Here is a 121,120-nt window from a genome sequence, read left to right on the forward strand (position 1 = left end):
GCAACCGCTCTCTGTGTCGCTCCAATCTGCAGCATACCTATGGCTCTCTCCTTCTGGACAGCGGTCAGTCTTGGCATGTTCGTTGGTGTTAATCATCGCAACCATTGATAGGGAACAGATCCCTGCGTAATTTATACCCGGAAATTGCACGATAATTTGGGGAAGATTGTTTTAAAAAATTGCTGAAAAAACCCAATATTTCCCAAAATCCGCAAAGCACGTGCAAAGAACGACAGAGAACATGAAGGCTGTATTCGTGAAATGTGTTCTTTACTGTTTTTGAACAGGTTGGCATCTTTGTTTCAAAGTGGCAAATCAGTTAATGTTGGTAACGTTTCTTTTGGCCCTCAGTTTATAACCATCTGGGGTATTTCCAAATAACGACATCCGATGAGCTTCCATCGTTATTTTTGTCCGTTTGTTTAGGCTAAAGAAATTAATTAACAGGCGCCCTTTGTCTGAGATTCAGAGATTACAGGTAACCAATCAGTGTTCTTGAACACGGTAGTCCAGTCTCTTGTCACGCTCAGTTGCGTCAGTGAGCAAATCGGCAGATGGTGAGCCCCAGCTGGCAGTGTTAGACAGCCGAGAAGATTAGTGCCCCTTTAAACCGACAAGCCGGGATATAACTAAAATATACACACTGTTCAAAGCAGTGTTAAGCCAAACTCACTCACTTATTCAGAGTCATGCTGGTCCCCCAGGCTGGATATTGGGGGTACTTTTCCAGTATAAGCATGCCTGTCATTTGAATGTTAAGGCCGCAATAAAATTAATAGTTACAGTTTGATTGATTTTTTAAAAAACATGGGAGACAGGAGGCATTTTATTTTTAACGTTTTTAATTTGTTCTTATCGACCTACTTTAGGCATATGTGTACAATTGCTGTCGGCGGATGCGATTCGCATGCATCATGTGTGCTCACTGGGGCTACGTGTACGGAGTATTTTATCAGGTAAAGAAAGTAGGAACACTCATATTAACGATACTTCTATTTCTAGGAATTTGAGGGCATTAGCATAATGTAAGGCAGGATGTTTTGTTGTCAGGCGGGAGCGGATGAAAATCTATTAATTAAAGTAGCGAATATGGTATCGTATAAAAAACCCAAAAAAACCAACATCGGACAATATCATTTTATCCGAATGCTACAAATTGGTCTGTGAGAATTTTATTTTAATGAATATTCTAGCCGTGTATAAAATTGCCTCATTGAGAAACTCACTGGCTTGTGATTATTTCTGTAACTGACAGTGTAGCCGCGAATAACTGCAATACTGCTGATGCGGCTTTAAGCAATATTACTCACTCACTCACTGACGGTAATAGTTATGTTTCCAGCTTTCGGACACATTTATGTTTTCACCATCATTGGACATTCATGTACACAATTTCTTTTGTTAAATTATATTGAGCATGTTTAGGGTTTTATTATAAAGTACATAGGAAACTGTAACAACGGGAGATGACTCAGACTTTGTGTATGTAAATTACATAGCATTTTCAAGCTCAAGTCATAAGTTTGCTAAATACTACTTGGAGAATGAAGAGCATGAAAGAAGCATGACAAAAGGACTACTAACGTGCGCATGCGCTTGACCTTATGATATTACGCATGCGCACGGACAGCGTCTAAAACGCGAGAACACGAGAACGCGAGATCGCGAGATCGCGAGAAAATGAAATGTCGCATTCTCGCGTTCTCGCGATTTCGTTATTTTGTGGCCTAATTTGACAAGGCGAGATTGCGAGATTGCGAGATTTTGCATCATGTCCAAATGTCGCATTCTCGCGTTGTCGACTTTTGACAAAAAATGCTATGTACCAAAAACACGAGAATGCGAGATCGCGAGAACGCGAGATTTTGGCCAAATCTCGCGTTCTCGCGATCTCGCATTCTCGTGTTTTGGGCATATTTACCTCGTTTCCAAAGGTCGAGATCGCGAGAATGCGAGATCGCGAGAATGTCCCTTACAGTATTCCATACTATAGGGAAAAGGTCAGACAGAGCTACAAGCGAGAAGCGAAAGCGCCCTTAGTCAGGCAAACCAGTCTAGGGCATAGCATGCCTCCGTTAGATGATTGTGCCCGTCTCACATAAACTGGTTCAGTGTCATAATTTAAAGTTAGGAATATTTTAAACATGTTATCATAATGATTTATGTATTTAGTATGTGCGCATTTAATTATACATATGTGAGAGAAAGATCAAGTTTCTTTTAAAAGTTTGTTTACATCTTTCAAACTTTTACTAATCCCCATGTAACTTTCTCAAATCAAAAACAAATAAATATATTACAAGCGTTGCTATTTATTTCTTTTTGTTGTTGATCTCTGTGAATGACTATGCCAAAAAGGTCTTTACAGATGATATTTTGGTTCATAGTAACATCACACGGCAATGGTATCACTACGTACGATATTTACATAACAATTTCTGATGTTAATTTTGATTCATTTATTTTTAAAAGGGAAACAATAAAGTGGAAATGATAAGTAGAATTCATCACGATTTTTTTTTAATATGGGAGATATCAACCTCGTCCAGGTTAATCGGTAATAAACTAATAATTAACTAAGACCAGGTAGATATTTCCCATATTAAAAAGAACGCGAGATGAATCATCTGTAAATCAATTATCATTTCTTTCTACAGTCGGAATCTACATGAAAATAAAGCGTTACGTATCAACATTTCATAGAAAAAACTATTTGTTTGAACGGCGGGGAACCTCAGTAATCTGGTTAAAGAAGAAGAGATGAAAATAGCCCATTCCGTGTGTGCACTAGCTGTGATTGTGTCGCAGTATGTCTAAACCAGGGAACACACACACACACACACCTACACACACACCTACACACACACCTACACACACACACCTACACACACACACCTACACACACACACACACACACACACACACACACACACACACACACACACACACACACACACACACACACACACCGACGACCGGGGATAGAATTTGCATTTATCATATCGTAACAAACAACAACAGAGAGACAGAATTGATTTGTGTTTTTTTCGTGCTTCAAAACATACAAAAGAGGAGACGCCGAACAACTGTTTATTCACAACACAATTTTGTTCAGTTCATCCGGCAAGTCCAGTTTTTCTTTCTGTTTGACACAAACATATTTTCTGGAAAAATTCTTTTCACTCGGCAATATTCCAGCAATATGACGATTGTATGTACACAATCGAGGCTAGATTACACAATCCAGTGATTAACATCATTAGCATAAATCTACGCAATTTGGATACGATGATATGCATCAACCAAGTCAGCGAGCCTGACCACCCGGTCCCGTTAGTCGCCTCTTACGATAAAGGCTTGCTGAAGATCAATTATGACCCGTATCCTTTTTCATGACCCATCAACAGCGCCAGAATATTAAATGCTCGGCCCCCAAAGGCCCCTTAGTCAATAACAAACAACAGTTCTTACCACGAAGCATACTAACTCCAAGTTATGAATGAGGTGTGCTATCTATAGCTTGTAGGCGGGCCAACGTAGCATGCATACCTTCAGTTGCACAATATCGTCTCTGATAAGAGAAAATATCACGTTATCAGTGACGTCACACAAAGACGTGACAACCGAGCTATGGTTCTTTAACTGGGGCACGTTGGGGTCTACGTTGAGTTCTGACGAGCAAACTGGCTACACAATGTTGATACTTACGCTGATCTCAACGTTGTCGTTGATGAGCAATATCTACGCCGAATTCAACAACACTGCAGGTAGGGCATTGATTGAATCTTCATTCAACGATTTAAACGACTTCTCACACAATCCTGACCCCCCGACATGATATTGTAAACACTAGCTCAGCTATATGTGTTTGTGGAAGTACAGGTACAGTTTATCATAAATGACACTAGTGACTACTCCCCTATCACGTATTAACATCACCATATATGATGATGATTGTTATTTACTATAGATGAGTCATAGTACATTGAAATGCACAAGAAAGCTATGTGCGTATTTTTTGCATAACTCTTGAAGACATACACTCCTCCAAAAAAGAAACGCACAGGTAGATTTTCAGTAAATTTATTACACCTAATAAAGTCGATATATTTATTTTAATATCATAGATATGAGGTTTTGGAGATCGATAGTCACATGTAGTCGTTGTACAAAGGCATTGAAAACTGTTCATTGTCACGTTACATAAGGCCACAAGGCAGCGCTGAACTCGTTGGCATTATGAAGGTAGTCTACCGTGACACGAGCTGTGTCCGGTGGGGCGTTGTCCTGTTGAAACAGCTCCCTCTGGCGATCAATGACTGGAAGAAGATGAGGTTGAAGAATTTAATTCATGTAGCGATTTGCTGTCACATTTCCCTGAACCACAACCAAGTCAGATCTCGTGGTGTAGGATATGGCCCCCCCACACCATGACAATACCGCCACCGAATTTGTCGAAATCACGTACACAATGTGGGGCAAAACGCTCATTTCGACGACTATAAACACGTTGTCTTCCGTCTCGTCGGTGAAGAAGAAAACGTGATTCATTGAAAAACCACACTCGTCTCCAGTTTCTCAAATTCCAAGGCTGTAAGGTATGGCACCAAAGCAAGCGTCGTTGTCGATGGATCTATTGCAAAATAGGGACGATAACTGGTCTTCACGGTCGGATTCCAGCCTCGCGAAGATGATTCCTGACAGTCTGGTCCGATATCCTCCTCAAACCCGGGATGCGTCCTGCAGTCTCCGTAGCTGTTTGGCATTGCGATGACGTAGGTGGAACAGTCGAATGTAGCGATCCTGTGCATGGGGTGGTAACTCTTGGTCGGCCTGTTCTCGGACGGTGGGGTTGGGTGAAATTGGGTTTTACGTCGCGTCCACTTATATGGCGACGTGCATGCACGTACATGTGTGTCTGTGTGGCTTCTTGTACTAGTCCGGACTGATGCCGCTTTAAAGTGCTAGCTCACTGAGATACCATGCCGCGGTTTAACATGAATACCCCACTCGACACAATATACTGACTCCAAGCCGACCAGTCCTTGCTTTAACCCCTTAATGCCGAGCGTCAGACAGGGAAACAAACAGGTACCATCTTTTATCGTCTTTTGGCATGACGCGGCCGGGGAACGAACCCCGGACCTTCCGCTCTCCGGGCGAACGCTCTACCACTAGACCACGGAGGCGGTCTCTCAGACGGTCTGCAGTGGAATTTAACTGTGTGTATCGGTCCCAAAGGCGGCAAATGGTGCTATGATGGACGTTGAAGTGGCGTGCAACAGAAGACTGCGATTCCCCTCTATGGATACGTCCTGTAGCGATGTTCCGATCAATCGGCAGTGCTGAGTCTCGGCTTAAATAAATTGGACAATTGAATGACAAATTATTGGCTTGCCTTTTTATAGCCACTACAAGGAATTACGAATGTCATGACCTGCACGTGCATTTTGCTTTACTGTTTTCCTCCATCATATTTTTACAAGTGCGAAAACAATGCCGTTTAAGACATTGCAAACGACAATGGCTGCGTTTTGACGCACCTTTTGTCGAATATCAGGCCACCAACATTTTCCAATAATGTATATCCAATTTATATACCGGATTTTTTTGTGTAGTCAGTATGAACTACATACTACCTGTGCGTTTCTATTTTTGGAGAGTGTAATTGTCACTGTGTACACAACATACTAATGTCAACACAAAGCAGTGTCACTTTATGTCGTTTGAATACGAATGTGGGTCAAAAGATCCTCAAATAGACTTAAGAAAGAAAGTTTCCTTTTCAAGCTACTGTAGGTGTATATATCTAATAAGAAATGCAAATTACGAGGCTGTTGACCATAAATTGTTAAAAGAAGACAAGCATTAATTACCTTTTGGTAACATTTGAATTTTGAACGACGATCGTTTTTATGACTTCAACCTTCAGCCCACTTATTTAAACACAAGTATGTTGTGGTATTAACAACAACTTATCTTTAGTGTTTACTACTTCTCTTACCTTTCATCAGCTGACTACTGTTACGTAGCTCTTCCTAGTTTATCATTTTCGAATACTGGTATAACCTTGTGAAGCAGGGCGTCTAGTCATCCCACAGATGACATACTTACCTTGTCAGCTTGCTGACGAGGTTAACCTCTTTGGTCATGTGGACAAGGCGTCCGACCTCGGATCGGAAGGTCCATGGTTCGAATCCCATCACGGGACTCGGAAATTTTATGGCCGCTACATTGGCGCCCAACGTGGGGCTGAGCACGTTCATATTAAATTTGAGCAAAATAAGCCTTAGTATGCGCCCCGGGACGTGCCTTCGGATGACGGGGGAGTATGTAGCAGGGCGTGGAGTCATCCCACAGATGACATCCTTACCTTGTCAGCTTGCTGAAGGGGTTAACCTCTTTGGTCATGTGGACAAGGCGTCCGACCTCGGATCGGAAGGTCCGTGGTTCGAATCCCATCACGGGAATCGGAAATTTTATGGGTAACACCGAAACACGTAGACTCACTGCATGGACCCATACATGATACTTCGACTTTAAATGCCGACGAAACCAAACTAAATAGTTCTTCCTGTGATATAATAATTGCATTTTACATCGATACAGAAGGAAACGTACGGCAATGAAAATATGTATTTATGTAACCGTTTCAGTCAATGTGAACACTGACATAAAACCATTATCATCTCTGATTATTATTCCTTATAATGGTCTTTACAGTAGACACTAATATTAAAGCATTATCATCTCTGGTTGTTATCCCTTATAGTGGTCTCTATAGTTAACATTATATTGGTCTTGATAGTTAACACTAATATTAAATCATAATCATCTGTGGGTGTTATCCCTTATAGTGGTCTTTACAGTTAACACAAATATTAAAGTGAGTGAGTGTGGTTTTACGCCGCTTTTAGCAATATTCCAGCAATATCACGGCGGAGGACGACACATTGTATCCATTTTGGGAATCGAACCCGGGTCTTCGGCGTGACGAGGGAACGCTTTAACCACTAGGCTACCCGACCGCTCCAACTAATATCAAAACATCATCATCTATGGTTGTTATCCTTTATTGTGGTCTTTATAGTTAACACTATAGTGGTCTTTATAGTCAACACTAATATTAAAACGTTATCATTTCTAATTGTTAATCTCTAAAAGTGGTCTTTATAGTTAACACTAATGTTAAAGCATTATCATCTCTGATTGTTATCCTTTATTGTGGTCTTTATAGTTGACATTATAGTGGTCTTTATAGTCAACACTTATATTAAAACATTATCATCTCTAAATGTTAATCTCTAAAAGTGGTCTTTATAGTCAACACTAATATTAAAGAATTATCATCTCTGGTTGTTATCCTTTATTGTGGTCTTTATAGTTGACACTATAGTGGTATTTATAGTCAACACTAATATGAAAAATTATCATCTCTAATTGTTAATCTCTCAAAGTGGTCTTTATAGTCAACACTAATATTAAAGCATAAAAATTTGTAATTGTTTTTCTTCCAGGAGCAGTATTCAACACAACGTTGTTGATAAACGAAACAGCAACACACGTTGTGTCACCTGTGTTTACTCATCTCTATGATCGGTACGTACAAATGTACGCTTTTGCATCCAAAATATTATATACTGTAACTTTGTTGGTCCTTATCAATCCTCGCTTGCTGACGAGGAAGCCGTTCATTCTATCATGATAAATACCCTTGATCCATTCTCTGACGGAAAGCCCGTTTCGAACAGCAGTACGCTGAAAATGGTCGTCTAAACAAATTAGTCTCCCGAGCGAGAGAAATTCTGTGCTATCTTAGAGATAGGGTGATGTGACGTCACTTCCGAAACGAAGCTTTGGTGACGAACAGGTCTATGGTATTCAACATAACAGAATAGAGATATACTAGGCTGGATGAGAACTGAGTTATTTGCGTTTATGAAGTTGTATAAAGGTAAAAACCGGTGAGCATAGTGTTGAAATTAGTCATATCACGGTATGTCAGCTTTATGTGGGACGAAAACACAGATTGATGTAGGCATTGGACGTTTACCATCTTGGTTAAACCAACGAACACGGGTATGGTTCTCACAAATCCAGAAAATCACGGCGAATTTGGGCCTCGAACCTACATCAGAAGTTTTTTGCAAGTAACTAAACATTGGCCTTAGTCGACAGGTCAATCCGTGCTCCAAATCATGGTAACGGTACATGTGCTTGAGCATACTTGGTGCTACGAGTGGTTAATTGCAGTAACTGTATAGAGATGCTTTAGTTCGCATCTGGCATCTCCTACCTTCAATTTAGCTGTGTTTGATGTATCTTCTATATCTCAAGGGCTCGCAGTTCGGTACACCTCCATTCCCGTGGTTCTCGCGATCTGAAATTACCCGCCCTTCATTTTCATTAACCCTTTACCGACCAATCAAGCATCGCAAAAGGAAAAAAAAGGAAATGGGAAAGGGAGGTAACTCGTATTGCCTAGAAACCAAAGCCACCGTCACTTTTATTGGACATGAAGACATCCTTTCAATCAAAAAGATTATGGAAGGCTCTCTTTTGCTGTGTCAGTCAGTTTTCTAATGTTGAATGTTTCCCAAACTCTATCGCAATCAATTGGAATGTTCGCCATGTTGTTGATATCGCCAACACAAAATTGAGGCTTGTTTGTAACTCTCGTTCTGATTGGTCCGTTAGACTGAGTAGCGTTCTAATTCTTCAAATTGGCCTTTGAAACTGAAGGGCGGTTAAGCTGAGATAGCGATGTTTACGGAAATGCGAACCCTGGAGATATAGAGGATGATGTGATGTGCAATTCACATTTTGCGTAATCGTGCCGATACATTACGTTTCAGTATTGATTTTTCCGCTTGGTGGAACTTAAAAGCCGACAGACCAGACATGAACATCGTCTTCGCTATAAGAAGACTGGGAATGCACTTTCCTTCTCACTGCGCTTACAATTCGTTAACCGTATATGACGGTGAGTATGATTTCCTCCTGGTATCAGTTAACTTGTGAACCAGTACAGAACGAATCTTTGATCACGCAATAGATGTCGGTCGTATTGGGCACACGGATTAGACATGGATCTACTCACGTGGGTGAGATTGTGCTTAACGCCGCTTTTGGGGGGCAGTGGGGTAGCCTAGAGGTGAAAGTGTTCGCTCGTCACGCCGAAGACCCGGGTTCGATTCCCCACACGGGTACAATGTGTGAATCCCATGTCAAGTGTCCCCCGCCGTGACATTGCTGGAATATTGCTAAAAGCATCTTCCCGAGGCAAGAGAGTTAACTGACTATAAAAGTCCAGTTTCCACCCTTGCCGAACTAGGCAGGAATTATGGAGTTACATTTTGGCTGGACTAACGAGTCTATGCATAGTCCAATCAAAATCGCGCACCGAAATCAAAATCCGGTTTGTAAACTGTCGTGCAGATTTCGATCGATTGCAGAATTTGCGAAGCATGTGCACCGCCAACTTGTTGTCAGCAGCTATTTTTCAAATCTTTTCATGTTTTTAATCAGGGTGCTCACGTGATTCGATGCATTTCGCGATGTAAGACCCGTTTTATCACAGTATAGATCTTGATTATCGTTCAGATCGTCCTGACTGGGCGCCACCATTTTGGGTGAAGCAAATGCAAGTGGGCTTAGAAGGGACATAACTGTTAATAGCCACTGGTGGCGCTACGATCGAGTCCAGTAATTCCAGTCTAGTTCGGCAAGGGTGGAAACTGGACTTTTAAAGTCAGTTAACTCTCTTGCCTCGGGAAGATGTGCTAAAAGCGGCGTAAAACCAAACTCACTAACGCCGCTTTGAAGTGTATTCATTATGGCACGGCGTGTCAGACAGATATCGCCGTAAGAGAAAATGGGACGTGGTTCTAGACGTTGACCACTTAATGCGAAAACGTGGAACAATCCAAAACATAATGACACACCGAGCTTATTTCTAATCAACAACATATCCGACAAAAACTGAAGAAGACACAGAGGGGACTGCGACGTTGTCTTTCCAGCCTTGCTCTACCATCTCTCTCTCCACCACCAATGCAATGCCGGATGACGTCAGGATATGACATGTGTGTATGTATGTATGCATGCATGCGTGCGTGCGTGCGTGCGTGCGTGCGTGCGTGTGTGTGTGTGTGTGTGTGCATATACATAGTCTTTTGTTATAAATTTCAGGTAATACGAAATTCATCACATATTACAGGATTACTTTTGTTTTCCAGGTCCAGGGACAACGAGTCCAAGACTTGCTGCTGTGTGTCAATCACTTAGCGATAAACATCTAATCAGTTCGGGGGATACCATGTTTATTGATACGCACTTTGAGTATTTTAGAAACGATGAAATTTACGCCTTTGATTTCTCATCAGAAAAAGGTAAGTTTGTATTGACAAACACATATTAAAAAGGAGCTTATGTGTGTCATTATATAATAATAATAATAATAATACATAATGATATCTACTAATCTAATATATGATAATGTGTAAATTCGTATGTCAGTTTATTAATTGAACTATAATTTCATTAGTAAATTTCACTCACTCACTCACATGTATGTAATCATTTATGCATTCAGTTAATAAATCCTGCGGAGGTATTCTTGTGGCTAATTCTACAACCAACGAGCTAATTTCACCAGGGTTTCCCCGAAGCTATTTCAAGTGAGTACAAAAGGGGTCTCGTAATTATAACCTTCAGCCGCGGGACCAAACAATCACAAACGTGTTTTAATTTTCTTCCTTCTTTTGCTTACACCGTTTGACCTTATATGAAAACAAGGGCATAAGGAAGGATATAATAAGTGCAAAGGGCTTATTGTCAAAATTAGTGAAAAACACTTCGGGAAATACCCAAAGACTAAACTTTTTACACAATTTATCATGTTTGTGTTAAGCAAAACATGCTGATGTTGATTCGGAGAAAAAGACAGAAATGCTTGTTCTTGAACAAATGAAGATTTCTGTTCAAATTAATAACAATTTCAAAGGTTTTAACATGTTCTTAAATTTGGTGGAAGTGGTGGAAAGAGAAAGTTTCCAGAATGACGAGGTTTGATTTTAAGAGAGACTTAAAACAAACTGTTAATGGATGTTGTTAAATGTTGATTATGTACAAACGTTATTATCGAAATACTTTAAAACAGTTGTTTGTTCCAGCCTTGAAACATGTGAGTGGATAATACAATCCCTGAACATGTCCGACACCATTTTAATAGATGTCAGATCTGTGCGGCTACAACAGTCAAGCGACATTTTGAAAATATTTCTCCAAAATGATACGTATAGTAAGTATGGCAAATCATAAATCACATATTTACCTAGACACAATACTACTACGAAAGTAAAATCTTAGGTCTTTGTAGCTAAATTTGTTATTTTACCGATAAATGATACCTCATTGCCAATATATTTTTATGCTTTCATTCTTAATATGTTTATCAGATGCTTGATAACAATGTTAGAGTCTACACAAAAAGCCGCTACTACTGTAATCGAAATGACGACCTCCCATACTATCTTGTCATCGAATCAAAGCATTTTATTCTTCGTTTTCATGGCCATCGACCCGTGTTCAATACAGTACATGATAATATTGATGAACACGAGAATAGCACACATTCACCATAAATACCTCACATTTTTTTTAGAAGTGACAGTTAAAAAAAATGATTGACCACAAGTATACTTTAAAGGCTTGTCAGAACTTACATGCTTAACTTCTACCTGCCACTGTTCAACCTTTCAGATGAGCAATTGATTAAAAACATTTGTTCGAATATGACGCACACGTTTCAAGTTCAGAGCCCCAGGAATACGATAAGCCTGCGTTTCGAAACTGACAATGAACTGGTGGGCGAGGGGTTTCGACTAACGTATAGAGCTGTGCCAGGTACGTACACTAAGATGTTTCCTTGTTGTCTTAAGCACAACGCAATTGGAATACGATATGCAATCAAACTTGTCACATAGCCTGATCATTCGATCCATTCAGTCGCCTCTTTCGACTTTCCACTGCTAGCTCTGTCCCTGGATATTCTCAGTTTGGTCAGCTTCTGATTTGGTACCGATCTTGTGGACAGCTTGCTAATGTGGAGTGTGTGAGTTGAGTTGACTGTACTTGCCTAAAACTGATACCAATAGTGTCACTGGTATGCTGAATTGTAACATTTGTCTGTTTGTTTGTTGTTTAACGCCGCGCTCAGCAATATTCCAGCTATATGACAGCGGTCTGTAAATAATCAAGTCGGGGCCAGACAATCCATTGATCATCATGAGCATCGATCCACGCAATTGGGATACGATGACATGCATCAAACCATGTCAGCGAGCCTGACTACCCTATCCCGTTAATCGCCTTTTACGGCGATGGTATGCTGAAAACTTATTCAAACCCGGATCTTTACGGTCTGAATTGTAACAGGTCGACCAGTTCTAGGGTCATCTTCTGTATTACGTCTGTCCGCCAGCAGCCAACAGTCCATTTCTTAATAATTGAATATGAAGGACAGTGATTCCCAGGTGTGCCTTGCCACTTATACAATGTGCATAAAGAGTGTTTATTTGTTGCCTGACGCCACACAGTCGTACACCTGCCATACGACGGCGACATACAAACACTCCTTATGTTGGAACTATAAACGGTATGCCATTTGTTGTGTCAGATTTATAACGACTGCAGCTGGTTTGATACTTTATGTATTATACGTACCTCGCCATGTATTGAAAGTAATATCTGAAACCAGAATTAAATAACATGTCACAAATTCATTGATGAATTTGTAGATAAGGTATTTACACTTAAAAGAGCATAACCTGATAGGAACGTTGTTGTATGTGGTGATATAAATGCCAGAACTGGAAATAATTTATATTACATTGAGGATGAGTCAGCAGTGTATATTCCTTTAGATAATAATGTGTATGATGAAAATATCCTTCTTGATGTCTTGTGTCAAACTTTCTCTTGTAATAGAAGGTGAAAGTCATGAATTATTTTATTGCCCATGTTATGCAGCAGAACGTTATTTGTACTTGCAAGAATATACAGATAATTCGAATTCTATATTTGCTTCACAAACTTATGTACATCTTTAAATTTCAAAAATGCTTAAGTTGTCCAAAACAATGTACAAAGTTCTTTCTATCATAGATGATATTAAGATGCACTAATAAGTGTTAGATATATGTGTGCACTATGGGTCAGAAGGCCTGGAATTCTGAATAAACTGTATCTGAATCTGAATCTGATAAACGGTGTGTTAATTTTGAGTTTTGTCTGCTGTGTGCAAGGGCAGAGATTCTGCTGGTTATAAGTAAAGAGAAACGCTTAAGAAATATGTTCGTTTTTCAACCCCGTGGGGGTAGTTTTAATGTCTCGCTCCAAACATTTCATTATGTGAACAGCGGGAGCTACCGGTAGGTCAGGAGGTGCTTACCCTTTTCGCGGACACTTGGTGTCATCACTGTCTAATGTTCAGCGTTCAGTTCATATCGTTTTCACATTATTTGGACTCTTATGCCCAATAGAATCTGTTTCGAAGATGAAGGTCGAAGTTTTCGCTGGTGAACTGGAGTCACCGAGTTTCATTTTTATCATCATCATCATCATCATCATCATCATCTCATTTTTACAGTTATGTCAGATACAAAGGTAAAAGTTTGCAGCAGAATTTCTGCATTTGTACACAGCAGACGTTATTCAATCATATCGTTTTTAGTTTCAGCATAATCAGTAAATATTCTATCGTTTCACTGGAATTTTGGTCCATACATCACTTATTGTTGTGGTTTGTTTACAGGCTGCTCTCGCATGACAGGGGTACTGTCGTGCGGCGTCAGGTAACAAGTTACTTTTAACTGAAAATGTGTGACTTGCGCTCAAGTGTTGCCGGTAGGGCAGGACATGCTGAATTTCTTCGCGAACTTTACGCCGCTATTTTTATCTTTTGCCTTCTGTTTCGGAGACCGGGCATTCTCTGACATTGACGTTTTATATTTTGTAGTTTGTAGAATGTTTGTCAACTAAATGCACAGAAATTTTGTCGATTTCAGCAACGGCCTGCAACGTGTCATTAATGGCTTCCGACACCTTGTCTTATTTGTATTCTCCTGGTTACCCGGATTCTTATGAAAGGTAATATGAATAATGAGAACAAATCATTGGTGGACATGACACAGTATTGAGCCTCGTCAGACTCGATTATAAGATCAATACCTTACAGGAACATGGATTTGGATTTTTCGCTGATCGCCTATGGCATTTTGTATCGTGATGCACTGTTGTAATGGTCACATGGCCATTATGGCCACTCACAAATATGAGGTAATACCATAAATTGTAAAACATGAAAACCTCACTTCAAACTTATTTATTCACTAGCCCCTATTTTTTATCATGTTATAAGAAGATTATAATTAGGGCGCCTGTGTGTCTTGATAATGTTCTGATTTAATTTCATGTCCCAAATCTTCATTTTATGCCTCCGAATTAAGCCTTTTTCATGGGAGAAATCGAACCCTGGTCTTCGGCGTGACGAGCGAACGCTTTAACCACTATGCCCCCGAAACATTCGAGATAACGCGGCTTAACAGTATATTGTTTTCTCTGCAGTAACGTCACCTGCAACTGGGGAATTTTTTCTAAAGATCGCAATATGAGGATTCAAGTAACTGTTCAACTTGAAAATGATCTCGAGAATTGTTCTTCCACTGGTGTTTTGAAATTACGTGACAGTAAGTAAATGAGCAAGGGAATTATAAGTTAAACCAATACAGTTACACATGGATAAACAAGAATGCGACCCATGAAGATCCGGGGTAGAATAGGTCTTCAGCAACCCATGCTTGTCGCAAGAGGCGCCAAACGGGATCGGGTGGTCAGGCTCGCTGACTTGATTGATGCATGTAATCGTATCCCAATTGCGTGGATCGCTGCTCATGATGTCAATCACCGATTGTCTGTTCCAGACTCGATTATTCACATACCGACGTCATATGGCTGGAATAATACTGAGTGCGGCGTTAAACAACAAATAAACAAACACAAGAATGCACATGGTTATATTTCAACTTTGTCTTGTATTCTTTCAGCTTTTTCATCTCAAGAAATTGTATTATGCAATTATGCACATCCAACCAACATTACGGTTCATGCGCTAGTCAGCTTCCCGATGGGGATTACGCTCCATTCTGGCCCTGACGAACTCGGACCTGCCTTCCGCATCTCATACCAACAGGTGGCAGCACCAAGTGAGTATCTCCAAGCCTTGTATATTCTTCAGCTTTGTGCTGCTTCGTCAAAGTACATATGTTGTCAATTGTGCTTTTTGATAAAGGGTTCATTTTTACGTGTTGTCACTAAGTCATGCGTTCACGCCAAAGATCCCGGTTTGATTTGGATTCACCGAAATACTGTGATGACTTCTGTTTTTTTGGTATTCCCCACTAGTTTCATGAAAGTAGTAAACCCCTACGAACTGTGTCCATCCCGGTATCATCAGACCCGTGAAGATCCGGTTAGAATAGGTCTTCAGCAACCCATGCTTACTCCAAAAGGCGACTGTGCTTGTCGAAAGAGGCGACTAACGGGATCGGGTGGTCAGGCTAGCTGACTTGGTTGATGCATGTCATCGTATCCCCATGGCGTGGATCGATGCTCATGATGTCAATCACTGTATTGTTTTGCCCAGATTCGATTTTTATACTTTCATATACCGGGAATATCGTAGTGCGGCGTTAAACAACAAACAAACAAACAATACAACGGAAATACTATTCGAACCGAGGTCACTCACAGACAAAAAAAACTTACTGGTCCACCTCTACGTTTGAACAGCAAGTCAGTTCCACCACCCGGTTTGACTACATACCAAATAGGCGACTATGCTTGTCGTAAGAGGCGACTATGCTTGTCGTAAAAGGCGACTAACGGGATCGGGTGGTCAGGCTCGCTGACTTGGTTGATGATTGTCGTCGATCCCAATTGCGTGGATCGATGCTCATTATATCGATCACTGGGTTGTCTTGTCCAGACTCGATTATTTACAGACCGCCGTCATATAGCTGGAATATTGCTGAGTGCGGCGTTAAACAACAAACCAACCAACCAACAACCAACATACCAAATACGTGACTATATAATTGTATATGACAGTCACTGTACATGACTCTATGTCTATGAACAGCAAATAGCAGAAAATGCAAGTTCCGTATGTATATAACACGGTTCCAACTCTGTAACTCTAAACCCTTGTATCACTGTATCTCTTGTACTTTAGCCACAAGCTATCCTGTTCTTACGAGACCCTGCAATGACACATATCTGACAGCGACAGGAACAGAGCAGTACATTTCATCGCCAGGTTATCCTTACCCATATTTGCCGTACGTATATATCTAACGATATATATATACATTTTAATTATACATATTAATAGCACATTAAAATATTATTGAGTACTAATAAATCAGAGACAATATATATATACTAATAAATCAGAGACAATATATATATATATATATATATATATATATATATATATATATTGTCTCTGATTTATTAGTACTCGATAATATTTTAATGTGCTATTAATATGTATAATTATAATGTGTTGCAATATTAATGCATTCCTACACGGATGTACATGTAATGTAAATAGATGGGTTCTTATCCTTCACGAGCCGAATATGCAGGAACGAGTCATTTTCCCGCTGACAGAAATGTCAGTTATTGATTTACATTATTTTAAATAAATAGGCGTCCTTCTTTAAACGTGTGTGTGTGTGCGTGCGTGCGTGCACGTGTGTGTGCGTTCATGTATATTCTATGGTGTGTATTTATTATGTTGAAATTGATTGGGTTTCCAGGAATCTGGAATGTGTCTGGTACATCACAGCGCCCCGTGGGAAGATGATACATGTGCAAGTCGTGGCTTCAGAGGTGGAATACTCTACCGGATGTCCTTTTGACAAAGTCGAGGCATACGACGGTGGGCGACATGTATACGTAAAATGATTTTTTTGAAATGTGAAACATTTGATTGATGATTAACATATTAATTTTGCATCACCGTGTATTGCTGATGCGGCATAAAGCAACATTCACTCATTCATTCACGAATGTGGTGCGTGGTTTTTAATCAGACACGGTTACCCCGTATACATGAACTGAAAGGTTTGCAACATGGCGCGCTTTACTACACCTAAAAGAACCGAATATATCCGAAGTTGAAGACCTTTGCTCTGTGACATTTGCTCTGCAGCCCTACGTATCGCTAGGATCCGTTGATTGTCGGTTCAAATCCCAGCGTCATGCCGATTACGAACTTGGTCCGCACCAAGTGGTGTTACCAACAGAGTAAACAATGTGATTTCGAGCTTTCTTCCCACATTGACCCGAAGCACGTGTTGTGACTGTAATCCTCACTCGTTCACTGAACTGCGCTACTGAAGGAACATAGTTCCCTGTCACCGCTAGTTAGGTCATGAATGTTTACAGTCCGCTCTCGTATTGCAGGGGTACTCCCGTGCGGCGTCAGGCAACAAACACTTCTGGTTACCTTTTTATGTAAATTGTGTGACTGGCGCGCAGGTGTTGCCGTTGGGGCAGGGGCCGGGATACCCTTTTAGCGAACATTTTCGCCGCTTCATGATGCTTCTTTCAACTATAATATCTCGCGGATATATGAAACCGGCGAAAAGTTTCATGATTAATGTTGGTGTTTATGGGTTATTATATTGTTTAACGCCGTACGCAGCAATATTCCAGATATATGACGGCAGTATGTAGATAATCGGGTCTGGACCAGACAATACATGAGCATCAATCCACGCAATTGGGATACGATAACATGCATCAACCAAGTCAACGAGCCTGTCCACCCGATCCCGTTTGTCGCCCCGAATATGTTTTTAGGTTTGTCAGCACCATACCCGTGCTCGTGGGTTTCACCGAAGAGGTAAAAGTCTGAGACCTGCATCACTTCGGGCTTTCCTACCATATTATGCTGACACGCCGCGATATAACTGGAATACTTTTAAAAGCGGCGTTAAACCCAACTCACTCACTCACTCACTAATTGTTGTTTCAGGTGCTACAGTTCAAAGTTCTCTTCTTGAAACCTGGTGTGGTGACAGAGCCCCGACGTTTCAAAGTACAGGAAATGCCATGTTACTTCGGTTCACAACTGATCCAAGTCTCGCTGAAAGTGGTTTCCGGCTGAAGTATTCAATGACAGAAAGTGAGTATCTTATTTCATTTTACATATAAACAAATATAAACATGCTTGTAGAAAGTCACCCTTGGATTGCCATCTGAAGATGTGAAATGATTACAAACAGTTTTGTCATTTGTGTTTGTTTGTTGTTTAACATGTTATGTTAAGATAAATATCGCCGTAAGAAATGTTATTGGTGCATATGTTTCAAACGTCTAAGTGTGTTTCTGGTTTGTTTGTTTGTTGTTTAATGCCACACTCAGCAATATTTCAGCTATATGATGGCGGTCTGTAAACAATCCACAACCCAGACAATCCAGTGATTGACATCATGAGCATCGAAATACGCAGTTGAGATACGATGACATGCATCAAATCGACCCTTACATTGTACGACCAATTCAAAGTCTGCTTTTCTGGGAGTTTGTAAATTGCTTGTGTTCATAAAACATATGATTCATTATTATTGCATGTACATTGTGGTCAGTTGTCATTAATAACTTAAAGTTTAATGTATGAGTATAAGGATAAAAGAATATCCATTGTGAATATCCATTTTCGCACGTTGTACTTATACGTCAAGTAAGGTGTAAACACGTTATATTAGTATTCTATACTTCACGAACTACAAAACTTGCAAATTCTGTTTTCGTTTACACTTCTCTACCTGTTTTAATGACGATATGTGAGCTGCACCTAAAGCGTTTCGAAAGTAGTTAAAATCTGTCAAGTAGAGGTCTTTACTGATATACGTTTTGATAACAAAATAACAGATACCTGTGTAATTAAGAACAGGTTGATATTCGTTCTTTAATGGAACGTCGTTTAAGGTATTTGCCAAAGCAGGTATCAATTCAGTTCACCGGTGTATAGTTTCAAAATTGACACGTGAAGAATTAGTTGTTCTATAATAACTGTTAATGTTTCACAGTAAATAATAACTCAGTATAAACATGCATCTGTGCACCATATTCACGTAGATGATTGTCGGGAGCTGTATGCAACTTTCATATCCACGCCCATTCTATTTACAGTACCCTATGTGTGTGCCACCAACGTCACTGTAACGCGATCGCAAACGATGATCTATTCGCCAATGTATCCTGTTCGTTATCCAAGGTAGTTTCTCTTATGTTTGGAGTGAATGAATTTAAGAACTAAACGACTCGTGGTCGTTTATCGTACAATAAAACTCGGGCTGCGCCCCTCATGGTTTATTCTCCCTGTATTGTTTTATTGTACGATAAAGAACGACCACGAGTCGTTATTCTTACATGAGATACAGTAAAGTACGGTTATAACGAACTCAAAGGGACTACTAATTTTAGTTCGTTATAACCGTAGTTCGTTATAAGCATATATACAGCATAACTACAGCAAATAGTCGGGACCAAAAAAGTAAGTTCGTTATATCCGTCAGTTCGTTATAACCGTGTTCGTTATAACCGTAGTTTACTGTACATGTATCAATATCATTTACAGCTTCTTTAAGGAAGTTGATAAAATGTACAAGCTTTATTACCCAAATATTAATAATGGTGACCTCCTGAATACAATCCGACATCGGAAATGTCGGACAAGTCCATTTTACGAACAGGTGGGTTAAGTTTGATATTTCCCGCATATTCTCACAATCCTCACGTCGATCAGCGGTACCCTTTTCTCCTAATACCGATTGTCATATCTCTGCCACTTTTGGATGTGATCGTTCGGCCACTGCGTTTATTTGCGTAGCCCAGCTGCGTCTTTGGGGTGCAACTTTCTAAACACTTCCCTCTAAAAAATATCGTCGTCCAATATATGACGTCATCAAGTTGCACGTTCGTTTTCGAAACTCGAGAAATGACGTCATGATAGAAGAATGTTTTAATCGTGAAATATACCATGCTTCGTTCTTCATTGTTCTTATCGATTTATCACGTAGCTATCTTATATTGAGTATTACTACATGTAGAGGAGGCTTGCTCCAATGTGTAGAGTTGTGTCCCTTAGTCCTTCCAGGATCCTTGGTTCGACATACATTCTCATAATGTTAGTTCTTGGTCTAACAGTACCACGTTGTGCTCACTGGTTTAGATCAACGGACGACCTACGTCACTGATGTAAAGCGTGAATGCCACGATTAAATACTCGTTCTGTACTGGTTCACAAGTTAACTGATATCAGGAACAACATACCAACCGTCATATACGGCTAACGAATTGTAAGCGCACTGAGACGTCAATTGCATTAGTAGACTTGTGATATCTAAGACGATCTTCGCATTTGAAGTCTTTGGTATGCATTTAGAAGTTGGAAGAACATGAATACATGACACTTTTTCTGGATAACAACTTCTTTTATTCTTTGTAACAACGTTTGAGAGCTCCCTCTTGCTTCTTCACCATGTGAATACTGAGTAAGCACATGAAGGTAGTATACATTCAGAAACAAATCAGTTAGTTAGTGAGTGAGTGAGTGGGTTGGGTTTTACGCCGCTTTTAACAGTATTCCAGTTATATCGCGGCGTGTCAGCTTAATGTGGGAGGAAAGCCCGAAGTGATGCAGGTCTCAGACGTTTACCTCTTCGGTGAAACCCACGAGCAGGGGTATGGTGCTGACAAACCTAGAAACATAATTGGGGCGAACCGAGATTCGAACCCACATTCATAGGTTTCTTGCGTGCCCAAGGGACGCAACTCTGCACAGAGAATCAGTTAGTTAGTTAAACTCTAACGTCGCATCGGCATTATTTCAGCCATGTAGCGACAGAAACAATTCAGAAAAAATACAATACAGATTATTATGGCCGCAATAAAACACTGGTAAACCTTTTGTAATACCTTAAATATTAGCAAACAAAACTCCAGACTATTTATCCAAACACGAAGAGCTTTTCCACAAATAAAGATAAAGCAAATGCAAAAAATATTGCTGTCCACTTTTCTATTACTCCAACCGCCCCACCTCTCACACTTCCCACATTTGTAAAATGATGGAATCTACAATAAATAGCAGGCTCAAGTTTGAAATTTCTCAAAATAATCTAATCACCCCCGACTAAAGCGGCTTAAAACACAACAGACAAACTTTTAACCATGTTCTACATCTAGAACAAGACATCAGAACAGCGCAAGCACAAAAACAATACACTCTGGCTATATTCATAGTTTTCAGCAAGGATTTTGACATGATAGGCACAATGGCCTTATTCAAAAACTAGGAAAAAACCCCATTAAAGAACAATGTCATTCTAAATTCCATACATAACTGACAGAAACATAACAGATAAATCACATAATACCCTGTCAATTAACACAGTGACTGTAAAACAGTGTCTTGATATTCAACAACTCCTTTATGACAAATGTTACACCCAAATTTCACCAACATAACGAAGAAATTACTTTCCAAAAAGAAGCGCAATGCCTTTGAGATTCGACTAACACCTAATATGGACACCCGACATTCATTCTTGGTTGATTCATTGCACGGAGCCAGACGCCGCGCCATTTTGTAAATGAAAATTAATGGGGCATCGGCAGTTGAGACGAATAATCGTTTGAAAGATGGAGGCAAACTTTTAAACGAAACTTTATCTTTGTCTCACACATGTATAATGATATGCGTACACACGAAATACATAAATAATTATAAAAATAATTGTTAAGACATTCCTACCTGTAAATTATTACACGGAACATGTTTTATTATTCGGCAACAATCATGCCAGGGAGCCACGCCCTGTCCGTACAATACCTGCATGTCTCCATGTGCAGATTTACTTTATTATAACTGATATTACAACACTGTACCTATTACTTTGAAAAGATTAATTATGAAAAGATATTAATAACTTTACCACTGTAGACCAATGGTTTACCACTATTTACAGATGTCAACAGTATCGTGTATAACACTATGTTTGTGTCAACTTAATACCTCATGTTCCTTGAAAACAATAACAAATGTTTCAGGAAATCATTGTGGTGAAACATATTACTTGATTTGTTTCCATAATATGTTTGTTTTCTACTTTAATATTACATGAATATTTTTTTTACTGAAATGTGTCATATTCTCATTCCTGATTCTGAAGGTACCACACGCAATTAAATACTTGTTTTAGCTTCTGTGTGCTTTATGACAGTGTGCTTTATGACAGGACAGGTAGGTATGCTACAAAATTTCTTTGCGCCGTGTTGATCCTCAGGATCAAAATTATCTTGTGCCAAGACATATATGATAAACCACCATCTGAAATAGACACTTCATTACACAACATACTACAAGCCCAACCCAACATAACAACACTAGTATCCAAAAACATCAAATCAAACTAGCCAACACATAACCACATATACACTGATGCATCCCAAAACAAAAACAAAAGCACAGGCATAGGTATCCATGTTGACCAACCCATATTAATCACTACAAACTACCATCATAAAAAAACTACACCCTCTTAAACACAACAGAGGTACTGGTCGTCTCAGCAGCACTCGTTCGAGCAAAAGATTAAAATCAAACAAACTTTCTTATAATTTCAGGCTCTCCATAAAACACATTCAAAACAAATATTCAAAACCCTACCCGACTTAATCAAAAATGCCATCCATCAGTATTAACATCCCTCAATAAATACGTTGATATACAGTAAACTACGGTTATAACGAAATTAAAGGGACCACTACTGTTAGTTGGTAATAACCGTAGTTCGTAATAACCGTAGTTCGTTATAAGCATATATACATCATTTATACAGCAAATGACCGGGACTAAAACATTTTGACCAATTTAGATAAAGCAATTTCCCAGAATTATCAGAGGCCATACACAACCAAATTATTCTCTATTTAAACAAAACAGACACCTAAATGGTAAAGGCAATCACTGCGACTCCCCTGAGGATCTTAATCATGTTCTTTCTATCAAAACTATCAAACACAACTATATCACTCACAGCCAACTCAATATAAAAATATTATGTCACTTCTTTTAAGCCCATAGTTTTAGTCTGTCCCAAACAAATTGTGATACCAGCCAACACTAAACATCAACAATTTTAACATTTAGGATCGGGATAGAAATTCTTGAATAGAGTGTCTTCTACGACGTCGCATATATCCAGACAGCTACTGAATCAGTAAGCTCAGGATATTAATCACTGGATTAATTGTCTGGTCCAGACTCGATTATTTACAGACCGCCGTCATATAGCTGGAATATTGCTGAATTCGTCGTTAAACAACAAACCAAACCAAAAAGTAAACTCTCTTAACCAGCTCAATCATCAATGTCAATGTCAATCACCCCACGTACATCTTCCCCTGACAAGGCCGTTAACTGACAATACAAGTCCAATTGCAACTCTTTCCGAACTAGGCTTGAATTTCGTGGCTCTGTCGTTGCTTCACCAGTGGCTATTGCGAGTTATGTCCCTTCGATGTCCCTCCTATGGACTTTTCAGATTCCACCTTTCATATCCCTTGCATATGCTTCAAAGAAGAAATGACGGCGCCCAGTCTAGTCGACCTGAGCGGTAGTCAAGATATCTCTTGTTGTAAAACAAAAGGGGCTTACACTGTCCAGTGCATTTAATCACTTAACACCTTGAAAAGAAACATGAAAAGATTTGGAAAATGTCTGTCGACGGCCAGTTGGCGACACACACGCTTTGCAAATCCTGTAGTCGACGGAATCTGCACGTCGAAATCCGTGTTGTTTACGAACCGGATGTCTAGTTCGTTACGCGATTTTGAATGGATCATGCATAGACTCGTAAGTCCAGCCAAAATGTAACTCTAGACTTTCAGCCTAGTTCCGCAAGGGATGAAACTGGACTTCTATCCCTTTCCTCAGGAAGATGCCCCACGCTCCACAGCCATACACGCTCACTGCCACCACCAACACCCTTACCTTGCGTTTTTACTTTTTAAGATTTAACTTGAAGCTTAATCCTTTTCTTCTTTATTTAGTAGCTCCCTTTTTACATTAACAACAGCTTAACTGTTACAAATAATTTAAGCCCCATTAGGCTATACACACATCTAATATAGTAATTATCTTAACTCGTTACTCTACCCTTACTAGCCACAACACCTGTTAACATAATGATGATGATGATGATGATGATGATGATGATGATAGTCAGTATTCACCTGATGAAGGGGCAAGAAGTAGCTCTAAAACGTCGTTATAAAGATTAACTGAAGTTGTTATCCATATGTTCATCATATAGTCATATATTCATCTTCGTATTTGGTCTGTCGACTTTTAAGTTTCACCATGCGGAGAAACCATTACTGAGACGCAATTTATTCGCACGAATTGCACATCCAGTGTACCACAGCTAAATTGAGTGTAGGAGATGACAGATGCGAACAGAAACATATCTATGCAATGTACTGATAAAAAATTGCAATTGGACATTCGTGGCACTAATAATGCTCAAGTACAAGTATCGTTACCTCGGTCTGGCGCACGGCTTGTTTAAATTAGCAGTCGTAATTCGCTGTCACTTAGGCGTGCCAAAGGCTTATGATCGAAGGTTCGAATCCCAGTATCGCCTTGATTATGTCTCTAGGTTTGTCAGGACCGTTCTCATCGGTTTCACCAAAGTAGTAAATGTCTGAGACCTACATCACTTCAAGCTCTGATGCCACATCAAGCTGACACGCCGTGATATAACTGAAATTATGTTCAAAAGCGACGTTGAACTCAATTCACAGACTCTAGTAGGTGCAATTGTTTTACTGTAGAATTGTAGATTGTTTAGTTAATCCAAGGCCATTTTTTTCAAATTTCAGGAATCTAAATTGTTTGTGGGACTTAACAACAGAATATGGCTCCAACATCAAATTGATGGTAATGGAAAGCAATTTGCAATCATACTGTACTCGGGATTACATTGCTCTTTATGACGGTAAGAACTGTATGAAGTAGTCGTAATCATCAAAAAGCCTGTATATTAACCTTAGAAATCATATATGTTTCTGATGTGAGTTATATAGCGATTCTATATCAAACTTTAAATACACTTAATTGTAGTTTTGTGTAATAATTTCCATGCTTTTCTTATTCGTATTATATGTTATTATAAGATACACTTTTAACACAGACCGCCTCCGTGGTCTAATGGTAGAGCGTCCGCCCGGAGAGCGGAAGGTCCGGGGTTCGATCCCCAGCCGCGTCATACCAAAAGACGATAAAAGATGGTACTTGTTGTTACCCTGTCTGGCGCTCGGCATTAAGGGGCTAAAACAAGGACTGGTCGGCTCGGAGTCAGTATACTGTGTCTGAGTGGGGTATTCATGTTAAACTGCGGCATGGTATCTCAGTGTGCTAGCACTATAAATCGGCATCAGTCCGGACTAGTACAAGCAGCCACACACACACATACACGTGCATGCACGTCGCTATATAAGTGCAATAATCTTGGACGCGACGTTAAACCCCATATCACCTCACCTCACTTTTAACACAATGCTTTTAGTAAGGGTAACCTATTCTAGTATTTCTGGTGAAGCCCATTTGTGGTGTCCCCCGCCATGATATTGCTGGAATATTGCTAAAAGCGGCGTAAAACCATACTCACTCACTCACTCATTCTAGTATTTCTGAATTCCGTGTCGTAGTTGTCAAATGGTTATATTATGATATTTCTCTGAGTATCCGTGAAAAAATAGTATGTTACTATTGTTTTCAATTTGTATTTAGATTCGGGGGAAGTAGGTTCGTTCTGTGAAAATAACTACCAAAACTACATAAGTTCAGGGAGCAAAATGAGAATACGATTCTACTCTGGGAGTTTCGGGTCCTCCGGTACGGGATTCAAGTTGGCTGCTACTGGTGGTTATTACAAAGGTGAGTGTCTCTGCACTATGTGCCGTCATTTCTCATATTAAAAAGTACCAGTGTCGACCCAAGAGTGTTATTAATCTACCTGATAATGTGTATCTTTTTTGACCAAATGCTGTGTGTATTTTCCTTCCCCCAAAAGGCTGTACATCTGTTTGAAAGAAATTAATATTATTTTTTAGTTTGAAGTTAACACGATATACGGCTTTTCAATTGGGCGAGAGGTCGGTCACCTGACCGCGGAATTGACGTTCATAAGTGTATGAACGAACACAATTTGACGTTTATACGTTCTCCACGAGACCGTGTTCTTGAAATGACGTAAACACTGACGGACTACTTCCACATTACTAAGGTTGACCCCATGTTGCATGAAACTACCTTACGCTAAGGTAGCCTTAGTTAAGGTGAAAATTGTAAGGTTGGTCAGACCCAACCTTAGCCACGCTAAGGTTGATACTTCATTGAATTAGCAATATTAGTCGTCTGCAGATGCGAGCAGGGGAGATAACTCTCAACCGTAACTACGGACATAATTGAGTCTCCCACACTAAAGAGTTCAACCTTAGTTAAGGTTGCCGCTCAGTATCCTGTCTACGTTAAGGATGTCCTAAGGTAGTTTTGTGCAACGGGCGTAACTTTTTGATAAGGTTACCTTAAGATTAACCTTAGTAACTAAGTTCAACCTTAGTAAAGGTTGTTTTGTACAACGGCACCCAGGAGATTAATTAATACGTTTCATCCTATAATCTGATAATCATATAATCCTGTAAGTTAGTGAGTGATGACAAGTTAGCAACAAGATGATGATACACGATGTACGTGTGTACGTCTGGATATTTGATTCTTCTTTTGTTCCAGTTTGTGGGAAGTCAACACTGAGTGCTGAGTCTTCCAGTAACGATTTCACATCGCCTCGGTATCCCTTTCATTATCCAAAGTAAGTTCACTGCGAAAGATTTGCATTCATTCATAAAATGCATAATGCATGCATTGTATTTATCAATTATTTCTTAACATGTTGAACATACCAGTAAAGTTAAACATGACGTTTCGAAATTCAGAAGCATTTTGGTACAAATTGCATTGCATAAAACAATTTCGTTTACTATACGGGAGTAACAGTAATGATTCCCACAAATAAGTTTATATATCAACACTATTCCTCTTTTTCAGCAATGCCGACTGCATATGGGTCATTTCAACATATTACTCTAACTATTTCATTACTTTGGAAGTTGTGAATTCTGATATTGAAAATTCGGCTGGCTGCTTGAAAGACTACCTTGAGGCGTTTGATGGTACGTACGTCAGTCCGACCGTAAAAGTTGCTAAATAGTTTACTTGGTAGCGCAATAGCTGCCTCTTTTTCTTAAAAAAGTTTATTTGTGTTGTGATAAGTGTTCATTTATTTCTTTACACTGTGAACTGTACTTGTTAAAACCAACTCTGAGAATGTGTCATTTCAGTAAGAGGGTTGGGGGGGGGAGGACCTGGTTTCAATCCCCACATGGTTTCAATGTGTGATTTGCGTTCATGGTGTTCCCCGCCGTTAAAAGACTAGAATATAAGCACATAAGCACCAGGCCCCAGGCTTACTCACCCCGTAATAATGTCCGGGAAATGTAAATTCTCCCTACCTGACACTAAGGGACGGTTCACCACCCCTAGTATTTGCGGCTTATATATTAAGGGTCACGAAAACTCTTTATCATACATTAACATATGATTATATACAAAATCAACTTTAACCCAAAATATGCTTGTAAACTTGGAGACCGCTGTTGGAAGCGAAAGAATGCAGGCTGGTCGAGTAATAAAAAATGGCATTTTGCGAAACGAAGGGTTTCGATTGGCAAGTTAAATGAGAAATTTAAAGTTTATAAGTAAACATTTTAGAGAGGATAACAAACGGCAAAAAGTGATTGTTACTCCATAAACGACCGTCTGACATTATTTTGCCTTGTCAATGTGGACCTAACGTAAAAAGAACGTCAACAGTTTGTGTACGGACTAGTCACTTACGACAAAGGGAGACAAGTTAAGGGTAGGTAACTCTAGTATAACAAGTTCCGTCAAATTGTTATGTTCACTGCAGAGAAATATCAAGTGTTATGTTTACTGCAATGAAAATATCAATTTTCTCAACTTCAGAAAACTCTTTCACACTGAAATATATATTAGTAAACAGAGGCGGATACAGCCTTTTTGAAAAGGGGGGTGCACAACTAAGATCTATTTATTGTCTTTGGTGGTAATTCGTACAGAAATAAAGATTTTGTTCGAAATAAAAAGGGGGGTGCACACACACACACACACACACACACACACACACAGACACACACACACACACACACACACACACACACACACACACACACACACACACACACACACACACACACACACACACCTGTATCCGCCCATGGTAAATCATAGATCTGACTCTATATAGATGTATATACATCATATTATCTTGACTTTTCAAATACAAAGTGTTTACCGCTTCTTCGAATCGACATTCCTTGTATTTCTATCGCTCTTTCCTTTATCACGTGTCTATGATACGCAATGTCCACGGCACGTGCCAATAAGTCGTGAGTCTTCATTGCCAGCAGCGGGGTAGTGCGGCCGCCATGCCAAAGACCCTTGTTCGATTCCCAAAATGGTGCAATGTGTGACTTCCAGTTCTAGTACGCATTATATTGCAGGTATAATAATAGCCAAAAGGAATAAAGCCCAACTCAGTCACTGAAAAATGGCCAGTGGACTGTCGACATGCTTAAATGCATTTAGTATTTATTCTGTAACGCCATAACTGTGGAATGGGAACCACCTTTCTTGTTTTAAGAAAACACTAAAATGCACGAGGCACATGCGATACATCAGACAGATGACAGCATGCTACAATTTTAAATGTCACAGTCTTGAAATGTTTTCTGGCGCCAACAGCGTATTGACATCTACAGTTTTGTTCGGGTGAGGTGAGGTGAAATGGGGTTTAACGTCGCGTCCAAGATTATTGCACTTATATAGCGACGTGCATGTACAGCTGTACGTGTGTGTGTTTGTGTGGCTGCGTGTACTAGTCCGGACTGATGCCGATTTATAGTGCCAGCACACTGAGATACCATGCCGCAGTTTAACATGAATACCCCACTCACAGTATACTTACTCCGAGCCGACCAGTCCTTGTTTTAGCCCCTTAATGCCGAGCGCCAGACAGGGTAACAACAAGTACCACCTTTTAACATCTTTTTGGTATGACGCGGCCGGGGTATATCGAACTCCGGACCTTCCGCTCTCCGGGCGGACGCTCTACCACTAGACCACGGAGGCGGTCGTTTTGTTTGGGCTCTTCTTGACATGTAAAATATAAATTACCAGTTAACTCATTTTAATACTCGCGTGTTCGTAAGGAATGATTATATGTATACTTTCTTGTGTGATTTGAACTCTAGCTCAAGTAACTCCCATTCTTAGACTACGCATATTGTGATATCTGAATCAGTTGGTACCATTTGTTTCACCAAATACAGTTCAGGAAATGTTCGGTTTGGTTACTGTTAATATTTTGATATGTACGATACAGGAAGGAACACATTTGAACAATCTCTAGGACGCTGGTGTGGAATGTTTACCCCGACAAAGAAAAGTTCTTCCGGGTCCATGACAGTTCTCTTTCATACTGACGAATCTTACACCAAGAGTGGTTTTCAAATATCATACTACTCGAATCTAAAGAACAAAGAAGGTAAGAAGAATTTGGTTTCGTAATTGTAAGCTACATGTATTGCCAAACAATTGGAAATGTTACAGAGTAGTTCCAAATGTTGCATTGTTACCATGGTACAGAGTAGTTGTAATTGTTACATTGTTACCATGATACACATTAGTTCTAAATGTTCCATTGTAACCATGATACAAAGTTGTTCTTCATGTTAAGTTGTTGCAGGATAAGTAGTACATAATATCCCAGCGATACCATTCAGCATTCAACATGAATGTTATTCATGTAGTACAACCATATTTGGTAGTCAAACAATGAGTTCATTCTCGTGTACACATAGATGACAAAATTTGTGTATATCGCTCATACACGAACAGTATAATGAGAAACTCCATTCTTTAAGTGTTGGTTGGGTGTGGTGTGGGTATCTTGATTTCAACTCCATTTTTAAGTGTTGGATGGATGTGGTGTAGGTATCTTGTTTTCAAATCCATTCTTTAAGTGTTGTTTGGGTGTGGTGTAGGTATTTTGATTTCAACTCCATTCATTAAGTTTTGGTTGGGTGTGGTGTGGGTATCTTGATTTCAACTCCATTCTTAAAGTGTTGGTTGGATGTGGTGTAGGTATCTTGTTTTCAAATCCATTCTTTAAGTGTTGTTTGGGTGTGGTGTGGGTATCTTGATTTCAACTCCATTCTTAAAGTGTTGGTTGGGTGTGGTGTAAGTACCTCGATTTCAACTCAATTCTTTTAGTGTTGGTTGGGTCTGGTGTGGGTATCTTGATTTCAACTCCATTCTTAAAGTGTTGGTTGGGTGTGGTGTGGATATCTTGTTTTCAACTCCATTCTTAAAGTGTTGTGTGGGTGTGGTGTGGGTATCTTGATTCCGCTCCATTTTTAAAGTCAGTGTTGGTTGGATGTGGTGTAGGTATCTTGTTTTCAAATCCATTCTTTTAGTGTTGTTTGGGTGTGGTGTGGGTATCTTGATTTCAACTCCATTCTTAAAGTGTTGGTTGGGTGTGGTGTAAGTACCTCGATTTCAACTCAATTCTTTTAGTGTTGGTTGGGTCTGGTGTGGGTATCTTGATTTCAACTCCATTCTTAAAGTGTTGGTTGGGTGTGGTGTGGATATCTTGTTTTCAACTCCATTCTTAAAGTGTTGTGTGGGTGTGGTGTGGGTATCTTGATTCCGCTCCATTTTTAAAGTCAGTGTTGTTTGGGTGTGGTGTGGGTATCTTGATTTCAACTCAATTCTTTTAGTGTTGGTTGGGTCTGGTGTGGGTATCTTGTTTTCAACTCCATTCTTGAAGTGTTGTTTGGGTGTGGTGTGGATATCTTGTTTTCAACTCCATTCTTGAAGTGTTGGTTGGGTGTGGTGTGGGTATCTTGTTTTCAACTCCATTCTTGAAGTGTCGTTTGGGTGTGGTGTAAGTATCTTGTTTTCAACTCCATTCTTTAAGTGTCGTTTGGGTGTGGTGTGGGTTTCTTGTTTTCAACTCCATTCTTGAAGTGTTGTTTGGGTGTGGTGTGGGTATCTTGATTTCATCTCCATTCTTTTAGTGTTGTTTCGGACCACAATACTCAATACTTCAATACTCGAATAATACTTAATTTGCTTCAGATGAGGAAACTGGCAATGTCAATGATGCTGCACTTTGGGGAGGCTTGGCTGGAGGCGGGTTCCTGCTTGCTATAGTTATTCTTTGTGGAAGGTCATATAAGAAGCGAAAGTTATCACAAAGGGCTCAAAGAGATGTGAGAAGAAGACCTGCACATGTGATGGGATCAGTCGGGCAACTCTCTGTCCCAACCCCTAACTATACTGTAGCGTACAGTCAGCAACAAGTTTCAATCCAGCCAGAGAACACAGGGGAATTCTACAATGCAGCTATGTTTGACCTTCCGCCATCTTACGATGAAGTCATAAAGAATAACATTGAATTTCAGGTATCAACATGTGACAATAGTGTTCCCGATAGCGGTACAACGAACAGCACTACAACAGAGAGCCCAGCTGAAGACACAAGGTTGTAGCTACAGTGATAGTGTCAATTATAAATTGTCATTAACTAATAATCGAGGACAGCAATTAGTAGAATATACATAATAAATTGACGGATAAAAGACTTGACGGTGGCTAAAAATGAAACAAGCAAGAAATGGTTATTCGATGGTGCTGGTATTTGATACGGGTATCATTGTTGTGTTTTGGAAATTAAGTTTACATTTTGTGTGTGACTGTTGTCAGCCTAGTAGCGTTTTTATAACGTATGTGATTTATTGGTCAAATCCAATTTTCAAGTGTATGCTTTCTTTTGCCCGGCATTTTATATATCCATCATCCCCCACAGCCGGCCATTGACTATGGAGTACTAGTCAATGTTATGTTGCCGACAAGCGTCAATCCAGACAGTCAAACTTAAGAAATTGCTTTAGACGCTTATGGTCAAGTGCCACAATGTTTATTATATAAGTTCACAATAGTTGTGCAACGAACGTTGATTCAACAGATGAGACAAGGCTGTGGCAGCCGGGGTCGCATCTGACTGATACTTGGGTGTACAGTTCACTAAAAATATCAATACAAACTGTCATCCTACAAATGAGTGACTTGTATAAGGATTTCAAACTTAAAAAAGTAATTTATATATTCGGGTAATACAGGAGTGTTGAATACAATAAACGTATCAGAACAAACCATCTTCTTTCTAACCAGTGACGCAATGAACTGCTACTGCAGCAGCACTATGAACGGTATTGAAGTTCAGGGTTTTTGACTGGCATCTGCGTCAATCGAACGGTGACAGTTCAACAACATGCCAAGATTAACAGATGTGCAAAGAAACAACGTCATAAGCCGCTTGCAGGCATGGGAATCCCGATCCGCTGTAGCCAAGGTTTTCAATGCAGTGCTCAGCACCATCACAGTGCTTTTGGGACGGTTTCAACAGCATGGGTAAACGCGTGATCGACCAAGGTCGGGACCTAGAGAAACAACCCCCTCCCAAGATCGCTACATCCATCTGCGCCACCTACATGAAAGGATCTCGGATCGGACGACCACAGCCACCTCAACCGCATCCCAAATACCCGCACTGCGCAGAATCTCCGAGCAGACCGTGCGAAACCGTTTAAGAGCAGCAGGTCTACGAGCAAGACGTCCTGTTCGACGCGTCATATCGAGTCGAGAACATCGTCAACTGCATTGTCGTCGTCAACACGGGGTATGGCTTCAACTACGATGGTGAGATGTCTGGTTGAGTGAGGAATCAAGATTTCTCCTCCGTCGAGGGGATGGAAGAGCACGGGTCTACAGACGTCGGGGAGAACGTTACGCCTGAAACTGCGTACAGGGGGTGGACAGGTTTGGTGGGGGTAGCGTTATGACGTGGGCGGCTATCTTTCATCATGGCAGGACTGGTTTGGTCCATATCCAGGTCAATCTTACGACTCAACGATACATCCACGAAATTCTCCTACCACACGTCCTCCAATTGCAGCCAACGGCAACAGTGTATTATAGCAGGACAACGCTCGACCGCATACAGCACGGATCACAAGAGCCTGTCTACACAACAACAAGGTTGATATTCTCCCCTGGCCCACCAGATTCCCGGATTTGAATCTGATAGAGCACCTGTGGGATGGATTGGATAGACGGCAACGCCGACGTCAACCACAACCCACGACGTTGCAACAGTTGACTTTGGCGTTGCAGGCCGGGTGGGCTACCATTCCCCGGGATGTGATTCGCATAGCCGTCTCTTCTATGGGCAGGAGATGTCAGACCGCTATTGATTCCAATGGAGGAAACACGCGTTATTGATTGAAGCTGACCTTCACCTTGGACTTTTCTATGTACCGATAACTGAGATGACTACAATAACCAAGTGTTCTATCCACAAAACTTTGGGCTCAATACCTTATACGGTTCCTCGTATAAATGTTGTTGTTTTTTCTACCTTTCTTTTTTTGAAGAGTATATAACACAATGTACAATGTACAAATAGTTCGATTAAATGGACAATCTACGCCTTGGTTTGTGTTGAATGGTGAACAAAAAAGTGAAAGTATTTTTAAATCTTGTCATTTTATCTTCATCCTTAAAGAGGCTGACAGGCTGTACAGAATGTTCATGTCTCATATAAGAAATAAACGATTCGTGGTCGTTGTGTATCATACATTATAAACCTCCAGTGACGTCATCCTATTGTTCTCAAGACAAGTTAAATCTCATAAACAGGGATGTATAATATCGCTGGGATTTTAGTAATACAACTTCCGTTTATATTGTAAGATATGAATGTTTCTGGCTTGAAATATATTTTGCATGTTAACACAATGTCATGAAATATAAAATTCAAATAACAAATCTTTTCTTTATATTCGCGCGTATCGAACACGTAACCTTCGTATATAGTAGCCCATTGAGTGTGCGTACCACACCATTACAAACGTGCTGATAAATCACAATGTTTTTAAGAATGTCGATTTCAAGCCAGCAACAGATAGTTAACGCCCGTTTCCTCGGGTTGATGGAAAGTATGTTTGAAACATAAAAATGTTGACAAATGTTGTTTTTGATTTGTTGTTTTTTTCGGTTTAAAAATTAGATAAAACACTAACCCTCGGGTATTTATGATATTTAAAACCCTCATCCTCGGGATAATACAGAGGGGCCGAAGTGATGCAGGTCTCAGACGTTTACCACTTCGGTGAAACCCAGGAGCACAGGTATGGTGCTGACAAACCTAGAAACATAATCGGGGCGAACCGGGATTCGAACCCACAATCATAGGTTTCTGGCGTGCCCAAGGGACGCAACTCTGTACAGCGAATCGCGGCGCCTTAGACGACTGGGCCACCCGTGCCCCCTATCCTACACATAAACACCTTCACTCGTCGTTTATTTCTTAAATACAACAACGTCCCACGCCGTAAGTATATGCAGAGCAATCGAGCCTGGGCACCCGATCTATTTAATCGTCTCTTGGCCCATGCATAATGTATCTGATCTATATTCTATACCGGAGTACCGTACCCACGGCGGGTCTTTTTGTTCAACAGCTATTGACTCGTGTTCCTGTCCCCTTTGACAGAGTCTATATTGTATCGCCTTCTGAGGTGCGGAGAGCTGTGAGTAGAGAGAGGGAGGGTGTCCTATCTGTTTGTTTACCCACTGAGCGTCATAGCCTACTACGCACCACCGGAAAAACATGAAAACGGGGCATAATCGGCGACATTTGCGTTATCAAATTTGCTAAAATAAAGATGCTAACGGTATTTCATTGACGTGGTCCTTTAATTCCATGTGTTATGTATACGATTTCGTGACAACAGTGAGCTGACACGAAATATTAACGCACATATCACTGTTGAAAATGGGGTGTGTGTCATTGTTTACATTTCACCGATGTGACGACCACTTTCGAGTCTCGAAACAACTTAAATAATGTTTTCCTTCACTAAAAGTAACAATGGACGTTATTCTCGTGACGTATACATTGCAAGAGCGATCATGAAAATCCTAAGAAAAAAATTTAACCACCCGTTCTAGCGTTTTTCTATAGTAAATACATGTCGCGTCCGCCATGTTTGTTCGTCTGGTGGAGGCGGCCATTGTGCAGTCATTGTCTGGGTCAGTGTAACCCAGCGCAGCATACCCAGGGAACCAGGCTTAAATACTAGTCACTCAAGTAGTCATTATATGTCTAAGGAAAATTCAATCTGCCCTCAGTATCGTGTTTTCGATCCGGCTTGGGTCCATGCAGGTAGCAAAAGTACTGTAAGTCCCCATGGACCCTAGCATGGTGATCTCTCTTCAGTGGCTGGCGATCTATAGCTCATTTTTATCTTGTATTGTTTCGTATGATGTTATATTTTTATGGCTACCTACTAGTTTTAGATATAATCTGTGATACATCTAGTTATTTTACTGTCCTTCGTTGACAGGTTTTTATTTCGTATAAATATGTGTATTATTAATGTACTTCTCGTCACGATATGGCTGAAATACTGCCGATGTGACGTTAAATCTTAACTCACTCACTCACTATCGTATTTTGGGGGCACGGGTGGCCCAGTCGTCTTAGGCGTTGCGTCACGTGGGCACGCCAGAAACCTAGTATGATTGTGGGTTCGAATCCCGGTTCGCCCCGATTATGTTCTTAGGTTGTCAGCACCATAACCGTGTTCGTGGGTTGCACCGAAGTGGTAAACGTCTGAGACCTGCATCACTTGGGGCTTTTCTCCCACATAAAGCTGACACGCCGCGATATAACTGAAATAATGTTTAAAACGGCGTTAAATCCAACTCACTCACTCAGTATCGTTTTTGTTACAATAGAATTTAAGAATAATATTATATGATAAAGGGGTTATAACGTTTGTGAGTTTGGGGATGATAAATATCCCGTGTTAAGAATAAACACAAAATATGTATTTAGCTCACCAAGACGTTCTTACTACAATAATCATTCATAACACATGGTACTTGTGACCCGAACACACTCTCGCGTGATAACCTCTATACATTATTGGTAATATTAGCTCATTCGTCACCACTCGCCCCTTTCCGTAACCTGCAAGAAGACTCGTCCCCCTATCGATGAATGTTATGTGCGAAAATACGACAAACCAATCAGAATGCGCGTATGATTTCAAGTTCTTCATCAAAGAATCCCTCAGAAATAATTTTTGATTTTACATGTCCTGCGTCTAAAAATATACCCAAGACACAGTTAAGTGTGTTCAATCACACTGTATAATTCCGCACGTCCCGATGTGCTTTAAATTCCATCTGAAATATTATATAATATATGGGGAAATATATGTGAACCATTACGCAACGAGTTGACAATTGTTTTAGGTATGCCCGTTTGCGCTAAGACGGAACCCGGTCGCACAAAATGGTCATGAGAGGGGCACGAGTCGCTATTTGGCTTGTCCCGTAATAACACGAGTTGGTCACGAATGATATTAGCTTGGACACATGAGGAACCCAGTTGGCAGAACCCTTGACCAGCTGCTTCCCCTGGCCCACTCTAAACACTTAGTGGGCCCCATCTATTTTTTTTGTTAAGAAACGTATTCCCCTCGAATTTAAGATGACCACTCATCTCTAGTATCTTTTACAGATTAGCAAATACCCAAACATAGTCCCCTCTGCATGGTATATTATTACGCAATATGTATTGTATCTGTATGTTTAATAAACAGTGTCACATTCGACCGATGAGTCGATTTTTGCGTTTTGTATGTCGTGTTACCTTGACGACAACTCCACGTACAACGAGATCATGTTACCCTACAGCCTATCCGATCACGTGATGTAGGTATCACCTTTACTGTCGCATCTGCCCGAGAGAAACGTGTCCACTAGACTATATCGAAGCCTAGATTCTACTTTGATAAAAAAGACCAGTGGACGCTCTTGCCTCGGGAAGATGTCATTGTCGGATCCCATTGCGGCTCTCTGAGACTTGTTCTACAGCACTGTAAATGCTTGTTATAAGACACCCTTTTCCATGAACAATCATTGTCAGATACTCACTGGAAAAACAACTACACTTGACACCCTTTCCGCTTTCAAATAATTGATAACGCGTATAGATGCATATTAACCTTACGCAATATAAGTGAAATGACATTGAAAACGCGACACGTTCCCCCATCCCCACTGGTGTGGATAGATACAGTCTCTATTTTGCAAGAACCTCGATTATTTACAAACCCCCGTGATACATTTTGAATGTTGAAACGTTCACTCGCTCACTCACTCAGTGTAATTCTATGAACGACTTACAGGTAGTTAAATGGACCATCTCGGAGGCAGCAATGATGCAGTTAATGCCAGACACTTTTTGTCGTAACAACCAAAAAATAATTAGGATTATGAAAACTAAAACGAATAACGACGTGTTTCCATCGCGTATTTGGTAGACAAGGCTGGTAACCCATGACAGCATATCATTTTACTATGTCTAAAACTGAGTGCTCCCTTATTCATTTCCAGCAGTATATTTACAAAAAAAAACACCCGAGCCCCATCATGGCAGCTTTGTATCTTATGTCATGCTGAACCTCGTACGTTAATCGACCGGGTCGATTCAACCCTACAAGATAACCGTTAATGCGATTGGTAGGATATTTCACAACACTGTCGTCATGCGACATCCATCAATGGAATTTGGGTCAACGGGTCTTTCGCAAGGCTTTCCAAACCCTCTCCGATGACAACCTGTTCTCACTGTGTTTAACATGGATGTACACCATGGGCAGACGTACTAAGATGTTGGGTGGAGTGTTTAGCAGGCAGTGTCTCTCAGTGTTGCTGGTCCTGGTGCTGTGGGGGTTTCACGACGCCGGTACGTTCAGTTGAATGTCTATATTTAGTTGGTGTTCGTGTTGACGTGTCCTTATCATTACAATACTCTACACAGTGAAAAGAGCTCGGGAAGCGAGTAAGCCAGGACTACCTGGACGTGGCTCAAGTCAAAAAGGAGAACTTTGTTCTGTAATAATTAGAGGACGAGTGACAGTACTTTAACGAACGTACTGTCGATCCCGACAAAGTACTGGACCCTGTTCACGGTGTGTCGTAAAGCACAGGTGAAGCACACGAACTATACACTGCCAAACTCCACCATTCACATTCGAAGCAGATTGCACGTTTTCTTCGTCTCTTTAAACTCAGTAGTTATCCCTGGTAGCTGTTTGATGACCGTCTGTAAATAATCGAGTCTGGACCAATCTAGCGATGGACATCATGCAGATTACACGATTTCATATAAACTGTACAGGCAGGTACACGCCTCCATAAGCTGTTTACTTTAGGGACCAGTCAGTTATTAAAGGTGTGTGTGTGTGTGTGTGTGTGTGTGTGTGTGTGTGTGTTTTATGAACCTCCAAGAAAATTCGGTGACCCTTCCCTCATTACCGCAATAATTAACCAACAACCCACCCCCTAAAATATATCCCTCCCTCACAGTACTTCATCAGCAACAAAATGTGCTCCACCTGACAATGCGTATAGATCGTGGCGAGGTGAATTTGGTTAAGGAGCCTATTCTTAGTGTCCGAAATCGCACGCAGTGTCCAAACATGCATATTTTAGTTCAGACATGTAGGTTAAGGGTGAGGCGTGGGGGTTCTTATACAAAAATACAACTAAAAGAAATACTTATGATAGTTTGGGAAAGTACATAGATCCATTGCGTCTGTGGTATTGCTTCACCCAAATTTGTACCGGGTGTTCACCCACAGGGAGGTTTATGAATAAATAACCTCGCAAATAACAGAGATAATATCCCGTCTATTTTATATAAACCCCCAGGCAAAAGAAAGTATACACCCATGTTTGATGGTGAAACAAACACGAAATGTTTATTCGATGGAGGTGTATATGATACGTGTGTAACAGTTGTTTTTTTTACCATACGTTTGCAGTGCTTCGGCGAATGTTTTCAGCCTAGTTACGTTTTGATAAAAAAAAATGGTCATATATCCGAGGTAGACGTTGGTGCTCTACCGGATATTTCTGTATTGAGACATAAGTCCGTCTGTGGGTCCACGTTATTTATTCTTTAGCATTATCCCGCTACATAATAATCATGGTCTCCACTCCACAGCTCCCGGGACTGGGTCGTCCAACCTCACTCGCTCCCGTCCCTGGGTCGTCCATTTATCCCTAGGCATATATATAGGGGGGACATCACGGTCCGACGTCCACGCGCCGCATGAGCACATACATGGTCAGCCTGCAGTGTCCCGCACTTCATCCACAAGGTCACGATCCAGTGGCCAACCGGCCAAAAACAAAATGGCCCATTCATTAATCTGTGTTGTTGGCCATGGTAATAATAGTCAAGCTGCTGTTATCTGATTCGTATTGACTACACTGTGAATACACGCACATTTTGTTAGTACATGTATTTCAAATGAACTGAGCATTCGAAAAATACAAACAAAAGAAATACTTATGATGGTTTGGGAAAGATTTCTGGAAAGTACATAGATCCATTACGTCTGTGGTATTGTTTCACCTGAGCTGTAAATATTTCACCCAAATTTGTACCGGGTGTTCTCGACAAATAACAGAGATAATATCCCGTGTATTTTATATAAACCATCAGGCAAAAGAAAGTATACACCCATGTTTGATGGTGAATAGGTCTTCAGCAACCCATGCTTGTCGTAAAAGGCGACTATGCTTGTCGTAAAAGGCGACTAACGGGTTCGGGTGCTGTTATCTTATTCGTATTGACTACACTGTGAATATTGTGATAGCTATTTACTTAACTCAGGGAATGTTTAAACATATAAAGACGCCCTTATAAAACATATACCCCGTCAAAATGTCTACGATACAAATTCAGTTTTCAAGTGTACACCTTCTTTACCTGGCAGTATATATCAGTATCTTACAAACATATATATCTCAGGTCTTTTTTGAAGATCCTGTTGGTCTGGTCGATGATTATGTTGACTTAAATGTGTTTTCTTCACCAGGGGCTTGTAATGAGACTCTTCAGGCAGAGATGTACGAGAAGTATCTTGAATCTGCTGGATATCCAACTGGTTATGGAAGGTGACAACGATTTTTTTTTTTTAAATTTTAAACGATTTTATTGTTCCCAGAGTTGTAGATTAATACAGTATTCCGTCAAAGACATATTTCGGATTGCATAGAATGGCACAATACACTTTTTAGAAAATTAAAGGGTTGGAAACAAACATTGTCCAATTTCAAACCAAAACGGTTGCAACACAGTCAGACTCAAACATATCATGTATCAACAGAGAGCTATGAATCAAATGCTGAGAATAAAGGTGACCATTTTTTGTTAAAGTTACTTTTGTCATCCTTTTTTATAGCAATACATTTCTCGATTGAATATATGTTTTTAAACATAACAACGATTGATCGATCAGCAACAATCTTTATTTCTCACTTTCTTTCAACGCCTTAGAATGTATAGCCATACAGCATATACTTCATGTACTTATACTGTAAATCAATCACTTCTATTTTTGTGCCATTTGACATATCATATACTATACATTGAGTAAATTGTTCTCTTAAAGGGGAACTGTGCTCCACGTCTTGGAGAACATTTCAAGTCTGGGTCACAAGTTTTGAAACAAGCATTGTCCTCCGTTATATACACGTTTTATTGTGTAAGCCTTTTATGGTACAAACAGAAGCAATAAGGGATATGAACAGAAATTCTGTTCATAGATATTGAATGGCCTTTGCATGTGTTTGTGACGGGTGCCACAGGTCGGGCAAGTTACGCTCACCTTTTCGACCAACTGGTATCATCACTATTTGATATATTGATACAACTGAGGCATATTTCAAACACAGGCTCTTGCCTTAGCATACACAACATCTAGCATGTGGTTCAGTGTGAGGCTCTACCGAAGCCCTAGAATCTCTCAGGAGTCAAGCTGCCAAACATTTCACCCAACCTACTCTCCACCTACTCTCCGTGAACAGCGTTGCTTAACGTCGCCTGATTTCTGAACCGTGTGCAGTATATAGGACCATGCGCCACACACATTCACTGATTGATTATTCTGGAGTAAATTAACGTGTCGTGACGGTCTTTCCGTTGCAGCAATACGAATTGTTGGTGGACGATAGCGACAGCCAGGTCAGGAGAACGCGTCGTTGTATCTATCGTGGATGCTGACATTGAAGTGGGGTCATCCAACTGCAATGCTGACAGTTTGACAATTTATGACGGTAAGACAATCATTACATTTACTCAATGTGCTACAAGTAGCGCCACGGTACAGTAGTTCTGATACCTTTTACAATATCGGCACATAAACATTAACACTGTTTTTTGAAAATATTTGTTCTTATGCGGGGTGATTTATAATTCATTGTCAAATTTACGAAACATGATTAAAACATTTTTTTATAAAGAAGGGGTTCAAGGGCTGCTCTTCAAATTTCGAACAACTGCAAAATCATAGCCCTATTCCTTTGGTCTTGCCAAAACGTGAGACCTGGGAACAGCATGTGCAAAAAGCAAACGTGTCTGTACCCCGTGACCTTAAACAGTGTACATGCACTAGGGGCTCCCCGAATTATGTTGGTCTTCTCCTTAAGAGAAATATATTGTATTGTCTGTGCCTGATAAATTGTGTGTCATCGTTCTCCGAGGACGTGGTAGATTGATCATGCTTTCAGTCACTGGTGTGCCCAGTCAGGAATCGATTATGTACAGACGATTTTGTCATATGCACTATTAGTTTGACCAGAAACTATTGAGAATAAGAACATTGTAATTTTTTTATTTATAAAGACATAGACCAAGAGATTACAATCGTAACCTAAAGCTACAAAACAGTAAACTGTTCAATATTTTGTCAGACCACCTCTTTTCCTAATACATGATTCCGTGCGGCGAGGTATACTGCCTGTCAAGGAAGCTAGAAAATCATGAGTCATACTGTCCTAATATCTAACCATCTCTGCCTTCAGATCACATGTATTTTTAAATTTGTTTGATTGATATGTACCTTCATGATTCCGCAAATATTTTCAATTGTGTTCAAGTCCGAACTATTCAACTAGTTTTAAACCGACATCTGTGATAATCTAGTACTTTTACTGTCCTTTGTCGACAGGTTTATATTCTCAATTGATGTATTGTCTAATTTGATATAGTCACTATATGGCTGAAATATTGCCGATGTGACTTTAAATATTAACTCACTCACTCACTCCGAACTATTCAAGGAGTGGAACATCTTGCTCTTTAATCCATTCCTGAGAATGCTTCGCTCTATGTTTTGGATCATTGCGTTTATGGAATACTCACCTGTCACCATACACAACTTGGACTGATGGAAGGAGGTGTCCCAGTAGAATATCAGTGTACACTGTGCTTGTCATGTTACCTTCAAATACGCATAACGGCGTGGCACCGAACACAGAACACATGAAATTTAGGACTGTACTTTGGACGCTGGTACATTGGTCTTTCTGCACCTTTGGTCCATATTTCTATGCAGTTTGATTATAGCTACACTGAACTTTCATCTGAGAACATTACATTGTCCCAATTGAAATTTATATGCTTCAAACACCAGTTCAAACGTCGTTCTTGCTTTTCAGGTTTTTGCAGTGATGATGGAATTTCTCGTGATTTCTGCAAATCCATTGCATGCAAATGCGTTCTTATTATTTCTTTAGAAACATAAACTGTTCCTCTATTAAGCATGTCATTTCAGATCAAATTTGTCTATGATCATGCGTTGTTAGACGCGAATATACCAAGTCACCTTCTGTCATCAACAGTGAATATATTTGGCCTACCTGCTCCCTGTTTGTGCTTTATTCTATCTAGACTCTCAATCATTTTTAAAACGCGTACACAGATGATACTGGGATGTCTGTTCTCTCCGTTATGACCTGTGCTATTCTAATATCTGCCGGCTTGTTTACCAAGGGAGACATCCCTGTCAGACTTTATAAATATAACACGCGGATTTGTCTCCCTTGAATCAAGTCAGAAGAAGTTCCCCCCCCCCCCCCCCCTTAATATGGTAATTATTGATGGCCAAAAAAGTGTGAAACATTCTCAATAATTTCTGGTCAAACTAGATATAGTATCATGATTTTATTACCCCTTTTGTGTAAAGTATTTGACATTATAATAATATTTAGATTTCTCCTATGTCACATGCTAACCCAAATATACAATGTCAAGTTCAGGCCACTGTGTTTGTTATTTTATTTTTGAGCGTGGGGAAAATAATGCAATTATTTGGGGTTTTTTAGGCAGCAGTGGTTCCAGTGCTGTTCTTACAACCTTCTGCGGTACCGGAAATGAACAGTTTATAAGCAATGGAACATCTTTGTATGTGGAATTCAAGACAAACAACCTTATCAACAAGAAAGGATTTAGACTCAGATATTACAGTGCAAAAAGTAAGAGACACACTTCGTTTTGTTCGCCATTAAGAAACTTACTCATCGCTTTACTAACCAGGAAAAAATAGCATCTTGGTGGTTCTACGTTCATTGTTATCTAGGGGCGGTCGGGTAGCCTAGTGGTTAAAGCGTTCGCTCGTCACGCCGAAGAACCGGGTTCGATTCCCGACATGGGTACAATGTGTGAAGCCCATTTCTGGTGTCCCCCGCCGTGATATTGCTGGAATATTGCTAAAAGCGGCGTAAAACCATACTCACTCTCATTGTTATTAAATTACTTTCTGTTTAAACTACTTTTGTTGTTGTATTTTCGGGCCGAAATGTTGGAGCTCCTTATGAAGTAATCTAAACGATGCCCCTCGCATTAGTCACTTTATTACAAGAAACACAGGCGACCATGATTGTCGTAAGAGGCGACTAACGAGGTCGGGTGGTCAGGCTCGCTGACTTGGTTAATGCATGTCATCGATCCCAATTGCATAGATCGATGTTCATGATGTCATTCACTTGATTGTCTGGTCCAGATTCGATTATTTACAGACCGCCGTCATATGGCTGGAATATTACGAAGTGCGGCATTAAACAACAAACAAACAAACAAACCAGAGACACACTTAGACTTTTGAAACATATGCACCAATAATATTTCTTACGGCGACACGGTGATTAACATTTATATCATGACATGTTTTGTTCCAGTTGTAACTGAATGTGGGGGCACACTCACGGCTACGCCGACCGAGGCGTCGCTGCGGTCCCCCTCGTCTACGGGTGCTATGAAGTACGTACATATTGAAGCATGCCATGTGCACTGGTGATATGTGTACCTTCAGTCAATATGTACAGGTTTACACTATTCCCCCTCCTCAATTCCACAGAACATTTCGGCCAGCGATGGAAGGAATCGAATATGTATATCTAGTTTCACTAGTTTACGTGACTATTGCTCTACACAACATGATCTGTTGCAAGTTTTGACCCTTATCTAAACGTTGTTCCTTACGAAATGATATTCCTTATTTCTATTTACCTTCAAAAAGTTTGAAAATCAGCCGTCATGTTGTAAAAACTGTATGCGGAGGGATTCGCTCTGTCCCTGAGTTGAGTCGCGGAGTTGCGTCCCTTTAGCGTGCAAGGAGCCTATGATCGTGGGTTCGAATCCCAGTTTGCCATGACTATGTACCCAGGTTTGTCAGCAACATAACCCTGCTCGCCGGTTTCACTGAGGAGTTAAACGTCTTAAACCTGCATCACTTCAGGCTTTCCTCCAATGTGCATATCAAGCTGACAAGCCGTGATATAACTTAAACACCGTTTAATGCGGCGTAAAACCTGACCCAGTCACTCACTATGGCCTCAATGAAGACAGTACACCATTCAGCCGGTTGGAGTACAACATTGGTATTTATGTACTATGATGTGCACGATCATAACAATAACAATAACAGTAATGCTGAGTAATTCAACAAATAAAATATTTGAAAAGGTGTGCACGCATTTGATTTAATATGTACACTATTGTATTTCCAGCTATCTTATGTGTGACTGGGTTATCTCTGCCGAAAACAGTGATGTCGCAATCGTCATGGAGATGGACTTGTTTTCCCTTCTTGAAAGCAAGGGTTGCTGGGCAGACAGACTGTCCTTCTATAACGGACAGACTGCTACCGGTAAGATATTTTGACCTATTATTGAAACGTCAAAAAACATATTACCCGATAACGTCGCACATGACAGTGGGACCTTTCAACGCAAGGGTACTACATGTATAGACCTGCAAAATAATTAGCACTGCTATAGACGTATTCCTATGTATAACTGCCATTTTTAAAATATTAACAATCATATAATGTGTGTATTTTCATACTAAAATCGTAAACTGAAATCGTTTAAGTAATTACGTATTTCGTAACTATACCACAGCAACAATTATTTGACTACCTTTTCAATTACGACTCTGCTTCTTCGCATAATGTAATATGATCAAGTCCATACAGCGTTCTGTCCATAAGTTACCGGTGGTATCTTATTTTAATAGAGATTTATGTATATGTAGATGTATTTCCAATATATTATATAAAAGGAGTGGTGCTTAACCATTTTCCAGCTGTATATGTGCCATCGATAAAACCCTCCATGAATGAATGTGTCAAAATTTAATCTCTATCCAAGGCAGAGGCTGACGTGCCGAATTGATTTCTGACGCTCCCAAATCAGGAATAACATCTCACACATTCCAGTTGCTTAATTCGGTAAAGAGCTTTCGTATATAATGGATTAAAGCCCCAAAAGATCTATAGACACTTGGAAGTTCAGAAAACTACGGTTATAAAGGGACCACCAATTACAGTTCGTTGTAACCGTAGTTCGTTATGGGAATATATGCTTGGATTTAATGGTATCTATTACATATCTCGTTTGAATGAGCCTTATTTGGCATTTCAAGGCATTGGCTTTTTATAGGTGGGATCAAGCGGTAAATCTTATGTTGAAGGCTAAAGCCTTATGAATCAAGACCTGACTAAACTTTATTATTAATTATGGCCCCACACAAACCGGCTTAGACTGATTCCACTGCACCAAACATAGTAGTCTGTTTTATGTTTTCTGATCATGTTGTACTTAGTATCTGCAGTGTATACAACTGGACCATGTATTTCTTTGAAAGAAAACCTCAACGTTCTGCCGACAAATTTCCATTTTGTGTGTGTTACATCTTGAAGTCCATATCACACATATGATAAGCCTTTATATCGAAACTAAATTATTCATTTCAGGTAGCTACATGTAGTTTAAGTACCGGAGACCTTAGGGCCATTAGCGTAGAATTTGGTTCCTTACCCTGCGTCATTTGGTCTTTCCTCCCACTCTAAGCCGACATGGAGTTATGTAAATATTGTGAAACTTTGCGATAATCATATCTTTTATTCACAGAATCGGAGCTGTTAGCTCACGCGTGCGGCTCCAGCTCGACGGTTTTCCAGAGTTCGGGAAACAAGGCGCTTATGAGTGCACGAGCGCACTTGAGAGCTTTTACAGCTGACATCTTTAATATTCGTTACAGAACTGTTAACAGTAAGTATATTTATGCATAAGTATGTCAGTGGATTTAACTTATCTCATAGCGTGCGCCTAAGGAGCGTTAAATAAGTGTTAAACCATAGGTGCGTTATAATATCGCTAAAGTTACAGACGTTCCCAACAGTTTGTTGTTTAACGCCGCACTCAGCAATATGCCAGTAAATAATCGAGCCTGGACCAGACAATCCAGTGAATGAAATCATGAACATCGATCTACACAATTGGGACAAAATGACATGCATCAACCAAGTCAGCGAGCCTGACCTCCCGATCCCGTTGGTCCCCTCTTACAGTATTCGTCCGGATAGCAGGGATTCCGTACTAACAGGGTCCTGGTTATGGGGGTTTCTCCGTACATGTGCATTATCATACTACATCACAGTGGATAGACTGTCATCGATTCAAACGGCCATGCTCATATTGAAGTTTACTTCGAAGTCCTCTCAACAGACTTGATTAGATGACCGATAAGAAACTCATATTTACGTTTATTATTATTGACATTCATTGCTGTATGATTCTGAGTAGAGCTTCTACAACGACCTGTCGAAATATCGTCCGTTAGTATGGGAGGAAGGCTCTCTTTCCAACGATGAAGATTTCGAATGAACTATCTGACGACTCAATATATAGTGAGCGAGTGAGCCGGGTTCTACGCCTTTAGGGGATGGTCGGGTAGCCTAGTGGTTAAAGCGTTCGCTCGTCACGCCGAAGACCCGGGTTCGATTCCCGACATGGGTACAATGTGTGAAGCCCATTTCTGGTGTCCCCCGCCGTGGTATTGCTGGAATATTGCTAAAAGCGGCGTAAAAGCATACTCACTAACTCACTTTACGCCTCTAGCGAACATCAAGCATGGGCTTCACACATTAAAGCCATGCGGGGAAGAGCATCCGGGACGAGTGAACGCTTCAAATTGTAGGCTACCCAGACCCATCTCTTCGTCTCTCTTATCACTAATGTCGCACATCATTACGTTCCTTCGTTAGTTTGAGTGAGTGAGTGAGTTGTGTTTAACGCCGCTTTTAACAGTATTCCACTCATATCACTGCGTGTCAGCTTAATGTGGGAGGAAAGCCCGAAGTGATGCAGGTCTTAGACATTTACTACTTCGGTGAAAACCCACGAGCACGGGTATGGTGCTGACAAACCTAGAAACATAATCGGGGCGAACCGGGATTCGAACCCACAATAATAGATTTCTGGCGTGCCTAAAGGACGCAACTTTGCACAGCGAATCGCGGCGCCTTAGATGACTGGGCCACCCGTGCCCCCCTTCGTTAGTTTGAAATTAAGATCCCGCCAAAATACCTCGTCTGGGAGCGAGTTTGGCATAGATCTACATTCAAAGTCGCGACCTCATTCGAAAGAGCCCTCGTTGTAGTTTAATGAATCAAACTATTGTTTGAAATGTTTTCTAAGCTGGAAAATATCTGTTCCTGAGTTCTAAAACAGGGGAGAAACGCCCTTATGTTCCTTATGTCTGCATTTGCGACGGCACCCACACTTTGAGACGAGTCCTGGTGATATCGCTGCTTGTGTGAATCCTGACAGCACAGTGCAATCTGACTGGTCGTCTAGTTTTAGCGTCACTGCAAACACGAAAACGTCGGGGCTTTCAATATGGGCATTGTACTGACAAACGACGGAATATTCATTAAAATCAATTAATTGGTTAGCGTCCAGAAAGTGTCCGAAAAAGCGTCGAGTTTTTCATGCATTAAATAGACGAAAATCTTGCTATTTGCTCGCCTTGTACAAATGTTAACGGCCAATCACGTGGCGCCGGTGATTTGACGCAAGTGATGCCCAGGCTTCCTTTAGGATGCAGAATGTTTTGTATTTTTGTCTGCAGTGTTATGCCTTGCTCTAGGTGCTGTCCCGTGTTGTGAAGCGAGGTTGGCTGATTTTAGGTCAGTTTTAGGAGCAAATATTGTGATTATTATTGATTGGGTTTTTCAGCTACTTACAAACAACAGAAAAAAACTATGATTGTCGTGCGAGGCAATTGAATGGATCGGGTTGGTCGCGTGTCAACGTTCATGTACCCTGACCGCGTGGTCGTTGCTCATTGTATCAATCATTGGATTGTTTGATCCAAGATCGATTATTTACAGACCGCCGTCATACAGCTGGAATATCGCTGAGTGCGGCGTTAAATAACACAGGCTTTTGTCAAACTGGAGCGCTGTGGCCATTTCAAATAGAGACTTTATTCATATATCGTTCAAGCCATCTTACTCACTCACTCTCTTCAAATATTAAGCAGAAAATATAATATTATTTTAACCAGATGTGGGGTGGGATATCATATTTTTACAAGCAGTCGAATAAGAAGGATAAGGAAAGCCCATATGTCAATGATGGTACTTTCTCTTGGTATGGTAGTAAAATGATTCATTTTGTATGTACATGTTCAGTCTACATGATACAGGGAATTGTTTAAAATTTGCTTTTGAATATAAACATGGTTTATATTCCGGTGGCACCCGTGGCACAAACACATGCAAAGGCAAGTCAATTGTTCATCTGAAGAAACACGGGAAGACATGTCAAAATAGGGAATTACATCGGACATCATTCTTGTCACTGATGCGTCAAATTCGGAAATGTCCTCCACATGTCTACCATAAAACTTTGGGAAAGCATTTCTGAGGCCTTGAATATTGTAACCTTGATCAAACAGCTTCTGGGCAAGAGTCGTATGACGCACTTTGAAATCGTTGTAGAAAGAGCATGCTCGGTTGTACTTCAAGAGTTGTGAAATGTTGACACCAAGGGCTGGAGCTGCAGGAATATTGCTCGACATTAAGGGAAAGTTGAAATCATCTCTCTTGTCATATAGTCTTGAGAGTAGTGTGTTACTCTGAATCTTTAGGAATAGAAATAACTATATAACGGATGTGGTCTCACTGGACTCCTTTATGTCCTTTTAAGTTCAGGTGGGTTAATCAGTGGAAGTGAATTGGCTATTTGGTGATTATTGAACGATATCAAATCATCGATATAAACATCTTTCAATAACATATTTTTTTCTCCACCCAGATCGTATGTGCGACTCGACGGTGAAACAAAGAGATGACTATGCAACGTACATCCTGTCTCCTGGCTACCCCAGCAACTACTACAGGTGAGGTGAAATGGGGTTTAACGTCGCGTTCAAGATTATTGCACTTATATAGCGACGTGCATGCACATGTGTGTCTGTGTGTGTGTGGCTGCTTGTACTAGTCCGGACTGATGCCGATTTATAGTGCTAGCACACTGAGATACCATGCCGCAGTTTAACATGAATACCCCACTCAGATACAGTATACTGACTCCGAGCCGAGCCGACCAGTCCTTGTTTTAGCCCCTTAATGCCGAGCGCCAGACAGGGTAATAACAAATACCATCTTTTAACGTCTTTTGGTATGACGCGGTCGGGGATCGAACCATTAACTTTCCGCTCTCCGGGCGGACGCTCTACCACTAGACCACGGTGGCGGTCAGCAACTACTACAGGTAATCTATTATCTTAACGTATGAGATGATTCCAGACTTATCCAATATATGACTTAAGCCTAATATCCCCGAATATTAAAAATCTACGTTATAGGCATGTTAATTGTTTACGAAGTAACCACGACAACCATGACCAGTACTGGGGTAATGTTGACGTCATCCGAGACTATCGATGGCATTTTTATACCAATATCATATATTTAAAAATACCCTGAACATATTCTCTACCATAGCAATTCGGGATATTGATCAAACCTTACATGTAATAACGTATTCTTTCTAAAGCGTGGCTATGCCTTCGACGGGGGTTGAAGTGTAAAACTATTGTCCCTCTGAGAGGGTATGTTAGACCACCTCTTTCAAAGTATATTTATATCTACCAGTGTTTTAGTCGTAGAATATTTATTTGTTTTAACCTCTGGCTAAACGTGCAACAATCGCCAGTAACTTGGGAAAGGTGTAAATCCTGCTTGGGAACCATGCAGGTAGCAGAAGTGCCGTTAGTCCCCTCGGTCCCTGGTATGGTGATTTTAACCTTGTTGCTGGCGATCTATAGCCTCATTATTATATCGTGTCGTACCCCAATAATCAGATATTTTTTAATGTTCTACAACTAGTTTTAAGTCTCTGTGATATATTGCTAGTTATTATACTGTCCTTCGTCGACAGTTTTTATAAATATTGTATGACTTGTTCAAGTCACATTATGGCTGAAATATTGCCAACGCACTTCCAGGAAAGGAAATTATCTTCATCAGTTTGACTGAAATTGTGGATAAAGTTTGTTTCTTATCAGAAATGAGACATGAACGTTGCACCGTCTCTGTTAATGCTGACATTATGCCTTTTAATATGACCTTTTAATTACGCTGCATTACTCGTCATGTAGACAGTTAAAGACGGGTGCATCTATGCTGCTATTGCGCCCTTGATATATTACTTTGTTTATCAATTATACCAACATACTTATAGAAACGCGTTTGCCAACATGTAATCTGAATTACAACCTTAATAGATTATATTTGTTGCAATTGTTGTTAATTAAATTAAACTGTTTTGACTTTTGCAGTAACTTGAATTGTGCCTGGGTCCTGGAAACAGATGCGCCGCGCCATATTGCCATGAATATAATTTATAACGCCTTCGACGAAAACACTGACTGTGCGAACGATTTTGTCCAACTGTACGACAGTAAGTTAAAATATTTTTAATTCTCATGGTGTTTTTTCTGAAATGTAAGATTATTGAAACGGTTTATGAAGGTAACAAGATTAGGATAGATCAATGTTGCGCGTTTTCATTGGATAGACTTCTTTTCCAAACGCGAACCACAAACGACATACATGTAGAAAGATATCTCAATACTAGGAAATATTAACAGTTATCTAAGCTCTATTTGAATGTCACTACATCCATGAATTAATTTTACATCCTCCTGGTTTACGGGTGTCACCGGGTTGTTTAACCAGTCTAGTCACTGTCTAGAGTCCGCACCGCTTCCCTTTCTCTTACAGTCCGGCTTCCGGCACCATTCGGCAAAGTCCGGCGGTCGCCGTACTCCGTTGACTTTCCTATAAGAGAATTAGTGACCCGGAAATGTTATTCTCTAGCGGTTAAATCGCATACTTTTATCATGTACACTGTATGTATTTTATATATGTTATCTCGTATATGTATGCAAACTTATTCTTATGTAGATATTTCTCATGTATTTATGGTCAATATTGCCATCTCGATAGTTAGTTGTACCGTTGGATAGATTATGTTCAGCGGTTTATATTTGTTCTTACGCCTTCCGTATTGGTTTTGTAGTTAGTTTGCTATTCGTGTTTTCCCTATGTTAGGAAACACGCTTTGGTTACGTCACCGGGATGTTGCATTCCCACGGCTGACCAGGAAGGGTTGTTCTCTCCGAGGTCCGCGCACACGTATATTACCCTTGGCGAAATCATGTGTCTTCACCGGCAGGAATCGCTAGATCGTTTACGGGTCGTCCTGCTACTTGGTGATCATTCGTAGTAATTACGAGGCTGTTTTAATCTAGTACTGACTTACTCCAGTTGTATTGAGCTAAGCGTATAAGCTAGGGTTTTTCATACTCCGTTTTTCTAGTAATCTGTGGATAACCAACTTTACCGCGATTGCCTAGTTTAGGTCAAGTACCTATTTACGGTTGGGAGTCAAGTTACTCTTTTGGTTAAAGTACCTATTGAATGATGGTGAGTCTAGATACCCTGTAGATCAAGCACCTTGTATGTTTGGAAAGGACCCGTGAAGATTCCGGGGTAGAATAGGTCTTCAGCAACCCATGCTTGCCGTAAAAGGCGACTATGCTTGTAAGAGGCGACTAACGGTATCGGGTGGTCAGGCTCGCAGACTTGGTTGATACATGTCATCGATCCCAATTGCGTGGATCGATGCTCATGATGTCAATCACTGGATTGTCTGGTCCAGACTCGATTATTTTACAGACTGCAGTCATGTAGCTGGAATATTGCTGAGTGCGGCGTTAAACAACAAACAAACAAAATGTTTGGAAAGTTAAGAATTTCCTTGCTCGGTCTTTACAGTGACTTTAATAGTCTATATGACTAGTTTTATATTCGGGCGTTTTCGTCAATTATATTGCCCAAGAGACTTAATATTCCCCCTATTTAACCCAGCCGAGGTTATTCGCTCATTAGAGTCAACTCTCAGGTATTGATTGTTCGCAGCCGACTTGTTTAGCTGTCTGGGAATCTTGTCAATTATCTTGTCAAAGTGTTGATTTAGCTACACTTTTTGTGTTACTGTTACACAGTTGCTTAGCTAATCAGCTTGTATATTTGTTCTAGTTCAATTAATCAGTGATCGTTGGCAGTGTCGGTTTTTTATCCCTATATAGTGCCACCTATGGCCATCTCGAATCCCGGTTCGCCCCGATTATGTTTCTAGGTTTGTCAGCACCATACCCGTGCTCGTGGGTTTCACCGAAGTGGTAAACGTCTGAGACCTGCAACACTTCGGGCTTTCCTCCCACATTAAGCTGACACGCCGTGATATGTAATACTGTTAAAAGCGGCGTTAAACACAACTCAACTCAACTCAACTCTATAACTTGCTGGTAATAATAAACCTGTGAACCTATTACCACGTTTTTATTACTACTTTATTTTTGTTTAATAACATCCTTGTCTCTGGAGCACGTCTCCGTGACACGGGTTTTAGAGCATATATTATGTAATTATTAGAGGAAGGGGATGACCTGAGTGGTGCGGTGGTTGAGGGCGCAATGATTATCTGTTCAGTGTTGCCTTATTTAGTCTTCGAGGATCCGATGATCGTGGGTTCGAATCCCTGAATTACTCCGATTGTGATATCCGTTCTCTGGATCGTCACAATCATCAAACTGGTATATGTTTAATATATGCATCACTTTGGGATTTTCATATTAATCTGTCACACCGTTATATAACAGCAATACTGCACGAAGTAGCGTGAACTTCATTTATTCATTCCTTTTTGCAGCTGATAATGCCAATGAACCGTTAGGACCATTATGTGGCGTCAATAATAGCACCTTGATAACGCGTGGCTCCGCCATGAAAGTTGTCTTCAAAACAAATGCTGTTGGTTCTGGGTCTGGGTTTCGACTGAAGTACATGATCGTAGACCATGACGGTAAGAAACACGAACCATCAGCATCAGATGGGATGCTTCATCCATATGTGTCACAAAGGATGTCACCTAAAATTCACGAAGTTCTATGTTCATTTTAATTTTTTTATGATTCTCGTTCTAGTTTTTTCAAGAGCCTCATTTTAACTTGTAATGTTTCTTTGGGAACATTTTTTCTGGGGTGTTCTGAAAATAATGTCTTTTCGTTCTTGTAAAACATTACTAAGTAACGAAATCCAGGCAATGTCCACAAATGAATTCCACTTTATCAACAGGGCCAACAGCCAGCAGTCCATTGCTGAAGTACATTTGCGACTCGATGACTCCCAAACGGTCCGGTGTTCACACATTCAACTACACGCGAAAACTCAACAAGCTTGTTGAATTATTTTATGATCTAATTGTTAAACTGTTTGTAATTGGTTGCTTTATGTTATTTTCTAGTGCACTATTCTGTCACATACCATCAGTGTGTTACTGTTCATCTACAGATTCCTACTTCACTACACAGGCTCCAACGGCTACTGCACTTACAGCAACGTCGACTCGGAAGTACCTCACGTCTCCCGGCTACCCTACCCAGTATTACAAGTACGGTTAACTCCTAATTAAATTGTGGAATTTCAAAAACTTCAGATAATGTAAAATACAACTCCAATTGCTTGTTAACACCAATGATGACACCCCCATTTGTTTTAGTTCGAATGGGATTTTCTATATGGCCGCCATGGATGCCATATTCAAAATAACTTTTGAGGGCCATTACTCAGTCATTTGTGTTCAAAATGTACTGAAATGTCGTTATTTGTAGTTAGTAGTGTGGCACAGCGAATAGCGATAGTTCGCTATATTTGGCCTTGATCTGACCTTTGCATTTTGACCATGCAACTACTCTGTCAGAATGAAATACTGTGTTTCCCCGGAAACCGATGGACCAGTGAAGCTGAAAGTTTGTGTACTTGTTTCTACCAATTTTGCTTAAGAGGATCATCATCCATATTGAAAAATCATTTCAAAAGTGTATCAAATTTGTTGTATTATTAGCTCTTAGAAAACACGTTTCGTACTTTGCGATATTTAAATGTAAATATTGACAAAAATTTGGCCTTTGCGTCTTTGCCATGCTCATAATTCTCTCAAAATACTCCTTATGCTCTGTAAACATCATCTTCTTAGAAACCATTGGAGAAATGAAGCTGAAATTTCTCAATTTCTCAATTTGTCAATGCGGACACCCGATTCTGCCACGTGCAGCTATATTGCATCTATTGCTTTGCAAGTTCAGCTCAAAATGTAATGTACTAGTCTTAAGCTCTCACAAAAATGTATGTTTGAATTCTCTGAAATACTGATGTAGCTGAACTGGCATGTATGTTTTTCCATTTGATGATGTCATAATTTGTTCAAAACATTAGGATTTTGGTGAACTTTTGTGTAACAATTGGAAACTTTGTATGGCATCAGAAAACGTATTCTTCTTAAAATTATATGAGGCTCCGAGTTGAAACTTTGTCTAAGTATACGATAACTGTTTTATATAATTAATTGTAATTGTTATAGAATTGTCCATGCAGATTTAGAAACATTGTGGGGTCTTTATTACTAGTTTCGCATTTGTAAATACTTATGACTTCAGTATTTATGCAGAAACTATTTAAATACCAATGCTGATGGCAACCTTTGTTAATTGTCTGTCTTCGTTAAAACTTTACATTTCAACCGTTGACTACATATCCATGTTAGCTGTAGTGCCGGGCACGTGTTTGGTTATATCTATTGCAGCTCCATTATAACAAGTTTGTTTCATCAAAATCTTAACATTTATCATTTATATATGAATTCTTTTTGTTTGTTTCAGTAACAAATATTATATATGGACTATTACTGCTGAATCAGCGACATCACTAGTCCGAATTGAGGTCTTAACTTCCGACATGGAAATGACTGGAGATGGACCCTGTGTTAAAGATTATATCAGCGTGTATGATGGTAGGAACAACATCATCTTTGGGATTGATTCTTTGAATATAACGTTGATGAATTTGTACAGTGATATATTTATTCTTGTATATGTCTGCTACTTAAATGTATAAAAATGCTCCTTGAATTGGAGGACCTATATTGTGTTCCATATTTGAAGTGACTATTTTACATGTTGATGTATCATGATAGTATTACCGAATTGAAGATCCGGGTTAGAATTGGTCTCCAGCAACACATGCTTGTCAAAAGAGGCGACTATGCTTGTGAGAGGCGACTAACGGGATCGGGTGGTCAGGCTCGCTGACTTGGTTGATGCATAAACAGCATATCATCATATCCAAACTGGGTAGATCGATGCTTATGATGTCTATCACTGGATTGTCTGGTTAAAATACGATTATTTACAGACCGACATCATATAGCCGGAATATTGCTGAGTGTGGCGTTAAACAACAAACAAACGAAAACGCGAACACAGTCAGTAACGTTCGATGTAAATCATTATCGTTGGTCTTGCATTCAAACTGTAGCCATCTATTTACAACAGCGAAAGGCAACACACAAAGTCATTATAAAATAAATTCCACTTTCTCAACAGGGCCAACGGCCAGCAGTCCATTGCTGAAGTACATTTGCGACTCGATGACTCCCACACTACAGAGTACGGGGTCGTCTCTAACAGTCACATTTCAAACGGACGACAGGAGCGTTGATAAAGGTTTTCGGCTGGCCTTCTACCAAGTGGCAGGTAATGTTAACAAACAGTTAAAGTGAGTGAGTGAGTATGGTTTTACGCCGCTTTTAGCAATGTTCCAGCAATATCACGGCGGGGAACACCAGAAATGGGCGTCACACATTTACCCATGTCGGGAATCGAACCCGGGTCTTCGGCGTGACGAGCGAACGCTTTAACCACTTGGCTACCCGACCGCCCCAACAAACAGTTAAACAGTCTGAGACTATCATATATTTCTTTTGAAAGTGCGGTGTTATTTGTAAAATGCTTAGTTTGTATTTGTAACTGGAATTCGAAAAATGTACAGAAGTAGTAATACGTAAAACAAGCGGCACATAATTATTTTATTTTCCGAGTTATTAGAACTGAAATTTCTGCAAATTGAAACTATTTCCATAATCTTTGCCGAAAGCAGAGTCCATTATTTTAATGCATGTTGTGTGTCTGCTGGGCTGTGTATCATGCAAGCTACAAATTTTTTGCGACGCATTTATAAAACTATTTCCATAATCTCTGCCGAAAGCGGAGTCTATTATTACAATACAGTTGTGTGTCTGCTAGGCTGTGTATCATGCAAGCTACTGGGGCTGTTTCAGGAAACGCTGTCATCACAATGCGCCCACCTACAGTAACATCACTAACAGCAGACAGCAACCGCAAGAACTTAACATCACCTGGATTCCCAGACTCATACACTAAGTACGACTGCACTGTCTTTAACATCCGGAAATATCGATACCAAGATAGCATTCAGCGGTATATGTGGAATGTTTGTTTGTTTGTTTGTTTGTTGTTTAACGCCGCACTCAGCAATATTCAAGCGATATGACGGCGGTCTGTAAGTAATCGAGTCTGGACCAGACAATCCAGTGAATGACATCATGAACATCGATCCACGCAATTGGGATACGATGACATGCATCAACCAAGTCAGCGAGCCTGACCGCCCGATCCCGTTACTCGCCTCTTACTACAAGCATAGTCTCCTTTTACCTATTCTATCCCGTATGTTCACGGGCCATTTGGGATGAAGTGAGGTGTGGAGAAATGGGATTTAACGTTGCGTTCAAGATAATTGCATGTATAAGGCGACGTGCATACACTTGTATGTGTTGCTGCATGTACAAGACCGGATCATGCCGGTTTTATAGTGGTAACCAACTGAGATATCATGCCGCATTTTAATATGGGTACCACACTCAAACACTGTCTACTGACTCCGAGCCGACCAGTCACCTAAATGCCGAGCGACAGGCAGGATAACAAATGTTTTTAACGGGTGACGCGGCCGGGGATCGAACCACCGACTTTCCGCTCTCCGGCAGACGGTCTATCGACCAGACCACGGAAGCGGTCATTTTCGGGATTAAAATTCTGAATATCATTGTTTATGTTTCTGGTGAAGGACAATCGTTAAACGACATGAAGTCTAAATCAACGTGCGACAGTATTTTATCTTATGATATAACGGATAGCCTTAACGATGCGATGAACAAACTCGTTGATCTTTGTGTCATAATCAGATAGACCCGTGAACATCCGGGGTAGAATAGGTCTTTAGCAACCCATGCTGACCCTAAGAGGTGACTCTGCTTGTCGAAAGAGGCGACTAACGGGATCGGGTGGTCAGGTTTTCTGACTTGGTTGATGCATGTCATCGTGTCCCAATTGCGTGGATCGATGCTCCAAGCATGTTATTCCTATTCGATTCTAAAGTAACATATGTTAAATATTGTCTTAAACCTTTAAGAGTGACATTATAAATATGATATGATACAAAGATAATTAGTCTCGGTGTCGTAAACGAAGGCTCACTTTTTTACTGCTTATACGGGGGCTGTCGGGTAGCCTAGTGGTTAAAGCGTTCGCTCGTCACGCCGAAGACCCGGGTTCGATTCCCGACATGGGTACAATGTGTGAAGCCCATTTCTGGCGTCCCCCGCCGTGATATGGCTTGAATATTGCTAAAAGCGGTGTAAAACCAAACTCACTCACTCACTCACTACTCCTTTTCATGATATTTTCGCACTGAAAACACACTCGGCTAACACTGATTATTTAATAAGCAGCACTAAAACCTTCCTGATAAGCATGGATAAGTTTGGTACGTTACTTTTGTCAAAGATCTTGTACGAACATCTGTTTGCGACGCACTCACACATTTTTCATGTATCATTATGCGGTCTTTATGTTTATTCAAGTGACGAAACAAACATCTGGATCATCACAGCTACCAACACCACTCGGTTAGTCCGAATTAAAACTTTGCAGTTCCGTATGCAGACCAGCCTCGGTTGTGCCAAAGACTACCTTGCTTTCTATGATGGTATGTTGAAAAAGTGTGTGAGTGAGTTGAGTATTGACGCCTTTTTACAATATTCCAGTCATATCACGGCGTGTCAGCTTTATATGGGATGAAAGCTTAATACCGTGAAGATTACGGGGTAGAATAGGTCTTCAGCAACCCATGCTTGTCGTAAAAGGTGAGTATGCTTGTCGTAAAAGCGACTAACGAGATCGGGTGGTCAGGCATGCTGACTTGGTTGATGCATGCCATCGATCCCAATTGCGTGGATCGATGCTCATGATTTCAATCCCTGGATTGTCTGGTCAAGATTCGATTATAACTGAGACCACCGTTATATAGCTGGAATATTGCCGAGTGTGGCGTTAAACAACAAACTAACCAACCAACCAACTATGAAATCCCATACAATATTTTCATCAATAATAAGATATTACTTAATAACTAAACCCTGATATATGAATATAAATTTTCTCTTTCCGAAGAACTTTGTTAAAAACAATGCTTATAAACATTCAAACATGGCAATTAATGTGGCTATAATTTATTGACACCAGGTAGTACTGTGAATGACCCTTTACTGAAGACTAAATGTACCGGGGCAGGAGAAACGATTGACAGTACAGGTCCTTCCATAACACTCAAGTTCTCTTCTGACAGCAGATATGTCGATGAAGGATTCCAGCTGGAATACTTCTCATTAACAGGTGAACAATGATTGCAAATGTATTTGTGTACACTTATTCAGTGATGTTGCATTTGTCGCAGTGGTTACACATATTGAGTAATTGGGTCATTACATCCTTATAGGGATAGAATAGGTCTTCAGCAACCCATGATTGCTTGCACTATAAATCGCCATCAGTCCGGACTAGTATAAGCAGCCGCACACACACTCGTGCATGCACGTCGCTATATAAGTGCAATAATCTTGGACGCGACGTTAAACCCCATTTCACCTCATCTCACATCTTTAAGTGGCGGGGTGGTCGGGTAGCTTAGTGGTTAAGGCATTCGCTCGTCACGCCGAAGACCCAGGTTCGATTCCCGACATGGGTACAATGTTTGAAGCCCATCTCTGGTGTCCCCCGCCGTGATATTGCTGGAATATTGCTAAAAGCGGCGTAAAACCAGACGCACTCAGTCCCTCTTTCAGTGCGATGTTCGGTACAGATACTGGTCGTATATATCCCTTGTCATTTACTTAATATATCACTTGCTTTATAAATATACAAACATCTGAACCGAAGCGTCGCACTGAAGGATAAAGAATTTGAAACACAAAAGACAGCCCCGTCTTCAGTGATGGTGGCTGGTGGAGATATAATGTTTCATCTTCATTAATATCATGTGCAGAACTTGAACTCAACGCTTGCAATGGAACTGTCACCGCGTCCTCCCGTCATAAATACCTGACAACGCCAGGCTACCCGGGACTCTACTCCAAGTAAGTGAGTGAGTGAGCTGGATTTAACGCCGCTTTCAACAGTATTCCAGATATATATCACGGCGTGTCAGCTTGATGTGGGAGGAAAACCGGAAGCGATGCATGGCTCAGACGTTTGACCATTTGGTGAAATCCACGAGCTAGGGTGAATCTGGGATTCGAATCCGCGATCATTGATTTCTGACGAAACTCTGCCCAGCGAACTGACGCGGCTAAGATTCCAAATAAGAAGTTATTAAATATATCCATTTACCGACAATCCAGACTAAAACATGTAGGTTGTTTGTTTCTGGTATATAGGACCGTCAAGATCCGGGATGGAATTGATCTTCTGCAACCTATGCTTCTTGCAAGAGGCGACTGACGGTATCGGGTGGTCAGGCTCGCTGGCTTTGTTGGTGCATGTCTTCATATCCCAATTGCGTGGATCGATGCTCATGATGTCAATCACTGGATTCTCTGGTCCAGACCTGATTATTTACAGAATGCCGTCATATAGCTGGAATATTGCTGGGTGCGGCAATAAACAGCAAACAAAAACAAAACTCTCGCATTAAAACACAGAGTGTGTACGCGCGGGCATATGACCACGGAGTATGCTGTTCACTGTGTCGGATTAACGAGACTGACTTCTTTGATAGGCATTTAGAAGTAGGAGAACTAAGTAAGGATAAGAATTTAAAGACTGATTAATGAGTGATTTCGGTAATTCGTTGCAAATTCGTGTGAAACTCTCGGATTAATGTGTCTAAATAGCGCTGATTTAATCGGTTCCCATCATTAGTGTTGAATTGTACCATCATTAGTGTAAGGAAGCCGTCTTGTCGGATTGACTGTATGTATAGCAGGGAGCGTAATCTGCGTTTCTTATCTTGCGGGCGTTAGATGATAGCTGCATTCAATTGTAATCGAAATCATTCAATAATTTCATGCATGTGTTATATTAGTTTAAATAAAAGCGACAAAATCTAACCACAAAAATCTGCCGAAAGCAGGTATTCTCGAAATCGGCAGCAAAACTCTAGTGACTAGGAACACTTCATAGACAACAAGTTAATGTGTGTTTGTTTGTTTGTTGTTTAACGCCGCACTCAGCAATATTCCAGCTATATGACGGCGATCTGTAAATTACTGTCTGGACCAGACAATCCAGTGATTGAAACCATGAGCATCGATCCACGCAATTAGAATACGGCGACATGCATCAACCAAGTCAGCGAGCCTGACAACCCGATTCCGTTAGTTGCCCTGACAACAATATAGTCTCCTTTTACGACAAAAATGGTAGTTGGAGAGTTGTACCCCGGATAAGAATTAGTTATGCAATAATTATGTTCAACATTTGAGGCATGTGAATAATTTCTTTGCCAGTAACTTAGACTGTTCGTGGACAATACGAGGTGTATATGGAACACGGATAACAGTAACTGTGGAGGATGCGGACATTGAAAGCTCGCCACGCTGCAAAAACGACTACGCACAGGTCATTGACGGTAGGTGGTAATGTCATTGAGGGACTTAACAACGAAGGTACAGCAATGTATGATGGTTCATGTAATGTTTAAAAATATCGGTATTTCCAGGATGAGATAGACCGCCTCCGTGGTCTAGAGGTAGAGTGTCCGCCCGGAGAGCGGAAGGTCCGGGGTTCGATCCCCTGCCGCGTCATACCAAAAGACGTTGAAAGATGGTACTGTCTGGCGCTCGGCATTAAGGGGCTGACACAAGGACCTGTTGGCTTGGTATTCATGTTAAACTGCGGCATGGTATCTCAGTGGGCTAGCACTATAAATCCGCATCAGTCTGGATTAGTACAAGCAGCCACACACAAACACACACACACGTGAATGCACGTCGCTATATAAGTGCAATAATCTTGGACGAGACGTTAAACCCAATTTCACCTCACCTCACCTCACCTCACCAGGATGAGATCTAGAGGACGTTTAATGTATACAAGAAGAAAAGGACATACATTCACGCAGCATGCTCGTGTCAACACTGCTTCAAAATAACTCTTATTAATTAAATTCTTTTCCACAAAGAATTACGTGCATTACAAAATATGATATTTGACTATTCACTAAACCTATATACATATACTATTCACATTGTTCTTTGTTGGGGATAGCCTTGAGGATAACGTGTTCGCTCGTTACGCAGAAGGCTCGGGGTTCGATTCCCCACATGAGTAAACTATGTAAAGTCCATTCCTGGTGTCCCATATGTGATGTTGCTTGAATGTTGCTTGAAGCGGCGTAAAACCATAGGCACTCACTCTTTTTGCATGTTTAACTGTTCACAGTTGCAGACGGTTCTAAAGAACTTGGGCGTTTCTGTGGCACCGATAAGAACACTTATGTCAGTTCTGGTCTAGAGGTCGAGATCGCTATCCACAGTGATGGTAACACTAGAGGGCGTGGCTTCAAGATCATGTACACTGTAGGAGATAGTAGTTCCCGCACAACTTCAGCTACAAGAACAACTACAGGTACGTATATGAAGAAGTCTGTCTTCAAAATTCTTATTGTTTTTGTTTAACGTAAAATACGTGGTATTTATTAAGGCTGTTTTGAAACATATCAGTTATATGTTTAAAGACGCTCAGAATTCAAACATTTGTATGAGACATTTCCCCACAATATAAAGAGGGAGACAGCTGATCGTCTTGCAAGCAAGAACACCTACGTACACTTCAGTGACCATTGGCTGAATAATAGGTGGTGGCATGTTCCCTGGCATGTTGTACAACCAGATATATATAATATGTATGTGTGGTATGTGTAGTTGTTGTAAGGTGTTGTTATCTATATTGGAACAAACAATGGCATGAATAACAATTTGCACCCTTGAAAAAAACCCACTGAAATCTACACAGTTGTTAGCGATAAAAATGCGGGATAGGGATATATGGATGTAACACGATATGCTATTAAGGTCTTGGTTTTTTAATTGTATAAAATCTCTGACACTTCAAGTCAATATGTTCAAGAGGACGTTTGAAGCCACTGAACATACCTTTAAAAGAAATGACAAAATGCCTTTGACATTCAAATTCAAGTCAAGTTAAGTTTTTGATCCGCATTTAAAGGTTTGAAGAACGTGAAGACAGGCCTTTTTATGTCGATGCATTTTTACATATAACTGTACATGTATATCACATCGATACCTTTATCATATGCATGTACATGTAGATCATATTGATGTTTTCTTACATATACATGTGCATGTAGATCATATTGATGTCTTCTTACGTATGCATGTGCATGTAGATCATATTGATGTTTTCTTACATATACATGTGCATGTAGATCATATTGATGTTTCCTGACATATACATGTGCATGTAGATCATATTGATGTTTTCTTACATATACATGTGCATGTAGATCATATTGATGTTTTCTTACATATACATGTGCATGTAGATCATATTGATGTCTTCTTACATATACATGTGCATGTAGATCATATTGATGTTTTCTTACATATACATGTGCATGTAGATCATATTGATGTTTTCTTACATATACATGTGCATGTAGATCATATGGATGTTTTCTTACATATGCATGTGCATGTAGATCATATTGATGTTTTCTTACATATGCATGTGCATGTAGATCATATTGATGTTTTCTTACATATGCATATGCGTGTAGATCATATTGATGTCCTCTTACATATGCATGTGCATGTAGATCATATTGATGTTTTCTTACATATACATGTGCATGTAGATCATATTGATGCCTTAAATATGTGTACATATATATCATACCGATGCATGCTTCATATGTTTTGATTAACATATGGATCATATCGATGCCTTATTTCATAATATAATATACATGAACATATGTATCACATTGATGTCTTTTTCATATGCCTTACATGTGTCATTGTTCCAGAGTCTACCAATGGAGCTACAAGTCAGCTGTTGAACGGATTATTGATTGCCGTTATTGCTCTTATTCTCTAGCCGCCTGAAGTATTTTGCTGCCATAAGTTTGGACGGTGGGACGTATGGTAATTGAATGGGAAATCCATGCACTGTCAAGTAGTTGAAGGTTTCTGATATAACAAACAATGTATACATGCAGTTTATTTGCGAAAAATGCCATTTATATTATTACAGACACTTACAATTCCAACATTTATATGACACATTTCACAATAATGAGAGCGTGACATTTGTTGCCGTACAATGTCTTGCAAGGACATGTAAGTACGCTTCAGTGACTACTAGTATATATTTTTCTAACGCAAGGTTGACAATGTAATGATTTTGATATGTATTATTGTGACGTTTTTTGTTTAAAAGTGTAACGTAGCCTTATTTGTTGGACATTACTTTTAACAGTTTGAATGTATTGCATATTGTTGATATTTAACAACTTTTAAATTTTGTCACAGAGATGATTCTAGCACTGGCATGAAGGTGTTTCTGTTATATTTTGTTTGACTTTTCAAGGCAGCATACGGAACTCACAATAATTCCCCGAATAAGCGTCGTGCTTGTTATTATTTTGGAAGATCCTTTGACCCGGCGCTTATTGAGGCGTATCAACATTCGTTTTCAATATTGTATCAAATGACACCATGTCTCTTCGTTGCGTTGGTTAACTACGATTAATATAAGATGAACGGTGCCTTTATAAAAAGCATGACTCGCTTCAGGAGCATAATGAAAAATTTTATATACACACCAGTCAAGTGTTAAAAGTGCCTTTTGCTATTCAGAATTATTATTTTATTTGTTTTAAGTTTTGGAAGTTTTTATCGTTTCCAAGGCAACGCGGCGGATTTATGTGAAACATAAGAGTGATGTTCAGGTGCCGTTTGCTTTTCGATCCATTTTTAACTAATATATTTTGCACTTCGAAGGCAAATTAATTGTACTTTGTTCAAATGTTCAAATGTAGGTAGGATTCGTTTCCAGAAAATAGTCTTTTTTATTGATAAGACTTTGTATATACATCAGGCAACTGCTGAACTGGTGACTTTTGCAATGTAGGAATTAATATTTTTAATGTTTGCGCTTCCCTGACAAACATTCAACTGAGGTGGGCTGTGTATCCAAAGCCAAGCATATACACATTTAATTATTTCTCTTACAAAGATCAGATCAATTATATTCTACTTTCACATTGAGAAAACTAGGCTGAAGTTTTAACATGAGTATCGCAGAAATACCAAACTGTTGTGCATTTTGTGTACACATCAAATTATTAGATACCTTGTACACTGTTTGGGTAATTTAACTAATGCAGGTTCAGGTTCAACAGATTTAAACGGTCTCTGATATGAAGATGCAGTGTTATTAACCTCCTAAAGATTTTAGTGTAGTTCAAAATGAAGGACCTGTTTCTATAGTTTCCCTGTGTTCCAAACAATTTCAACTTAATAGTTATTCGGATGTCTAGATGCGACTAGACTTTCATGCTCTGCATCACTAATTCATATTGTGTGATGTAACAAATACTTCTTGTTGACTGCTCCATGTGATGTGATGTGAAGGGGCAGACCGTGCAATATTCGGACAACATTTAGTTTTGTCTGAGACAGAATGTGTCACTTCTCTGAAAGGAGAAACCAAACTATTTCATGTTTTCAAAGACATCTAGCATATCCAGTGAAAACGTTTATAGGACGTACAACCTAAGGTCAACATATGTTCTTCAAAAACATCAAAATATACTACTTAAAAGAAGTTAAGCATCACCCGATTCTTTCATATTGGTAATGTTAATCTGTCATGACATGAGAGATTAACTTTTGTTATATGAAAGAATCAGGTGATCCTTAACTTCTTTTGAGTAGTCTATATTTTTATTTCATTTTATTTGTGTAAGATATATATATATGGATATGTAACTTTGTATGACATACAATAATTATTTATAAATACCTAAGTCAAAGACTTTAAAATCAGAAAACTACAAGAAGCCATCAACAATAAAAGACTCCAACCACCAATCAACCGTGATCAAGGCTATTACATTCCCCCTGCGTACCATCAACTCATCAAAGTCCCCAAGGGGCGGTCGGGTAGCCTAGTGGTTAAAGCGTTCGCTCGTCACCCGGGTTCGATTCCCGATATGGGTACAATGTGTGAAGCCCATTTCTGGTGTCTCCCGCAGGATATTGCTGGAATATTGTTAAAAGCGGCGTAAAACAATACATCACTCTGGGGGAGACGGGTAATTAGTGAGTGATCAACCAAGCGATTACTTACCGTAATTAAATCCTCTAAAAGCGTAGGCCAAATGGGAAGTAGGCCATTTGGGAGGACACCGTATAAACACTGCCCCATACCTGTATATAAGCTTGTCAACCACACTCTGTACATCACTTGCTTGATAACAGCGTTAGAACCTACATCGTAACGTCGCTCCTATTTGTAATAAAGAAGTTGTCCGTCCATAAGTATTATTTTTACTTTGCCTCTAAAACAAGATAATTTACTGGATCTTGAACCTACACCGACACGTCACTCTTAATTGTAATAAAGAAGTTATTAATCTATTAATTCTTATCCTTGCTTATTATTGACACAACCATTACACACAAAAATATTTGCCTCAAAAGAAAAAAAAAATTAGCGATACAGTAAATTATATTGTTTTAGAGGAGTTGTTCATCCATAAATTCTTATCCATACTTAGTACTCCACCTTATAAATGCCTTTCAAAGAAGTGTCAATCACAGACGAATCATCTCCATAATGCCCATGCCAACTTTCACTACACATGAAAGTCATACCTCTGTGACAACAGGGGTATCAGGATCCGTGTTGCATCTTATTGGTATTGGGGGGCACGGGTGACCCAGTCGTCTAAGGCGCCGCGATTCGCCGTGGAGGGTTGCGTCCTTTGGGCACGCCAGAAACCTATGATTGTGGGCTCGAATCCCGGTTCACCCCAATTATGTTTCTAGGTATGTCAGCACCATACCCGTGCTCGTGGGTTTCACCCAAGTGGTAAACGTCTGAGACCTGCATCCCTTCGGGCTTTCCTCCCACATTAAGCTGACACGCCGCGATATAACTGGAATACTGTTAAAACCGGCGTTAAACCAAACTCACTCACCCACTCTTATTGGTATTGAGCTGAAAAATGACATCGACAGCGGCCAATGTGTGTCATCGACATTGAGATCAACATTTTCTATTTAATGTCTGGGAGCTTAACTATTTTTAACCTGTTTTGTAACATAAACAGACGCTCAATTATTTCTTTGTCATATCTCGGGACAGATACTTTACAATGAGAAGCATTTGTCAATCTTTTTCTGTAAACAGGGGCTTTCTCAGAAGAAATTCCTCATTATAATGGCACTGTTTATTTCTCATCTTGTCAGCTGTTAATACATATGTTCTGAGTGAATGTTTCACAACTATTCCCTTATGGTCTATGTTTGATGAAAGTAATGAAAACATTACATTAGTGATGTCTGATGCAATTCCCTGTTTTGACTTGTAAAATAATATGTTCCCGTGTTTATGAGGGTGAAAAAGGAACATGTTTTTGTGTATTTGTGGCGGTGGGGCAGGATATGCTCACCTTTTCGCGAAAACCTTGTATCATCACAGATGACAGTCGATGATAAAGCCATGCTCATGATATAGTCGGAATCGGAAATCGGACTCTACTTTTAGCACATATTTCTTATGAGTATGGAAATGGTTTTGTCGCTTTTTACGGATCTAAACATTTTACTCAATGCATTCTGTCCTCGGTGTAGGCCAAACATTATACATGCAGTTTGTTCTCAATAACCATCAAAAGTACAACCCTTGATTCGGACAATGCTGTAGTTATAATATAGTGTCTACACAGTTGTCACTTTTATATGAGAAGCGTCTTGGTAGCCCAGTCCAGTAGTGCCGTAGACCGAGTTCGATTCAGGGATACACTGTGTGAAGCCGTGATATTGCTGGAATAATGCTATAAACGGCGTAAAATACAACACACACACTCTTCACTGTTATATGCTACGTCCCCTATTGTTGTCACATTACGCGTGTCCCTCCTGCATGTACGTATGTATGAGTAAATGAATATATTTGTTTCGATAAAACTGAATCGATGAAAAAGCAAATGATACATTTAGTAGAATACTCTCTATCAGACCGAGTCTCAGTGTCAAAGATAAAAAAAACAAACTATAGGAATTTTTATTATACATGCATGACATTTTAACCTTACAGTTATCCGAGCGAGGTCGACAAACATGACCATGGCACTGGTAGTATAGCGCAGCATTCCCGGCCAACTACCTCACAACATCACAACAAAAAATACACTGTTACAAAGTTGGGTTTTTTAAATATAATAAATATTTATGCTGATAGTTTTAATAAAAACAACATCTGGTTTTGCTGGTGTAACACAAAATATCAAGTCTTCATACACAATCCCATAAGAACAAGCTATTCTGACACCTGTAAAATGGTATACCTGACAAGAGGTAATATCCCTGAAGTTAATGAGTGAGTGAGTGATCATCAGTTGGGTTTAACGCCGATTTTAACAGTATTCCAGTTATATCATGGCGTGTCAGCTTAATATGGGAGGAAAGCCCGAAGTGATGCAGGTCTCAGACGTTTACCACTTCGGTGAAACCCACGAGCACGGGCATGGTGCTGACAAACTTAGAAACATAATCGTGGCGAACCGGGGTTCGAACCCACAATCATATGTTTCTGGCGTGCCTAAGGAACGACTGTGATACATTTTCATTATACTTGAATCATACGGCGACCACTTCGTCCTGTAGTTCCCTTTGTACCGACTTTGAATCGGTCTGGTTCTGATCCTCTTGTAAATTTGCATTGGCGTTGCATTGTTGTCCTCTTCTAACGGTATTTCACTGATCCTGCAACGGTATTGTACTATACTAGTATTTCACTCTGGTTAATATCTTTGCAATGCTAGTGCCCCGTTTCGCTCTGACTATGCTGTTTCACTATGGCCAAGTGCCAATGCTGTTTCACTATGGTCAAGTGCCAATGGCGTTTCACCATGGTCCCCTGAAAATGGTGTTTCAATATTGTCCTGGGACAGTGGTGTTTCATTGCAGTCCTCTCTTGGTATTACATAGTGATTCTGTTGTAATATCACACTGTGGTCCTCTGGCACTGATATTGCACTCTGGTCCTCTTGCACAGGTATTGCACTCTGGTCCCCTTGCACAGGTATAGTTCTGTGGCGTTCTTGTATAGATATTGCTCTGTGGTCTTCATGCAGTGGTGAACCGGTATTCTCCTCACTCATTGTCACGACGTCCCAGTAGGCAGGGGGGTTTTCCCTGGGGTGAAATGCCACGACCTCCCTTGAAGGGGATACAACTACTGACCAGTAATCAGGGGGGTTACTCTCCACGCCTGATGAAACTGATGGCGTTTGTTGTCCTGTGTTTTGGGGGCGGTTCCAGCACGTTTTACGGACAACGTGCCTTGTTATCACAGAAAAAATAGCCACTGCTATCAATAAACAAGCGGCAATTCCTAGTATAACCCCTGTTGATAGCGACGACGCTGAAAACAAGTAGCACCTTAGCATTAAATAATAATCAAGTGTTCACTATTTACTGGTTTGTGAAGATGTCACTATAAAGTTCATTAAAATACATATATGAGCATAATCTGCAATTTCATGTGATTCTATTCATTAAGTAGTGTAAGATGTTAAACCACGATGAAATACATGTCGGTTACCTCTGTGGTAAAAAAACGGGTAAGGTTCTGACACAAAACGACCGCCTCCGTGGTCTAATTTTAGAGCGTCCGCCCGGAGAGCGGAAGGTCCGGGGTTCGATCCCCGGCCGCGTCATACCAAAATACGTTAAAAGATGGTACTTGTTGTTACCCTGTCTGACGCTCGGCATTAAGGGGCTAAAAGAAGGACTGGTCGGCTCGGAGTCAGTAACAGTGTCTGAGTGGGGTATTCATATTAAACTGCGGCATGGTATCTCAGTGTGCTAGCACTATAAATCGGCATCAGTCCGGACTAGTACAAGCAGCCACACACACACACACACACACACATACACGTGTAGGCACGTCGCTATATAAGTGCAATAATCTTGGACGCGACGTTAAACCCCATTTCACCTCACCTCATCTGACACAAAACTCAAACCAGGGCGCATCTGGGATTCGAACCCTTGATCATATAATTCCGCCTTAGGGACACAACTATGTGCTTCGATTGCAGCGCATTAGATGGCTGCGTCACAACTGCCACCAGAGAATATTGATTTTATACCGCGTCCATGCTTTTAATGACAAAGAAGCATGGAAGAGTATGTAAATATGATAATGTCTTTCTACTAAATATAAACGCGCACCAGTATACATACCGTTATCAGTGCCAACAGACACATTGCTCATATTCCCCATGGAAAATTCATTTGTGCAATACCAAACATCAAATTTGAATTGGACACCGACTGGCGTCTTTGAGTAGACAAAGGTTTGGTTGCCAGTACTTCTAAGCAGCGGAGAGTTCATATCACACCATCTCCCTAGGATAGTCGCATCACTGTCGAACCCTGAAATACAAATCAACATATGTCTGAGTGAGTGAGTGAATTGGGTTTATCATACCTCCATGTCAGAATGATGAGGTCTGATTGGCCAACGTGATCTTGATCAAATACTGTGTAACCCGCCTTGAAGGGTAATACACTTCTCAGAGGGGAAAATAAATCTCTTATACCCAACCACAAGCACAACCATCTTCCCGAGGCAAGGGAGTTAACTGACTTTAAAAGTCCAGTTTCCACCCTTGCCGAACTAGGCTGGAATTACTGGGATCGATCGTAGCGCCACCAGTGGCTTTTACCAGTTATGTCCCTTCTAAGCCTCTCCTATGGACCAATTAGATTCAAGCTCTCGTATATCACTTTCGTTTGCTTCACACAAAATGGTGGGACCCAATCAGGACGATCTGATCGATAATCAAGATCTATATTGTGATAAAACGGGTCTTACATCAGATCACGTGAGCACCTTGATTAATAACATGAAACGATTTGGAAAATATTTGCTGACAACGAGTTGGCGGTGCACATGCTTTGCAAATCCTGCAATCGACCGAAATCTGCACGACAGTTTACGAACCGGATTTCGGTTTCGGTGCGCGATTTCGATTGGACTATGCATAGACTCGTTAGTCCAGCCAAAATGTAACTCCATAATACCAGCCTAGTTAGGCAAGGGTGGAAACTGGACTTTTATAGTCAGTTTACTCTCTTGCCTCGGGAAGATGAAGCACAACAGGCTACACGTGCATTTCTGCGACAGAATAATTCCTTTATACCCCGCTTCAAAGCAAAAAGCCACACGCTTTTTCCGAGCCAATGTCACGTGACATAGCGCAAGCAAACCTCATCTCCATCGAGCAGCTGTTTTCTATAAATTTGGAATATATTTGAAATATTTTACGTCATATTGAAACATGTCGGTAAGATAAATTCGTCGTTGTAGCAGGATCGCGAGGGATCCATGGGGTTTTATGTACCCTCGTGATCCTGCTACAACTTATATTAGACCCGTGAAGATCCGGGGTAGAATAAGTCTTTAGCAACCCATGCTTGCCGTAAAAGGTGACTATGCTTGTCGTAAGAGGCGACTAACTGGATCGGGTGGTAACTCTCGCTGACTTGGTTGATGCATGTCATCGATCCCAATTGCGTGGATCGATGTTCATGATGTCAATCCCTGAACCTCCGTCATATAGCTGGAATACTGCTGAGTGCCGTGTTAAACAACAAACAAACCAACAACTTATAATAACGCCGCTTTCTACAGTGTCTCAGTCATATCACTGCATGTCAACGTGACGTGGGAGGAAAGCTCACAGTGATGCAGATCTTAGACACAGGTATGATGTTGACAACCAAGAAACAAAATCACGACGTATCTCAGTCTTTAGGGATCTAGGGTACGATTCTCTTTTAATTTTCCATTACTAATTGTATTTATTGATTGACGTTTTAAATTAACTATACCTCTCTATCACAATAGAGACTCGAAGCGGTTTAAAAGCATACACAACCTTCCCCGCGAGTTGTTTTCATTGATAAACATTTGCAATGTCTACAGTCCTCCCTCGTTATGTCACCTTTCGTCATGCGGAAAACGTGACAATATGACCAGCGTGGCATTTTAACCAGGGAGGTGAAAACTAGACCTTACTGACATGATGTAAATATAAGATTATATGACAATATATTTAAGCCTACAGAAAAGTACGGTGGCCCATACCCGCCACTGGTGAGATCATTTTTCACTGTATGCCTCTATATTTTATCTGGCGACCGCCGCTGATACTTCCAATGGTGAGATCTAATTCTCTGCTAATGGCTCATCAAGAAGGTGATACCTACTTCAGAATCAAAGCTCAATCTTACGGTTACAATCTCCAACCTGTCGATTGCCGGGGCACTGATCAGGAAGTAATTCTGGTCACGCCTGGTATGCCAATTTGAAACGAAAAGTATCTCGCAAAATATAGAGGCATACAGTGAAAAATGATCTCACCAGTGTCACCGCTGTCATTCTTGGTCTACAACTCACCATCATAGACGTCGAGATATGTCATCATACAGTTTCGAATGTTGGTCATCTCAGGGAACTGAACAAGAAGGCAAACAATATTGTCCGGACCAAACGCTGTTATTCTCCACCAACAAGACACATCACTGAAAGAATAATACATTTACTTCTCAACATGGGATCCTTTCAAGAGTGTGTGGATGGTAACTGCAAAAAAAACCCATTTGTTTGTTTGTTTGTTGTTTAACGCTGCACTTAGCACTTTTCCAGCTATATGACGGCAGTCTTTAAATGATCTAGTCAGGACCAGACAATCCGGTGATTAACATCATGAGCAAAGATCTACGCAATTGGAATCCGATGGCATGAATCAACAAAGTCACTGAGTCTGACCACACGATCCCGTTAGTCGCCTATTACGACAAGCATGGATTGCTGAAGATCAAAGTCTCAATACGTGTCGATAAAATACGTGTGGATAAAATAACTGTGATCATATTCTTGTTTACCATCACCATATTGAGATGAATCAGAGGCAAATAACTACTATTCTTCTTTGTGACCAATTCATTTGTAAGATCACCGTTTCGTTTGCTCTGAGTAAAGAAGTGCGAGCAGGCTGAACATTGAGAGTGGTATCTTTGCATGACAGTACTTAACAGTGCCTGTCTTTACTTCCTGCTTTTAAAGGAACACTGCGACAATTATGACACAGCTGCGGGACACACCTTTTACACATATCATAATACAAACGTCTTAAAGACGCACTTGCCCCAGACAAAAGGTTAGTTCTAGTATATTTGATTTACATCCTAAAACACCCTTTCAACTATGTGGAGCACGGATGACCAAGTCGTCTGAGGACCCGTAATTCGCTGAACAGAGTTGCGTCCCTTGGATACGCCAGAAACCTATGATCGAGTTCAAATCCCGGTTCGCCTCTTCGTTTCTATGTTTGTCAGAGCACCATACCCGCGCTCGTGGGTACCAAAGTGGTGAAGGTCTAAGACCTGCATAACTCCGGGTTTCTTCATACTTCTAGCGATACGCCGTGATATAACCGCAATGTTGTTTAAAGCGGCATTTAGCCTAATTCACTCACTCCTAACTCTGAAATCTGGCATTTTATCATTTATATGAGTCTAGTGCTTAATGACACGATTAGACAGAGAGAATGTTTCACTTTACAACGTGACTCTCTTTACAACATCTGCGCCAGATCGTGGAACATAGTCTTGTTTAAGGGGGTATTGATGCGGCTCTAAAGCTGCCTCTACCTACAATTTGTTGCTAGGGTATACATGCGGAGAGGTAAATTTCAGGACCGTGGGGCCAGCGATGATGCCGGAATCGTTCCTGCATTGAAGGGTCTGGACCATACCTGAAATATGTCAACAACCAATAGTCATTGAGTAGGGAGAGAAAGAAAGAGAGAGACAGACAGACAGACAGACAGACAGACAGACATAGGCAGAGACAGACACAGAGACTCACAGAGGGGAAGAGAGATGGGAGTGACATATGAGAAGGAACAGTGAAAAGAGAAGGAGAGGAGAGAGAGACACACAGAGACACAGAGAGAGGGGGAGGGGAAGAGATCGGGTGAATGGTGAAGAGCAGAGATAGGATGAGGGGAGAGAATGAGAGCGACACACAGAGAGGGGAGGGGAAGAGATGGGGTGATTGATGAGGAGCAGAGATAGGATGAGGGAGAGAATGAGAGCGACACAGAGAGAGGGGGAGGGAAAGAGATGGGTGATTGATGAGGAGCAGAGATAGGATGAGGGGAGAGAATGAGAGTGACACACAGACAGGGGAGAGGGGAACAGATGGGGATGATTGGTGAGGAGTGGAGATAGGATGAGGGGAGAGAATGAGAGCGACACACAGAGAGGGGAGGGGAAGAGATGGGGTGATTGATGAGGAGCAGAGATAGGATGAGGGAGAGAATGAAAGCGACACAGAGAGAGGGGAGGGGAAGAGATGGGGTGATTGATGAGGAGCAGAGATAGGATGAGGGGAGAGAATGAGAGCGACACACAGAGAGGGGAGGGGAAGAGATGGGGTGATTGATGAGGAGCAGAGATAGGATGAGGGGAGAGAAAGAGAAAGACACACAGAGAGGGGGAGGGGAGGAGATGGGGTGATTGATGAGGAGCAGAGAAAGGATGAGGGGAGAGAGAGTGAAACAGAGAGAGGGGGGGGAGAAAAAATGAGGAGGGTAGTGGAAAAGAGAGAGATAGGGAGAGTGGAGGGAAGATGTGGGGTGACAGATAAGAAGGAACAGAGAAAAGATGGGGAGGGGAAAGGGAGAGAGACACATACACAGAAAGGAAGAGAGGAGGGAAAGAGATGGGTGACAGATGAGGAGTGGAGAAAAGATGAGGAGGGTAGAGGAAAGGAGAGAGGGATAGGGAAGAGTGGAGGGACAAAATGGGGTGACAGATAGGAAGGAGCAGAGAAAAGATGAGGAGGGGAAGGGAGAGGGAGATAGGGAGAGTGACGGGGAAAGATGTGGAGACAAATGAGGAGCGGAGATAAGATGTGGAGAGGAGGGGGAGCGAGAGAGAATGAGAGAGAGATAGGAAAGAATTGAGGGAAAAGATGGGGTGACAGATAAGGAGCAGAGAAAATATGAGGAGGAGCGAGAGACACACAGAAAGATAGGGGAGAGTTGAGGGGAAAGATGTGGAGACAAATGAAGAGTAGAGAAAGAATGAGAGGGAGCGAGAGAGAAAGAGAGAGGGGGAAAAGAGGTGAGTGACTTGATAGGAAGGACCGAAGAAAATATGAGAAGGGGAGAGGAAGAGAGAGAGAGAGAGGGGGAAGAGGAGGGGGAAAATATGGGAAGACAGATGATATGGAGCAGAGAAAGAGGGGAGAGAAAGAGACACACACACACACACACACACACACACACACACACACACACACACACACACACACACACACACACACACACAGAAAGAACGAAAGGGAAGAGATGGGTGACATGTGAGGACCGGGGAAATGACGAGGGAGAGAAAGATAGAGACATATAGAAAGAGGGGAGAGAGAGTGTCATGTGTCAAATCAAACACAGCATGTTACTTCAAGAATAGTGCATACAAAGGCTTGGGGCAAGTGGAGCGTAAACAAATACTGCCGTAGATATTATCTTGCATGAAACCAGTTATCACGAGACCTATACAGACTGACGCAAGCGTTTACAAATAGCTTGTGATTTAGAGCATATCAATTACTGAACCAAAACCAGCTAAAGACGTCCAAGCACTTACTATAACATGTTCAATGTTCAATATTACATGACTTAATCAACGTTGATACAACGCGGAAGTAGGGCGCGTATATCGAATGGACGATAGAGCGAGTATTGAACACATCAAGGTAATCAATAGCGTAGAGTAAAGACTGACATGGAGACCGACCTGACGCGGCAAGCAGTAGGTACACCTGTGCACGAATACTCCTCTCTGGAGACATCGTAACTGCAGAACACAACTTCTACACTTGATCTGACTGTTTGGCCAGTCACTCTGACGGCCACGCGTGTACCGCCTATAACCCGCTTCACGACAGCATGCTGCTAAATGTAGGGATCAAGTTTGCTGTGTCATGATATGCTTCGGTGGATATATATCCGGTATTGAGAAATGTTAACGCAGTGTTGATTGTGTCCACATAACGTCTCAGCAAAGGAAAGTTTTATATATCTGAGCTCTGACGGGTCCGCCCTACATTTTTTAAAAGCAATATATTTTGTGTTAGCAATACATTCAGTTTACATTAAGTAGCAAATAAAGCACCTACTATTGGAAATGTTGGAGTGTTCTTGTTCATGGCAAATGTTGTCATTTGTTGTTTATGTTGTGTGTGGATGTTATACTTGCTGTTATTCTTATAGTTTAGTTGTTTGCATCTTGTTGTGTAGACCTAGATGCACCCTATTTTGGTCTGATGTTATTCAGGGGGCACGGGTGGCCCTGTCGTCTAAGGCGCCGCGATTCGCTGTGCAGAGTTGCGTCCCTTGGACACGCCAGAAACCTATGATTGTGGGTTCGAATGCCGATTCGCCCCGATTATGTTTCTAGCTTTGTCAGCACCATACCCGTGCTCGTGGGTTTCACCGAAGTGGTAAACGTCTGAGACCTGCATCACTTCGGTCTTTCCTCCCACATTAAGCTGACACGCCGCGATATGACTGGAATATCTGTTAAAAGCGGCGTTAAACACAACTCACTCACTCACTCACTCTGGTGTTATTCAACAGATTAATATAGCCGGCTAGGTATATACCCTTCCTTCCCACATTTATACTAGATGCTTAGCATTCACAAAAAAATGCACATTTATTGTCATGAATATCACTATTTTGTTAACAGAATCATACAAATGTTGTTGGTTGGTTATTTGTCAGGAGTAGGAGGTGAGATGAGGTGAGGTGAAATTGGGTTTAACGCCGCGTCCAAGATTATTGCACTTATATAGCGACGTGCATGCACGTGTGTGTGTGGCTGCTTGTACTAGTCCGGACTGATGCCTATTTATAGTGCGAGCACACTAAGATACCATGCCGCAGTTTAACATGAATACCCCACTCAGACACAGTATACTGACTCCGAGCCGACCAGTCCTTGTTTTAGCCCTTTAATGTCGAGCGCACGGCAGGGTAACAACAAGTACCATCTTTTACCCCGAACCTTCCGCTCTCCGGGCGGACACTCTACCACTAGACCACGGAGGCGGTGTCAGGAGTAGGAGCAGCAGAAGCAGAAGCAGCAGTAGCAGCAGCAAGAGTCGGGTTTTACACCGCTTTTACCAATTCCAGCAATATCAGGACGGGGAACACATGAAATGGGCTTCACACATTGTGCCCATGTAAGGAACCAGGGTCGGCTGTACCCCAGCCATGCAGCCATGGCCTGTAAACAAACCAGACAACCAAGAGATGGACCTGAAAGCAAGTCACACGAAATCGTATTTACTGACTAAAACGATACTATAACATTAATTTAACATTAATCATGTTTGCTGTGTTCACCTGCAGAGATTCTGCTGCCTATAAGTTAAGGAAAACTTTAAGACCTATGTTCCCCGCTTTGAACAGTGTTTCAGTAATGTCAAGCCGTGTCATGTGCAGAATCTCACCGTATCAGAGGTACACACAACCAAATGTTTTCCCATAGGTTGGTTGTTGGTTGGTTGGCCGCACTCAGCAATATTCCAGCTATATGACAGCGGTCTGTAAATAATCGAGTCTGGACCAGAAAATTCAGTAATTAATATCATGAGCATCGATCCACGCAATCGGGATCGATGACATGCATCAACCAAGTCAGCGAGCCTGACCACCCGATCCCGTTAGTCGCCTTTTACGACAAGCATAGTCACCTTTTACGGCAAGCATGGGTTCTGAAGACCTATTCTACCCCGGAATCTTCACGAGTGTTTTCCAATAGGCTTCTATAATAACGATATATTTGTTTATATACAACTGAGCATTCAACAGCTATCGCATGTATATTTGTACACAGTCTGGCCTTAAAGCAGCAATAAAAACAAAATAATAGACCAGCTTCGCCAGCTCCTTTTCCGAGGGCAGGAAGCTAAACACATGTACACCAGCCCCAGTTCTGCCACACGTCACATGCTTGAAAATATATGTGGTCACATTCAGCCTATGTAATCAAATTAAGAAAGACAGCACTAAGTATTCAAAAAAACATGGTCAGTTTTAATTACTGAAGGACGTACATAACATAAAATGGATGTACAAAATCTTACATAAAATCATCCAATCACAGCTGCTAGATGATTTAATCTGCACTGAAGTCTAATTCTGATGTTGGTGCAGTAGAACCTCAGACGACTGCCAGCCGTCCTCCCACTATCGTCATAACCAGCGAGTCTACAATAGACATCTTTGTATAGTCTCCATGCTATGGCATACTTTTCATTTTCGGACTACTCTCTCTTTTTTACCGCATTGTCTTCTCAAGCACGGCCGTGTTAAAGCAATATTGAAAATATGACATTAGTGGTTGATTTATGCTTTGTGTCATTATTTTTAAATTTCTTTTCCCATAGTTTTGCAAATGAAAAGAGCAAATATCGCACGAGCAGAGCTGACCATGACCCAACCAATCGGGCGAGAATTACTCATCAACATCAACGTATACTTCTTTATCATAACACGATTGAACTTTTTCGGAAATATTGACGTCTTCCACACCACGAGTGACCTTTGATGCACAATTGATGCCCATGGGAATGCCTAAATGCCCCCCCCCCCCCCCCCCCCCCCCCCACCCTCCCCAAGTGCTACAGACGTCACCTATTGATAAGTTGAGGTGTATGTACTTCTCTGAAGACATGAACATTCGCAATGCATCCATTGTTTGTTAACCCTCCATCAATTAACTGACGTTACGTTCTTCACCAAGGACGTTTTTAACGTCGTAGTAACATGATTTGAGTAATATTACAGATGCTAGCCTAAGGCAGTAGATAACCGTTTGAGGGAGATACCACCGCAGTCAGAGCGAATCTGGGATTCGAACCCAATACTATAGGATTCTGGCTCGTTCAAGGGACGTTACTCTGGACAGTAACTTGCAATAACTGGCCCTACTGTGCAATGGCACCATTGCATTATAAACACATTTGACTTAGCATTGGACATATTCTAAAACCAAACTGCACTTGTTCAGTCAATTGTTAGTTTCATAACATGTCCGGGGCGGTCGGGTAGCCTAGTGGTTAAAGCGTTCGCTCGTCACGCCGAAAACCCGGGCTCGATTCCCCACATGGGTACAATGCGTGAAGCCCATTTCTGGTGTCCCCCGCCGTGATATTGCTGGAATATTGCTAAAAGCGGCGTAAAACCATACTCACTCACTCATTACATGTCCATCTATTTGTCAAATCATTAACCATACAATAACCTTCATACCTATGGCTGTCTAACCCGATGGTGAGAAGTAAGATCGACATGCCCCCATTATGCTCATAAAGGCACCAACATAGCGGTATTCCTTTGCAACGGGGGGAATACAAGAGCAAATCTGTTTCAAAGAATATAAAACTTTATTTTAAATATAATATTGAACATAAAAATTATACATTTCAGAGAGCATATTGCCATGAATAACCATTCACTCAGATGACCCGATTATCAATAAATAACTGTTCTGGTGATACGATGAGTATATTGCAAAATATAATGTTGTAAGTTTTCAGAAACGCTAGACATGAGATCAAATGATTAACACAGTAACAAGACCGATACAAGAACTGTGAAGTTCAGTATCTTAAGATAAATAAACTTGTTTTGTTTTTTCAGTGTATCCCTTCGTGATCCCGTTACAGAATAGATTCCATGAGCCAGTGCTTGTCGTAGGAGCCGAAGAATTGGAATCGGGTGGAACAATGTCTGATCTCACAGAGTGTCACCGTGCCCCGACATCGTGGAGCGGTGCTGTGTCCAACTGGTTGGCCTGACTGAGAATCGAGTGACAGGCCCTGGTCACATTACTGGAATATTGCTGACTTAGTTACAAGATACTTTTCACCTATAAGTACCAATGCCATAGTGTGGGGATTCCTGGTTAAAATCGGTTCCCAGCTTTTATTGCCAGTAAGAGGCAACCTATAATAGATCGATGACCAGGATCGATGACTTGGTTGAATCCGTGGCAGCGTACCCCGAAGACAAGGATCGTTGCTCATAATATCAATCACTGGGTTGACTGGTCCAGGCTCGATTACTTATAGGTCAGCTCAGAATTGTATTTGTTCATTACTTTTACATGTGTTGTAATTATGTATTCATAACGGGACTGTAAAAGGCGTTATTCTTCATCACGTCATCGTAGGCCGGTGGCAGGACGGACGGGTTGACCCTGTCACGGTCAGACAATGAAGGTGCTGATGGTGTCACCACAGGGCTTGGTAACTGCCTGTTGGGGTTTTCCAGCGAGAGGTGTTCCTCTGAATGCTCAGATTCGATGTCTCTCATTTCCATCCTGTCACATACTATTCTAGACACTAGGTATGTCACGCCGCAAAATGCAATGATTCCAACGAAGCTTCCTGCTATGACCTCGATCGATGCACCGCTTTTTGATACTGTAAAGCAAAACACATGACGTTATGATATGCGGTGCCCGGTATTGTACATGAAAGTGAAAACTCTGGAGAGTAACATTAGCAGTTTCACATAAGCCGAGCTCACAGAGAGCTTGTGAATGATCTTTTATGCAGTCTCAAATTCAAATTACATCATGGCGACCTGCATATATTTTTTTGCAGACAAAAAAAGAATCTGAAAGCATACTCTACAATCCCTGCCATCGGCCTACAATGACAAGCAATCAAATATGTCATAGATCCTGACCACCCGATGATGCCTAAAGGGGCATTCACACGGTACAACTAGTTGTATATAACTAGTTGTACCGTGTGAATGCCCCTTAATCACCTGCAACAACAGCATGGACCATTAAACAATATTCACTCACTGATCCCTCGTAAATAAGGTCCATCACGTGGTCATCCGCGCCACATGGACGCTTGTTTCACCGCGTGGTCTTTTGTACCGCGAGCGCAGGGTTGTGTCCCCAAACCGTACCAGGATCCGCTGATTGCGGTTTCAATTCACACATTCACTTTCATTGATCCTTGTCAGCATCACAATCGTGTCCCTGGGGTTCACCAAAGTGAACTACTTCGTCACTTAGACTGTCCTCAACAACGACAAATGACTGAAATACTGTCATAAGTGGAATTTAACCAAACTCACCCTCATTGTTACCGTCACTTGCAGGAGTTGTAGGTTGCAATGCAAAAGTCCCGTATTCAATGGTGAAGCCAAAACCTTTACCCACAGGGCTGTCGCAGGTTAACAGGATGAACATGTAGATACCAGTAGCATATTTCTCAGGCGTCTCCTGTCCACACCACCGACCAAGTGAAGGGGAGGTGCGGCCGTAACCTGTACATACGGACCATGATGCTTGTCATTCAAGTAACAAGTAAATACGGAAGTAAATAAGTATTGGAATAAATTTTACATAACATTGTTTTAACTGTAGGCGTATTGTTTGAATTTGAAGACCAAAATATTCATTTGAAACCGGGACGAGAGCCGGAGGTTTCAACAGATTTGTTTTTATATTATTCTGCCCACTTGACCCCTTGGCCGTTCCTCTTGTCCATGGAAAACAAAGGAATTAATTTGTCTGGAGTTTTCACATTAATTTAAGCTTTGGTGTAAACTGATGATGTTGCATTACCACTGTATGAATTTTTTATACAGAAATATGCCAAAAATGCTTACTTTTAGATATGAGGACATTAAACGAATCATATACGTGTCTTTGTTTCTAAAATGAAAATTAGTGAAGGAAAACATAGCGGATTCAACTAACCGTTTTTCGCTTCCATGTAATTGCGCTCACAATCACCAGTAAGAGATGAAGACAGAACCTTAATGTACATCCTCCCGTTTGCTCTTGTTTTAGTTATCCTCCAGCTCATTTGGAACCGACTACAACAGGCAAGACGTTATCACAAGCAATTTCCTCACTTAATATAAAAAACAATATTATTTGTGGTGGTGGTGGCCGTAGTGTTAATAATAATTGATATTATATGATAAACATATCACATAGAATATCAAGATGGCATAAACGTTTCCCGAGTACCTAAAGCACTATTCTACAATGAATTTGGAAATTACTTGTTTCTGACCGGTCAAACAGAGGATTCAAATCACCCCGGCCGAAATACATTGTCAGACATACTGTCAATATTGCAGTAACCTATAATGTTCATATAATTATTTCAAAATGTGTTCCAATAATGACTGTGAATAAATATTAGCTTCCGATGCGGTCGTTAAATCGGCTGTTTCAATCAGGGCCCGGTTCCACAAAGCGATCTCAGCGCTACGCTTGTCGTAAGTCAGTGTTAAAGAATGGGAGTTACGATCGACTTAGCGCTAAGATCACTTTGTGGAACGGGGCCCAGATGGTTTTTGTGATTTGATATCTCGCATGCACAAAATTCTTGGTTTAAACATGAGCGTTACTTAATTTAATCATGGTTTTGTAGGATCCATTTTTCACTGTAGAGAGAATACACGCATCCCAAAAGATATTTTAGTATATACAACAAGTAGTAAGTACATAACAGTTGTGTATTAGCAACAGGGTATATAATAATTACTCACTTTGGGTAGTTTGGCGGAAGCGTCGGTGGTACAAACACTTCATTCCCGCTGCGTGCCTCTAACTCGACTATAGCAAAGGAATCGTCGTAAAACACACCTGGGAATGAAATAAATGTCAATAAATGATAGTATCCTTTTCAACCTGTTTCAGTACACAGACTGTTATACACATATACTGTAAGTTTGTGAGTAGGTGAGACGGGTTTTACGCCGCTTTTTAGCAATATTCCAGGAATATAAGTTTACTATAAAAGTCCAGTTTCCACTTTTATAGTCGCTTAACGCCTTTGCCTCGGGAAGATGGGGGGCACCAGAAATGGGTTTCACACTTAGTACTCATGTAGGGATACGAACCCGGTCCTTCGGCGTGACGAGCGGATGCTTTAACCACAAGGCTACACCACCGCCCCTTTCACGATGGCATTAATAGTAATAAAGACTCGTGCAAATGTACGCAAACATGTATTAGCATCATGAACAGTATTATTTCCTACCCGAGTAGTACTTGAGTTTGAATCCTCGGCCTCCACTTCCATCGATACGGGGTGTGAATGACATAGTGAGAGAACTTCTTCTGCTGGTTAGTGTCTTATTGTTATAATTGGAAAACAACCCTAACTTGTCATTAGGCCAGACGCTTGTACCTGTAAACCAAACAGACACATGTTAATCACAACCGTCTGGGAATGATGCATTGTATTGCATCTTTACAAAACTGTTTATCTGTTTGTTTATTGGTTAAGACTCAGAAAGTTTCCGGCTATTTACGGCGGCTTGAAGATAGTAGAGTCTGGACCAGGCTATCCAGAGTTGTTATGAGCAACGAATACGAGCCACGCCGTCGGGTACGACAAATACATCAACCATCAACCATCAACCAGGTGACCGAGTCTGACCACCAAGCATAATAGTCCTCGCCACTTGCAATAACATCACGAACTATCGCGATTATTAATTAACGAAGAAAACAAGCCATTCCGCCGATACGGAATACTTACATAATTGACAAAAAATTCAAAGTGCGCTTTTTAAGAACACCCTTTTGCTGGCGATAAACATCATCATTTCAATTGAAAAATCAAAACATATGATAAAATCATCTGAGATGTAGAGTTTCTTTTGCTCCGACGTTCAAATAAAAACCAACATGAGATCTCCACGTAGAACCACAGTGGTAAGTTAAGCCAAGATTACTGTGATGAAACATTTCAGGGTAAGATATCAACATATAAATATAATTGTGAACAGGTCGTTCTTGTTTATATACATTATACTCATATACATTGAACAAAAAATTGGTTAGGTATCATGAATATTTTGGGGGGTATTTTTTTGCAGTAAAGACTGGGGACACGATTTCTTATATATATGAGACGAAACGATTCTCGTGTATTTGACCATAACAGTAACATGATAACAGTAAAAGTCTCACCATCTGTCACTTCAATTCGATGCCAGGAGGCACGTGTACATCGTGGACAATCGGACACATCCAAATCTATGTCTGTAACAGCAACTTGTACAGTTTCACCTGAAAGTGCTGTAATAGTCCACCGACATGCAATGTTCCTGTAGGGAAATATCAAAAATTAATTCAAAGCGTTACATATTTTAAAAGGTAATCTTCAAATCATCATGTAATCATAATAGTAAATATTTACTTGTACTTTTCGAGGATTGCCATCAGAAGGTTTACATGACCAGGTTTGATCAAGTGACTGAGTGAGTTTCCTTTAACGCTTAGTGAGTGAGGAAAGCCCGAAGTGATGCAGATCTTTAAGGTTTACCACTTTGGTGACATCCATGAGCACGAGTATGGAGCTGATAAACCTGGAAACATAATCGAAGCGAACAAGGATTCGAACCCACAATCATAGGTTTCTGGCGTGCCCAAGGGACGCAACTCTGCACAGCGAATTGCGACGCCATAGACTACCTTTGATATAGTGGATGATATAGTGGATGGGAAAGTAAGTACTCAATCATGTACGATTTCATAACAGACAGACAGTTTTATTCAGTATAAGGCCTCTGGCCCAAAATACATACAAAAGCATGACCATGCATTCGCATTTTATATAATTTTTCAATTGTGTGTTTCTTTTTTTAGTTACATGATACAGGAACATACAGACACTTCTGATAACAACAACGTTCTTACTCTACATGATAGAAATAAAATTGTTAATTGTTGGATATTTACTCAAATATTTTACAATAAACTTGTTTCGCAATTCAGAGTAGGAGTGACATACATTATTAAATGTGCAATTCATCTTCAACAGCAAAATACTTTCTCACAATATCTTTTATTATAAATTGTATTTTCATATCTGCCAGTTTCAATAGCAAGTTTGAAATTGCAACATCTAAATCTAGAATAGGATGTTCTCAAATGTTGAAGATCACTATGCTAAAATACTTTTCAATATTTAAAAGTGATTTAAACTGGTTATAGTAAACACACGTATGATTTGCATGCTAGGATGCTTGCGATGACTAAGAGAGATTATCATGTAATCTTTGCTTAAAAAGTGCAATCAAGGCTACATGGTTTCCTATTTCCTGAAAAATCCGGACAACGCCAAATTCAAATTTAAACAGTGAAAACATGTCTTATTTGTGTTGCCCATGTATAACGGCCTACATCAGCTAGGGATGTTAACATAATACAGTAAACAACGGTTATAACGAACTAACGGATATAACGAACTAACTTTTTAGTCCCCACTATTTGCTGTAGTTATGCTGTATATATGCTTATAACGAATTACGGTTATAACGAACTAAAAGGAGTAGTCCCTTTGAGTTCGTTATAACCGTAGTTTACTGTATAACATTGTTTTGGCAACCTATTGTTTGCTAAATGTAATATTCTGCACCAATACTTAACTGCCTTTGTCATATATATAAACTGCAAAGGCTCTCTTCCACATTCCCCAAGAACCATGTTATTACAAGTTGATTTACCAACCTTTGAACTGGATTTACAAAAAATAATATGTACAGATTCAATAATATTACAATATGTGGTGCCCCACATTTCAGGACCATAACATAGAATATATGTTAGCATACAATAGATATCATAAATAGATCTGGACAACTAATATTAACAAGTTTCCTTTGGTAATTATTTACTTAAAATATTGCCTTATTTGCTTGGGATAAAAGACAGGTCTTTGCTCCAGATTAATGTAGGGGTGAATACAAGTCCCAGGTATACATATAATGATACTGTTTCTATAGATGTACCATCACATAACCATTTTTCAAACGACCTTAAGGGACCACCACATAATTATCTTAGTTTTATTCACATTCACTTTCATGCCAGTATGTTCACAAACACTTTCTGGTACAGTTATCTTTCTATGCAGTTGGGGGCACGGGTGGCCCAGTCGTCTAAGGCCCCGCGATTCGCTGTGCAGAGTTGCGTCCCTTGGGCACGCCAGAAACCTATGATTGTGGGTTCGAATCCCGGTTCGCCCCGATTATGTTTCTAGGTTTGTCAGCACCATACCCGTGACGTTGGTTTCACCGAAGTGGTAAACGTCTGAGACCTGCATCACTTCGGGCTTTCCTCCCACATTAAGCTGACACGCCGTGATATAACTGGAAAACTGTTAAAAGCGGCGTTAAACCAACCTCACTCACTCACTTCTATACAGTTGTGAACAGGTGTCGGGCATTGCTGAGACATCATCAGCAAACGTGAGGGAGCACAAATCATTTAGAGACGAGGTAACAGTTATACCTTGACCTCCCTCTCTTTCCGTAAGGTGAGATAACTTGTTTATAAATATAATAAATATTTGTGGACTTAAAACACATCCTTGACGGGTGCCAATGTTACAGTTTCATTAAATGCTTATATATCGCGATCTCTCTTAAGTATATTGTATCATTTAACAAACTGTTCATGAACCCATTACCCATCTATCCACCCGTGAATATCCGGGGTAGAATTGGTCTTCAGCAACCCATGCTTGCCGTAAAAGGCGACTATATGGGTGGTCAGGCTCGCTGACTTTGTTGATGCATGACAAGGTATCCCAAATGAGTAGACAGATGCTCATGATGTCAATCACTGGATTGTCTGGTCCAGACTCGATTATTTACAGAACACCGTCATATAGCTGGGAAATTGCGGAGTGCGGTGGTAAACAACAAACAACCAAACCTACCTTTCATAGCCATGCGGATAGCCTGGGGAGGTCAAGTACTGGTGAGAGTGTGTAGCACGGATGCTTATGGGGTTGTTACAATCCGTGCCCGCTGCGAAAAAAACATTTTCGTAAAATTATTAAAAGCATAGTTAGATAAATATCCAGTAAAACCAAGTGGACCTCGAGCAACTTCAAAGAAGGATATTCTTTTTAACATTAAGATTATCCTTCTGCCTTTTAAGAAATATAGGTGGACGGACATCCTGTAATACTAATAGAAAGTGTCTTCTAAATATAGTAGTTATTCATTGCAATTTACGAAACATTAAGCGCCTGTTCAAGGAAAATCATCTAGATCAAATACACTTATTTGCATAGTAACCTGAAATGTGTTCAATACCTTTAAAGCGTTTCGAACAATCCCCAAAGAGCATCGCAGCAGTGTTACTGCAGTTACCCCAAGAATTTAACGCCGCACTCAGTAATATTCTAGCTATATGACAGCGGTCAGTAAATAATCGAGTCTAGGCCAGACAATCCAGTGATTGACACAATGAGCATCGATCTACGTAATTGGGATCAATGTCATGCATCAACCAAGTCAGCGATCCTGACCACCCGATCCCGTTAGTCGCCTCTTAGGGGCGGTCGGGTAGCCTAGTGGTTAAAGCGTTCGCTCGTCACGCCGAAGACCCGGGTTCGATTCCCGACATGGGTACAATGTGTGAAGCCCATTTCTGGTGTCCTCCGCCGTGATATTGCTGGAATATTGCTAAAAGCGGCGTAAAACCATACTCACTCACTCACTAGTCGCCTCTCACGACAAACATGGGTTGCTAAAGGCCACTCCTAACCCGGATCTCCGCGGGTCTGAAACACAGTCATGTATCACTTTTCTGAATTTATTACTGTTCAGTTGAAATAAACTTTTTTTTATCGGAATAAGAAATAAACAGTGCGTGAGTATGGTTTAACGCTACTAATATTAATAATCCAGTAATATCAGGGAGAACACCGAAAATGTGTTTCATACATTGTGCCCATATCAAGAATCGAACCTGTACCTTAGGCGTGAAGAGCGAAGGCTTTAACCATCAGGTAGATGTATCAAGGATGTTCAGTAAACCTCGTTATTCCAGACCCTGTTAATCCAAAAACACCACCTCAAGACAATACGGGGAACATTTCAACAACGTATCTCTGAACCCACGAACTTCAGCGGGACGACTACCAGCCCGACAAGCATTTGGAAAAGGGCTGATGAATCAATGACGCAAAGTCCTCAGTTACGCGCCAGGCTACGGAATTATAGCCCGTCTCGCTCATCATACATTAAGCTGGGTCATGCCTGGCCTACATATCTCGTCGTAGTTGCGGTTTTCAGTTCGTTTCTGAAATGACGACAATTCACCGTAGCTGGTGTTATTGTTTATCAAAGCGTCACGATTTCACAATTACAAGAAGTAATTTACAAGAAGTAATTATCGTTTGTACTTTAGATTTCTGTTGTCTTCGGTAAACACTGATGATGGCGGCCACGTTGGAAGGGGGCATCTCATAATCGTGAATTCAATTCGACCTATTGTGGGTTTTTTTTCACGGCACGTGAGGTGAGCTGGAGATTATGTGACTTTATGAATATAACAGGCAAACGTTTCAAGCAGCAAACGTTTAGGGGACAAGAACGTGTTAAATAATGATACATTATGGGCACAGGGTGAATAGTCAGTCTCTACGGACCCCATGTTTTCACTACCTCGTTACTTTAGAATTTTATACTTACCAATATCGGAACATAATGAAAAATCAACTTCCTCGCACTTCCTAGCTACGGCCTCGTCTGCTAGTTTGTTTGTTATTATTATCAGTTACATGGCCCTGTGTTAACATATAATATATCATCACATGAACAGAACTCACCTGATTCCCCGTGATAGAGCGTGAACCATATGTATAGAACAGAGACGCATGTGCCTCTGACAGTTGCGATCATACCTAGTCGTTGTTTGTTGTGAAGTCACTTAAGTTTCAGCGCAGTGATGATGCTGTCATACTCTTGCTCAATATGTGTGTATGTCGTAAACGTAGGGAGTGGCGTATAAACCAACAACGGGTCTGAGTGCTTGACTGCCGTCCTTGAATCATTCTACGGAAACCTGTTAAGGACATCATCGCCGGCGTTGCGAAATAGTAGCAATGTACTGCTCAACTTTTACTGTCAGACACGCACTGTCATAAATAGCTACGATTCCGCCTTCATAACATTTGACTAAATTCCGAAGCTAAATCTGCACCTGCCTTCACAAGCTCAGAGTGATCGTTATAGAATATAGCTGAATTTGTTACGCCTCCTTGTTCGGGTAGCCTAGTGGTTAAAGCGTTCGCTCGTCACGCCGAAGACCCGGGTTCGATTCCCGACATGGGTACAATGTGTGAAGCCCATTTCTGGTGTCCCCCGCCGTGATATTGCTGGAATATTGCTAAAAGCGGCGTTAAACCATACTCACTCACTCACTATACCATTTATACACTCAAATCTTTCCTTCGGAATTTTTAAAAAATAAAAGTTATGAGTCTAAAATGACGAAGGGGTCGAATTTGTTACTATAATTAGACAGTGGATTTGGGCAAAACGGGGCATATCAAAACCATCGTATCCCAACAATGTGATGTCAGTTTTGGGGTACGGCCTGTTGGTTTTAAAGTGAGTGAGTGAGTGAGTGAGTATGGTTTTACGCCGCGTGTCCTTGGGACGCAACTCTGCGTTGAATGTTTCCAAGTCCCCCTATATACAAGCACCGTGGTTCCGAGTTGACCACACCATTGTGTCGGATGTAGGTAAGCCCTATAAGGTCACGATCACGTCAGAAATTATTTTATTGTGATTTCGAAGCTTAACCTCAACATTATGTAGGTAGGGTTACATTTGTTTGACGAAGCGTAAGTCAGTTCAGGGTGCCGTTGTACAAAACAACCTCAGCGCTAGGACTGTCGTAAGTCGATGTTAAGGTATGGGAGTTACGATCACCTTAGCGCTAAGATTGCTTTGTACAACGGCACCCAGGTGGTTATGACACACACGAACATACTAAATATTTATACATTCGAACATTTCATGGGTGATCGTGTATACTAAAACTTAAACTATATTTAACTTTGACACCTTGGTGAATATATGTTGAAACTAATTACATCATTTCTGAACGCATATTGTCAAATCAAAATTGCATTCCTCTTTTTCCAAAGAGCGCTACAAGGGATGTATGAGTGAGTATTGTTTTACCCCACTTTTAGCAATATTCCAGCAATATCACGTCAGGGGACACCAGAAATGGGCTTCACACAATGTACCCGTGTAGGAAATCGAACCTGGGTCTTCGGCGTGACGAGCGAACGCTTTAACCACCTGGCTACCCTACCGCCCCTGTATGCATATCAATAAAAATGAAGCTATCCCCTGACAGTTTTACAGCTAGTTAAAGAGTCAACCGAAGAGTCAAGTGAACAGCATTACTGGATCGAATAATTATTGTTATCATTATTCTCATATGAGCACCACAAAGAGACATCTTATCACCTTACAGTTTGTTGTCTAACGTGTTGTATATAACAAATGCTTCAAGAATAGTACTCAGTCTGTAATTTTCCATGATTTTATTGGTTTTATTGATAACTTTGAAATAAGATGTATTGATATACTTAGACAAACTGTGGTCTAGTAGTAGAACTTACTCAAAACTTTCTTTTTATTCTTGTATTGAGCAATGTAATGTATTTGAAAATTATCTAGAATGTATTTCAGTAAGTGCCTATTGTATTGCTTTGAGGAAAGTTAAATGTTCTGGTCATACTTTGCTAATTTAAAATGGAAGGAAATACAATATACCTAGAGCTAAGAGACCATGTCCATTTTGTGTAAGACCTTAAGTGGAATTTGAATATCATTTTTGTTTACTCTGTCCATATTATAACAGTTTGAGACGTAAGGTTCTTCATTATCATTTTTACACAAATGTAACCTTTGATAAATTTGTACACACTCTGTACATCTAAAACCCCATGCATAATTAATGCTATAGTTATTATATAATTATATATTTATATTTCTTGCGTAATAACGCTTTCGTTGGCGCTGAAATTGTCCAATAAGGATACTATGTATTGTATAATGGGCCGGTGGGCCCTTTATTGAAATAAAGCTCTCTCATGGGGGAATTTCCATGTCGTGTCATAAACATTGGTACGTCATTCCACGAACTGGTTTAATTATATACGGATTTCCCTGAAACCGAAAGAGACACGCAGTACGCCTGTTTAGCAATAGACAGTAAATGGACGAACAGCCAGCTCGAATACGAATACATGTTTAACACAGTATGAACTGGTGACCGGCAATGCGGATATGACCTACCTGTGTGTACTCAGTTACTACCGTCTTCTCACCAAGGTCGGACGGTATAACACTGCCCGATGTGTGCCTGACAACAGGTTGAACGGGATAGCGTTTCTGCATCAGAAGAGTTGCGTTTGGTATGATTTTACGACGTTTTTAGGAAATAGTCCCGTCTTGGGACATTCGAGATTGGGTTTCACATGGTTCTGGTATAATAAGAGCTGTAATTGTGCACAGCAACGCCCATTTCTTATACAAATAATTGTCATGTTATTCTTTTAAATTAACATTTGTGAATATGTGTATAATATCTACGTTTAATTAGATATTATTAATAGGCTATCTCATATAAAAGATATGTTCTTTAGAGCTTTCAGTAATGTCTTTAAATGTTTAAAAGCAACCCATGCTTGCCGTAAAAGGCGACTATGCATGTCCTAAGAGGCGACTAACGGGATCGGGTGGTCAGGGTCGCGGACTTAGTAGATGCATGTCATCATATCCCAATTGCGTGGACCGATGCTCATGATGTCAATCACTGGATTGTCTGGTCCAGACTCGATTATTTACAGACCGACGTCATATAGCTGGAATATTGCTGAGTGCGGCGTTAAACAACAAAAAAACAAAGTGTTTTATGGTTCTGAATAAAAGGATTTAATTCAAGATTGTCTTGTTTCCTTCTGAAACTTTTATGCTACGCACCAAGGTATCAGTTATCAATAAATGCGAATACATGTGCGCCAGCCTATAAATAGGCCTAATTTTTGTGATAAATATCCCTTTTCTCAAACCCTGAATTGGATAGCCTGTAAACACACGGAAGTCGACATAGTGAAATGGCGCTTATTACATATTAAATTTCATCTTTATTGGATTTTGTTTAGGGGCCATGGAAGCATATGACGTCACCTGCAGTGACTATCGCTGACGTCATAGCATTCCAGACATTCTCACGGAGACAGAATGTTACCGAGGTACTCATCGCTGTAGTATTTAACAATGTTGATAAGTATTATGTATTTTCAGGTGTTCCAAAAATGTTAACGACTACACCTTAACTTTTGAAACTTACCGGCTAACACCGTGTCCGTTCCAAATTAAATGTCCTGAAATCTGAAATCACATTACGCCTAACTTAATATTGGTATGGGGCGGAGGGGTAGGCTAGTGGTTAAAGCGTTCGCGCGTCACGTCCAAGGCCCGGGTTCGATTCCCTCATGGGTACTAAGTGTGAAGCCCATTTCTGGTGTCCCCCGCCGTTATATTGCTGGAAAACATACACACTCGTTCACTCAGGTGCCCTCTGGGACAGGCACTTTAAACACTAGGGTACGCCAGAGTCTTCAATTAGATCAGGGTGGTCAAGTGTATAATTAAATGTTGGCTTCGTCGAAATGGAGTGTCCGATAACAGATGTTAGAAAACGTATAACCCCTTCAAAGCCGAAAAACAGTTGATATATCATTGTTGACGTAATGAATATTCATGGAAATTTCACACAAGGCATGGCAATATTAATTTGTCAATGGGCGTTGGCGCTCAATAGTGAGTGAGTGTGGGTTTACGCCGTTTTAACAATACTCCAGCCAGTTCAGGGCGTGGGACACCATGTTAAGAATCGAACCCCGGTCTTCGGCCTGACTGGCGAACGCTTTAACCACTGGGCTATCCCATCGCCCCTGGCGCTCAATAGATCAGGGCCTCGACTTAGTGTTACGACTATCGTTAGTCTGTATTACAGTAAAAGCAATACGACGGTCGTGGCGCTTATTTCTCTTTGTGGAAAGATGACCTTAGTTGTCAACATCGCACTATAACGAGGGGTGCGTTATAACGAGGCATTGCCTCTTCTTAACCCGGACCGCCAAATATAGGATACGAGCGTCTTCCGACAACAACACACACATACATTCTATTAGGAAATAGCGAGACAGTGCGTAGCAGATGTTGATGCGCAGTGACATAAACACACTGGTGAGGAGTGTGTTAGCTTACAACTACACCACACAATATTTAATACACTTTAGTCGGGCCCGATCTGGAACGAGTAAACAGGCAAAGTCGAGGTGACACACTAACGCTGAAGGGATCTAAATCTGTTGGTACAGCAATACCTGGGAAATGGAATACCGCTTAATAATACGGAGCTTCGTAATCGTAGCTTCTGTGTCTACAATATCCTGTTACCAAGGTTACGGTAAGTGAATAAATGGATGTTATTTTAATCAGTATGAATCCAGTTACATCATAGCTGTACGTCGACAGTAGCAATAGGTTAATTAAATTTGAGAGAACATTTTGGAATACAACATTCCAATTCTTTTTATTAGACACGTGTTTCCTACTTGCATTAAAATATATCACAAACTGAATTATTGATATCCCAAAATCGAAATTGTGATAGAGAAAAATAGTTCAGATTCTTAGATATCGTGATTTCGATTTTTATATCATAAAATACATTCTACGATGTCACGAAATTAATGTTAAGATGTAAATTCATTTATTGTGGTCTAAAAATCACATTCGTGAGATAAATAGATAATATGTAACAATTTCTTTGGTTATCACAAAATAGGGAATACAGTAAACTACGGTTATAACGAACACGCTTATATAACGAACTGACGGATATAACGAACTTACTTTTTTGGTCCCGACTATTTGCTGTAGCTCAGCTGTATATATGCGTATAACGATCTACGGTTATAACGAAATAAAATTAGTAGTCCCTTTGAGTTCGTTATAACCGCAGTTTACTGTTCATAGAAAAATAGATACTCCCAGTATGAGTGTCCGGATTTGAAACATATGGGATACTCGAATCATTAGTATAGAGTAAGGTCGAGTAAGTGTGTGAGTTCAAAGGTACATCGCCCCGGAAATGTTGGAGCCATATCGCAACTGAAACTATGGAAGCGTATTTGTACCATTTTCTTAAATATCTACGAAGAAGATACTTTCATCTTCGGATATGATGTTAGATGTACGTAGAATATAGTATCATATAGCATCCATTTATCGATTGGGTAACCATGTTTTCTCGAATAACTGACAATAGTTTTGGGCCAGTCATATAGTTAATAATGACCGATTTGTTTGACTTTCAAACTTACCATGTCTTTATTGAGGTACTATCTAACACATTACATAAAGTAACTGTTCACTTGAATGTATCGAGGTCTCAGACCTCGCACCTGCTTAGACTGGTTTGATCGACTAAATGTGTTCTGACTGGCTGATTTTCTCACTGGGCCTCCAAATTTAGGAAGGACTTAAAAGATCCACATTAATTTAAAACAATTAATACTTGATGAGGGGAACATCCGAGAATCAACACGTGTGTGTGTGTGTGTGTGTTGGGGGGGGGGGGGGTGTTAGGGCGGCTGTAAGACTACAAGAAGCATGACGCACGCCGCACCCTCTAATAGCCGTGATAAAGAGAGAGGAGTACAAAGTTGACTTGTCAAAAGTCGTTGCAATGTATTTAACTATATGAAATCAAACAATTTTGATTCTGAGCCAGGAATTTACAGGCCATTCCGAATGTGCTTTTTGTGCAAGTTAAACCATAAGTCGTTAAGCAAAATGTTAGCGAAATTATGTATCAGCCATTAAAGTCTCATCTCCGTTGATGTAAGTATCTGACTTATATACCAGCCACGTAAATGAAAGTATCATCTACTGAATTATATATATTTTTTCGAATGTGGCACTTAAACTCACTTCCGTAGAAAAGAACTTAATCATTAATAGCTGTTAAATACCTGTCGACAAAAAGGACAAGAACAGAAAAGCAGTATGGTAAATATAATAATTTTGGAATTAAAAATATGGGATTAGATGGATGACATACATGTGGAACACCTACGCGTTCCCGTTCCCAACAGTACTCCAGAGTAACGAGGTCCACACTAGCGAGGTTAATATCGTGTGTACTGTGGTGATGTAGAATGTTGAAATATTGTGTGAATGATAGTTAAGCGATTCAGGCCCCCGGTAGCCAAGCAACATTTGCAGTTGTAGATCATATTACTATAAAACATGGATACGCTCACCTTTTCGAAAACACCTGGTATCATCACTATTTGATAGTGAGTTATGAACACATGCTCACGACATAGTCGGAATCGTACAATGAAGTCTGCTATTAGAAGGAATTTCTTATGATTATTTGGAGGGAAATGTGGCTTCCATCATTAAAATCTCAGCAGCTAAAATATTATAAGAATACGCCTCAAAGAGGCACTGAACAAGATGAAGTGTTTTACGTCCTTATTTATTTGTTTTCTTAATATTTGCCGATTTTCAATCAAAATACCAAAAGTTCGGTAAGATTTCATTTCGTCATGACAGATGCATTTGCCTTTTCACAGCTGCCCATAAACTATTTGTGTGTGTAAATAAAATATTATGATATTAAATTGAAAACTGAATAATGTTCTAGCACAGAGTCAAATAAATACTGTATTATGTACAAACGATACAGTACATGTGCATTCTAATCCGTATTTAAATAAATTGCTATAATTCATTGACGGGGGCTAGAAGAGATTTATTCTTATAAATTTTAATTTTTTAAATTGTTTATGATTCAGAAGTATTTGGGACACAGAAAATATTTGTGTCAAATGTGCTACAGATCGTCAGGTAAAATATAAGTATCTATACATAACAGACGAGTTATGACTTAACAATTTTGTGAATTAATGAATATTTTTGGTTTCGTACAGAATGTTTGTTTCGAAAACCGGAAATTTGCGATGTTATTTGTTTATCATATGTTTGTGTTACAACACAACAATGGGGCATGCAGATGACTGTATGTTTGTCGATTTCATTTCTACGACTAACATTTAAATTTCCTGTTTTTTTGGCTGAAATTCAGACATTAAAAATTTAGCTATTAATTGCGATTTTACTGAAGTTTTTGGTGCCTTTGGTTTTATTACTTAATACCCAGGAACCGATATACACCAGTTTTCCATTTGAAAGGACATGTTAGGCATGTCTTTGTTTGTATTAAACGACATCAATTTAACGGCAACAAACGTGACACCATACAGTCCATATCGCCATGATTACTTTCAATTGGCAATGATTAAACTTTTATAAGAACACGGCCAAACAGTTTATCTTGCGTATTTTATAGTCTATTTTGTGTATTTGGCTATCCAGTGCATTATTTCAGCATTTTGTTATGTTAATTACCCTGGACCCATTCGCGACCTTTGCTTCGTCACAGAAGTGACGTCACCATCCCTATCGCCCATATCTCTGACATCGAACCATTGGACGCCTATTTACAACGTCGTGCTGTTCGAATCGAGCTCAAAACGAATCTATGGTAGTGGGCGGGTCCTAGGTATTAAACTAAATTAAATGCAATGGAGAAATTATATGAGGTATAATACACCGGATAATCGAAGATGTCTCCTTTTCATATACGTTTTATGACAGATACCGTTCGTGACTGCAACATCACTCTACAAGCAGGCACGACTCCCCGTCTTCTGTTTCAACCGAACACAAACAATACAGGGTATGTATCACATCGTGTGGTCGTGGGTGTGGTTGTGGACGTTGGTGTGGATGTGGGCGTTGGTGTGGATGTGGATGCTGGTGTGGATGTGTGTGTTTTTATTAACGTTTATAACTCATTTGAATCGGGAAGATGGTTCTGTAAAAACAATTAACTTATGTTAAAAACATAATGAGTGTTGTTTGTTTGTTTGTTGTTTAACGCCACACTCGGCATTATTCCAGCTATATGACGGCGGTCTGTGTAAATAATCGAGTCTGAATCAGACAATCCAGTGATTGACATCAGGAGCATCGATCCACGCAATTGGGATCAATGTCATGCATCAACCAAGTCAGCGAGCCTGACCACCCGATCCCGTTAGTTGGCTCTTACGACCAGCATTGTGGCCTTTTACGGCAAGCATGTGTTGCTGAAGACCTATTCTACCCCGGATCTTCACGGGTCCCATAATGAGTGAGTGAGTTGATCTGTCATGATCTGTCGTTTATTCTATGGTTCATTTTTTTAAGTTATGTTACCCGAAGGGACTTACGATGCGACATGGCAATTTTCATTTACTTGAAATACAATTCGCACAAGGTACAATACGCTATAACCGTCATGTTTTATCAGAGATGCCAACTGCTGGTGGCAGATACAGGCGACTGACCCCGACAACCGAGTCGTCCTTGACACTTTGGCCCTAAGGGTGAAAAAGCAAAGAAACTGCGGAGAGGCAAAAGTCAGCGTTTTTAACGGTTTGTATTGATTCCATAACACTGATTCTATTGTACAATACACAATTGTTTGTCGTTAAGGCCGCACTCAACTATATGACGGCGGCCTGAAAATATGCGAGTCTGGACCAGACAATCCAGTGATTATTGTTATGAGCAACGCTCCATGCTGTCGGAGTACCTTGGCATCTTTCAACCAAGTCAGGTGGCATCTTACAAGGTCAGGGTCACCCGTGAAGATCCGGGTTAGACTTGGTTTATGCTTGTCGTAAGAGGCGACTAACGAGATTGGGTGGTGAGATACGATGACTCGGTTGATACATCGATGCTCATGATGTCAATCACTGGATTGTCTGGTCCAGACTTGTTTATTTACAGTCCGCCATCAGACAGCTGGAATATTGCTGAGTGCGGCGTTAAACAACAAACAAACAAACAAACAAAAACAGCAAACAGGTTGCTTTGGACCATTCACTGTTTCTAATGGAGTCTTACCACTACATGATATAGGTCTGGGGGCAAAATCTTCTCCAGGAAGGAAAAACATCTCAAAAGAAGGTTGATAATATCTGAATGGAAAATATTATAGACCTGTCTCAAAATTTCACAGTAAAATATTATTGACATATTTATTTAGATTAATGGAAGGAACAGTGAAAATATCTTTGGCAAATTACAATTCACCTTTTTGACAGAAGAACAATAATTATTTGTTTTTAAATTGAATATTATTGTATATATAATTTAAGGAAAGAGATTTCGTGTAAGAATATAGGTCCCCAGCAACCTCGGCTTGTCGTGAAAGGCGACAAAATATATCAGATGGTCATTCTCAATGACTTGGTTCATTATATTGTATTTTGTCGTATCCAAATTGCGTAAATCGATGCTCTTGATGTCGATTACTAGGTTGTCTGGTCCAGACTCGAATATTTACAAACCGTCGTCATATAGGTGGGAGATTGCTGAGTGCAACGAAAAACAAACAAATAAAACGAAACTAAGATCTCGTGATTATTTTATTGATCAAACACAGAACGCATAATCCAAGGACAAAATAAAAGATACTGTGGAAAAACATAGATCTTTATTGATGGGGGTTCTCAACCACCCGCCGGCTATTTGGATGTAATAACATCTTGCGATTGTCTGAGCGAGCGCGTGAGTGCGGTTCAGCGCTTCTATGAACATGGGTCAATTCTATCACGGATTGTTATCTTGATGTTCATGGAAAGGAATGCAGGTCTTAGACGTTTACCATTTGTGTGAAACACACACGCACGGAATATGGAGCTGACAAACCTAGAAACATAATCACCGCGACTCTGAAATTCGAGTGGGTGAGTGAGTTAAGTTTAACGCCGCTTGAACATTATTCCAGTTATATAACGTCGTGTAAGCTTAAATGTGGGAGGAAAGTCCGAAGTGATGCTGGTCTCTGACGTTTACGACTTTGGTGAACCCCACGAGCACGGGTATGGTGTTGACAAAACTTAGAAACATAATTGGGACGAACCGGGATTCGATCCCACGATGATAGGTTTCTGGCGTGCCCAAAGCGAATTACGGCGTCTTAGACGACTTGGTTACGCATGTTTCCAAACAAAAGGTGACAAATCGTTGTCAGTATAACCATTGTTTTAATTGGGAAGGTTTAGTTTCAATGTCCTTTTTGATTTATATATCCCATTGCGTGTGCGGGAATATCCGGAGTTGTATTGTGTATGTAGGTTCCTATTTCAATAAACGCCCTGATAGCTGTTGGTGATATAGGACCCGCAATGACGACCCCTGTGCGGAGCTGGTGTGGAGACGGGGAGAAACGTCTACTCTACTCAGAAAATGGAGCTTTTTACATGACAGCTGATCCGACGTACTACGCAGAATTTGTCTTCAAATTTTACCAGGAAAAGGGTACATATTAATGAAAGGGTCTCACATTACTGGTGACCTAACTATGCACCTAGAATCGTTTTAACCTCTCACCTTTTTAACCTCTCTCTCTCTCTCTCTCTCTCTCTCTCTCTCTCTCTCTCTCTCTCACTCTCTTTCTCTACCTCTCTCTTTACCTCCCTCTCTCTCTCTTTCTCTACCTCTCTCTTTACCTCTCTCTCTCTCTACCTCTACCTCTCTCGCTCTCTCTATCCTCTCACTCTCTCTCTCACTCACTCTCTCTCTCACTCTCTCCTTACCTCTCTCTCTCTCTACCTCTACCTCTCTCGCTCTCTCTCTCTCTTCCTCTACCTCTCTCTTTACCCGCCCCCTCTCTCTCTACCTCTACCTCTCTCGCTCTCGCTCTCTCTCTCCCTCTCTACCTCTCTCTCTCTCTACCCCCCCCCCCCCCCTCTCTCTCTCACACAGGCACATGTCGCAATAACATAACTGAAAATTGCTGACTACTCCCCTAAAAAAACATAAAGCATAATCATTCATAATAATGATAACTATTCATTATTTTTAAATATTTCTGTCAGCAGCGTTAAGAGCAAGCAAACAATATGAAATTGGAGCTACTTGTACCATTGGTGCGTTTGTTATCGTTGCAGTACAATCCGGGAGTATCCAGCTCCTTGCAACTACCGCCGAATCAGTGCTCGAGTCACCGGGTTTCCCGAACTTCTACTACAAGTAAGAATATGCTTAATGTTACCAAAACGGGTTGATAGATCGAGTGTTAAAACTTTCTGATATCTGCACATGTGCGTTTGAGCGCACCAATCAATCAATACTGATGGATCAGTTGAAAATATAAAACGTCGTACTGGACCCGTGAAGATCCGGGGCAGAAATAGGTCTTCAGTAACTCATGTTTGCGATAAAAGGCGACCATGCTTATCGTAATAGCGACCAACGGGATCGGGTGGTCAGGCTCGCTGATTTGGTTGATGTATCCCAAATGTGTAGATCGATGCTCATTATGTCAATCACTGGATTTTCTGGTCAAGACTAAATATATAACTTTTCACAAAAGTATACAGTTTTGGAGGGGTCAGGAATGGCACTGCAGTCGTGCAGAATTGAGTCCCTTGCTCGAACCAGGATCCGCTGATCTTGGGTTCGGTGCTATATATACACTCTTCATGACTTTATGTTTGTCTTAACCTTTGTCGCCAATTTCACCAAGTGGTAAACGTCAAACGGCCTGCAATCTATATTCACATAATAAGCTGGCATGTCGTGATGTTACAGAAAAACTATTCACACAACGTTTAAGAGTTTCTTCAGTGGACTGTTAACTCTCACTGGAGGTGAGGTGAAATTGGGTTTAACGTCGCGTCCAAGATTATTGCACGTATATAGCGACGTGCATGCACGTGTGTGTGTGTGGCTGCTTGTACTAGTCCGGACTGATGCCGATTTATAGTGCTAGCACACTGAGATACCATGCCGCAGTTTAACATGAATACCCCACTCAGACACAGTATACTGACCCCGAGCCGACCAGTCCTTGTTTTAGCCCCTTAATGCCGAGCGCCAGACAGGGTAACAACAAGTACCATATTTTAACGTCTTTTGGTATGACGCGGCCGGGGATCGAACCCCGGACCTTCCGCTTTCCGGGCGGACGCTCTACCACAAGACCACGGAGGCGGTCAACTCTCACTGGAAGATATAGCTATCTTTCCAAACATCTGTTAACTTTCCACTAACTGAAATATGTGATTTCCAAACCTTGGAAAGAATGTATTCAAAAGCATGAAGGCAGTCTTTCCATGTTCTTTCCAATTGAGCAAATGTTACTTTTTCTTCGTGTACCGTGTGTTCCCGTGGGTTGTTTTTTTCAGGCGAACAATTGACTTGCCTTTGCATGTGTTTGTGATGAGTGCCACCGGTGGGGGAGGTTACGCTCAAGTTTTCGCGAACACCTGGTATCATCACTATTTGATAGTGATTCATAAACCGAGCTTATGACACAGTCGGAATCGTACACTCGTCTCTGCTTTATGCAGATAATTCTATTGTATTTAGACAGGGTTTTGTCACTTTATTCCATTATTCCAGTGATACCGATAGAAGGTATGTGATTACAACCGCAATTCAAGATGACCACATCCTACTGGAATCAGAAAGCTTCAATCTGTTTCGTAATGACTCCAAACAGGTGAACGATTATCTTTCAGTAGCACAAGGTATGTAATCCTTTCTATCGTTCATTTGTGAGTGAGTGAGTGAGTATGGTTTTACGCCGCTTTTAGCAATATTCAAGAAATATCACGGCGGGGGACACCAGAAATGGGCTTCACACATTGTACCCATGTCGGGAATCGAACCCGGGTCTTCGGCGTGACGAGCGAACGCTTTAACCACTAGGCTACCCGAACAAGGGGGCGTAACAAATTCAGCTATATTCTATAACGATCACTCTGAGCGTGTGAAGGCAGGTGCAGATTTAGCTTCGGAATTTAGTCAAATGTTATGAAGGCGGAATCGTAGCTATTTATGACAGTGCGTGTCTGACAGTAAAAGTTGAGCAGTACATTGCTACTATTTCGCAACGCCGGCGATGATGTCCTTAACAGGTTTCCGTAGAATGATTCAAGGACGGCAGTCAAGCACACAAACCCGTTGTTGGTTTATACGCCACTCCCTACGCCCCTCGTTCATCTGTAGCTTATTACTACACTGGCGTTTCTATGGTACTAGAGTTACATCGGTAAGATCGGGTGGTCAGGCTCGCTGACTTAGTTGATCCATGTCATCGATCCCAATTGCCCTGGATCGATGCTCATGATATTATTCACTGGATTGTCTGGTCCAGACTCGATTTACAGACCGCCGTCATATAGCTGGAATATTGCCGAGTGCGGCGTTAAACAACAAACAAAACAAAAACATCGGAAAGAAAATATTATTTATTGTTGAAACATCTTGTCTGGACGTGGCAAGGTAATTTGAGCCCTTTACAATTTTAACGAATCGTTTGCTTCTAAGATATATGCTTGTACTGAGATTGTTATATACACATTGACTTCTTCTTAGGTGAATTGAATCTCGGGAGATACTTTGGCAGCAATGGCCCCGTTATCCAGACAACGAATAATACAGTGACTCTCCATTTCAAGACAAGCCATAAAAGTCCATTCTACCTAGCAGTTGGCTTCAGACTTCGATACAGGGCAGTCAAAGGTAAGTTGAGATGAGTAACATAATAACAGTTTGCTGTCAGAGTCAAATTATAATTTTGATGTGATACAACCTCCCTGTATATATCAGAATACAGAACAGAGAACCTGAATTTTAAGTCATACTATTCCTCTCACCTGAGGCAGAGCATACTAGGAAACCAATAAGTTTTAAATCATACCTTTTACCATCCAAACCTAACTGCCAATTAATAACCTCCTCCCATCCTGATGCCTTAACCTGTGTGAGTGAGTGAGTGAGTTTGTTTTAACGCTGCTTTTAACAGTATTTCAGTTATATCACGGCATGTCAGCTTAATGTGGGAGGAAAGCCCGAAGTGATGCAGGTCTCAGACGTTTACCACTTCGGTGAAACCAACGAGCACGGGTATGGTGCTGACAAACCTAGAAACATAATTGGGGCGAACCAGGATTCGAACCCACAATCATAGGTTTCTGGCGTGCCCAACGGACGCAGCTCTACAAGCGTGATGCACTAAAGCTCGGGTGCAACTGCATACGTGGAAGATCCTGGGTAGAATAGGTCTTCAGCAACTCATGCTTGCCGTAAAAGGCGACTAACGGGATCTGGTGGTCAGGTTCGCTAGCTTGGTTGATGTAATCGTATCCCAAATATGTACATCGATGTTCAATATATCAATCACTGGATTGTCTGGTCCAGACACGATTATTTACAGAATACAGCTGGAATATTGCTGAGTGCGTCGTTAAACAAACAAACAAAACAAAAAACAGCATACGTTTAAATGCTCTAAAGATGTTGTCGAGTTGGGAGGTCTTCTGAAAATAGTAATCAGTTTAAACAATTCTGGAAAAAAAAACCGGATTCTCCATAATTTAGTCGTTCGTGATGGATGTTTTGAAGGATAATGTGTCTTGGTCACCGGGCTCTTCATAATATAGTCGTTCGTGATGGATGTTTTGAAGGATAATGTGTTTTGCTCACGGGCTCTTCATAATATAGTCGTTCGTGATGGATGTTTTGAAGTATAATGTGTTTTGGTCACGGGCTCTTCATGATATAGTCGTTCGTGATGGATGTTTTGAAGGATAATGTGTTTTGGTCACGGGCTCTTCATAATATAGTCGTTCGTGATGGATGTTTTGAAGGATAATGTGTTTTGGTCACGGGCTCTTCATTATATAGTCGTTCGAGATGGATGTTTTGAAGTATAATGTGTTTTGGTCACGGGCTCTTCATGATATAGTCGTTCGTGATGGATGTTTTGAAGTATAATGTGTTTTGGTCACGGGCTCTTCATAATATAGTCGTTCGTGATGGATGTTTTGAAGTATAATGTGTTTTGGTCACCGGGCTCTTCATAATATAGTCGTTCGTGATGGATGTTTTGAAGGATAATGTGTCTTGGTCACCGGGCTCTTCATAATATAGTCGGTCGTGATGGATGTTTTGAAGGATAATGTGTTTTGGTCACCGGGCTCTTCATAATATAGTCGTTCGTGATGGATGTTTTGAAGAATAATGTGTTTTGGTCACGGGCTCTTCATAATATAGTCGTTCGTGATGGATGTTTTGGAAGAAATGTGTTTTGGTCACCGGGCTCTTCATTATATAATCGTTCGAGATGGATGTTTTGAAGAATAATGTGTTTTGGGTCCTCAATAAATTGCTTAGTTCCCATCAAGTTTAATGTGTTCGAAACGTGTTGGATATACACTCGAGACCAAGGGGTTGTTGGAAGTATCTCAACCCTTATCTTATGTTTCTATTTTCATTTCAGGCGACAACACTGCACCTGTAGCAGGTACTGATAACGCTGTCGCGGGGGTCGCCTACAAGAACCTGCATGTACCAGATGCCATCGAGCTTTCTCCCAACCAGTACGTACAACAATAGAAAACACACTCCGCATGTACAACACAGATAACATCATCGTAACATTATTCTAATCATTTCAGATTTACTTTGTCATTACATATCTATGGAACCAATACCTTAACTTAATATTTCTGACAAACACAACTATACATTGGTACGGAGTGTGTCAGTAGTTCATTTCACTCACTTTTATGTCCATTGTGCATTCAAGAACTTTTGATAGAGTTGATGGTGCAGGTGCTGGTGCTGGATGTAATAACAGACACTTTAAGAAATTATATCATTTAGTGTTAGTAAAGCATGACAATCTAATGCTGCATGTACTAGTCTAGCCTATGCCTGTGTTTAGTGCGAGGACCCATACTTGCCGAGGTTTAACATGGATACCCCACACGGACACAGTATACTGATTCCAAGCCGACCACTCCTTGTCCTATCCTTAGTGCCGAGCACCAGGCAGGGTAACAAAAAATACTATATCTAAGGGGGGGCACGGGTGGCCCAGTCGTCTAAGACGCCTCGTCGCTGTGCAGAGTTGCGTCCCTTGGGCACGCCAGAAACCTATGATTGTGGGTTCGAATCCCGGTTCGCCCCGATTATGTTACTAGGTTTGTCAGCACCATACCCGTGCGCGTGGGTTTCACCGAAGAGGTAAACGTCTGAGACCTGCATAACTGGAATACTGTTAAAAGCGGCGTAAAACCCAACTCATTCACCCACTCACTATATCTAAGGAGATGACGCGGCCGGGGGATGGAACGGCTGACCTGCCGCTCTCCGGACACTCGCTCTTTCCACAACGTCATGGAGGCGGTCCACTTCCACTTATTTTTGTTACTTATACCGAGGAGCTTATCTGGGTTGCACGTGTCCTATATATCCAAGTTTATCAAGGAATATGTCAAAGGATAGACCAAACCGCCGACCCTCCGCTCTCATGGAAAACACTATATCCAGTAGAATAAAGAGGCCGTAGAAATTCTAATGAATATAATGATAAAACTGAACAGAGGGCAATTTATTTCTTCTAATCGTAGAAGCATGGACTTCATTTGGACAGTACGAAAACCAAGAATGGAAAAAGAGTATATGATCCGCATAACAGTTTTCTACCCTGAGAGGGAGAGGTTCTGCAGCGGTGACTTACTGGAGGTTTATGATGGTAATTTGAAGCTGACATTTTTTATACTCGATGAAGGAACCTTCTTTATTGGACTATGCTTACGCAAAGATAAACACCAAGAATAAACTTTTGAAAGAAATGCTAAATGAAACATAAGATTTATATTTTAAAAATGTCTTAAGGAGATAAATTTTGCCTGATCTTCTCATGCTTCAATCATTTAGTTACAAGCAATTTTAAGAATTTTTCAGTGTATCATTTTTCAGGTCAACGTGACAACACCACACGGATACCAAATCAGCACTGTTCAATTCGTGGACCAGAATTTCAGGGAAATGAGCAAAATATGACGGTTTATCTCCGATATGACGGATCTTTCAATCCGAAAGATGTCAGGATTCGGTACTTTGTAACAAACGGTACGTGCCATTTTATCCTGTTAGGTACATGGTCTGAAACGACGTAATTCTTTAAGTAGAGTTGCGTACCTAATTTGCGCCAGGATCAGTTTATTCCAATGGATTCGACCCCATAATTCGCCTACATAATGATGCTTTGTTTGCCCATGCCCTCGGATTTCAGCCAAGTGACGGAGGCAAGAGTGGCCCAGTCGTCTAAGGCGCCGCAATTCGCTGTGCACAGTTGCGACCCTTTGGGCACGCCAGAAACCTATCATCGTGGATTCAAATCACGGTTCCCCTCGATTGTTTCTAGGTTTGTCAGCGTGGTCGTGGGTTTCACAAAAGTAGTAAACGCCTGTGACCTGCATCATCGGGCTGTCCTCCAACATTAAACTGACACGCCGTAAAATAACTGGAATACTGTTCAATGAGGCCTTAAACCCAACTCACTTACCCAAGCGACAAACGTCTACAAGCTTCGTTCCTTGAATTTTTTCACCAATATCAAGCTGACACACCCTGCTATAACTAACAAAATGTTCAACGCGTGGTTTTCCAAACATAATCTGATTCCATTTCAGAACCCTACCCGTGTGGAAGAAACCTCACAGCGGATGACTCATTTCAGTCCCTTCTGTCGCTAGGCTATTACACCCAAGATTATGACGGGTAAGTGTGCTTGCGACAATGTCAAGTTAGTAAAGTCCTGGAGTGATGTCTCCAAACCCCATTATCCTGTTAAAAGTAACTGAAGACCACGTTTGTCACCGATCATTGAATATTGATCCTGAGAACCCATCCCTTCCCCCACTCCACTCCAACTACACCCCCCCCCCCTCTCCTCTCTCTCTCTCTCTCTCTCTCTCTCTCTCTCTCTCTCTCTCTCTCACACACACACACACAAACAAACACACAGTATCCAATAATCAAGACCCTACCTCTCTTCCTTTGCAAATGCTTCGATTTGCAGACAAATCTAAGTTGACCGTTTGTCTTTTTTCAAGGAATTTAGACTGCGTGTATCGCATAGAAGCCCCTGAAGACCACCGAGTGTTAGTTACAGCCAGGGACGGATCTATGGCACTTGAAGACTCGTTGTTCTGTCGCAAAGATTATGTCCTTATTGCTGATGGTGAGTGAAAGGGAGAGTGAGTGTTGTTTTACGCCAATGTCAGGTGCCTGCAGTATTCCAGTTATGTCACCACGTGCTGGAAATAATCTAGTATGGGCATGAGCATCGATCCACGCCATCGTGACACGATCGTGTGAAAGGTCGGGTCATAAGTCGGGTCAAACAAGCCTAAGGCACTGGGGCTGTATCCCGGGATCCTACGGGGAATGGTGAGAGACCGCAACTGCTTATACCAATTCCTGTATATACACTGCAACCTGGAGGTTCTCCGTCGGAAGCTGCTTCCACAAATGGGTTTTCACATTCTCTTTTGAAACTATTCTTTGTCATATTCCTTGATGAACTGCGTATTGGAAATACAGGATACATAGACCCGAACGGCCCCTCGCTGTAAGTTACAGAAAATGAAAATTATTTTGACCGTGTAGTGGATAGAGCGTCCTTTGGTCGCGTCGTACCAAAATACCTTAAAAGATGCTATTGCTGTTACCCTGTTCTGTTTCAACGTGCCCGTTACTTACAATGCATCCTGGTTACAATTGGTTACAAGTGGTAACCCATGCTTGTCTTAAGAGGTAAGTAACGGGATCAGGTGGTCATGCTCGCTGACTTGGTGACTTGGTGTCATTGTAACCCAACTGCGTAAATCGATGCTCATGATATCAATCACTGGATTTTCTGGTCCAGACTCGATTTGATTTGTTTTGTTGGTTTTTTTCATTTTAACATTACTCTCTTTATTGGAATACATATATAAACAATATGTGCGGTGTAAAACGACAAACAGACAAAATGTCGAAGCCGAGTGTGAAATGACTGTTCGATGACTACCTTTTATGCGTTCAGGTCCAGACGCTAACAGCAGCGTTGCAAACAAAGTCTGTGGCGACGACTTCATCGTGTACACCAGCACTGGCCGCTTCCTGACCATCGTCTTCCACACAGATGAGAGTGGTGCTGGAGGAGGTTTCAGGTGGAACTTCAGAGCCGTCAAGCCTAATGGTATGCACCCCTATTAATGGCAGTGTACGAATGTGTAGTTGCTGCATGTGTCCAGACGTTAGTTGTCTTCTTACATGTAGGAGCGAGTTATTAAAGCTACAAATACACAATACATGGGAGTTATTCAGACATATGTAGCGATGTTGCAATTACCATTTATGTTGTCCTTGCGGTTCCTTGCAACATGGTGATGTGCGGACATTTATGGTCTGGTTGGTAGTTTACTTATCATCATCTTGCAAATGTTATGAAACGTGTACGTTTGCAGCCATGTTTCCGTATTACACGTGTACGTTTCCGTATTACACGTGTACGTTTGCAGCCATGTTTCCGTATTACACGTGTGCGTTGAAGGGTTTTAAAGAACAATATATGAGAAGGGCTCTTTGGCCAAATAGATCCGTTAGTCGCCTTTTACGACAAGCATAGTCGCCTAAACGGCAAGCATAGGTCTTCAGCAACCCAAACAAGCATATTATAAGAATGATGAAAATCATGATGAGATCTATCAGCACTATCAATAGTAGACGCTCTTTGATTCAGCTTGTGTAAGTCTGGGACTTAAAACAACACTAAATGCATAGGCAAGGCTAAACTGTGTCAAAAAGAAGATGAAGATGTAAAAATAACAAACTTATGGCAAATATAAGCAACAAGACCCTTTCAATACCCATAAGAAATATCTGCTAAAACCAGTCCATTGTACGAGTCGACTATCTTATGAGCATGTGTTAATAACTATAAATTAGTGATGACACCCAATGTCTTTTGTATGTCTTGCCCCACCGATGGCTTCCATCACAAACACATGAAAAGGCAAGTCATGTGTTCACATGAACAAACACAGAAGCACATAACACAAGATAAAATAAGGAATTGTATCAAAAATCATTTTTGCTACTGATGTGTCATATTTGGAATGGCATCCATATGTCTACCATACCAATTTTAAAAGCTTTACAAAAGCCTTGAATGAATATCTGAAAATTATGATACCGATATTTCAAACTTTATCATTTGAGTTTTTCGAAATAGGGCACTTATTCTACCTCGTCCTTCATTCACCAAATGTCACTTTTTATCTTTCAACCTTCAACCTTGTAGGGGGGCAAAATAGTTTCGTCATGCGAGTGAGTGTAATTGCCGCGGGTGACTGACTTAATACGTGTCTTGTGTATTACAAGTGACGTAAATGTCAGCGCAATGTACCCGCTAGTTGGATCCTTGTCCGTAATTAGACCACCTTTTTTACTTTACGTATTTTCAAAACCGTGGGATCGCAATATAAAATGTCATAACATGTTATGATTTAAAAGGAACTTGTCGATCTGGTGAAATAAAAAAAACAGAAATGTACAAACAAGTTTACGTTTGACAATAGTTAATGGGAGAATTGCTTGGAGAATACAAAAGTATTCTAATTATAACATATTTATTCAAAACGTCTTTGACTGAAATTAATCAGTTTCGAATATATGTCGAAAGAGATTTTATTGTGCGTAAAAGGCATAATATTGATGGAAATGATATGAATGGATCACTGAAAATTGGTGATAACACGAGGTTTTCGCGAGGTTTGGTGTAAATAAAGTAGGAGTGAGTGAGTGAGTATGGTTTTACGCCGCTTTTAGCAATATTCCAGCAATATCACGACGGGGGACACCTAAAGTAGGAAGAAACTCGGATGCAAGGAGATCCAGATAAGCTCGGGGAGGGGGCCACTGTTAATACCCATGGGGATACCTACTATTATTTTGTACGATATTGTCAATCAGGAAAGCAACTCACATATGTGTGTCTCAGAATATTCGAGTGGAGTTACTGTCAGTTTTAACAAATTGATCATATCGATTAATGCTCGCAGTAAAATTAAATGTCCGGGCCCATTTCTTGGAAACAAAAGCCGTACTGAAATGAGAATGTAATTTATCTTTATTTAAAAGGTTGAAAGATCAATGGTGTTTAAGTTTTGACTTGTGTTCAGGTTTCAGGTTTGAGAATGTATTTATTTCAAGGATGTTTCAATAACCACATGTCATTAACTCAACTAGTCTCATATATTCTCTTTCGGTATTTGAGTAGACCTTCGTAATTGTTGTCAAAATTATTGTTCGTAGTTTTGACAAGGATTTGGTGGTACATTTACTGGTCCCTGCAAAATGTTTCTTTATGTGAATTATTTTGAAGCTTGGGAATCCAATACAAAGCTGGAATTGATATGGTCACACATATAATTCCACGAGAAATAAGTTATGGTTGCCAGATATTCCCCTTTGACAAAGGCCTCGATTTGTATGTTGGATTAGTAGAACTCTCCTTGCATGGACAGTTCATGTTTATAGTGGGGAAGGTGAGGTGAAGTGAGATGAAATTGGGTTTAACGCTTCCAAGATTATTGCACTTATATAGCGACGTGTGGCTGCTTGTACTGGTCCGCAGTTTAACATGAATACCCCACTCAGACACAGTCTACTGACTCTGAGCCGACCAGTCCTTGTTTTAGACCCTCAATGCCGAGTGCCAGACAGGGTATGAACAAGTACCATCTTTTAACGTCTTTTGGTATGACGCGCCCGGGGATCGAACCCCGGACCTTCCGCTCTCCTGGCGGACGCTCTACCTCTAGACCACGGAGGCGGTTTAGCGGGGAAAGGCTGAAGCATTAAGCAAATGTATAGAAAACACGCCTTAAAAAATGACATGGATACCTTTGCATTCTGCAATGTAGATGCGTAATTGACAAAATTGAATGACACCAGAAATGGACTTCACACATTGTACCCATGCGGGGAATCGAACCCTGGTCTTCGGCGTGACCAGCAAACGCTTTAACCACTAGGCTACCCCACAGCCCATCTTCGTATTGAATCAAAATTGCATCAATTGTGTGTATGTACATTTATCTCCGTAAAGATTTATATTAAAAATAGAGGTTATCACGCGAGTGTGTATGGGGATGGTAAATATCCTGCATAAAGAATAAACATTGAATTTAGCGAGCCTTGGCGTTTATTCCTAATACAGGATATTTACCATCCCCAAACACACAAGCATGATAACCTCTTTTTCATATAATGTCATTCTTTAATTCTGTGCTCGAAATTCGCTTTCCATCTCTCACAAACATTACCTAGACATTGCAATTTTTCCTGGAATGTGCGCATTAATATATATTACGTCAGAGGGTAAGTGATTTGTCAGTCGGACAGTGACAGTAACCAATATAGTTCCAACAGAAACCTGTTTCTTATACAGTGACGTAACTACATATATGCAAAACAACAATTGCCTACACAAATTGTTTTACATGCCTTTCACGGCAATCCATCGGTCTGTCCGCTAGAGTAACTGCCCTTTGTCAAAGGGAAACTACTCTAACCCTAGTCTATAAGACGTCACGGCCACAGTTAAACGTTGTTGACAGCCGGCCTGTCCTGTCATAACGTTACGAAGTGCAGTCAGATGTACACACAGCGACAAAACGAAACAAGGTAACAATTCAAACATATTTCGGCAAAATCCAACTATTTTAATTTCTGGAAAAGGTTCTAAGGCGCAGAGGTCTACGAGCACAGATATGGCTACTGATCCCGCTTGGCTAGGACTAGTGCCCTCGCAAAATTGTTTCGCAGTTTATGTCTCCAAAGTTGCCAAATGTTATAAAATGCCTTAGCTACGTCACAGTTAGACACTGATTTTCAGTATATTAGGCTGTTCTTTTGATAATGAAAGCAATTATTCCAGTAGTTTCTCTAGATTCCCGATGGTTAATTCTGACTCGATCGCCGAATGACAAGGGTGACGCCATGTTTGCTTGTAAACAGTGAAAGTAGTCCCTACTTGACCTTGGATATTTGCATCTCTATCCGCATGTGACCCCCAACAGATATCGTTTTATATCCGTTGGCTTTATCCTGTCGAGAAACCTACCCATTTTATGATAAATACATTTATCTCCGTAAGAATGTATATACATTAATACGAGAGCTAAGTGCAGTTTATGTATAAGTGTGATATTTGTACACCTTACTTATATTTTTCTCCTTCTTATCCTCCTAGAAACATGTGCGAAACAGTATCTGTCTCCACTGGACACAAGGTTGACCATTACATCTCCACTGTATCCACAGAACTACCCACCGTGAGTACTGGTAGAGAACAGAGCACCCCCTGATGTAGGTTCCTCATTCGTGACCAACTCGTGTTATTCCGGGACAAGCCGAATAGCGACTCGTGCCCCTCTCATGGCCATTTTGTGCGACCGGGTTCCGTCTAAGCGCAAACGGGCATACCTAAAACAATTGTCAACTCGTTGCGTAATGTTTCACATATATTTTCCCATATATTATATATATTTCAGATGCAATTTAAAGCACATCGGGACGTGCGGAATTATACAGTGTGATTGAACACACTTAACTGTGTCTCGGGTATATTTCTAGACGCATGACATATGTAAAATCAAAAAAATTTTCTGAGGGATTCTTTGATGAAGAACTTGAAATTATACGCGCATTCTGATTGGTTTGTCGTATTTTCGCACATAACTTTCATCGATAGGGGGTCGAGTCTTCTTGCAGGTTACGGAAAGGGGCGAGTGGTGACGAATGGTAGGTTCCTGGTACGCCTCGAGCCATTGGTGACGTTGCCTTTCACGTAATGGAATTGAGACCGTGGCACCCGTTGCAAACACATGCAATAGCAAGTCATGTGTCCACCTGAAAAATAGGCGCTATTTTGATCACTGAATCGTCAAATTTGAAAATGTCCACCATAAGACTTTTTGAAAGTTTTACTGAGAATGTTGTAACCTTGATCAAACAACTTTCGAGCAGAGTCTTCGTAGAAAGAGCATGCCCGTTATTCCAAAAAGGTTGTGACATGTAGACATCAAAGGCTGAGGCTGCATGAATATTGCTCGACACAAAGAGAAAGTTGACTATTAGAAAAGTTGAAGTCGTCCCTTTTGCGATGTGGATAGTTTTTGTCACTCTAAATCTTCGATCTAAATATGAAACATATGAGGAGGTTATTTGAAACCTTATTTTCAAGAAACGTTGACTGTGTGTGGGACCTGACTGCGCCCCAAGGCCACGTCGTGTTTGTGGAGGTGGAAGAGTCGTCAATGGAGACGTCGACGGAATGCAGCAAGGACTATGTAGAGGCGTTTGATGGTACCACATTTGTCACTCCCGTACCAGACATGATTAAGAACTGTATAAACTGTATGACAAATCTTCCAATACCAAACTCAAAAAGTGTCGACAAGACGCAACTTGGTACCGATGCATGACAACTTACACGTATACAATGTACCCTGATTAACATTTGTTAGATCTATATTGTTTTTTCGTGACGCTTATTTATTTTGTAACGTGACATTTATCACTGTTATTAACACATGTTTTATCCTGACATTTTATTATGGTTTTTTTCACGCCAGTAAATATTAAACATCACATCGATGATTACATATACGAAGACGCTGGCATACTTCAATTGACATTATGTGCTGCTTTTCTCTTTGTGACATAATGATTATAAATTATTTTATCCAGGTTTGAGAAGAAATTCAAAAGTTCTTAGCCGATGGTGTGGAGTTGAACACCCTTCCTTCCAAAGTTCTGGGATATTCCTGACACTTGCCTTTCACAGCGATAACGTCACTTCCGGTTCTGGATTTAGACTATCATACTCAGCTCGTCCAAAACCAGTAAACCGTAAGATCTTGCAGACTTCGCTTGCAATTATTTTTGTTTATTCCCCAGTTTGCAAAATAAAATCTTTATTTTACACTTTCAACATTAAATCTTAAATCTCGAATGCGTCTTCAGACTAACACTTAAAATATGAAATGTTACTTTAAACATAAGCCCTCAAATATTGAACGCTTCATTTCTTCTTTCAGCCCGGTCAAAGACGTCCAAAACTATTTATGTTGGTGTTGTTTTCGGTGTTGTGTTTGGCGTGCTTGCCTTGCTTGCCATCGTAGCTGGTATTGTAGTCTACAGGAGAAGAAGGTCCAGACACATGGCTGTCACCACAGGCAGGCACTAAGAGAAGCGTGCCTCACTTAGTTCTAGTCATAGATAGCAGTGGGGCAATGACAGCGATACTTCAGAGGTGATGCTCGGCATTTCTACGTCTCTGACTGCTGAATACTTTGCCATAGGCGTATGGACCGAGGGGAGATGTTTGTGTTCATACTTATTTGGAGCATTTCTATCTCACACACCTCAAGTCCACCTCAAATAGATTTACCCAAACGAACTATTTCTTGAAGTGGTGAGGTGTTTTTGAGATGGAAAGTGTGAATTAATCTAAAACATGACAATTTGAACCAAACATTCAGAATGATGTCAGATTGTAACATAATGGCGTCATATAACAATAGGTAACGTCGGATCTCGGCGGGAGATGCATTTGTTTGTTTGTTTGCTTTTTAACGCCGCACTCAGAAATATAGAAAAAAATGGCTAAAACACGGCGTATGCAACTTGTGGTGCAAACCTGTGGTGACACAAGTGCACGAAACTGGCTGTGCTGAGTTGTGTCCCCTATGTGTGCCAGGATTTTATGATCATTATGATCAAAGGGTCGTCAGCACCACACCCGTGCTAGTGGGTTTCACCAAAGTGGTAAACACCTGCATTACTTCTGACCTTTCTCCCACATCACGCTGACACGCCGTGTCACACTTGCGTTTTCTGCCCCATTAAGGTAACAGGATACTTCGGACAGTGAGAGAACTGACTGACATGCTACCCATGACGCGTACAACCTCCCCACTCTCATTGGGGCACGCTTACTTCAAAGTGTTAAACTTACACATGGATATCAAAATACATCTCACAGATAATCGATTCTCTGGCCTTGACGTTTTAGCACAAAACACATGGACCAGGGTACAATATGTTCCGTTCAGATTTGGAAGATTCTTACAAAACGATATGACCATACTGACATTGTGTTTGATAATAATGTGCACCGATAGACAACTCAAATCGCAACCACAAATTAAGTTAAGGCCACACTGACTGACTATAAATAAAACCGAACCTAACTATTCATTCCCAGCATGCTTTCATTTAGTTCCAGCTGCGCATTTTAGTGGTTGTTTGTTTTCATTCCGAAGTTGCATATTTTGATGCAACTTATCCTAACGACATGCCATGCCGAAATGCCATGCCATAAATATAATCTCAGTAAGCATAGTTGGCTTTGGACCTTAAGTTTGCAGTGTTTCGGTGACTGTTTTAAGTCATGTAACGTATTGGTAACGTTTCTAATATTTATGTGTTGGTCAAATATAAGTGTATACTTTCTTTTGCCCGACATTTTATGTGGTATAATTAATCATAAATTATTAGGTTGGTGCTTTGAATTGAAAATACTAGTATATATTGAAAACACGTATTGAAACTCGACCAATCTACCCATTTTGAGAAACAGAACATTTAGGATTCTACCTAAAGATGATGGTCCTGTAGCACCATATACTTATGAACATACATAAGATGCTACCCTCGTGGAATGTAATTATATAAGTACTTCTGGAGACGACAGGTTATATAAAGCGCAGAAGATGTAAACGATATATTAATAGGGGCGTGGGGAAAATTGTATTGCATGTTACAAATATCAAATCATTATTGTAAACAGGCACCATATTAAAAATTGACAAAGATCTAATGCACGTAGTCGACTAAATGTTAGATGGGGACTAAATATCAGATTTTATAGGATAATTATTATTTCAAGTGCGCATTTTGTTGCAAATAAAGGCGACAAAACCCTTTCCATATTCATAAGAAATCTCTGCAAAAACTAGGTCGATTGAACGATTCCGACTATATCATTAGCATGTGTATATGAATCACTATCAAATAGTGATGATACCAGGTGTTTGCGAAAATGAATGCATTGTATACATGTATGTAGTTTACAATCGTGAAATGTCTTAATGTTTATAAACTAAGTGTTCCTGAAGTCTGATTTATGTATTAAAATACTCATTATTAAGATAATGTTTGCGGCTTTACTTTCTTCTGTGTCAGTATTTGTTTTACTGGCATATATGATATCCATATATTTGTATTGTCTTTGGCTGACAGGTCAAATGAGTCAAAGGTTGGAGAAACAAAGATATTGGTTCCAGTGTGCTTTGTTTGTTGTTTAACGCCGCACTCACAATGCTCCATCTATGTGATGGTGGTCTGTAAATCGAGCCTGGACCAGATAATCCAGTGACTGATATTAAGAGAAACGCCGTTAATGCCGTCGGGGTACGATAGAATGCAATCAACCAAGTCACCGGGCCTAACCGACAGGTCGTGGGATATTTCTTTTTAAAATAACTTGTTCAAAGAAATTATCGAAAAACATAATTTGGCAATATAAAGGAGCATTGCAGTCTCGCACACACAATTGTGATAAGGTTGATGTTAACAAAGATGGCTGTTGGTCCAGGCAATCTAGGCCATTTTGTCACTCCACTTGGACCAAATTGCAACAGAACTTATTTCCCCACAATGCATTTCTACAAGGTTCCAAAATCAACATACTAAAAGTCCCAAGCAATCCTAGTTTGGGAAATATGTCTAATTTGCATAAACCAATATGGCCACCAATTATCAATATATCTTCCACATTTCAGATGAGGTTCAATGGTTTGATGAAAAAATACATGTGTCGTACTACGAAATAGCCATGTTAAGTTCTAAAAAGATATTCACAACTACTGGACAATTGACAAATCTGCAAAAATTCAAGATCACACTCTCAAGAAAATACATTTATTAACGTGAATAGATTGGTCGCGGTGATAGGACCCCAAACAAACATCCTGTCAGTGTTCACCCTCTTCTCACGGAGACATCGATGTTTACTGTCGCAGTTGTGTTTACTGCATCACAGAAACAGGAGAGTATCATTCTATAAAAGGGCTGACTTTGAAGAGACTGTACATTCGCCACACTTTGACACTGGGCATAAGTAGGGTAACGCCTCTTAACATGGAACTGTTCAAATTGTATCTATTTACCTTATCATAACCAACACTTGCCCACACGTTGATGTTAAGTTCAAACTGAAAATCGTGAGGCTATTGACACACTCTGTGATAAAAGAGGAAAGGTTCTCGTCAAAGTATGGACTTAGTTCTCAATTTTGCTTGAAGAGCTGTGCATCAATTGATCAGTGTCGCCATGTCCTCAGGGGTCAACCGATGGATGTGTGTGCATCTTATATGGAGATCGGCTATCCACTTCTCCAGGCTCCATTCGAACAGAATTTTTGACATATGAAGCGAACCAAAGAATATTGACAACGAATTACACGTGGAATACGTGGAACCATTAATCACCAACGATATACCCATATGTAGTTTACGATAACATTGATACAACCGTCAGTCACCAACCAAAACCTCTCATGCAGTTTCCAATAAAATTGATACCAACCGTCAGTCACCAACGAAACACCCTAATGTAGTTTCCAATAAAATTAATACCAACCATCAGTCACCAACGAAACACCCTAATGTAGTTTCCGATAAATGTAATACCAACCGTCAGTCACCAACGAAACACCCTAATGTAGTTTACGATAAAATTAACACCAACCGTCAGTCACCAACGAAACACCTTAATGTAGTTTCCGATAAATGTAATACCAACCGTCAGTCACCAACGAAACACCCTAATGTAGTTTCCGATAAAAGTAATACCAACCGTCAGTCACCAACGAAACACCCTAATGTAGTTTCCGATAAAAGTAATACCAACCGTCAGTCACCAACGAAACACCCTAATGTAGTTTCCGATAAAAGTAATACCAACCATCAGTCACCAACGAAACACCCTAATGTAGTTTCCGATAAAATTAACACCAACCGTCAGTCACCAACGAAACACCTTAATGTAGTTTCCGATAAAAGTAATACCAACCGTCAGTCACCAACGAAACACCCTAATGTAGTTTCCGATAAAATTAACACCAACCGTCAGTCACCAACGAAACACCCTAATGTAGTGTCCGATAAAAGTAATACCAACCGTCAGTCACCAACGAAACACCCTAATGTAGTTTCCGATAAAAGTAATACCAACCGTCAGTCACCAACAAAACACCCTAATGTAGTGTCCGATAAAAGTAATACCAACCGTCAGTCACCAACAAAACATTCTAATGTAGTGTCCGATAAAAGTAATACCAACCGTCAGTCACCAACGAAACACCCTAATGTAGTTTTCGATAAAAGTAATACCAACCGTCAGTCACCAACTTAACACCTGATATAGTTTCCGATAACAAGGCAGTGAGTATAAGTGGAAACGATGGAACCTCAAACCCCAAAACCCACGAAGGATGAAAATCTTATTCCATACCAGTTTCACAGCAGAGGAAGGAAACATGTTTGTGATCGGAAGCTGCACAACGTAATAGAAACCTGGGCATCTCAAATCCATTGAGTACTCGAAGAACGTTCAATATATACAAGGCCTGGGTTAATTGTTGACACTCCCGAAAGCAAACGATTTATTAATCTGCGAATAGAAGTTAAAGGGGAAGTCTATGATATTCAGCGGGATACTGGTTGTTTAACGCCGCACTCAGCAATATTCCAGCTATATGACGGCGGTCTGTAAATAATCGAGTCTGTACCAGACAATCCAGTGATTAATACCATGAGCATCGATCCACACAATTGGGATCGATGACATGCTTCAACCAAATCAGCGAGCCTGACCACCTGATCCCGTTAGTCGCCTCTTACGACAAGCATAGTCGCCTTTTACGGCAAGCATGGGTTGCTGAAGACCTATTCTTCCCCGAATCTTCACGGGTCGATATGGACATATGCCGGGTCTTTGTTCTATATCCAAAGATAATCACCTCTAAATGCCAAGCCTGAAAACAAATACTGAATTGATTTTAAAACAACGCACTTGTAGCAGAAGAGAATGTTTTGATGTTCGAAGACGTGTCACCATCTATAAGGTGAAAGACAGAAAAGAAACATGATTTTCACCAAAACCACATCAGGTCATCGGCATGAACAGGAAGTTATCTGCTCACGCGATGGCTACAATGTGATTGCACGTGACACCTCACACCCACATCTACATGTCAACAAACAGTTCAAACTTCAGTACATGTGAACAATGAACGTGTGTTTGTTGGTTTGTTTGTTGTTTAACGTCGCACTTGTCAATATTCCAGCTATATTCCACAAGGTTCATAGTGTACAAAGTCTTTTTGGCAGTGTTTTTTGTTTTCATTCGTCTCTATGAATTTATCAATATCTTCATTTAGAACTAAACGAAACCTTGAATTCGTCTGCTCGGAGATAGGCATTATCGGACGTGGTTTTGGTGATGGTATCGTCAAGTCGTCCTTCGTAATAAGTCCCATCGATCAGAACGAAAAATGAACTGTGATCTATTATTCCAGTAATGTGTCCACATGTGCGATTGTAAATTTTGACAGATTGCCAAGGGCGACTTCATGTTTGTTTATAAACACTCAAAGTAGTCCCAACTTGACCTTTGATATTTGCATCTCTATCCGCATATGACCCCACCGGATATCGCTTCTATCCGTTGGCTTTATCCTGCCGAGAAACCCACCCATTATATGATAAATGTAAGATGCCTGCCACGTTCACAATTTACCCTAGCATTTGTATATTTTTCTGAACACCAAGAATCCACTAAAAGCATATAAGTGACCCTTTTCTAATACATCAAATTTGTATATACCCAATACTTCAGCTCCACTAATGAATATTGGATGACGTTCAGATTAAATACTCTGAAGAAAGTCCTATAGCCATGTCCAAGGACGTATGAACTTCCTAACAGTATCGTTTGGGCTTGTTATGCATGAAGGCTTAAACAAGGACTGGGCGGCCCGAAGTCAGTATAATATCAGAGTGGGGTCTTCATGTTAAACTGCGGCATGATATATCAGATGGCTAGCACTATGAAGTCGACATTGGTCCGGACTAGTATAAATACGCACGCACGCACGCACGCACGCACACACACACACACACACACACACACACGTGTGCATGCACGTTGCAAAATAAGTGCAATAACCTTGGACGCTTGAAACCCCATTTCGCCTCACCTGTCCTGCATGGGTACACCTTCATGTCCGGTTCCTGTCAAACGACGCCAGTGACACCGACTAAAATGTATTTTTATAATTGCGTTCCACAAGTGAGATCGGATTGGTTCGATTTACAAAAATACTACCCCTAATATAAGCTAATACCAGAGAATTCATCATCTTTGTTGTAATAACCGTCATTACATTGTACAATATGCTTTTCCTTGATATATCGTTTTACATCGAATAGTTCCCGGAACACATTTCTCCTCA

At 40.6% G+C, this 121,120-nt stretch overlaps 6 protein-coding genes across 8 annotated transcripts; 4 read left to right on the top strand and 2 right to left on the bottom strand.

The window, feature by feature from the left end:
• The first annotated feature begins 3,472 nt into the window (after positions 1 to 3,472).
• On the top strand, positions 3,473 to 13,672 carry LOC125384276 (cubilin-like). Its single transcript, XM_048403259.1, has 8 exons — positions 3,473 to 3,767; positions 7,518 to 7,599; positions 8,856 to 8,983; positions 10,239 to 10,391; positions 10,595 to 10,679; positions 11,175 to 11,302; positions 11,764 to 11,907; positions 13,545 to 13,672. The coding sequence occupies exons 1-8, from the start codon at positions 3,542 to 3,544 to the stop codon at positions 13,670 to 13,672; spliced, it is 1,074 nt and encodes a 357-aa protein (XP_048259216.1). The 5' UTR covers positions 3,473 to 3,541.
• A 400-nt stretch (positions 13,673 to 14,072) lies between these two features.
• LOC124148970 (deleted in malignant brain tumors 1 protein-like) lies at positions 14,073 to 34,378 on the top strand. The gene is made up of 13 exons (XM_048390112.1): positions 14,073 to 14,151; positions 14,629 to 14,750; positions 15,108 to 15,266; positions 16,295 to 16,400; positions 16,884 to 17,005; positions 18,107 to 18,256; positions 19,267 to 19,351; positions 25,024 to 25,139; positions 25,934 to 26,080; positions 26,936 to 27,014; positions 27,251 to 27,375; positions 29,667 to 29,828; positions 31,424 to 34,378. The coding sequence occupies exons 1-13, from the start codon at positions 14,093 to 14,095 to the stop codon at positions 31,834 to 31,836; spliced, it is 1,845 nt and encodes a 614-aa protein (XP_048246069.1). The 5' UTR covers positions 14,073 to 14,092; the 3' UTR covers positions 31,837 to 34,378.
• Positions 34,379 to 37,958: 3,580 nt separating this feature from the next.
• On the top strand, positions 37,959 to 66,890 carry LOC124148975 (cubilin-like). The gene is made up of 20 exons (XM_046520281.2): positions 37,959 to 38,168; positions 40,312 to 40,390; positions 41,424 to 41,551; positions 43,601 to 43,750; positions 44,453 to 44,534; positions 45,284 to 45,423; positions 46,688 to 46,828; positions 49,880 to 49,964; positions 51,408 to 51,529; positions 53,846 to 53,998; positions 54,487 to 54,586; positions 55,854 to 55,984; positions 56,577 to 56,726; positions 57,311 to 57,413; positions 58,916 to 59,040; positions 59,577 to 59,726; positions 60,376 to 60,466; positions 61,838 to 61,959; positions 62,772 to 62,957; positions 64,378 to 66,890. The coding sequence occupies exons 1-20, from the start codon at positions 38,066 to 38,068 to the stop codon at positions 64,446 to 64,448; spliced, it is 2,412 nt and encodes an 803-aa protein (XP_046376237.2). The 5' UTR covers positions 37,959 to 38,065; the 3' UTR covers positions 64,449 to 66,890.
• A 1,737-nt stretch (positions 66,891 to 68,627) lies between these two features.
• Positions 68,628 to 76,658, bottom strand: LOC124148979. 2 transcript variants are annotated; one of them, XM_046520292.2, is made up of 5 exons: positions 76,448 to 76,658; positions 74,313 to 74,412; positions 73,053 to 73,177; positions 70,832 to 71,023; positions 68,628 to 70,007 (listed from the first exon to the last, which is right to left on the bottom strand). In XM_046520292.2, the coding sequence occupies exons 1-5, from the start codon at positions 76,512 to 76,514 to the stop codon at positions 69,424 to 69,426; spliced, it is 1,068 nt and encodes a 355-aa protein (XP_046376248.2). In that variant the 5' UTR covers positions 76,515 to 76,658; the 3' UTR covers positions 68,628 to 69,423. The 2 variants fall into 2 exon arrangements, with proteins under 2 accessions (XP_046376248.2, XP_046376257.2); XM_046520301.2 differs by having other exon boundaries at positions 68,629 to 70,007; positions 76,460 to 76,657.
• Positions 76,659 to 80,098: 3,440 nt separating this feature from the next.
• Positions 80,099 to 89,583, bottom strand: LOC124148988 (CUB domain-containing protein 2-like). Its single transcript, XM_046520315.2, has 8 exons — positions 89,352 to 89,583; positions 87,450 to 87,540; positions 84,695 to 84,831; positions 83,757 to 83,906; positions 83,263 to 83,359; positions 82,460 to 82,578; positions 81,832 to 82,023; positions 80,099 to 81,158 (listed from the first exon to the last, which is right to left on the bottom strand). Exons 1-8 carry the CDS (start codon positions 89,422 to 89,424, stop codon positions 80,851 to 80,853), a joined length of 1,167 nt encoding a protein of 388 aa, XP_046376271.2. The 5' UTR covers positions 89,425 to 89,583; the 3' UTR covers positions 80,099 to 80,850.
• Positions 89,584 to 93,715: 4,132 nt separating this feature from the next.
• Positions 93,716 to 116,752, top strand: LOC124148996 (cubilin-like). 2 transcript variants are annotated; one of them, XM_046520329.2, is made up of 17 exons: positions 93,716 to 94,024; positions 97,288 to 97,369; positions 97,985 to 98,109; positions 99,847 to 100,002; positions 100,635 to 100,716; positions 102,091 to 102,218; positions 103,069 to 103,215; positions 104,975 to 105,074; positions 106,110 to 106,234; positions 106,462 to 106,614; positions 107,178 to 107,265; positions 107,601 to 107,728; positions 108,575 to 108,730; positions 112,790 to 112,871; positions 113,783 to 113,904; positions 114,289 to 114,450; positions 114,639 to 116,752. In XM_046520329.2, exons 1-17 carry the CDS (start codon positions 93,949 to 93,951, stop codon positions 114,785 to 114,787), a joined length of 2,061 nt encoding a protein of 686 aa, XP_046376285.2. In that variant the 5' UTR covers positions 93,716 to 93,948; the 3' UTR covers positions 114,788 to 116,752. The 2 variants fall into 2 exon arrangements, with proteins under 2 accessions (XP_046376285.2, XP_046376291.2); XM_046520335.2 differs by having other exon boundaries at positions 93,717 to 94,024; positions 99,862 to 100,002.
• Positions 116,753 to 121,120: the final 4,368 nt, after the last annotated feature.

Source organism: Haliotis rufescens, unplaced genomic scaffold, assembly GCF_023055435.1.
Source record: "Haliotis rufescens isolate VD_foot unplaced genomic scaffold, xgHalRufe1.0.p SCAF_1, whole genome shotgun sequence".
In the NCBI taxonomy this organism is placed as follows: Eukaryota; Metazoa; Mollusca; class Gastropoda; order Lepetellida; family Haliotidae; genus Haliotis; species Haliotis rufescens.

Excerpts from the sequence above, each read along its gene's own strand:
- LOC125384276 (XM_048403259.1), top strand. The coding sequence starts at position 3,542 with ATGCATACCTTCAGTTGCACAATATCGTCTCTGATAAGAGAAAATATC. Across the intron at positions 3,768-7,517 it reads CGAATTCAACAACACTGCAG|GAGCAGTATTCAACACAACG; the intron begins GTAGGGCATTGA and ends TTTTTCTTCCAG. Across the intron at positions 11,303-11,763 it reads TCTCCAAAATGATACGTATA|ATGAGCAATTGATTAAAAAC; the intron begins GTAAGTATGGCA and ends TCAACCTTTCAG.
- LOC124148970 (XM_048390112.1), top strand. The coding sequence starts at position 14,093 with ATGGCTTCCGACACCTTGTCTTATTTGTATTCTCCTGGTTACCCGGAT. Across the intron at positions 17,006-18,106 it reads CAAAGTCGAGGCATACGACG|GTGCTACAGTTCAAAGTTCT; the intron begins GTGGGCGACATG and ends TTGTTGTTTCAG. Across the intron at positions 26,081-26,935 it reads TACTGGTGGTTATTACAAAG|TTTGTGGGAAGTCAACACTG; the intron begins GTGAGTGTCTCT and ends CTTTTGTTCCAG.
- LOC124148975 (XM_046520281.2), top strand. The coding sequence starts at position 38,066 with ATGTACACCATGGGCAGACGTACTAAGATGTTGGGTGGAGTGTTTAGC. Across the intron at positions 41,552-43,600 it reads CAGTTTGACAATTTATGACG|GCAGCAGTGGTTCCAGTGCT; the intron begins GTAAGACAATCA and ends GGGGTTTTTTAG. Across the intron at positions 51,530-53,845 it reads TTTTGTCCAACTGTACGACA|CTGATAATGCCAATGAACCG; the intron begins GTAAGTTAAAAT and ends TCCTTTTTGCAG.
- LOC124148979 (XM_046520292.2), bottom strand. The coding sequence starts at position 76,514 with ATGTCTCCAGAGAGGAGTATTCGTGCACAGGTGTACCTACTGCTTGCC. Across the intron at positions 74,413-76,447 it reads CGCGTCAGGTCGGTCTCCAT|GTATGGTCCAGACCCTTCAA; the intron begins GTCAGTCTTTAC and ends GACATATTTCAG. Across the intron at positions 73,178-74,312 it reads GTATACCCTAGCAACAAATT|TGATGTGTCTTGTTGGTGGA; the intron begins GTAGGTAGAGGC and ends TTATTCTTTCAG.
- LOC124148988 (XM_046520315.2), bottom strand. The coding sequence starts at position 89,424 with ATGATCGCAACTGTCAGAGGCACATGCGTCTCTGTTCTATACATATGG. Across the intron at positions 84,832-87,449 it reads TATCCGCATGGCTATGAAAG|GAACATTGCATGTCGGTGGA; the intron begins GTAGGTTTGGTT and ends ATTTCCCTACAG. Across the intron at positions 82,024-82,459 it reads TTACATGGAAGCGAAAAACG|GTTACGGCCGCACCTCCCCT; the intron begins GTTAGTTGAATC and ends CCGTATGTACAG.
- LOC124148996 (XM_046520329.2), top strand. The coding sequence starts at position 93,949 with ATGGAATACCGCTTAATAATACGGAGCTTCGTAATCGTAGCTTCTGTG. Across the intron at positions 106,615-107,177 it reads TCGGTACTTTGTAACAAACG|AACCCTACCCGTGTGGAAGA; the intron begins GTACGTGCCATT and ends ATTCCATTTCAG. Across the intron at positions 108,731-112,789 it reads CAGAGCCGTCAAGCCTAATG|AAACATGTGCGAAACAGTAT; the intron begins GTATGCACCCCT and ends TTATCCTCCTAG.